The 144,179-nt window shown below is 41.0% G+C and overlaps 4 protein-coding genes and 1 long non-coding RNA gene across 8 annotated transcripts in view; all 5 read left to right on the top strand.

The window, feature by feature from the left end:
* LOC115588969 (ependymin-1-like) overlaps nucleotides 1–383 on the top strand; it is a 2,046-nt gene extending 1,663 nt beyond the window's left edge. Inside the window, exon 6 of the mRNA XM_030429645.1 lies at nucleotides 1–383. This exon is cut by the window's left edge and continues 31 nt beyond it. Within this exon, the coding sequence (XP_030285505.1) occupies nucleotides 1–96 (96 nt within the window). The 3' untranslated portion in view covers nucleotides 97–383.
* Nucleotides 384–13,028: 12,645 nt separating this feature from the next.
* Nucleotides 13,029–14,838, top strand: LOC115588958 (uncharacterized). Its single transcript, XM_030429631.1, has 6 exons — nucleotides 13,029–13,157; nucleotides 13,252–13,587; nucleotides 13,752–13,787; nucleotides 13,947–14,057; nucleotides 14,177–14,211; nucleotides 14,343–14,838. The coding sequence occupies exons 1-6, from the start codon at nucleotides 13,112–13,114 to the stop codon at nucleotides 14,478–14,480; spliced, it is 702 nt and encodes a 233-aa protein (XP_030285491.1). The 5' UTR covers nucleotides 13,029–13,111; the 3' UTR covers nucleotides 14,481–14,838.
* Nucleotides 14,839–54,696: 39,858 nt separating this feature from the next.
* Nucleotides 54,697–73,111, top strand: LOC115588968 (uncharacterized). Of its 4 annotated transcripts, XM_030429641.1 has the most exons (6): nucleotides 54,698–54,896; nucleotides 54,999–55,340; nucleotides 55,514–55,552; nucleotides 55,665–55,778; nucleotides 55,882–55,917; nucleotides 56,571–57,200. In XM_030429641.1, the coding sequence occupies exons 1-4, from the start codon at nucleotides 54,743–54,745 to the stop codon at nucleotides 55,772–55,774; spliced, it is 645 nt and encodes a 214-aa protein (XP_030285501.1). In that variant the 5' UTR covers nucleotides 54,698–54,742; the 3' UTR covers nucleotides 55,775–55,778; nucleotides 55,882–55,917; nucleotides 56,571–57,200. The 4 variants fall into 4 exon arrangements, with proteins under 4 accessions (XP_030285504.1, XP_030285501.1, XP_030285502.1 ...); XM_030429644.1 differs by lacking the exon at nucleotides 55,514–55,552 and having other exon boundaries at nucleotides 54,697–54,896; XM_030429642.1 differs by lacking the exons at nucleotides 55,882–55,917; nucleotides 56,571–57,200 and adding an exon at nucleotides 72,977–73,111.
* Nucleotides 73,112–81,433: 8,322 nt separating this feature from the next.
* LOC115588963 (uncharacterized) lies at nucleotides 81,434–116,759 on the top strand. Its single transcript, XM_030429635.1, has 6 exons — nucleotides 81,434–81,528; nucleotides 103,253–103,594; nucleotides 103,763–103,801; nucleotides 103,914–104,027; nucleotides 115,774–115,808; nucleotides 116,532–116,759. The coding sequence occupies exons 1-6, from the start codon at nucleotides 81,483–81,485 to the stop codon at nucleotides 116,634–116,636; spliced, it is 681 nt and encodes a 226-aa protein (XP_030285495.1). The 5' UTR covers nucleotides 81,434–81,482; the 3' UTR covers nucleotides 116,637–116,759.
* LOC115588977 (uncharacterized) lies at nucleotides 87,934–88,517 on the top strand. The gene is made up of 3 exons (XR_003985430.1): nucleotides 87,934–87,999; nucleotides 88,090–88,131; nucleotides 88,499–88,517. It is a non-coding gene; the product is annotated as an uncharacterized LOC115588977 (long non-coding RNA).
* Nucleotides 116,760–144,179: the final 27,420 nt, after the last annotated feature.

The raw sequence follows: 144,179 nt of genomic DNA, 5'->3' as shown, positions 1-144,179 counted from the left end.
CCCAGTAAGCTCGACCTTCCAGACTTTTGCCAGAGCGCAGAGATCAAGACCGGCAGTGAAGAGGAGCCACAAAGCTTCCTCACGTTTTTCCATTAGAAGCAGTGAGGGCCTCCTTTAGCTAATGCCTCCAATTTTTAAATCAAACAAGTGCAGCTAGAGATTCACAGCTTTTTCATGTTCTAAATGTCACATTTATTCCTGCTAAGAGCATCATTTCAAGCATCTTCGACTGTACATCTCAGACAAAATCTAAAGTTGCACTAACAAATGTTTTGTATTGGCGATAGATTAAAAACATACAACCCTCTTCTGTTTTCGATGGATGAAATTATCTGGGGCTGTGTCATTTTCATCAATAAAAATCCAGGAATACTAGTAACAAATGCACGTGTTTGACCTCGTCTTGTGTTTATATTGACAGCAAACATCTGCACAATATTCCTTTGTGATATGATATGAGGGGATGCATGATGGGAATTCAAGAGTTGATGTGAACCCCTTCACGCTGCAGTGTCAGGTGACGACAGAACAACTCATCAACCTGAATATTTGACTTACAAACTCAAATTAATTTATTGAAAACTAAAGAAGATAACAAATAATAGCAAATAAGTGGGAAAACAGATTTGGAGCAGTCAGCCTTTGATTAAAAAGCAAGACACAGCAAGAGCAACAGCATATTTTATGGATACACTGTTCATTGCTGGTCATGTAAATGAATGCAAAAGGTGTCAAGGTGCTGCATGCATCATTTCCTAGAGCTCCACAATCAAAACGTTTGTGTCCAACTCTTCCTTGTCCTTTATGCACTACAAGAACAAGCTACAAAGCCAGAATCTACACACAAAACACTACACACTGTTTTTAGCATACACATTGTTCAAAAAGGAAATCTCATGCAATCATTGGGAAAACACATCTGTTTAGAATACAAAACACAACTAAAATTGGAAAAGCACACAGACACACACACATGAAAACATTTAAAATCTAATTGTAGACCAATCAGTCTAAGCCATAGCACTACAAATACACCTAATGTGATGGGCCAGAGCAGCCCCAGTTTGTTGTCATCTGGGATAATGTCAGTTTTCATCACGCTGCTCTGTTCAGGACTGGTTCACCAGTCATAATAGATTTATTGCACTCAACTTGCCACCATACACCCTATTTTTGTCCAATTGAGAAGTGCTATTCAGCATGGCGCTGGAAAGTTTATGACCGTCAGCCACATGCCCGCATGCCTCTTCTACAAGCAATGGAAAAGGCATGCAGCGACATTGAGGTGAGGTCCATACAGGGTTGGATACGGCATGCAAGGCGATATTTCCCCCATTGATTGGCAAGGGAGGACATTGCCTGTGATGTGGATGAGGTGATGTGGCCAAATGCCAACAGGAGACAGGATCCATAGCCTAAATGTCTTCCACTAATTTTTTTTACATTTGCAAACTGCTGAAAAACAAGAGAAAAAATCTGAAGCGTTTCCATTTTGTTTTCATGTGTATAGATCAACTGTAGTGGATCAATCTTTCACAAAAAAAAATCTGTATGAGACTTTTACAGTTTTTCTCAATTGTTAACACACAAAAATTGGTACTTGAGACATAATGACCACAACATGTAACTCATGCACCAACCCCCTGAACCAATTCTGCTAAACTACCAGCACAATTCCTGCTTTACACTCAAATTGCAGTTCTAAAACACACTTTTTTCAAAACACTACACACATTTTTCTGTATTTGGCACCATTTTCATAAAGAAAATCTTTTGTTTTCACAAGGAACACACTGTCATTCAAAATTCTAAAGTTACAGTTTTTTTCAATTGCTTAAGCACGATTTCGAATAGAGGGCCCGGTTTTTCAAAACACTACACACAATTAGCACAACCATACACACAATTAGCAGAACACCTCACATCCTTTGCAAAATGAAACACTCTTGTAAAACTATACACTACTTTATAAAAATGATATTTTGTTACCATATGAAAACACACACGTTTCATATGACTTAATTCTGTCTGAACCAGTTACACACTGCTGCGCTTAACCTAAAACACTTTTAGCAATTCTACTCCTCAGTTATTTTAGTAATGTAAGTGAAGTACACAGAGAAAGTGCAAATATACAATACTAAAAATTCACCAAATACAACACAAGACCAATGCTGAAGAGTGATGAAAATATAATCTATTTATCTAAATCAGTCAAAATATCAACAAAAGATGTCCATGCTACAACAGCACTGTGCATAACACCAAAAAAAAAAAAAAGATACTATAAAAAATATGGGGGGGGGGGACTGACAAAAAAAGAAAAGAAAATCCAGCAGGGAAATTATTAGGGATTTTCTCTTCGCCGAGCTGGATCAGGCCAGAGAATTTCGTCGACATCACAGGCGATATCTTCATTACACTGTGAGGATGTTGTGCAGTTGGTCCAGAAATGTCAGAATGTGAGCTGTGTTATAAGGGCCCATATTGGCATGACGGAGGAGGACCCCATTCTGTGTAATGGCAGCGCAGAGGGTGATGTTACCCCCACGCTGTCCTGGGATGTTGATTATAGCCCTGTGGCCAATGATGTTTCTGCCTCTCCTTGATTTTGAGAGGTTAAACCCTGCCTCATCGATGTAGATAAACTCGTGTGGGATTTCTTCAGCATCCATCTGTAAAACTCTCTGTAATACAGTGAAAGACAAGATTGTGTAGTTTAGCATGGATCTAATACACAGTAAATTTAGCTTGCAGTGTGTAACATCAAAGTGCTAAAGTGAACAATACATACCTCCACATATGCATGCCGCAGTTGTTTGACCCTCTCCGAATTCCGCTCAAAAGGCACTCGATACAGTTGTTTCATTTGAAATAGATTTTTTTTTCAGGATGCCAGTGTTGAGAGAGAGACCTGATGAACATTATTGAAAATGCCATCATCGCCAATGATGTTGACTTGAATTTTTCTGAGAGTTCTTGCATTATTGGCCAGAACCATGTTTATGATTGCTCTTTCTTGTTCTTGTGTGAAAATAGGCCCCCTCCCTCCTTGTCGCTCTCGCCCCTGAATCCTATGTGGAAAGAAATACATAGGATCTCACAGGAACCAGTATGAACAGCGCTGATATGGTACATACTAAGCAGTTGATTACTTTTGTAGAAAGATTTGTTTTTACCTGTTTTCTTGTCGAAATGTCCTGATCACAGATGCCACTGTATATCTGCTAAGATTTGGCTGAACTCTCAGTCCAGCCTCCCTCAGCGTCAGTCCGTGGTTCACCACATGGTCAACTAATGTTGCCCGAATTTCATTTGATAAATTTGGTAAACTTAGGGCATGTATTCCTGCTTCCGGTCTTCCTCTGCCTCTGCCTCTGCCTCTGCCTCTGCCTCGTCCTCGTCCTCTTCCTTTTCCTCTTCCTCTACCTCCACCTCGGCCTTGACCTCTGGCATGGCCTCTGCCTTCACCTCCTTCTCCTTCTCCTTCTCTTTGAATTCCTCCTCTCATTCTTACTCTTCTTCGTCTTACTTGTTCCACTGTGGTAGAAGACAGGTGAACTCACCTGCTGCCTTTTTGTAGTGCTTGAACCTGATTGGTGTGTCTACAATTAAGCAATCATGTGTTGGTGCACCTGAGTGTTGTGTTTAACCAATTAGATAATGAGTGTGGTCATTTGAAAGTCAGTGCTTTGGAATTTGCAAGGAAGTGACATCATGATATGCATCTGTGTCTAATGTATACAAGTGTGTTTAGTGTTTTGCAATTTACTGTGTGCAGTCATTTGCAAAAAGTGTGAAGCTGACATTGTGCTTATAGTTGTGCTAATCTGGTCCGGAGTTTTGCTCCTTGAGTGTAAGGTTTTTATAATTGTGTACGACTTTTGATTTTAGTGTTTATGCAATCCAAAAAAACTGTAATTGCCCTACTATGTGTACTGACTCATCACATGGGCAAACCTGGACACCCTACACAACAAACTCATTCCACCAGATCAGCTCAGGTACGTTGTCATTTGGGACAACATAAGTTTCCACTGGGCTGCTCTGGTTCGTAACTGGTTCACTGCCCACCCACGCTTTATCCCCCTCCATATTCTCCATTCCACAATTTTTTTTCAGCCAGGAGATGGAAAGTGTATGACTGATATCCACAAATGCCTATACCTCTTCTCCAAGCAATGGAAGACGCATGTGGATATATAGCAGTTGGTGCTTTTCATGGCTGGATTCGCCATGCTAGGCGATATTTCTCTTGCTGCTTGGCCAGGGAAAACATGGCTTGTGATGTGGATGAGGTGTTGTGGCCAGACCGAAACAGAGGAGAGCATGCTGCACGTTTTTTTGTTGTTGTTGTTGTTGTTGTTGTTTTTTACTGTAACTGTCTACAGTAAATTCTTCTGTTGTTTTGTATGTGGACCGTATATTGTTGTATATGCAACTTTGTGTTGGTTGGGATGTACACTGTGTACTTTGTTTTTGTGTGAAAAATAAAATATATCTGTTACCGTGTATTTGTGTGTTCTGAGTATAAAAACAAAATTCTCAAATATTTTACAACACACTTATGTATGTACTGTCTGTAGTAAGTGTAACTGAACAAAAAAAGGCCTGAGTCATTATGATGAATGAAGAAGAAGTGTTTTCCATTCATCATAGTGTTTTACATTGAGCACATCATCAAACTGGTTCTTACTATTCATATGATGGTTTGTGTGTGTCATTTGAAAACAAAATACCATTTTGAGAAGAAATAACATTGTTTTGAACGTAAAGTTTCATTTTGCAGGAGAATTGAGGGGTTTTGCCCATTGTGTGTGTGTTTTTTGATTTGTGTGTAGAGTTCTGAGAGCATGAGGCATGCGTTCAGAAAATGTGTGTAAACAATCAAGAGAAACTGTAAAGTCAAAAACCATCCAAAGTACTGAATATAGCTGTGTTTTGCATAAAGCACATCTGTGTGTAGTTGCTGCTAAGAAAGAGTAATTCAAAGGTGCATGTGTTTAACGTTTTGATGCTAAAAACAGTTTTGAAATGGGATTGTCAGGTTTTGTTTCAAGAGCTTCGTTTTGCCGTATAAGTTAGGAGTTTATCTCCATGTGCTGTGTCTTACTTGGCCTGTGTCATGACTCTGGTTTTATGTCTTTGTATCTTGTCTTGTGTCTTGTTTTTCCATGCCCTCATGTGTCCTTTAAGTTCTCCTGTGTATTTTCCTATGTTCCCTCTGGCTCCCTCTGTCTATTGCTTTGTTCCCTTCATGTTCTCGTGTGCTCCTCCCCTTCGTTACCTCACCTGTTGGTCCACCTCACCTGTTCCTCGTCTTGTCATCAGTGTCTGTGTTCCCTTCACTCCTTGTCTGGTCATTGTTCTTGTCAGTCCCTGTCTACGTCCATGGTCTTCTCCATGTTCTCCAAAGTCCCGTTTTGGTAGGTTTTGGTTTTGAGCTTTCCATGTTTGATTTGAACTTTGCCTTTTTCTTTGTACTTTGTCTTGCTGTTTTTGGTTGCTACTTTGCCCTGCTTTCATTTGCTACTTTGCCTTTTGACTCCCTTGGTTTTTGTGAAATTAAGCTTTTGTTAAATAAAAGCTCGCCTTTTGTTTCTCCACGCCTTGCCTCTCGTGTAACTGCATTTGGGTCCACCTTCCCCTTTCCATAGTCTTCCCTTTAACCCAACCCTGACAGCCTGTGTGTTAAGTTGTGACACAGTGAGCCAAAGTCTGCAACATGTGTGTAAGCATTTGGTGAAAACTGTAAGAGATGATTTGGATATGTGACCATTTGTATCATATTTGATACCCAAGTTTCTGAGACCTCTATCTTATCAACATAATCAATACTTTCCTTAAAAACCTGTTGTATATCACCTGATACATGTATTCTGCCCACTAGTGGATAATCGACTTTTTTGGCTTTTTCAAAATGGCTGCTGTCATTAAATCATTCTCACACTTTTGGCAGGAAAATCTTTGCTCATTTTTAAGAAGTTACAGTAACAATAACATTTATATTGTTTTTTTTCAAGGAAATATGTTCTGTATTGAATCAATGCATAATTACTTAATGATTCATTCTTTATATTTAAAATGTGTGTATCAAATTTAATACTGCAGGTATTTATGAATGGTCATGTTACATTTTTGTAATGTAATCTACATCAATCCTACCACAATACAACCACACACTATTTTACAAGCACTGCACCAGCAATCACCTCTCACATGCCTACTGTGAAGGTGTAAGGTGCATCTTTGCCTGAACAAGGACCAAAACTGTTTTTTTGCCGACCGCAAAGTGAAAAAAAAAGGCTGTGAAAAGTTTTATGTATAAAAAAGCAATGAGAGAAACTGCCTAAGATGTTCTATATTTTCAAAATGTTATTTGCACAATTTGTATCTAAAATCAGCATTGTTGTGAGCAAAAAGTTGCCAAAAATGCCCAATATATCAAATGTGATACAAAAAATATCTCATAAACAAAATGAAATAGAAATTTTTTTTGAACTGACTTGGTTAAAAGGTTTTATAAACATCTCAGTTCCAAAAAAATGAATTTTCTGACAATGTTATGATGTGTCAGGCTTTACAGGGTTAAGAGATTAGAGTAACAAGAACTGGGGGAGAAACGGGACATTACACAATATAAACATCTGAGGGGGAAAAACCCAAGGAAATCCTGTCAGTGGATGCAGAATGGGAGCATCGCCAGCTTGTTAAGGAAGTGAGCACTCTGAAGCAGCCACATAGCTGCATGGTTGTGCAGACGAGAGTGTGTCCACTGTCAGACAGCATGAGAGCCCTCCTGTTTCATACCGACAAGAGTGGATGGGTGGTGACCAGGTCAGTGCAAGCACATGACAGCTACAAATGGGAAGTGCGAAGATTTGGGAAGATATTCTCATGTAAGACATATGAGAACGTTATGGCCTAAAGACATTTAAAGAAGCTTGTTTGTAAAATAAATATGAAGATAGAACTCAATAGGCCTTTTGTCAGAGATATATGTTTTTACTTGTCAAAAATCTTAATTTGTAATAAAACATTTAATTTAGGTGTTTAACTGCCTGGGCACTTTGACGTGTGCTAGTTATTAGTCAAATCTGTGTATTTCTTGTTCTGCAGTGTCAAAATATTTGCAATGAAAAACTGCTATTGTCCAACCATTGTGAAACTATTACCCAATAGTCGTACTTAAAAGTAAAGATAAGAATATAGTAAAGAAAAAGTCACCCAAAGAGAGGGTCCTAAATGTCTTAAAGTAATTTCCTGGCAAGAAATGCATCATAAGTACAAGCGATAGTAAGTTATAGATATATTTACATAGATGTATTTACTAATAACCAGCCTGACTGATTTTAGGGTCTGATATTCAGCATTATTCGGATTTTCTGAGCCTGTGTTTGTTAATCCTATTGCTGATGAAAGAAAAATGTATGCATAATAAAACTACATTTAAAAAATCTACTGAGGAAAAAAAAACAAAATCGGTATACTAAAATGAAATGTGATAAAAGTGAAAATGTAGAATACATAACAATGCAAATATTTCAACATTTTGGGAAATGGCGTCTTTGATACTACTCTAAAACCTGCACATTAATGTTGAATCTAGAGCCATGTGATGATTAAGCATAATGGGTAAAAGAACTCCCCTTACTCCGTCCACAGGTTTAAAAATCTGCCCACCAGTATTTCTAAAGGTTACTTAATATGTGTATCTTATTTGTTTGATTGTATGAATAAAAAAATAGTTAAAAATAGGATGTGTTGTCTGATGGATGAAGTTAAGGATTCTGAAATGTTTTTTCACCTTCTTCAACAACATCATCGGATTAGTGGTCTTTATATGGCTTTAATGATAGAACAGCTGAATTTACGACAGGAAACAGGGTGAGAGAGAGAGGGGGAGAGACACGCAGCAGAGGGCCCCAGGCTGGGACACCTGCTCTAACATTCCAACAATGACAACGTCAATGCATGATCTAGCATGTTCACCATCATTGGTTAACATGTATGCATACATTTCCTATACATTTAACTCTAGGATTTAAAAACTGTATGAACTTGTTTTTTTGATAAACTCGCAAGACAGAGGACAATTATTCTAAGCCAGGGCAGCCCAAACTGGGGTTCGTGGGCCAAAGATGGTCAGCCACATGGTATGATTTGGGTCGCCAGATGTTTCTAGAGGGAAAAAATATATTAAAAGATAACATAAATTGCCCTTTATGTGGTAATGTGAAGTAAAATGCACTTTAAAGATGTAGAATCCCTAATTATTAAATATTTTTGCTGGTTTTACAACAATGTTTTGATTTGACATTAACCATCAACCAACCCACCTAGATACTGATTATAACGAAGACATCAAACCCTGCTGTTCAAGATTGTGTGCTTGGCTCCAGTTTTGTGTGTATACACTGAAAAAAGACTGTAACAACCAAGTGAATAGGAGTGAACTACGTATGTTTGACATGCTGTACTTGAAACTAATTTACTTATTCTCACTTGCCAACTTTTGCTGTTGTCCGCCTTGATGTTACATTATCATGAGATCATCTGTAGTCGTCTGCTGTTTGTTTCAGGCTGGATCTCTGCCTGAGTCTCTCAGCAAAATTTCAGAAAGTGATTCTATAATATTCTGGTCCAGACTGGCTAACAGAACCAGGATCAGCTGCATCAGTGTGAAGTTCGGTCATGACAACCCTGTTAAATTCTATGATGGTTACCAAAGAGGGAAATTTGAAGTGACATCCAACATCTCCACTATTTATCTCAACATCATAAAAAGTAGATTCATCTTATTCTGCACTGTATTTCTGTGGATTTTACATGGATGGCCGTCCAAACTTGACTTCCATACATTTAAAGGTTAATGGTAAGATTACTATCTTTTTGTGTTCTCTCTGTTCACTTAGGTCTATTCTGCTTATATTCCAAAAATAATTGTATCTATTGTGATAATAAACAACATCCTGTATGTAAGAAAGTGTTTGTTTTTGTATATAATTTTGATGTAAATCTGTCAAAACAAAATCAAGCCGCACCCTGCCAAGTGCACAGATCATTTAGAGGACAGCTGTCGTTAACGGGCGTGGCTATCTGATTCGAGGGCTTTTCATGTAAAGTGCCAAACCAGAGGAAGAAGGGTAGATGTTTGGATGTAGGCAGTGAGAAGCTAGGTGAGTCTACTCGCTACTAGCATAAGCAGTCCCTATTTAAATCCCATTTTTAAGTAACACCTTGTAGGTTTAGAGACCTCACCCTTTATAACGTGGTCCAGTACCTCCTGGACAGGGTTAAAGTCAGGATCTAACAATATAAAGTATGTACAATATATGAGGATTTGCACCAAATAGGCCTATATGAATTAACAATACTTAACTATAAAAATTGCACTTAAAAATGGCCAAAATTAGGTTTAAGGTTCTTTACAGGTTTCCTTTTTATAGTTGGTCTATTTTTCACCTGAACTCATTCCTGAAAAGATCAACTTAGTTGTGTTTGTGCACATAAAGATCAGTACTGGACTTAAAAATTAATTATCTGTAAGAATCTATTGTTGTTTTAATCATATAAGTCACCACATTGAGACTGTAAATACTCTTTTCACAGAATGTGGGCTGTGATGATGACGTGAACTATGTAGCAGTGACAATTTGGCCAAACTCAAATAGAAGAGAGTGGGAGCCAAATGTTAAGTTCCAACCAGAATCAGGAGGCAATTGGAACTGATGCTCTATTATATGAAAATGCTTTGAGCTTTGCATGCCATGTTGGTGAGAGCAATTACCATTATAGCTAAGTGTCTTCCTAATACTGGTATGTTTTGAAGGAGGAGCCAGTAAGGACGATGATGACAGCCCAGGTTGTGTTATAGTGAGAGACAGATGAAGATCTGCAACAGTGGAGCAGTGAGTGAGGCACACGTCACCTGTTTGACAGGAAGAGACCGCACAGTGTGGTCTGAGCACAACTGAGATGAAAATCTTGAGGCCTGTTAGATCAAGGCTTTCTAAATTTCCTATACAGGACATCAATGTGATAACTGAATAGTCCAGCCATGATATCATGACATGAAAAAATGTGCTATTACTACACTGAGCAAAAATATAAACGCAACACTTTTGTTTGTGCTCCCATTTTTCATGAGCTGGACTCAAAGATTTAAAACATTTTCTATATACACAAAAGAACCATTTCCATCAAATTTTGTTCACAAATCTGTCTAAATCTGTGTTAGTGGGCACTTCTCCTTTGCCGAGATAATCCATCCCACCTCACAGGTGTGGCATATCAAGATGCTGATTAGACGACATGATTAGGCTGGCCACAATAAAAGGCCACTCTAAAATGTTCAGTTTTATCACACAGCACAATGCCACAGATGTCACAAATTTTGAGGGAGCGTGCATTTGGCGTGCTTACCGCAGGAATAGCCACCAGAGCTGTCGCCCATGAATTGAATGTTCATTTCTCTACCATAAGCCGGCTCAAAAGGCGTTTCAGAGGATTTGTCAGTACATCCAACTGGTCTTACAACCACAGACCACATGTAACCACACCAGCCCAGGACCCCCACATCCAGCATGTTCCCCTCCAAGATCGTCTGAGACCAGCCACCCGTACAGCTGCTGCAACAATCGATTTGCATAAACTGTCAGAAACCGTCCCAGGGATGCTCATCTGCATGCTCGTCGTCCTCATCGGGGTCTCGACCTGACTGCAGCTCGTCATCGTAACCATCATGTGTGGGCAAATGCTCATATTCGATGGCGTCTGGCACGTTTGAGAGGTGTTCTCTTCACGAATGAATCCTGGTTTTCACTGTTCAGGGCAGATGGCAGACAGCATGTGTGGTGTCGTGTGGGTGAATGGGCAGGCGTATGTTATGGACAATAAACACATTTGCATATGCATGTTATTGATGGCATTTTGAATGCACAGAGATTCCATGATGTGATCTCGAGGCCCATTGTTGTGCAATTCATCCACGACCATCACCTCATGTTGCAGCATCATAATGCACTGCCCCATGGTGCAAGGATCTGGACACAATTCCTGGAAGCTTAAAACATACCAGTTCTTGCATGGCCAGCATACTCACCGGACATGTCACCCATTGAGCATGTTTGGGATGCTCTGGATCGGCGTATATGACAGCGCGTTCCAGTTCCTGCCAATATCCTGCAACTTCGCACAGCCATTGAAGAAGAGTGGACCAACATTCCACAGGCCACAATCAACAACCTGATCAACTCTATGCAAAGAAGATGTGTTGCACTGTGTGAGGTAAATGGTGGTCACACCAGATACTGACTAATGAAGGCACACCTGGTTAGGGTTAGGGGAAGCTATTACTACTATTATTTCAAAATATTACATAAGCCCACAGCAACATAACTTCATACCAAAGCCTATTAAATAACGGATAGGCCTTTTTTCTGTGGTTCTGGCTCGCACTGTACCTGCCCTTTGTTAGACGAGACGAGACGAGCTGCCTGAATCTAACCGGACCGTGACACCAAGACCAAGAGAGAAATTTATTGACACTGTAGCGGAATCACAATGTCCAAAAGACTGAAACCATCCTGCGCCCAGGGACGATAAAGAAGGAAAGAAGAGAAACGGGAAAAAGACAGAGGTACAGTAATGTCAATGTGATGAAGTAAATGAAATAAATATTTTAATGCATAATAGTCATCGTTGTTGGGTGTTAACTTGCTAGCTTACTTCGGACAAGAGCAGCATTCTTTAATAATCAGGACATAGTTCGAGTCGACGTAAGTTAATGTTACTCCACCTTAAATTGATCAGGGACATTTGAAAGTTAACATTAGGCCTGTTCAGGTGTTATCTCAATTTATGAAAATTGATTGTGAAATTGACTGCGATGCAAGGGGTCATGGTCATTGTCCGTAACCGCTTATCCCTTTCCATGGGGTCGCGGGGTGTTGCTGCTGGAGCCAATCCCAGCCTCGTCTCAGGGCGAGGGTAGGATACTCCATGGACAATTTGCCAGCTCATCACAGGGCCCTCACTGATGAGCCACGTGAGGTTCTGCATCTCACTCAAGGACACTTCGACATGCATCTCAGCCCAGCCCAGAGCTGGGATTTGAACCACAGCCCTCCGATCACTAGTCGACCTGCTCCACCCGTTGAGCTACAGCCGCCCCGCAATGCAAGGGGGTGCCGGCTTAAATCTTGCCTGGGGCACCAAATTGGTCAGGGTTTAATGGCTCTGATTTTAGGTGTGTCGGCCTCACTCTGGAAAGATGTGGCATTTTCCAACATTTTCTAGCACATTCAGAAGAACAGTGTGTCTATGATTGAAGGAACTGACACATTTTAAAGCTGCAAGGGAAGCAAACCTCTGCTGTTAATACTGTATGTACAAAAGTGTTGGAAACAAGGATCTTTACAGTAAAGCATGCCATACAATCAGTATCAACTACTACTATTAAACATGTATAACCACTACTTAAACTACTTAACTGTGGTGAAGATCTGAAATTAAATTTACTATCTAAGGTCAGCCTTGCAAAAAATACCACTTCCAGCATGTACCACCTTATACTAAAACAAAAAAAGGTTTCCCTTTGCAGAACACCTCATTTGGTTCATCATGGTGGTGATGATACGGTCATGAGCACAAGGGGGTAAATGAGTGGTAAATTGCTTCGACACAACTGTCGGAAATGGAAGGAAACTTAAGGACAACTTAAATTTTTTCAGCAGACACTAGACCAGAAAAGAGGTTAAGCTTTCAATTTACAAACAACCTCAGAACTATCTGATGATCGAGATAACTTTTTAGGAACAAAAGTTGTGTGTAACGGTTCTATTGGATGATGGGATAACATAATCTTACATAACGTTTTTAATGTGTCATTTGTACCTAACAGAATCTTCTGTTGCACTGTAAAAAATAGCATTGCCTGAAGAATATCTTAACATTCTGTATCAACACTTGTCTTCATGACTGAATGTTTGTGGTCAGTTTGATCTACAGAATGAGCAACTTAAAAAACACCCCACCTCGTTGCTATGCGAACGCACTGACTGGGGCACAGTTCACTTGCGGACATTGCAGAGTTACAGCCACACGTGCCATGAAGAACTTCACCTTGATAGCAGCTTTGAGTCTCTGCAGCTTTAGTGAGTATTGGCATTGAATTACTGTTTATTTACATGTTTATCTAAAAGGAAAATGTTCATGTTACCTTTTTTTGTTATCTGCTATTTGTTTCAGGTTGGATCTCTGCTTCAGTCTCTCCATCTCAGACTGTGGAGGTCCAGCCTGGTAATGAAGTTACACTGCAGTGCAACATGAACACCAATGGCGTGGTGATATTCTGGTTCCGGCTGGTCAACAGAACCAAGGTCAGCTGTGTCTCTGTGAAGATCCACCCTGCTGACGCTCAAAACTGCGAAGGATTTGGAAATGGGAGATTTGAAATGACAAGCAACGACTCGACTGTCTCTTTGAAAATCAGTTCTGTGGCTAAATCTGATGCTGGACTGTATATCTGTGGACTTTACACCAGTGGAAATCTGACTTTCAATGTAGTACGTTTAGATGTCAAAGGTAAGATCATTCTAAGTCTTGTCATTCTTTGTCGTTTATGTTTATTCTGTATTTCCATAATTGTCTTCTCACAACACAAACAAACGTGGCTATTAAAACATTGGCAAATGTGATTATGATGTAAAATCAAGACAAGTATTATTTTTACTCTTTGTCTTTAAAAGGCAGCGATGAGCCACATGATGATGAGGACAGCAAAGGTAAAAGTAAGATTCTCTCTCTCTCTCTCTCTCTCTCTCTCTCTCTCTCTATATATATATATATATATATATATTTTATTTATTTTTTATTTTTTTTGCATAGCCTGGTCTCAAGCCTTTCAGGGTACTAACATTCAACCTGAGTGATCTTTCCTGCAGAACACTGTGATGGAGTAGGAAAGCTGACGAGTGCGATCCTGGGCGGTCTGACCTTTTTCCTTGTGAATGTCATCGTTGGTCTGGTTGTTAAAGTCAGGAAACTTCAGACAGGTACTTCAGGAGAATTTTTTATATTCACTTGACTGTTTTTTTACACATTCTGCATAAGATTCGTGTCAGTATGATGAAAAACGACAAAACTGCTTTGTGCCCTTGTCTCTGCCATTCAGCTGCCACTGAAGAAAATAATCCACAACAGTGTGAGGTGAATCAAGCTCTATTCTTTACTGTCACATGTCTTCACATGTTGAAGATCAAAATCACTCTACGTCATGATTTGGCTTTCCTCACAAAATCTTCTGTTTGACATGTGTCACTGTGTACTACTGTCTACAGAATCTGCTCTCTGATCAGCTGAAGGATGAAGCCCTGAGTTGTTACCCAACACCAGTAAGAAGCAGGAGGCCTGCATCAGAGAGAGAAGTTGAGACTCGAGTCATTTATACTGCCAGCAGCCAGACTCAGAGGGGTTAGGGGTTCAACTGATGATTGTATCATGTTAAAACTGCTGTTGTGTTCTTTGTTGGGTGGGAGGAGTTAACATTTTATTTTTGCAAAAAGGTCAAATAACCAAATTATTAAATAGCTGACTTTTCCAAGTGTTTGTATTATCATTTCTTGATAGTTTTGTCTGACCTTGTGACTGTCCAGATAGACCATAGATCGATAGAGGTCTACAGCAGTGGAGGAGTGAGTGAGGTTGACCTCACTTGTTTGACAGGAAGAGGCAGCGCAGTGTGGTCTGAGTGCAACTGAGGGGAAAACCATGAGGTCTGTTAGATCAGCGCACTGTGAAAATGAAGTCTGAAATAAAGGAACTGGACATTTCAACTGTTACATGCCTGAATTAAAAAAATTAAATCTTTTTTTTAAAGGTTGGTCGTTGTGCTTGTGAAGATTTATGACACCCACAGGCCTTTTGTTGGACCTTGCAATGTGTTGAAAGTCTGAATCAGGGATCACATCTGTAACGTCACACTTCTGGCAGACTGACACCCATCTATAAACCTTATGAAAAGTTGACTAGTCTAGTGACACTTTACAATCATAATCACAGTGATGTGTACTCCGTAATCTCAATGCATGAAGTAAAAAACGTTACTCTTGTTACTTTTGACCTCTACTCAGTTAAAACAAATAAAAAATAAAAGAAATGTAGTTACTTTGATCATCTGAAGTGCTTTCCAACAGCTTCACGGTTGCTGGCTGTAAACATGAGGGGAACTGCCATGTTGTTTCAAAATGGGTATTAGCATACTTGCCAACATTGGGTTGTGAAAAATAGGGAGATTTTTTTCATCGGCGTATCGGCCCAAGTAACAAGGTTCCTTCCTTCTATTTGTCATAATTTCTTGCCTTGTATTTTAAACCACACATGTCCAAAATTCTTAGAACAGTGTTTCCCCTATTTTTTTTTTATAGCAGCTGCGCTCTGAGTTGATAACCTAGCAACACTAGGGGGGTCTGGGGGCATGCCCCCCCGGAAAAAAATTTGAAAAATGACCCTTTAAATCTCACCTACTCGTGAGATTTTGGAAAAGAAAATCATTTTCAGAATTTCAGAATCAGAATCTAAGACATGAGACAAAATAGTGTAGAAGCTGACATTGCTGCTTGAAAATATGTTCATCCTGAGCATTTCAGAAGTCAGTGAGCCACATGCCATGGAAGCTATTGAGAAATAATTCATAATATTTATCATCATAATTCATCATAATTTCTGCATATTAATATTCATATTAAATAGAGGAAGCACTAAAATACAATAACAATAGGTGTCTTACTCGTCCAGTTTACTGATACAATCTGCAGCTGGTTTGGAGTCACTGGGTCACATGACATGAAAGATATTCTAAAAAACAGCAGTTATTTTGTATTAATTTATTTATGCTAAGTAATTTAATGACGGTCCCTAGATCAGTCTCAGTGATTCAGCGCCAGGCTCTGAGAGGTGAGCTGACCGTCCTCCTGCTGCTGACACTGGGAGAACCTCAGTAAAGTCTCAGCTGGACCCGATATCTACAGAATATCCAAACTGAAACTAACTTCACCCCGGTTCGATGAGTCGCCTGTTGCAGCCTTTGAATAGGATGACGAGGATTTCAGTCACTCAACTTCAACGGTACAAATAGCAGTAATGACAATAATAATCGATTTCAAGATAACTTGGGGTGTGGTGCTTTCACTGTGTGCAACTTAAATTCCCCATTCGCTCGTGATATTAAACCGACAAAAATCACGTCATCATCAAAATCAAATGTCATTATGTCTATCAATACCCGACCGACCGTGCCTTGCGCAACGCCCACCCCCCCCCCCCCAAAAAAAAAAAAAAGAAAAACTGATTTGCATGACTCACGAGAGCCTCATTTTCAGGTCGGAAAAGCCGGATTGCGGGATTTATCAGGAACAATCACACACCTTCTCATCCACACAGGCAGGCCAGGGTTGCCAGATACTGCAACAAATATAGGGACACAATCTTACTTGTTTCCTTTACTGTAAAATCGGGAGATTAACGGGAGAAATTACTGACCGGGAGCGTCGAGGGAGATAGGGTTAAAAATCGGGAGTCTCCCGCGTGAATCGGGAGAGTTGGCAACTATGGTATTAGAGTGGATTTTCAGGCAGTCTCTCGTACAAGACATTCATAGTGTTGCAGCAGTTGTTCACACAACTGACAGAAATAGATGTGTACACAAAGAAAAAAGAGAAGTACAAACTCAGACTCCTCTCTCACCTACAAAAAGCTGAACCATCAAGGTGTGAACTGGGTGTGATTGTCAGATCTGCGGTTTAAAAAATAAAGAAAAATAAATGGACACAGATCCCTTCATCTGATGTCAGAAAGATGTCGGGGGTGACCATCCAACAAGCATATCTGATGGACGCACATCTTCATACAGAAATGACTGAATATGTTGATTACCAGTCACTCCAGAAGAAACAGCATGATTGTAGGACCTCACAGAACCTTACAGTCACACATGAAAAACTGCATGGTTGGTTTTAAGTCAAATAACTCACCGTTGATATTTATTTGAGTCAGGACACCATCAGGGGTCTCCTGGGTCAAAGTCCTGTCTTTGTTTTACCCATTTATCCACCTTGTTCTCAATCCTATTGTATGCAGTATATAGTATACTCTTAATACCACGTCACCTGACTTCCTCCTTCGCTACAGTCATCATCACTATGGCCACAGAAGCTACTTTCGACCAATCTGATCATTTTTCTGATGTGCACAGGCCCAGTCACACTTCACCTCCTTACTCAACAAGTATACAAATCAGACAATCAGATATATCAGATATAAAACTTATATCGATATATTTTTGAAATGTGATATGGAATTAGACCATATCGCATACATCGATATAGTTCAAATTTGCGCTGTTGTCCTTGCTCCGGGCAAACTGCTGACCCGGAGCTCTCTGCACTGCTCCCCCCGCCCCTCCTCCTTCATGCACAGAGAGGGGAGGGGCTGGAACAGACACTCCGGCACTCTTCAACAAACACTTTGGCCTTGATACTATGGAAGTTAAATCCTGTCATTAATCAAGAGCATAGATTTTCAGTTTGAGAGCATGATTTCATTCCTTTTCAGTGACACAGCTCTTTCGCGTGCTCAGATTTTTTCTCCTCATGCTCACATTTTGTTCTTGCATTTAAATTTCTTCTGCTCTCTTTCAAAATGTCAGCTTGAACTCAAAAATCACATGCCCGTGTTCACATTTCTCCTTCTTGCACACAAAAATTTCGCTCGCATTCAAATGTGCCCTCTGCGCGCTCAGATCTAAAGTGCACGCGCTCAGAACACACACCTGCTCACAGGTCAAGTTCTGCTCTCGGATCTCTCCTCTGCTCACGGATTTTTCTTGTGTATCAACACTGTCAACCAATAGAAGGCCGGCTACTGTTGACCAATGAGATTACACCCGCTTCTTTGCGGGGCGGGCACTCTTTCTACCGGGTTTATCTACTTCCGCCCTCCAGGCTGTTAAATGTGGTGGTTGCCTTTATTTTTTGACGACCTTTGGAATAAAATATCAGTTAATCAATACACCAGCGCCCGTGCTTTTCATTACAGTAGCTACATCAACATAAAGTAGAACAATAGCTGCTGTACTTTCGCCATATTAGCCAGCTGCCCAGGCAGCGGGATATATCTTATATAGTATAAATACTGCTGAGTGGTTATGATCGGGACGATAGTACAGCGGTTAAGAATATTGTTTGATGATGATTTTTGCTTCATGGGACGTTGGTTCGCATCCCGGCCCGGCGTATAGAGCTGGGTGTAAATGTACTTTATATAATAGCCGAGTTTCAATTAACCGCAGGGTCCACTTTAAACGCCAGGTGCAGGTGTATATTTTGATAAATAACCGCAGGTTCCAAATAAATGCCGGGTCTAATTCATTTTTTTTTTTTAATCAAGGAAGAAGACGTGACCACTGACACTGCACGTTTTTCCAACTGCAATGAACCAGCTTTGGGGGGGGGCAGCTTGCAAAGGGTTGAGAACCCCTGCAGTAGTAGAATCCGTGTAATGAAAAACGGATGAATGAAAAATACGCTATGATGATAGCGTATTTATCATCATAGTGTCATTACATCATTTTTCATTACACGAGCGAGGGTGCCGGCCGAGCCGGGATGCGAACCAGCGTCTCATGAAGCAAAAATCATTATGAAACGAACATTTAAACCCCTGTACTATCATCACAATCTTACCTGACTCACAGTATTTATACTATATAAGATATATCCCGCTGCCTGGGCAGCTGGCTAATATGGCGAAAGTACAGCAGCTATTGTTCTACTTTATGTTGATGTAGCTACTGTAATGAAAGCACGGGCGCTGGTGTATTGATTAACTGATATTTTATTCCAAAGGTCGTCAAAAAATAAAGGCAACCACCACATTTAACAGCCTGGAGGGCGGAAGTAGATAAACCCGGTAGAAAGAGTGCCCGCCCCGCAAAGAAGCGGGTGTAATCTCATTGGTCAACAGTAGCCGGCCTTCTATTGGTTGACAGTGTTGATACACAAGAAAAATCCGTGAGCAGAGGAGAGATCCGAGAGCAGAACTTGACCTGTGAGCAGGTGTGTGTTCTGAGCGTGTGCACTTTAGATCTGAGCGCGCAGAGGGCACATTTGAATGCGAGCGAAATGTTTGTGTGCAAGAAGGAGAAATGTGAACACGGGCATGTGATTTTTGAGTTCAAGCTGACATTTTGAAAGAGAGCAGAAGAAATTTAAATGCAAGAACAAAATGTGAGCATGAGGAGAAAAAATCTGAGCACGCGAAAGAGCTGTGTCACTGAAAAGGAATGAAATCATGCTCTCAAACTGAAAATCTATGCTCTTGATTAATGACATGATTTAACTTCAATACGATACCCCGTGAAAAAATATCATCGCACGGCCACCGGTCAGCGTAGCGGGCTTGTCTTGCAGCCACCTGAGTGCACAGTAGTCACTCACAGTAACTTCAGTGAGTCCGCGGTTCGTGCAGGTGGAGTCTCATCATCACGATGATCTCACGTGAAAGCCTCTCAAACAGCAGCAGCGTCTCAAAACAGAAGAACGAAACTTACAGCACAGCGAGCGAGCGCAGCCAGTTTTGACATTATACATAACTGACGTATGTGGTAGGATTTAGTCCGGTAAAGTTGGAAATATATTCACAGATTCGAACTTCCCGGATCAATAACTCATAAGTGAAACCTTGTTAAAACACAAACGACGGCTCTTTCCTACCGTAGTAAGGTAGACAACGAGCTACAACCGTATTTTCATCAAAACGAGCGTCTGGATATTAACTCTGGTCTGTATGGTCAGCCAGCTGTGAGACGAGGGCGCAGGGACCGTCTACAAAGTGCAGCACTGAAAAGAGAAACTACAAAAAATATTCAATAACTTCACTATTATTCAGAGTGTAGTGTCACCAAAATCACTCCACACATCAGTGGTCTCCTGCTGGTTATTCTACAATTTTTTTGTTTGGAAAAAATGTGCTTTGCCATAATTTTGGGGAATTTCTATTGGGAGAAATATTCAGTAACACTAATATTTAGTAAGGTGTCACAAAACTCATCTCACTCTAACCCTACTTAAAAAAAACTGTTTTGTAATGTAACATTAACTTGATATTGGTATTTAAAAAATGTTTTAATACATAATCCATGTCTTAATATAAATTAGGATGTTATAGTATCAGTCTGAAAGGTAAATAAACAAATTTTACTCAGTGGCCTTTGTGCCCCTGACAAAAAAAAAAAAAAGTGAAGGCCAAATGGACTTGCCCCTAAAATGACGAAATTCCCACCCACATGTCGTATTTGGCTTTGATTTTGACTGAACATTTGCTCTCACTTTGCATAAAAATATCGGGATATATATCGTATATCGATATTCAGCCTAAATATATCGGGATAGGACTATTAGTCCTTATTGCCCAGCCCTAGCTGTAATATGTGAGTGTTCTCACAGAGAGAAAGATAAAACAGAAGAAAAGAGTTTAATCTCTGAGAGTGCACAACAATCATCACCCATCCGTGCAAGCAGAGCCGGCCCAAGCCTCCATGGGGCCCTAAGCAAAATTTGATTTTGGGGCCCTCTATTATTGCCAATAATAATGATTATTGTCATCAGGGGCGTCGCTAGGAGTGCAAAACATCCGGGGCTTTAGCCCCGCGCAGTGTTGCCTCAGTTACCCTGAAAAAGTAATCTGATTACTGATTACTTCTTAAAACTCATTCGAAGCTTGATAGTACTTTGTCGCCAGCACAGAGTTTACAACAAACCTTAATATTCTCATCTGTAGCTGAGAGGAACTCAAAATAATGACTGTATTTCCAGCTAGAAAACGGCATCTCTCTTTTCCCTCCATTGTTGTGTGTTTGTGTCGCTGCGTGGTGTTACACGTGAGTTGTGCTCCTGACTTGTTGCAAACGTGACATCACTCCCCGAGACAAGAAAGCAAAAATATACATTTTTACTAAGGAAAAAACAATGATAAGTAACTTTAATCTGGTTACTGGTTTGGAAATATTAACGTGTTAGATTACTCGTTACTGAAAATAGTGGTCAGATACCGGCATCACTACCCGGAGATAGAGTCTTTTTTAACAGGGTCCGGGGAAATTTCGAAAATTTCGAAAATTGAGCTGTTTAACGATGCAATTTCAACATAGTTTGAGAAGGAAAGGAAGGGGTCCTCATCGTCATATTTTAATCACAAATAAAGCTAATTTTCCCTCACTAGGCCTACTGAGTAATGTTTACGTTTAAGATATAATAGCCAAGATCTGCGCTGTGTGCATAAGCTATCAGAGCAGGTAACATTCCCTATTATAATTTCGTGGCTTCATTGTCTGCACCAGGCCTACAGGAGGCTTTGTAGGGTATTAAGAGACAAACATCGTCATTTAACATCCTCAATAAACCCACAATACAAATCTGCAGCATTTAAACCACAAATGTAGCCTAATACATTTTCCACAAGAGCTGCTGCCTACTACAAACGTAACAAACGATTTCCCACACATGTAATAACTGTTACGTTTGCAGGGTTTTCTTTGTGGGGACGTGAAAATCTTTAACTTCCCACAAATTTAATAATACAATGAATAATGGTCGGGGTGGTTGTTGTTTGTTTGTTAACCTATACACCTACTAATACTACTGACGGTGGGTGCAAAATCTAGCTGCTGACTCTCCGCTGTCACACAGCGGATCCCCCGTGACCAAAGTGTCAGCTGGACTTCAGAAGAGCCAGAATTCAACACTACTAGAACAGCCGTAAACGGTCATTTGGACCGCTAGATTATATAATCTGTCATGTAAATACCCAACTGAGTGATGAATGCATTCATTGTGTCATGATATTTAAAAAAAAAAAAAAAAAACTAAATAACGAATTAACACCAAAGTGTACATTTTAATAAGATTAATTATAATTAAACTTAGTTATTTCGTTTTTTAAATGTAGGCCTATATTTATCAATATTCATCGCACATGGTAAACCGTAATTATTGTATATTTACACACGATTTTAATAGAGAAAACTCAGAACAAGAAAATTAACTATTAAAGTAACTTAGCCTATTTGATTATGAAACATTTTATTTTAACACTTAATAATATATAGCCTAATAAAATAATAATAATAATCGAAAAAGCTGGAGACGAGCTGATGTAAAACAAAGACAAACAAAGAGCCGTTGTGATCACTGGTCACAGTCTACAGATTACCTCCGCTCTCCTCACACAGTCACCACACACGGGCTTGTGGCATTTCAAGTGTCCGACGTTTGGTTCCGTTTGCAGCTCTTTCGGACCGGCACTGCCTCCGTGTTTGTGTCAGCGAAGATGGCCAGTGGCGGTCTTCTATAACATTCTCGACCTGGCTGGGATCAATGCCTGCATCTTGTTCAGGGAGCACCAGCAGCAGAAGAGCCCGGAGGAAAGTCCTGCAGCAGCTGGCAGAGGAGCTGAGGGCAGAATACATGGAGGGGAAAGCGGCCGCGGCAGGCGGCACAAGGTGGGCAGCAGCGGAACCAACCACCGCAGCAGCAGCAGACACAGACACGGAGGCAGTGCCGGTCCGAAAGAGCTGCAAACGGAACCAAACGTTGGACACTTGTGTGGTAACTATGAGGAGAGCGGAGGTAATCTGTGACCAGCGATGGCAACGACTCTTTTTTTTTGTTTTACATCAGCTCGTTTTCGATTAGGCCTTTATCATTATTTTATTATATAGGCCTATTATTAAGTGTTAAAATAAAATGTTTCATAATCAAATAAGTTAGGCTACTTTAATAGTTAATTTTCTTGTTCTGAGTTTTCTCTATTAAAATCGCATGTATGCAAAATTACGGTTTACTATGTGCGATGACATGTTGATAAATGTAGAAATTAAACTTAGGCTATTAAAATGTACACTTTGGTGTTATTTCGTTTTGTTTTTTTAAATATCATGACACAATGAATGCATTCATCACTCAGTTGTGTATTTACATGAGAGAATAGGATTTAAATCCAGCGGTCCAAATGACCGTTTACGGGCGTATGTTGAATTCCGGCTCCTCTGAAGTCCAACTGACACTTTGGTCCAATCAGAAACATAGCTATAATTTGTCCAGATCTAACTCTAGGGTTGTGGAAAGCGCATTGTTATACCCTAACCAAGATATCGAGCATTAAGATTAATTGGATCAGATCTGACTGAACCCGCCACAGTGGTAACTGATTCAGTTCACCCGCCAGCACACAAACTCACCCGCATTTTGCGGTGGCGGGTTTAATTTCCATCCCTGTTATAAACGCTGCAGTGAAAACACTAATAGACGGCTCTGGTAATATCAGTGATGCATAGAGGGGGAAAGAATAATACTGATGTTGAATTTGCAACAAATTATTCGGACTCTGGTGACAATGTCGCATTTGAGGCTGCTGGCCGGTCGATATGCAGCCACATTAAAACCTTTCACTATTAGACAATTATATTTGATTTTTTTTTTTTTTTTTTTTTTTTTTTTCCAAAGCACAGAGATCCGGGGCTATTCCCAAAACATCCGGGGCTATAGCCCCGAATGCCCAGGTCTAACGACGCGCCTGATTGTCATTATTATCATTACGAATACAAAAAATTGCAAAACTAAATGTGAGAACTTTTTGTTGTAGTTAGATTGTAATCCACAGCGATTAATGCCATAGAAGCAGACTCCAGGGCCCGTATTCACAAAGAATCTTAAGGCTAAAAGTAGCTCCTAACAGGCGAATTTAGGAGCAACTCCTAAAAATAATGGGCGTGTCAGTCGTAACTTTAGGACTCCTAATTTTTGAAAATAAGAGTTATTCACAAAACATTTTAAGCCTAAAAGTAGCACCTAAGTCTGGGAGACCTTAGAAGTAGTCCAGAGGACTCCTAACTCGCTAAGACCTGGTCACAGCCGAATGTTTTGGAGACGCTAAGAGACAGGGAATTATTAAAACGATGTTGGATGGACCGCGAAGGGACTGAAGTTGTTGAGTGACAGGTTGAGTTGGTGAGGGATGCAATAACGTTCCCAATCAACTGAAACAATCCAATAACGCCAGAGTTAAAATGTTTGGCAACGGGGAAAATGCAGCTTTTCGCACGGGACTAGTATTACCTGGGGACCTCAAGTGATTTAGAAATTATCCCACCACGTCTGTGTTTCGTGCGGCGCATTCGCACGGCATAAGCGAAGTCTGTGTTTTAACTCTAATTTACTGACATTATCCCCCGGGTCGATCGCACCGGAGCCCTTACTGGAGCAGCACAACTGTTAGATATGGATATTTTTAATATAATAACTGGCGAGCCTGTTGAAAGATGGAAAAATGTTCCTTACCGCATGCTGCCATGCATATAATCCATCTAATTATCTTTCCAGATTTCGCTCTTCAGATGAGCCTCCTGAATTTGCACCCAAAATGCTGTCAAAACTTTCATTTATAATTCCCTGCGCAGCCTTCATAATTCTCAACTGGGACAAAGGCAGAAAAGGGTGTGGAAAACACAAAAAACCTTAAGAAAAACAAAAAACAACCCCAAATCACAGAGATGCTGATTCGCACGGGACTAATATTAACACATGACCTCTGTGTTTGGCGAAATATGGTAGGTAATTTGCGGTGGAATTTTTACTTTACAAATTACGGACATGGCAGTTTCGCACGGGATTAAGATCACAGACGACCTCCGCAATTATTACAAATTACTGGAGGTCCCCACGTTACACTAGTCCCGTGCGAATAGGGCTTCTGTCAATCAGAAAAAGTTGCATTCCATCAATACACAAATTGTCTTTGAAGCACGTTACAACATACTGGACATTGTTGCAAAATGGCTCGGATCAACACACGATTCCCGAATTTTAATGGAGAGTGGTTTGACATTTGACGTTTTTCATCGCAATCTTCTAATTTGTATTATTTATTTATTAATTTATTTTTTTGGGGGGGGGGTGCACTTAATTCACCTCATAAATACATTTCTTTATCCAATATCTTTTCATAGGCTTTGTCATGGGCTTGTAGGCAACTTCCTTATTTTCACTTAATGCATTGCGTGGCCAACATGACTTTTCAATGGGCTGCCCTGTCACTCAACGGCCAATCACCGTTGTCACCGCTTCTAAATGCGTCCTTATAAAATGACTTCATCCATAGCAACAGAGAGTTACTTCTAGTTTAGGAGTTCACTGTTTTCATAACTAAAAGTAGGTCTCAGCGGCTTTGTGAATTACTTTTAAGAAACGACTCTTACATAAAAACTTTTAGTCCGATTTAGGAGTACTCCTAACGTTAAGATAAAAGTCTTTGTGAATACGGGCCCAGATTTGCAAATTTACAGAAAAATCTTTCAATTAATATTTGGCAAAGTCAGCAACTCCCCCTACTGGCAACACATTAGTAGTCAATACATAAAACCTTAAAGAGCAGCCCAACATTTACCCATCTATGGTTTTTAATCTGAAATGGTAGCAAATTCAGCTACAAGAGCAGTCTGGGGTTGATAGTGATATAGTACTAAGTGGGATACCAAATGTCATGTAACAAAGTAACAAATAAACTAATCGTTTACTGCAAACACAATCTGCTTTATTATTATTTTTTTAAACAAACTGCAACACCAAATGTACGAAAACAGACAGTGTAGGAGCCTAAATGCAGTTTTATGTTGATTGAGTAATTTAAGTTTATAAAGAGGAATAAGGATAACAATATTTTCATCGTTCACAATTCATACATGTAATATGTAATAAGTATGCTTTGGTAATTTTAGTGTTTGTTGAGAGCTAAAATAATCCTGTAACGTGTATTCGTGGTATTTTTAGTGGCAGGATGTATTTTTGTTTGTGCAAACTGCACCTTTAATTTGGAACACTCTCGCGTGTTTTTGGATGGATAGCGTGAGTTTGGTGGGCAGTCAGGACAAGCGGAGAGTGGAGCAAGATTTTTGACCTCTTTCCAACTCTCTTTTTTACACTCTTGCTCTCTCAATTATCTCAATAGGACGCAATTTGTATTCGTCTTTGTGACAATTTGATTTTTGTAACTTTCATGCATTTTGAAAGTAAATGCTTCAAGTTTACCGACTGGTCTCTGTGGATTTTGTGGATGTGGACAGGAGGGATTTTGTCAAGAGCGTCAGACTTAAGCTTCACCAGTTACATTAGTCAAAAAACTAGCTCCTCACAGATTAATGGACTCTGGAACAGCCTGACTCTGTGTGGATTATAAAAGAAGGAAACTTAACGGACTTCACGCTTTCTTCGGGAGAGGAAAGTACGGACGTAAGTCGTGCTTCGCTGTGCTTTGTTACGGATCGCTAGCTAAACTCGCCGATGAGGACAGCCACGTGTGTGTTCTTGTCTACAGTACGTTACGGGGACGTCATTTGGCTGAACGACGAAGAAGAAAACACTGTGTGTGAACGCAGTTTACGATGCATTCATGTGTCCTCGGACATTAAAGCGCGGATAAAGAGTGGACATTTCGCTCACTATGGAAACACAAGATAGTGGAAAACGAGCAATAAAGATGACAGAGAAAGGTATGGAAGAACACAAAGCCAGACAAGTGCAGGCACGCAGGTACAAGCTATCTCAGTTAAATACAATGACAAAGCAAATTGAGCAATTAATGGAAGATGATGCAAATGTGAACATTGTTAAAGACAAACTGCGTGTGGATTTCGGCCATTTGCAACAAGAATTTTCAGACTTAAATTCCAGTTTGCGACGTCTTACTACAGAGGAAGAATTTGAAGTGGATCAAAGAAGCTGGTTTGATCCTAAAAATCAAGCAATGACTGATTTCTTCTGGAAATGTGAAGAATGGATGAAAGGGGTCATGAAAAGAACTGAGCAGGCTAAACAGCATGACACAAGTGGAATGCATGCAGAAAGTAGGTCTACATCATCCAAATCAACCACTAAATGTCTAAGTAGACCTGGATCACAAAGTGGAAGCATGTCATCATCGTCATCCTCAGTCAGAGTCAAGGCAGAGATGGAGCGGGCATCTTTAATGGCAAAAGCTGCTGCTTTAAAGGAGAAGTTGGCCTTAGAACGGGAAGAAGTTGAGTGGCATGCAGAAAAAAGACGCAGAGAGGTTGAATTTGAGGCGAGAAAGGAAATGCATGCAATGCAAACCGCTCTTGCGGCGTCGAACGCAAAATTAGAAGTTTTGCACAAATACGAATATGAACAAATGAACGTGGACATTACTGAAGTGAATGAACAGGTTGGTGACACAGAGGTGAAAACTATCTTTCAGCCACCACAGCACACCTCACCTGCATCCAAAATGATTCCCAGTTTTCAGCCAGCGATGCCACAAAGAATCCTACCTGCATCAAATGTGGACATGAACGATGGACCAGTGTTGGATAGTCTATGCAAAGCTATCTCTCAGCAAGCCAACATCACAGAGTACCTCTTGAGGAATCATAAGGCATCTCTACTTCCTGATCTCTCTATCCCAACATTCAAAGGAGATCCACTGGAATATAAAACTTTCATCAGGTCTGTGGAACATGGAAATGAAAGCCGCACTGACGACGATCGTGATTGTCTACAGTTTTTGCTGCAGTACACAAATGGACAACCACATGATTTGGTTAAGAGCTGCATTCACATGGAACCTTCAGCAGGTTACGCTAAGGCGAAACAAATGCTACAGGAGTTTTTCGGTGACGACTACAAGATAGCAGAAGCCTACATAAAGGAAGCCTTGGATTGGCAGACAATCAAGTCAGAAGACGGTGCTGCACTTCAGTCCTTCGCATTATTCCTCACAGGCTGCTCTAACGCCATGACGGATATTAGCTACATGGAAGACTTAGACAACACAGCTAACATAAAGGCGCTAGCTAACAAGCTTCCATACAAGCTCAAAGAAATCTGGAGAAAATCTGCTTGTGACCTACAAGAAAGAACAAAGAAAAGAGTCAAGTTTAAGGATTTTGTTAACTTCGTCAATCATCAAGTGAAGTATATTTTACACCCACTCTATGGAAACATCAACGAAACTGTCACAAGAGAGCCATTCAGACAAAAGGCAAAACCACAATACGTTGAGACGCTCAAGTCAAAGAAGGTCTTCACTACAGCAGTCTCACCTAGAACCGACAACATAATCAAAACAGGAAATGACAAACACGCAGCATTGAACACACAAACAGTGGACGCACACAGCAAGCCTTGTGTTTTTTGCAAAGGAGAGCAACACTGTCTCAGCGTTTGCAGGAAACTCAAGAGCAAGCTACACAAGGAAAAGATTGACTTTTTGAGAAGCAAAGGTCTGTGTTTCGCTTGTTTGAAACATGGTCACATGAGTAGCAGTTGCAAAGAGAAACTACAATGTCAAGAATGTTCTCGGCTACATCCTACACTGCTGTACATGAGCTTTAAAGTCTCACAAGATGAAACAACGAAGGAAAGTTGTGAGCAACAATCCATATCAAGTGCCTTAGTACAAATGATGAAAACTGTTGGTGTCACTGGGGCCGGTAAGGAAGATTGTGTGCTTTCAATTGTCCCAGTGCGTGTCAAGGCAAAAAAGGGAACCAAGGCAGTGACAACATACGCCTTTCTGGACCCAGGAAGCTCAGCTACCTTTGCTACAGAGTCACTAATAAACCAACTCACTGTGAACGGACACAACACAAGCATCATGTTGCGAACTATGGGCAACGGAGCTGTTGTCAACACTTGTGTTGTAAAAGGACTGGAAATCAGTAGCCTGGACGGCAACCAGTTTATTGATCTTTCAGAGGTGTATTCACAGAACACCATTCCAATAACCAAGGATAATATTCCCTGCCAAGAGGATATTAAACGTTGGTCTCACCTAAAGGACGTGAAGCTTCCCACCATCCAAGCAGAGGTTGGATTACTTATCGGAGCAAACGTTCCCAAGGCTATGGAACCACTTCAAGTAATCAACAGTGTGAATGGTGGACCATACGCTGTGAAAACCTTACTAGGCTGGACAGTAAATGGAACACTCAGGGGTGGAAGCGAAGTTACAAGATCAGGTGGTAGAAGTTACTGCAAATCGAATCTCAGTTGCAAAGCTAGAAGAGCTTTGGCAATTGCAGTTCAAGCAGGATTTTCCCGATGCTGGACAATACGAGGATATTGAAATGTCCAATGAAGATCATCAGTTCATGAGCATGGTGTCTCAATCTTCAAGGCTTGTGGATGGACATTATAGTGTATGCCTTCCAGTGAGGAACAAGTCACTGCGCATGCCAAACAACAGGTCAGTCGCAGAACAACGTGCACTGAATTTGAGAAGAAGATTCTCTAGAGATCTTAAGTTTTGCTCAGAGTATGTCACATTTATGGAGAATCTTTTCAAGAAAGGTTATGCTGTGAAGCTCAACAGTACTGAATGTGAGCCTACAGAAGGACGAACATGGTATTTGCCTCACCATGGAGTCAGACATCCAGTCAAACAAAAACTGCGCGTGGTCTTTGACTGCGGGGCAAGTTTTCAAGGAACATCGCTGAACCAGCAGCTACTACAGGGACCTGACTTAACAAGCTCGCTGGTGGGGGTCCTTATGAGGTTTCGACAAGAGACGGTGGCAGTTATGGCTGACGTGGAGGCCATGTTTCACCAGGTCAGAGTCAGCGATGAGGACACAGACCTCTTCAGATTCCTCTGGTGGCCTGATGGGAACCATGAGCAGGAGCTTGTCGAACATAAAATGTTGGTCCACATTTTTGGTGCAACATCATCGCCAAGTGTGGCGACCTTTGCACTGCAGAAATGTGCAACAGACTTTGAGGATGAGTTTGGTCAAGAAATTACCAAAATGGTCAAGAAAAACTTTTATGTAGACGATTGTCTTGCGTCTACTGTGGATGAAGACAAAGCGATCACCCTCTGTACTGACTTGAGGAGCATGTTGGCAAGAGGTGGATTTCGACTTACAAAGTGATCAAGCAATAGCCGAAAATTGCTCAACTCAATCCCTGAAGAGGAACGAGCGCAAGATTTTCAAGATCTGGATTTGGACGAAGATAACTTGCCGATGGAGAGAGCATTAGGAATCCAGTGGTGTGCTGAATCGGATCAGTTCAAGTTCAAGATCAATCTCAAAGAGCGACCACACACCAGGAGAGGCCTGCTTTCCCTCGTCAGTTCAATCTTCGATCCCTTGGGCTTTCTCGCTCCAGTAGTATTGCCTGCCAAAAGAATTCTTCAAGACTTATGTCGGCGGAAGTACGGCTGGGATGAAGATCTGCCAGTTGATGTTATTAAGAGCTGAAAAAAGTGTGTCTCAGGTCTTCAACAGCTTGAGAATTTTGGAGTTGACAGATGCATCAAGACCAAGCAGTTTGGTGCACCAGCCTTCGCACAGTTGCATCACTTTGCTGACGCGAGTGAAGACGCTTATGGAACAACAAGCTAATTGCTGTTACGCAGTGAAACTGGCGAAGCGCAATCCACGCTGATGATGGCAAAGGCAAGGGTTGCACCCTTGAAATCTCCAACCATACCAAGAATGGAGCTGACTGCCGCTACAGTTGCAGTCAAGATGGACAAGCTCCTCAAGAAAGAGCTTGAATTGGAACTTCAGGAGTCGATCTTCTGGACAGATAGCACGGCTGTGCTTAAGTATTTGAACAGTGAAGGCACCAGATTCAAGACTTTCGTTGCTAATAGGACCTCAGCTATTCTAGAGCACTCTCAGACCTCTCAGTGGAGGTACGTCAATACCACTGTGAATCCTGCTGATCAAGTCTCAAGAGGACAAACTGTTGAGGCTTTCTTGAAATGTGAAAGTTGGCTCTCAGGACCAGAGTTCTTGCTCTGTACACAGGACCAGTGGCCTAAGAATCCAGATCCTGGAATGTTGGATGTTGATGACCTAGAGGTCAAAAGAGTGGTTCAAGTGCACTCCATTCAGGTGGAAGAAACCAAAGATTCAGTGAACCAGCTGATGACTCACTAGTCATCTGGGACAAAGTTGAAGCGTGCTGTTGCCTGGTTTCTGAGATTTAAAGATTTGTTGAAGGAACTGAGAGCAAAGAGAAAGGAAACCAACACACAGGACAAAGAAAGCAGAATAGACCAGTACAAGAAAGATTTCAGAGGCACAGATTTGACTTGTGAAGATTTGAAGAAAGCAGAAACACAGATCGTCAAGTACTGTCAGAAACAAAGATTCACAGAGGACCTGGCAATGTTAATGGAGCATCAGAAGGTGAAGAAAAGTAGCTCACTCTATAAATTGAATCTAGTGTGTCTTGACGGAGTGATAAGAGTAGGAGGAAGGTTGAGCCGAGCCGCAATGCCGGATGACGCTAAACAGCCAGCCATCTTGCCAAAGGACTCGCACATCACAGAGCTTGTACTGAGAAATATTCATGAGATTACAGCCCACGCTGGAAGGAACCACATGTTGGCCCAACTGCGTCAAAGATTTTGGGTCCCTGGAGCAAGCGGAGCCATCAGGAGGTTCTTATCCAGGTGTGTTGCCTGTAAAAGACTGCATGGAACTACTGGTAAGCAGCTCATGGCAGATCTGCCGGAATGCAGGGTCTTGCCTGACGATCCTCCATTTACAAGAGTCAGCGTTGATTATTTCGGCCCATTCCTGGTAAAAAGAGCAAGAGGACAAATCAAGAGGTATGGTGTCATTTTTACATGTCTAGCCGTACGAGCCGTACATTTGGAAGTTGCATCTTCTCTTGACACGGATGCATGCCTCAACGCAATCAGAAGATTTCTTGCCAGAAGAGGACAAGTCAAAGAGATGTATTCTGATAATGGAACTAATTTTCATTCAGCCGACAGCGAGTTAAAGAAATCAACGAAAGAATGGAACACCAGCAGGATCGCTAAACATCTGCAACAAAAGGGCATCCATTGGCGCTTCAACCCCCCAGCAGGTTCTCACCACGGAGGAAGTTGGGAGCGACTTATCCGTTCGGTGAGAAAGGTTCTGAACTTCACAGTAAAGGAACAAGTTCTGGATGAAGAGGGTCTACATACCTTACTGTGTGAAGCAGAGGCTGTCATAAACAGCAGGCCCATTACAAAGGCATCATCAGACTTCAACGACTTAGAGGCTTTAACGCCCAACCACTTGCTGCTGCTCAAGGTTGAGCCTGAGTTACCACCAGGGGTATTTAACAAGGATGACCAGTATGCTAACCGCAGATGGAGACAGGTCCAGTACCTTGCGGACATCTTCTGGAAGCGTTGGTGCAGGGAGTACCTCACGCAGCTACAAGAACGTCAAAGATGGTCTGCACCTGGAAGAAACTTCTGTGTCGGTGATGTGGTGCTGATTGTGGACGAGACGTCACCCAGAAATTCATGGCCGCTAGGAAAAATCTTAGAGACTTTCCCTGACAGTAGAGGGTTTGTACGTCAGGTGAAGGTAAAGACAAAGACCAACGAGCTTTGTCGCCCAATAACAAAGCTATGTCTTCTTCAAGAAACAGAGGACAACTAAACTGAGCGAAGTGGAAGCCAAGACCTCATTTGCTATGGGGTGAAGAATGGAAGGACTTTTATAAATGATGGGGTTTAACTACCTAAGCATGTAGGCTCCTTTTTTAAGTTGACATTTTGAGTAATTGTTTCAAAGATATTGATAACAATTAGGGGCCGGTAATGTAGGAGCCTAAATGCAGTTTTATGTTGATTGAGTAATTTAAGTTTATAAAGAGGAATAAGGATAACAATATTTTCATCGTTCACAATTCATACATGTAATATGTAATAAGTATGCTTTGGTAATTTTAGTGTTTGTTGAGAGCTAAAATAATCCTTTAACGTGTATTCGTGGTATTTTTAGTGGCAGGATGTATTTTTGTTTGTGCAAACTGCACCTTTAATTTGGAACACTCTTGCGTGTTTTTGGATGGATAGCGTGAGTTTGGTGGGCAGTCAGGACAAGCGGAGAGTGGAGCAAGATAGTTTTTTGACCTCTTTCCAACTCTCTTTTTTACACTTTTGCTCTCTCAATTATCTCAATAGGACGCAATTTGTATTCGTCTTTGTGATAATTTGATTTTTGTAACTTTCATGCATTTTGAAAGTAAATGCTTCAAGTTTACCGACTGGTCTCTGTGGATTTTGTGGATGTGGACAGGAGGGATTTGGTCAAGAGCGTCACACTTAAGCTTCACCAGTTGAAGACAGTATACAATAAATTTAAAAAAACAGACAAATACTAGGTACAATGTAACACAAATGGTTTATAAATAAAATATTAAGATGAATAAGGTCTGAAAACTATGTAAAAATGTGCAAAATCTTTGGTAAAATGGGGAGGGGCTTCGGCCATCGTGTCTTTTTGGGAATATGAATGTGTCCTCTATAGGCAGTGGCCCTCTTAATACCTGTTCAGTCCTTTCTGAGTCTGACAGGAAAGAGGGACACTCAGCTGGGTCAACTGGTGGAGCTGCTGATCCCTGCTCCAAACTGGATGCTGATAACGACAAATCAATCTCGATGACCAAAGATGAAGGACCTTTAGGGAAATTAAAATAATATTTTTGGACAAAATTATTGATCTCAGAATATTACCGAGTACCTTACCAGGTACAGCTGAGGTTGCAGAAGACACAAAAGGGACAGTGGGCACAGAGGATAGAGATGGACCTAAGATGAAAAACAAGCTAGCATGTTATAGTCATATTACACTCGAAAATGATGCAGCTTATTTTCTAAATAAAAAAGTACAGCTATAGCTTGTAATAAGAAAACAAACTGTAGAACAACTGAAAATTGTTTGAGAAGTTTTGAAATAATATGGATTTGTGTAAAATCATGTCCTTTGTCATATGATTATATCTTATGTTAAAAAAAAAATATTCATCTCAGTATGTTCTGCAGTGCACTGAGCAATTAAAGGCAGTTTTAGAGATGGACCTGAGATAAAAAAAAAAATATCCCTTGTCATATGATTATATCTTATATTAGTATATCTTAATGAGATAATTTGACTAGAAATTAAATATATATGGTGACAGTTTTTGATCACTTCATTCATCAGCCTTGGCTGCTCCTAAGGAGGTGGATTGCCCCTGGGCTGAGTCAGCGCCTCCAAAATATTTTAACAGTGCTCCTGGGGAAGTTTCATATAACGTATGAGCATATTAGGGAGATGATGTAAAAGGAATATGTTTATTTACTCACATAATATACTGTGCTCTGCAACAAACAACTGCAAACAACATACCTCAAACTAGTTAGTTAACTAAATTAATAAGTAATGCACAACCATATTGCTAGCAAATGTCACCGCGTTTGTAATTAACGTTAGTTATTAAACATTTGCTATCAAACACTGTTATCAAAAACGTTGTTTTGATGCCAAAGAGTGACCCAGAATAAAGTATATACACTGAAAATCAACTTATTCAAAGCATTACACAAACACAAAAACGTTAGCTTGAATAGTAAGCTATCTTACCTAGTCAGACGTTTTGAACTACTGTTAGCTAGCAAATGTGCTATTATAGGCTAAAGTATATGGAACAAAATATCAACAAATGTTACATTACTAAGACATACCTTTATCTTGTTGTTTTTGTCTTTCTTCCGTATGCTTTTTTCTGCACCTGAAGGGTAAGTCCTTTTTTGCGACATCTTTCACCTCCTCCAAGCTCCTGGATGCTGCGTGCGGTTGGCTGCACTGCATACGTCACTAGCGGAGCTCTGACATATCGAGCAGAGAGGCAGTAGGCAACTACACTCTTTGATGTTGTTTGTTTGTTTGTTTGTTTGTTTTTGTACAAGTAGGTATATTTGATAATATATGAATCATCATTGCTCACTCATGGAAAAAAAAAAAAAATACTTTTTTCTTTTTTAAGTTAATTGCTCTTGGGGGCCCTCTAGTGGTCACGGGGCCCTAAGCAGCTGCTTAGTTCGCTTATGCCTTGGGCTGGCTCTGCGTGCAAGATGCTATCTTCACCTGTTCAGTTACATGCTCGAGTGGACTGCCCTGACCATGCACAAGTGGAGACATATTAATCTCCATGCTTTGCTCGTGTTTGCTTCTTTTACTTTATTTACTTTAAAAGGTCTTGTGCCCCCTCCCCCGTTATTTTCCACTGTGGTCAGAAACAGTTAGACTGGCCTTCACTTCTCAACATTAAAACCACATGCAATAAAAGCTGCAAGACTTTCACACTGACACTTAAATATGTTCTCTTGAAACCTGAAGACATTTTTGATGATTGTTATGTGCTTCCGTACAAGTCTAATAACTGATAATATAAGTTACAACAGATTTAATTGTAAAGGCTAAACTGGAGTCATTTTCAAACAAAACTGACATTGTTTAGTCCCTAATGACAATAATAGCATCTCATTAATTTGTAAACAACATGTTCAGGCTTCCTTCCTTTTTATGGTGATTTTCAGTACAGAAAAACAGAAGTAGCTGGGTCTTGAAGAAGTTGATACAGCAAGGACTTGTCAAACTGAGCGGCCATGATTACATAACTGAGAAAGCCTGAATGAAAGCACAGTACCAAAAAGGTTTCTTCCTCTTGCTGCCAATTATTGTCAAAGAGTGTATTCCAGCTGTGAGGGCTAACGGTTCTGACTTAAGTCGCTGCACTGTGTTATTTTCTAATTTTTACCACTGCAGGCCAATCAGTTTGCCAGGCCCCTTGGGCTCCCTATGGCCAGCCGTAGTGAAAAAAATATTGCTTGTATAAAGATAAAAACTCATGCTCTCTAGGATGCCCATCCACTGGATAAAACCTGATAAAGCAACATATAGGGTGCCCATCCAATGGACAAAACGTGTTTAAGTGACCAGGAACACTGATTAAACAATGACCCCTGTCCAATTAGGTCAGTGACTTTAAAGGGGATGAATACTTATGCAATAACTTTACATCATACATGTTTAATGAATTGACATTTATTGGCAGAAATCTGTTTTCACTTTGACATTAAATAGATTGTTGTTGTTTTCAGTAAATTCTTTTGTCAAAAAACCCAAATTATATTGACCATGATGCCATTGAGAAAAACAATAAAAGGGGAAATCAATTAAGGGAATGAGTACCATATCCAGTATATAGGCACAACTTCACGTAGTTGAGATGAAACAATCTTACAACGAATGCAGAGTAGCCCAGAATATTTAAAATGAAGTTGATGAGATGATTGCAGGTGTGTAAGACAGGAAACTCCAGCCCTCAAGGAAACACACACCCAGCCTCCACAGCACCTCTGAAACAGACAGGCAAAAGGAAATGGTAAATGGTTCTGAAAGGTGGAGAAGCAAGAGACCTTAGTTGGGTAGCTGTGCAACAGAAAAGCAGGAGGAAGCTGCTTGAGAAAGTGGTCAGGGAACTCTGAGGTGGACTACAACCAGTAGGCAGGGCAGATGGGTGGAGATTCTCTGGAGGGTAGTCCAGATGCCTGTGACATGAACAGGACTGATCTGGAGGGTAGCCACTTAGGTGGGTCAACTCTGGAGGGTAGCCAAGAAAACCAAACAACAGAAGATCCAGAAAGAGCCTGCAGATGGGGAGACAGGCAGCGTGCTAGGTAACTGAGGTGCAGGCCAGAGGGTCATGGACCAGTGGCTAGCCAAATGAGAGGAAGTCAAAAGGCGATGATACTGAGGCTAGCTAAATGAGAGACAGACCTGTAAGTGACGATGCAGAGCATACCTGTCAACCCTCCCGTTTTCCCCGGGAAATTCCATTATTTTAATAATCTCTCCCGCCATCTTCCCGTTTACATATTTTCCCTTAAATCTCCTGTGTTTCCCCTCCGGCCCAGCAGGTGGCAGTACAGTAGAAAAAACGCGAACGCGAAGTAAAAAAAAAAACTATGTGCAAATACCTTGCCAAGTGGGAAGCTGACTTCCCTTTTTTTTTTATAAAAAAAGCAGGATTGAACAGAGCCATGCTCTTTGCAAGGTATAAAATGCAGATTTTAGTGTTGCTCACGGCGGATGACACAACGTGAGACAGCACGAAAACTCTTTGAAGCACAAACGTGCTCTAGAAGCCCAGAAACATGCCCCTTCAATGGCCACATTCATCACAAGAAACGTTACGGAGGCAGATCAGGTCACAAACGCGGAGGTGAAGATGGCAATGTTCTGTGCTAAAAACAATGTAGCTTTGAGCTTCTGTGATGACTTCAATAAATGTGTAGCTGCCATGTCCCCAGACTCTGCCATCGCAAGAAAATACTCGGCAGGAAAAACCAAAGCAACGCAATTCATCAAAGGTAAGCGAGCCCCTTTTGTGTTTCATGTAAGTAAAGCAGGAATAAGCAAAGCATTTCAATGTCAAGCAGGTAACCCTATCAGATTCTGAACACTTAATAGACCATTTTCAATGCTCCACTACTTCCTGAATTTAGAAGGGCATCTTTATTTTATCATGTCCACCACTATTGGATGAAGTGATTATCAGGTGTGCCTGACGTCAGTACAATGATCAGGCACACCTGATTAATCACTTCACCCAATAGGTAAGGACAGGAAATAAAAATGCCCACCTTATTTCAGGAGGTAGGAGCTGTAAAAAAACATCTTGTAGTTTTTAAGTTGTTTACTAGGGGTAATTTAAATGTCTTGTACATTTTTATAAAAATGTAAGGGGTCATGGCCCATGACATGAGCAGTCCCACCACCCACAGATGATGATTTCCCTTATTTTCAAATCCCATTGTTGACAAGTGTGATACAGAGGCTACAGACTGGGAGCAGAAACTGGAAGATGCAGAGAAGTCTGGAATGTCTACTAGTAGTTGGTAGGAAAACCTGCAATGACCTGGGAGACAAATGGAGAATGGTAATAGCAGCAAAGCATAACAAAAATAAGGAAGTTGGAATCAAATCAGGATGCAGATAGTTCCTCCACCAGCAGAGTCTGCAAGGTAATGGCTTTGTTTTAAGATGTGTCGGCCACTCCCTGGAATTTTTCTTGCCAGCACATTCAGAAGAAAAGTACCTTTGAGGTTGAAGCTGTCAAATTTTAAAGCTGCAAGGGAAGCAAACCTCTCCTCTGCTGTCAACATGGCATGTATAAAAGTGTTGGAAACCATAACCTTTATAATAAAGCATGCCATACTTTGTTACTGGAAATGATCAATATCAGCTACTAATGTTAAACACTCTATACCTTTTAAAAATCTAGTTAGTCTGAAATTAAAATCACTATCTTACATCAGCCTAGCAAAAACACCTCCAATACCACCTCCAGCATGTCAGAAGTAAACATGGAGAAGCAGCTTTCAGTTACTATGCGCCACATATTTGGAACAAACTCCCTGAAAATTGCAGGTCTGCTCCAACACTCACCTCTTTTAAATCAAGACTTCAAACATTTCTTTTTGCCACTGCTTTTAACTGAAGCAATTCAAGTCTTTGAACTGCATTATGACTCTGACTCTACAGTCTTGTTTCTTTTAAAGCTTTTCTATTTTAGCCTACTTGTTTTGATGTTTGTTTCTTAATGTTTTTACTGGTCTTAAAATGCAATTTTTAATGTTTTTTAATGCAATTTTTAATGTCTTTTAAATTAAATTTTTAGGTCTTTTAATGTAATTTGTGTGTGCCTGTAAAGCACTTTGAGTTGCCTTGTGTCTGAATTGTGCTATACAAATAAACTTGCCTTGCCTGATGTGAGGGCCGGCATCTAAATTTGAAGCATCGCCCTGTTAGGTAGGGTCAGAGGTAGCTCCCCGCCTTTATAAGGACAGGTGAGGGCAATTAGTGCCTCTTCGTTTGAGGCCTGGTTGTGTGGCAGGATTGCTGTGCCCATGCATATACGCAAGATTAAAGGAGAAATATGTGTTGTATTGCCTGATGGGAAATCTAATGAGGTCTCTTATATATTTAGTTATGGTGTGACTGTCCTGAGTGATCCAGATTGAGCATGCTCTGTAGCCCTGTGCTGAAGAGGTATCTCTGGGTGAACTTTGGGGTTTCAGTAAATGGTAGACATATAACTAATATGATAATAATCTCTCCAGGCAAAGATTCAGCTCTCCCCTTTTTAAGACAGAGTAGAGCCTTTCAACTATTGTGTTGCTATTCAACAGAGTTCCATCTTGAACAAGGTAACTGATGCAAGTATGGTAATGTAGGAGGGTTATGCCCTCTGAGGTATGTTGTCAGCTGATTAGACTTGTTTTCTTTCTCCTTATTGCAGATTTAAGGCCAGACTGCTGCTTTGCCTGAACCAGTTTGCTAAGGCTGGTCCCTACAGACTGTACAGCTGAAATTATTTGTAAATGGTCAAATATCATCTCTTTATACTGTTGACTGCATTAATACTGAATACCTGTGAAACTGAACCAACTGAATCTCATTGTATTTTATGTCTTTTTTTGATTAGGCAGTGGGACGACCTGCGGGGAGTAGTTGTGGGATATGCACCTCTCTTTGCATGCAGTATGGTATGTTTAAAGGGTAGTGGTCACTTCACTGGTTGTAGGTTTTATTTTCTTGCCCTGTAAGTTGTAGTGTTTGCAGTGGTCAAGTGTCCACTAAAGAGCAGCACATCACTTGCAGAGTTTCTAAGTCAGCCAACTGGTGACATTAGATGCTTAGAAGATGGGAGCTATTTCATTCTCACCAATGGGCCACGTGGATACTACCTCCATGTTGGTACATTTTAATCATAATGTATGAACTAATGTGACAGGGTACATGTAATCCTCCATTAAAATAAACTCTAAGCCATATTTTACATTTATCCCTCCAGGTCCAGCTGACAATGATGTGCCTGCGGCTGCAGACCTGTAAGCTGGTTATCTGGACACAAACTGAGCACCTGGAGTTGGACATTCCATTTGACAAAGTCTTTACAGATGAACACATGAAACACCTCCAAAATTTCTACTTTACACATATGCTTCCAACAGTAGTGGATGAATTTGTTGCAAAGTAGGTTCTGCTCTGCTCCAAATATCTGGATCTCTTGAAAATACAGTAAGCACTTAACATGTGTAATGTGTGTTACAGACAACAAAAGACCACTGTATAAAGGAAAAAAAGGGAGGATTCCAACAATTCCAGTTGATTAGTTTTTGTTTTTATCACAAGGAAAAGGGTGTTTTCAATACAACATTTTGGTATGTTACAAATAAAAACAAACATAAAACATCCCATCCATACTGTACATATTAGAGCATACGAGTCAGAAAATATTTACAAGCTGGAGTCACATTAGTTGACCTCTTTGCATTAAAAAAGTAATAGTTTTTGTTTACTAGGTAAGTAGTCTAACAACAAATGCAGCTCTGAAAAGATGCAATTTTCCTGTTCAAGTTGTGTTAAAAAAAAAGAGCTGTACCTCAGTTGTTTTTTTGAAAATGTTCAGTGAATTAAATATGTATTTATGTGTGTAAGTAGGCTACGTAATATGCATCTATGTACGTATGTGTTGTATGTACAAGTGCAACATTAAATGTCTTCTCACTGTTCACTAGAAATAAGCTCAGATCTTGAATTCACTAAACCTGCACAGATTTTGAGAATCTTGTCAATTTTGGGCACCAAGTTGATTGGCACCGTTTGTGACAATCTTGTACACCTTGAGACGCCTTATGGCCCGCTCAACGTGAATGCCAGCATGAGCAATGCGGCGTGTACGAGTGATCCCCTCGCTGGTCAGCTGGCACCCTTTGCGTGTGAATATTGGAATGATGAGGTTCACCCTACGCTCTTCCAGCAAGTCCCTCACTGTGAACCCACGGTCACCCATCACCTCATCTCCAGCACGCAAGTAGTCTAGAAAACCACAGTTCTGCCTTATGTATCTGTCACTGCAATCATAAGCGTCAGAAATAAACATGATTACTCCTGAGGGAGAAACAACCACTAAATACTTTACTGCGTTATTTGCATAATAGTGACTGTATGACTCACTTCTTGAATCCAGGTTTTTTGGTTTTTGTAAAACTGTCTCTGTGCAGTCAATTACACAGGTTGTGTTAGCAAAGTGCTCTTTAAAAGCTTTTGGCAATGTTGCTTTGATTGTTCCACGAGGACACACATAATGTCTACCCACATTCCCACTGTCTTGCTAACCTGACCTTGCGATATTTTAAATCGGCGTGCTAAATCAGCCATGACAAAGTTTTGTCTTAGTTTCATCAAAGTCATAAGAATTTGATCCACAACTGGCATTGATGGTGAAGCTGGGGCAAATGGTTGTAGGCAGGCTACGAGTGTCCTAAATTCTGTGAGAGGAATGTATGGCGTTATATTTGTGTCAAAAGTCGTGCGAGTGAAAACACATCTGCACGCGCGCAGATCTCTCTTTCGCGTAAACTATTTCGTGTCAAGCACGTAGATTTCAACTGCCGCGCGCACTAGTTTGATCTTCGCGCACATATTCAGTAACAGAATGAAGCAGAGACAGGTGCGAGCGAGTAAAAAGCAACAGCCACACGCACAACAAGGCTGTGCAGCTGCATTGTTGCGCGCTCTCTCTCTCCTCTGTGCTCGCTCGTGGTGAAGTTCTGCTCGCTCGAAGCAAATACTTTTGACACTTTGGGGGCTGAGACCAAGGTTGACCCCAGCCCTCTTATGATTGGTCATTTTCCAGCCCCCCCACGTTGGTAGAGACCCTCAAGAGAGAGCGTGGCGCCACCTCCGTTCACTGCGTTGAGTTTTTTCACAGCAATGGCGGATCATGGAACCCCTCAAAAGTCCCGGAAGTTAGCACAAGCTTACCGCCGCTCAATGTAATTCCTATGGAGCACACGGCCGGAGCAACACTAAAATGTTTAAAGAATGACAATTTCATGTCAGTAGTGCATCGGAATTAAATTGACATGAGTAATTAAGTATGTTGGCGGATTCTTCCCGTCTAGATTAGAAGATTTAAAGAATATTAACGACTAAAAGTTTAGGCTAGCACACTGAATAACGATAGCAACACATGCAACAGGCTGACAAATGTCAATTCTGTTCTCAAAATACAACTTAATCCAATGCTGTCAATTTCTACTAGTAGCGAGGTTAATGTACAGGCAGTGTGATTGTAGTTAAACATCAATTTAATATCACTGAGGCTGCGGAATGATGGGTGAAGCTTATGATATGAGGATACACTGATTACACTGATTATGAACTGCGAGCTCATAATGTCTCTCACCAACACATTGCACTGACTTTTTATATATTGCTAGCTAGAAAGAGAGCTATTTTGTGAAATATTGCAGCCCATACACTTATACAATAGCCTACTATATTAGGGCTGTCAGTTTTTATTTGATATTCGAATATAGGTGCAGTGATGCCACTTCACAACTTTATCTTGCATGATGCAGGCCAGGAGTGCTGAGTAGACAATAGGGAGACTGAAAACATAATGAATGTGATGTTTTTCAAGCAGTCATACTAAACAAATGTCCCTAACAGGTGATATCATCTTGTGTATATTTGGGAACTTACAGTAGGAGCACTTTGTTGTGGAGCATAAGTGATGCTGCAGACCAGAGGGGTATTGCACAAAATAGGATAAGGGATTAAGCCAGGATATTTTGGTTATCCTGGCTCAATTTATCTGTGATCCGGTTGAACAAAAGCAGGATAGGGGGCAGTAGGATATGTTATGGTATAAGTTACCATGGAGATTTATTCTGTGGAGCTAGCCTGCTCCAGACCAGGCTAACAGCCAGGCTAAGATTAATCCTAGTGATTCACCTGTATTTCCACCGTCAATCCTGTGAGGAATTAATGTGTTTTACAGCATGTCCATGGTCTTTCTAAGTATGTTGCATCACTTTAATTATCCTGCATTAAAATATTACATATATATTGTCATTTTTCCTTTCATTTAAATCTGTTGGCTGTTTGTAATTGTAACAGTCTTTTTATATTTATTCAAGTGGTAGTATTATTACTTGGGCCAAGTGTTAAATTGCTATGTAATGAAGACTGCTTGCCAAATTGCCATCAGAGATTTCATAAATATGTTTTATTGCAGTAATTGAGATAACAAAACATGGCTGATGAAGTTGCAAAGGTGTTTTCAATGAAATCTGTGACACACACACACATAAGATTTTTTGCAAGTGGGAGCTTCCTTTATTCTGTTGGGGATGTAGAGAACCTCAATAAAGGAACCATTTGCTGCACAATAAGTGTTTGTATGGAGCTGAAGTCATTCAACATATTCATCACCTTCCCTGGCCACAGAAGACCCCTCCACATCAAGGAGTTTTACAAGATTGCAGGTAACCTCAATTTCAACGTGCAACCATTACTTTCTAATTTGATCAGTCACAGTTGGATACTCACTATTTTTTGTTACAGCTGGATTGTACACACATCAGGATCAAACGCCCCTCAGGAGAACATGAGGGAGATTACATTAACAGGAAATCCTTCCACAGCATCAATGTTCAGGTAAGAGTGATTTGTGGTTACTGTGACCTACATAAATTAATTATGTGCAATAAATGACCTTAATAGGTTACAACTTCACATTTCAGATGATCTGTGATGCTGGCTGCCTTGTCAGCAATTTAGAGGGAAAGTGGCCCGCCTCAGTGCATGACTCTAGAGTCTTTCGGGCTAGTCCAATTTACAAGAGACTTTCACAAGGTAAGCCACACATTTTATTTATACTGTAAGCACCTTGGACATCATGAGTGTTTAACTCTGCCGTGTAGTTTTCTAAATGATATCTTGCATTATCAGGCGAATTCTCTGGTGTGCTGCTAGGAGACAAAGGCTATGCCAGTGAGTCATTCCTCTTGACTCCCCTTGCGGACCCCCAAACCCCACCACAGCAGGCCTACAACCATGCACACAGCAAGACAAGGGCTTGAATCGAGATGACCTTCGGCCTTCTGAAATCTGGGTTTCAGTGCCTGCACCACCTGAGGGTTTATTTGGCAGTCATTTCTCTTGGTTGCTTGGATCCTGGAATAGAAAGAGCAAAAGCAACTAAGATTCAAACACTGTATTGCACTTATTGTGTGCACTGAAATACTCACTTCTCTTTCTAGTTTCTGGATTTCCAGGTCCAGTTTCCCGAGTGTCCCACGTTTAATCTCAAGCTCCCTTTCTTGGAGCTTTCTCTTCTTTAATTAGATTTTAATGTCTGCCAGCGCTATCTGTTTCTCCAGGTGCTTTGCATACAGTATTCTGACAGTTTGTGAGTTTTGTAAAAGAAATGTCAATTAGCACAGCAGCATTTGTGCATAATGTAGATTTACTTTAGCTAATACTCACAATGTTACCAGGCTGCTTAGGGGACTATGCAGCATCTGTGTGCTGTTACACATAAATTTTCTATTAGCACCACATCACTGACTTCATACTTTATGGACTAAATAAGCAGGATATTTCCATAAAATTGACATATCTCAAGCCTTCTGGAGTCCAGTGACAAAGTCTCCTCATCTGCAGAAGTGCATTCTGCAGCTGCAGATGTGCCTTCCCCCTGCCATATACATACATGTATTGAGAGAACTTGAATTAAGATTTCACAGGACATACCACACCTGTGATTTGAAAACAATGTACTAACCGGATCAACTTCTGGTGGCTCCAAAAGTGTAATTGTGTTCCCAGACGCTGTAACGAAAGCCAAAGTCAGACAGTATAATATATTTATTTGATTGTGTTTCATGTGCAGTAGTATTGCAATACCTTGTATGAAGCAGACAGTTTCTGTGGCTGGGACAGAGTTTGTTACTGTCCCTCCCTGGACCCCCTCCATCACTGGCCTCCCTTTATTTAAATGGAGTGCCAGCTCCTCCGCTGGGGTCGTATCCTGGCTTGGTGGGCTGCCCCCCGTGCCATTTAATTGCTACGAAAACACAGACATTCAACATGTCAGCAGACATCTAATCTATTCACCTTATTTGTTCACTGTTATCTACTTTAAAGTCACCAGCCTGCAAAATGTTCTTGTATTTAATTTGAACTTGCTGCCAGGTTATTTTATAGCCAGACAAGTGTGATCTTTATGAAGGATAGAAAGATAAATAAATAGATAAAATACATGAGAAAAATAGATTAAATGACACACATTGTGGATAATTGTTTGCACTTAATCATACTCTACATTTCCTGAGTAACATGCAAAGTGTACAACAGTTGATAAGTGGACTTTAAAAGTAACCCCTTTAGTCCTTTAATTGTAGCCCAAGTTCCAGTGGAGCACTGTTTATTAATTGTACAGTTTTTAACTACTTACACATTAAGCTGGTCCACTATTGTCTGCCAGGCTTTCTCTCGTTCTTTAATTATGGCACTGGTAATGCCTTTTTTTCTGATAACGTCTTTCACCTCTTCATAGAACTCCGTCAGGAGCTGTTGTTCAGCGGCCGTGAGATATGAAGCGTGACTCTTATCCATGTCCCCATCGGTGATTCTGTGAGCGATCGCGAGGTCTATTTAAGTCTGCCGTGAACACGCACTTATCCCGACTATCTACACCTGGCTTGACATAGCCATGCCTTTTCATCCTGGCTTGGCAAACGTGCAACCAATTAAGCCAGGATGCGCCGAGCAGACTAGGTCAAGCCGCGCTAGCTCAGTTATCCTGGATATCTTTATTCTACTTTTTGCAATACCCCTCTGGGGCCCGTTGCACAAAAGTAGGATTAAGGCATCCAAGTAACTGAGCTGAGCTCAATGAATCCAAAACAAGAGCGTCCAGGCTTAATTGGTTGCACAAAGACCAAGCCAGGATGAGCAGACACGGATTCATCAAGCCAGGTGAAACCAATCCTGGAGAAGTGCGCGCTCACGGCTCCCTCAAATAGACCCCGCCACCGATCACAGATTCACTGATTCACCATGGCAAGTAGAGTGGCTTACTTTTCCCTGCCGGAGGCAGAAATCCTCATGGAGGCATATGAGGAGGTCAAAGACATAATCAAAAAGAAAGGCAACACCGCCACAGTCAGTTCGTTTACATGACACTCAAGAAAACCGAATTACTGCGTTAGTCTGACTATGAACGGATTTTTAAGATGCATGTATACACCTTTGTCTGACTAAAATCGGACCGGATCGGATTTCTCATAGTCGAATTACACCACGTAGATTATTCGATTGATAGTCGCATTACTCCTGCATGTATACGTTTCCAGCGGATCGGATCGGATTTTGCGTTCTGCGCAGGCCCGAGATTTTTCCCCGGGGCCGTGAGCCGGAAGTAGACAGGCGGCAGCAGCGGCTTTCCTCCGAAATCACCGCAAGAAAGAGCGCCAGAGTGCATCTAGTTTGTGTAATTATCATGTACACCATATACGAAGTGTACAAAGATGTAGCTTCGTCTCGCTCTTCGTACGCCATCTTTCTTGAATGCCGAGGCAGCTGGTGACGTAAAGAGGTCAGCCGGAGGTGGCCCCGTTAACACTAGTTGAAATGGGCACAGCGCCACCTAGCGTACCGGGGTATGACATGCTTTCGGCCAGTAATTCGATTTTCTCACTGGCATGTATACTCGGATAATTGCAGTTGTCCGACTGAGCAGCATAGTCGAACTATGGCTGTAATCTGACTAAGCTGTGCATGTAAACGCACTGAGTGATAAAGCAAAGAGAAAAAGCGTGGCAAGGTATTGCTGACCGCCTGAATGCGTAAGTAGTGCACAATTACACACTCACCGCTCTGCTGAAACATCACAATTACAATCCAAATAGTTAATTCACATCTCCAAAAACGCAGTTGTACTCTGATTATGAATCAGTTGAATTTTTTATTGAAATGGATTTTTTATTGAAATGGATTGAAACTGTGTAAATGTAACTCCATCAGACTGTATAACTCTTTGGCAAATAGATGAGCTAATAATAAGAACCACCTCCAGCGCCAAAAACAACTGGCAGATATAGATATGCAGTACAAGAAGAAAAAGATGGAAAACCTTGCACTGGGGTCCGAAATAAAAAAAGAGGACAATTAGAAAATTGGACCTTGAAATAAAAAAACTTGAGCGGGAGGTAAGTTATGCCTTCAATGCACACTGTATGCTGACTGTAACACAAATGTATTAATCATTATTCTCCTTTCCTCCCCCAGCTCCAAGAAGATGACACATCTTAAATAAAAAATAAAAGGTCAATCCTCGTAAAGTCAAGTGAGCCAATAGCCTATATGAAGGCCCAAAATGGTGTGTTCCTTTCTGCTCTGACAATGGCGAGTGAGGGACCAATATGTGTTAAATTATTTTAGTTAATAATCATGCTTTAAATTTAAGTTAAATATGTCCTGCAGTGGTAGAGACGCATGCTGTGAATTTCAATTAAATATGTCCTGCAGTGGCAGAGGAATTTGTGTGTGTGTTTTTTTTTTCTTTAATTTAAGTTGATTTGGCTTCTTATGATGTTTGTGCTGTATACTGAAGCTTGCAGGGAGGCTACTGCATCCATTCATTTATCTGTTCATTTAATGTGTATGGATTTGTCCTGCATTTATTTCAGTGTGCAGACATGCGGGGTGTATTATATACAACCTTTGAATGGGTATTTATCCTTGTGTTGTATAATATGCTTTGATTCTGTGCTTTCCATCTTGTAGAGTCACTGTGTGACTTCAGTTTTGAAAGGACCTGTTTTGCTTTGTCCTTATTCAATAAAGGAACATAATGTTACACTTTGATGTGTATTTATATTTATATGGGATGTGTATTTTATACGACGGAGTATTAGGGCCACACTGAGGAAGAAAGAAAGTCATACATTTATGAGACTGGTTCTTTCTGCAGAAAAGATGCATTTTCTTGCACATTCTTTTTAAAGCCTGATACTTATGACAATGTGATGCTGATGTGCCAAAAGATTAAGTATCTCCTTGTTTGTGAAACCTATACTGAAGTACAATTCCACAAAATGCTCCACAGCCCTCACTTTAACAACTCTCCTCCTCTAAAACAACAGGTTACAATATTATGACTTTATTCTCATAAATGTATGACTTTATTCTCGAAGTCTGTGAATTGTTTTTTTTTTTCTTTCTCTGTGGCCCTAATATTCCGTCATTTTATATATAGCCTTATAGTCTATGGGAAACTGTAAATTATCTAATGATAGCAACATCATCTAAAATCATAATTTATCCAAAATGATTGAAATTAATGATCACAAACGTTTAAATAATGACAGTGGGTCTAGTTATATGTGATAACAATGTGTAGTGGGCAGTGGAATAACTATTGGTTTCCATTAGAGATGCACCGATCGATCGGCAACCGATCGCAATCGGCCGATAATGCCCCTATCGGTTTTGATCGGAGTTCTCAAAATAGATCACATCAGGCCGATCAGATGACGTTTAAGTATAAAGACAGTGCATTAACTGCATGCAGGGAGGGAATTTCATGGCCGCCGTTGCCCCGCGCCACAGTGGCCTCTGTGCCCCTGGCCCGGTCAGCGTAGCGAGCTTGCCCTGAATTACAACCACCTGAGTGCACAGTAGTCACTCACAGTAACTTCAGTGAGTCCGCGGTTCGTGCAGGTGGAGTCTCATCATCACGATGATCTCACGTGAAAGCCTCTCACACAGCATCAGCGTCTCAAAACAGAAGAACGAAACTTACAGCACAGCGAGCGAGCGCAGCGTAACGATGATACGTAACTGACTTATGTGGTAGGATTTAGTCCGGTAAAGTTGGAAATATATTCACAGATTCGAATTTCCCGGATCAATAACTCAAAAGTGCAACCTTGTTAAAACACAAACGACGGCTCTTTCCTACTGTACTACGATAGACAACGAGCTACAACCGTATTTTCATCAAAACGAGCGTCTGGATATTAACTCTGGTCTGTATGGTCAGCCAGCTGTGAGACGAGGGCGCAGGGACCGTCTACAAAGTGCAGCACTGAAAAGAGAAACTACAAAAAAATTCAATAACTTCACTATTATTCAGAGTGTAGTGTCACCAAAATCACTCCACACACCAGTGGTCTCCTGCTGTTATTCTACAACTTTTTGTTTGGAAAAAATGTGCTTTGCCATAATTTGGGGGAATTTCTATTGGGAGAAATATTCAATAACACTAATATTCAGTGAGGTGTCACAAAAATCACCTCACCCTAACCCTACTTAACAAAAACTACTTTCTAATGTAACTTTAACTTGATTTTGGTATAAAAAAATGTTTTAATACACAATCCATGTCTTATTATAAATCAGGATGTTATGGTATCAGTCTGAAAAGTAAATCAACACATTTTACTCAGTGGCCTTTGTGCCCTGTCATGTGACCTTGGTGCCCCTAAAAAAAAAGTGAAGGCCAAATGGACTTGCCCCTAAAATGACAAAATTCCCACCCTGACTGCATGCATTCCCACTAGTAAGCTACAGTTACTCTATGTAAGCTGAGTCCAAGTTGTCTCTAAGAGAGTCTCTAGAGTGTGAAATATTGCACATTGCCTCAGCCTGCAATAAAACGGTGGTCAATTCATGATACTTTCTTATCTCCTAATTTTTATACTTAATAATACAATGTCAATGTTGTGTAAAAAGAATCATTAATTAAATATATGAAAGTTACACAAGACAACAATATAGAAAAATTTATGGATTTGACGCTGTGATCGGTGATCGGCAATATCGGGATCGGCAGATACTGCTTTTGGTGATCAGTGATCGGTGATCGGCCCCAAAAATCCTGATCGGTGCATCTCTAGTTTCCATTTGTGGTGACTGCTGACTGAGATAAGGGATGAGATTAAATAGATCCTAGAATTTAGCCTGGTCTGGAGCGGGCTAGCTCCCCAGAATAAATCTCCATGGTGCATGCTGCATGCTGCACATCAGTAGACATGAAGAGTAAGGACCAAAGATCTTATAGCTCAGGAGGGATGATGACGAGATGTTACATGTCTCTTGTTAATGGTTTTAGTCTTCTGGTAGTTGGTGGAGGGGCAGTGATGCTGGCTTTATCCTGACACACTTTCAGCTGTTCTGGGGTTGCTTGATGTTGAACCTAGGCCACTGTTCTTTTTCACCTTCTTGGTTTGGCTCATGCTTCCAAGATGGCCGTCTTTTTAAGTTTTGTTTTTTCCTCATTTTGTTTTTTTCTTGCTTCAATCTGCAACCTTAACCTAATAAATCTCCTGATGATCTTTTCTTTTACTCCACAGCATGATGGAAACCTGCTGGAGAGTGCCAGAGCTTCACCCTCTGCGTTTGGAAACTCCATGAGGGAGGAACCAGTCTTTGTCCTAAACAGTTCCTCGATGTGGTGAATGATATCAGAGGCTTCTTGGGAGGGGTGGCGAATTGCAACTTCCCTTGCTTTATGCATTGTTTTTCCTGTTCTGTGTTCTATTTTTAATTAAAGAAATCTTAAAGTTCCAATTGGTGTGGTATTTAAGTGTGCAAAAGTACAAATGCATTGTTTGAATATTACCTCCAATATTTTTTGTTAATAAAATCTTTGTAGGTGGGTAAATTGCTCCTTCTGACTTCAGCCAGCCATGCTTTTCTCCTGTCTCTGTCTTGTCTACATGTGCACTCCTTTCTCTGAGCGATCAGAGCATCCATGCAGCACAGCACACCTGGTGAAGACTGTATTCAAGGACAGCATACCAGAAAGGACACAAACAGCTTGACCTGCTGATCTGTTTGACTTCTTTAGATACTGTTTTTAAGGAATTCATTGTGGCATTAAGTGCATTGGGAAAAACAAGACAGTGTGTGATTTATTATGCATTAATGAGCAAGTTTAGGATAAGTAAGAATAGTTAACAAATAGTGATAGTATTCCATTTACTTGCAATGAATTCAAATCCAAATTAAATTTTTATTGCCATGGATTTCCTATTAGAACACAGTTATCAACATCTGATATCATCATCATATTATCATCATCACAATGCTGTTGTGAGTCAAGACTTATTGTGCAGTTAATTGGCAAATCATTGTCAGTCACCTGTTAGTCTGCCTCCCTCAAGTCTGAAAGTAAAAAAAAAATGACTGTACAGGTTTAGTAAAGTTCAGAGTTCAAAGCAATTAACACAAGTGCATATATATTGATAAGAATAGTTAACAAATGGTGATAGAATTCCATTTATTTGCAATGAATTCCAATCAAAATTTAATTTATTTGCCATGGATTTCCAATTAGAACACAGTTGTCATTGTCATGCTGCTGTGAGTCCAGATTCGTCAGCCACCTGTTAATCTGCCACTGAGCTTCCTGTCTGTGATGGAAGCTGTCATCAGCAGGAAACTGAAAAGGCACCCACGTGGGGGGGCTGGAAAATGACCAATCATAAGAGGGCCTGGATCAGCCTTGGTCTCATTGGTCGCCAAAGTGTCAAAAGTCTTTGCTTTGAGCGAGCAGAACTTCAGCGCGAGCAGGCACAGAGGAGAGAGAGAGCGCGCACAAAGCAGCTGCACAGCCTTGTTGTGCATGTGGCTGTTGCTTTTTACTCGCTCGCACCTGCCTCTGCTTCACTCTGTTACTGAATATGTGCGTGAAGATAAAACTAGTGCGTGCGGCAATTGAAATCTGCGTGCGTGACACGGAATAGTTTATGCGAGAAAGAGATCTGCGCGCGTACAGATGTGTTTTCGCTCGGTCGACTTTTGACACAAATATAACGCCATAGGAATGCCTGTATACAGAAGGGAGTCTGCATCACTCTCTAAAATGCTGTCAGCAACAGGGTGTTGCAGTTCTGGTGGTGGTGTATGCCGTTCACACGTGATGGTGGGCCCTTTTGAATAGGTGTGATCCTCCATCCCTGGGTTTGACCACTGTGTTTGGGTATCACAGGATGACTTTGCTGCTGCACACAGCTCCTCACTCGGATTCATCTCATTTTGCTCATCTGAGGGTAGCAATAGACTACATGATTATCAAGACGTGATGCATTAGGGTTTTCATTATAAGAATCAGAATCAGAACACTTTAATAATCCAAGGCAGAAAATTGTTGATGTTACATATGCTCTAACATTTCTGGTAATAGAAGGTATATAATAAATAAGAAAGAAGAATTAAGCTGTTGTTGAAAATATAGTGTTCAACATAAACATATGACACTTTTATTACACCCACCGCATTAATCTTCCATCAACCCCACTACTTCCCAACAATAACCGCATCACTTATGCGCTCCAGAAAGCAAGGAAAAACCCGGTACATAATGTCAGCTACAATTTTACATATAGATAAGATTAAAATACTGCATTGTTGAACATTTTGTTATGTCTGTACTGAAATTGTGACATTTTTAGTATCATACTGACCAGCACTCCAGACGCACGTTACATTTGAACTGTTCAGAAAAGGGTAATACATGTTGTTGCCTGACAAATACTACACTACTGTGTCCTCCACATGCATGAAATCATACCTGTTATTCTCGTGACACTGCTGTCAGTCCTCTTTAGCACCCGGCGTCTCTTCTCTGGTGGACTCTCATAACCCAACCACAAAGTAGGGTGCAGGTGTTCCTCCGTGGGCTTTTTGTCAACAAAATGAAAGGAGCAATGTTTACAATGTTTTCGGTGGTTTCTTTAAGTTGAGTTGCTTCAGCCACATCCTTCTGAGTTCCTCATCCCTCGGTAGGCGGTGGAAACTGTACCGACTCTCACAACAACATTCCCTCTTCATCCAGGGTGCATGTTCAAAACACTGCTCTTGTAGCCACAGATTCAACTTTGCGGTTATTAGTGCAACCACGAACAGCGCAACACGTTCCCGAGCTGCGCAAGGACATTTTTAGAGCTGATAATTGTAACAGTATAGACCAGACTTACAAATAAACCGCTACAGGAAACGAAAACCGCTAGCAGCCAATGGCTCACTCCTACAGTTCTTTTTACTGTACTGAATCTCTAGAATCCGTTCATTAAAATGATTTGTTCAAAAAATTCGTTCACCAAATCATTCAGTGTTCTCCAACTCCCTGAACTGATAAGCAGCCAAATCCGTCATTCAGTTCATTAATCAGCCCTGAGGTTCACGTTCACTTACTGAGGGAAGGTGCGTTCACGGACTATAGTACACAATCATTCGCGGGAGACGCAGCGCTGTTTTGAGTGGTATACATGCACTTAAATTATTACACGGTGAAAGTGTCCTCTGTGCACAGTAAAATCAATTAACATGATGCTACACGGATGTTACCAACACAGCGCTAGTTTTAGCAGTACGGTTACTGAACGTGAATCAACTCCTCTGCCCTGAGTGACTGACTGACACAGCACCTCTTTCACGTTCGGCACAGTACGTGAACGAGAATCACGTCCTCAGCGACGCGAATCATGAGTGAGTGACAACGCGAACGTGATTTACGTCCTGGCGTCCCACGTTCGCGAACGACCTGTTGAGGACGTGAATCACGTTTGCGCTGTCACTTGAATCAGCGTTAGCGCGAATCACATTCGCGTTCGTTACTGGACGTGAATCAACTTTTCTGCCCTGAGTGAGTGGGTGAGTGACACAGCGCCACTTTCAGCACAGTACGTGAACGAGAATCACGTCCTCAGCGACAGTTCTCTGTGTGCAGTAGGTTCGCGAATCATGAACGAATCACAGCGCGAACGTGTATCACGTCCTCACAGTTCTCGGTGTGAGTCGCGGCAGTTCCACTCCCGGCTGGCATGCTCGCGGCTGAGCTCAACTGAACAGAGAGGAACGAATCAGTTCATGAAGTGATTTCGTTCACTTCGTTCACTCAAAAGATTTGTTTGTTTGAACAACACGATCGCGACCGACACAACACTAGTCTGGACACATTTGTGTACGAGTCAAGGACTTTCTACGAAGCAGCATTTGGAAGGACACAAACACAGACAACCTGGCAGACATGGTCAGCAGTTTAAATCAGTGGTTTTACTTTTAAAAGTTGATATATAAGCTTATAGGCCTTGGTTCTGAAAGGTGTAGAAACAGGAGCAGCTGTGCGACTGGAAAGCAGGAGGAGGCTGCTCGAGGAAATTGTCAGGGAACTCTGAGGTGGACTACAACCAGTAGGCAGGGCAGATAGGTGGAAATTCTCTGGAGGGTAGTCCAGATGCCTGTGACATGAACAGGACTGATCTGGAGGGTAGCCGAGAAAACCAAACAACAGAAGATCCAGAAGGATCCTGCACACAGGGAAGCAGGCAGCAGGCTAACTAATTGAGGTGGAGGCTGGAGGGTAGTGGACCAGTAGCTAGCCAAATGAGAGGAGGGCAAGAGGCAATGATACAGAGGCTAGCTAAATGGGAGACAGGCCTGTGGCTGATGATACAGAGGCTACAGACTGGGAGCAGAAATTGGAAGATGCAGAGGAGTCTGGAATATCTACTGGTAGTTGGTAGTAAAACCTGAGAGGACCTGGGGGACAGATGGAGAATGGTAACAGCAGCAAAGCATCACAAAAATAACGGAGTTGGAATCAAATCAGGATGCAGATAGTTCCTCCACCATTTAAGGTTAATGGCTTTGTTTTTTTTTGTGTCTGCCTCACCCTGGAATCCAGCATGTACCAATTTACAAGACAAAAAAGGTTTTCCTCTGTCTGAAATGGAAGGAAAAATAAGGAAAACCTAAGAACCATCTGATGATCAAGATAATCTTTATTGCTTTGGTCAAACAAAAATTGTCTGTTTTTTATTTTACATTGGATGACTGGATTAGATTTGACATTCTTAAATGAATTAGATTGTATAGAAAAAATAACACCATCAGAATAATAATATAACATTCTGCGTCAACACTTTTCTTCCTGACAGCAGGTTTGTGGTCAGTTTGATGAACAGGATAAGGAACTTAAGACACACCCCACCTCTTTGTGTTAAAAGCACCCTGACTGGAGCACAGTTCAGTTGCGGACATTGCAGAGTAACAGCAACACGCGCCATGAAGAACTTCACTTTGATAGCAGCTTTGAGCCTCTGCAGCATTAGTGAGTATTGGGAATTCATTACTGTTAACTTATTTAAACATTTATCCAAAGGAAAATGTTCATGTAGTTTTTTTGTTTTTTTGTTATCTGCTTTTGTTTCAGGCTGGATCTCTGCCTCAGTCTCTCAGTATCAAACTGTGGAGGCTCAGCCTGGTGAAGAAGTCACACTGCAGTGCAACAACATTTCAAAATATGACAGTATGACATTCTGGTCCAGACTGGTCAACAGAACCAAGATCAACTGCGTTGTTGTTATGTTTAGTTATAGAAGCAGATTTAAAGTCTGTGATGGATATGAAAAAGGGAAATTTGAAATGAAATCCAACATCTCCACTGTCTTTCTCAACATCAAAAAAGTGGATTCATCTGACTCTGGACTGTATTACTGTGGATTTGTAATAGACGGCATTCCAAGTTTGACTCCCATACATTTAAAGGTCAATGGTAAGATTCCTGTCTTTTTCTCTTTTAGTTCTCTCTGTTTAGTTCACTTTTTCTGCTTATATTGTAAAATACTTTTATTTATTGTCTGAAAACAACATCCTGTATGCAAGAAAGTCTTTTTTTTTTATCATTCTTCAAAATCAGAACGAATGTTATCTTCATTTTATTAATAGGCAGCGATGAGCCACATGATGATGACAGGGAGGGTGAAAGTAAGATTCTCCTAAAGATTTCTTTCATTGTCAAAGTTGTCAGTTAGTTCTAGGAAAAACATTTCAACCAGATTCAGTTAGTAATCCTGAGCCTATATTAACTTTCTTGTAGGAAAGTCTAAAGGAATGGCAATGCTGATAAGTGTGATAATCCTGGGTGCCCTGGCTGGTGTCTTTCTACTGGTCATCATTGTTCTGGTCGTGAAAGCCAGGAAACTTTAAACAGGTACTTTTTCAGTTACTGTCTCCATCTTGTTTCCAGGGGAAATGCTTTTAACTTTTGTCAATTTGCTAGAAAACTGACTTTTTGTCTTCTTTGTGTCACATAGCTGTTGAGGAAGACCAGAATCCAGAGAAGAGGAGAGGTGAACACAATTTTAATAATTACTTTTACATATTGTTTTATAGAGCTGAACTGAAAATCAGCCAGAACTGTATAGTATCAGTTCACATTGGCTTTTCCCTGACAAATGAGTGTATTTGTGTATATGTAGGCTACTGTATATATTGAATCTATGAGGCCTATATATGGGTCCGTTATGCTTGAGTCCCACTCGAGAACACTAACAAATTTAATTTTGCCATATGTAATGTCCCACTCAGTAAATGTATTTTTCACAATCCTTTAAAGGAGCTCTGAGTGACAATTTGATGCAATTTACATGTATTAGTAACTTTTTATTGGCCATTAGTGAGCAGATTTTAGCATTTGCCTTCCCTGTCTCTCTTGGTTGCCTATACAAGCCTATGGGTGATTTGTTTAAGTTGTTTAATGCTTCTGGACTGTGGATTTATGTGTGAAGGACTTTGGTTTATTTTCTGCCAGTCCAAACGATGTGTCTTTTTTCACGTTTGCAAGCGCCTCGTCTCAGTTCCCCTCTACCCCCAGTTAACAGAGAGCAACAGTAGCTGACGTCCGTTTAGAAACTGGTGTTTGCACCATTAATGACCAGCTTCCAGCATAACACAGAGCCTCTTAGTGTTCTGTGTGGTAAGTGTAACTGTGCACTGTCTACAGAATCTGCTCTCTGATCAGCTGGAGGATGCAGCCCTGAGTTTCTACCCAACACCAGTAAGAGAAAGATCAGCAAAAGAAGTGGAGACTCAAGTCATTTATACTGCCAGCAGACAGACTCAGAGGGATTCAGAGTTGAACTGATGCTTTTATCATGTTAAATCTGCTGTTGTGTTCTTTGTTGGGTGGGAGGAGTTAACATTTTATTATTGCAAAAAGTTCCAAATAACCAAATGACTAAATAGTTGACTTTTCAAGGGCTTTTACTATCATGATTTCCTGGTTTTATCTGACCTTGTGACTGCACAGATCGACCATTGGTAGAAAGAGTTCTACAGCAACGGAGGAGTGAGTGAGGTTCACCTCACTTATTTCACAGGAAGAGGCTGAGCAGTGTGGTCTGAGGGGAAAACCAGGAGATCTGTTAAATCAATGCATGTGGTAATGATGTCTGAATTAAAACAGTAACTGTTTTTGAGGACCATCAATTGTTAACACACAAAAATTGATACTTGAGACACAATGACCACAACATGTAACTCATGCAACAAGCCCCTGAACCAATTCTGCTAAACTACAAGCAAAATTCCTGCTTTACACTCAAATTGCAGTTCTAAAACAATCTTTTTTAAAAACACTACACACAATTTTCTGCATTTGGCACAATTTTCATAAAGAAACTCTCTTGTTTTCACAAGGAACACACTGTCAATCAAAATTCTAAAGTTAATTGCCCTACTATGTGTACTGACTCATCACATGGGCAAACACCTGGACACCCTACACAACATAGGCTACTCATTCCACCAGAGGGGTGTACTGCGAAGCCAGCTTAGTGGGTTAGCGAGGTATGTTGAGTCTAAAGCCAGGCTTCCCTGTACTACAAAGGTGGCTCTCTTTTAACCCGGCTAGATCACCATGGTAACTTAGCTCATAAGCTGGTCCCGACCAGGTTATGTTCAGAGTTTCAGCTTAAAATCGGCTATAAAAGCGCCACAGTTTCACTGTGTAACTCATTCGGAGATGGCGTCACCATTCATTGAAACCCGTTTGACCTGGGAGCAAGAATAATTCAGGTAGCGCTACGGCGTGAGCAGGTTCTTCAAGATCGCGCTGATCCGCTGGCATTTCCTGATGAAATTCTCTATGAGCGATATAGATTTTCAGCTGAGGGAATACGGTACATTTGCTCACTTATTGAGCCGAGTGTCAGGAATGCCACTCGACCCGAGTTCGGCTCCCGGCCTGGGTCCCTTTGCTGCATGTTGCTCCCCCTCTCTTTCCCTGTTTCCTGTCGTGTCTTCAGCTGTTCTGTCAATAGAGCCATAAAAAAAGGTCTTTATTGTCATTGTACAGGGACAGTAGCTACATTTGCTTGTTCATCCCGACACAGTAATACAAAAAAAACACTGAACATTTATAGCCGGCGCACACTCAGCCTCGCTTTCAATAAAACACACACGCGCATTCTATAACTGAGATCAGTAAAATGTGAAAACAATATAGACATCATTCAAAAATGAAAAAAGATCATTGTTGCTTCAGTTTATTTATTTTTTAAATGGATGAGGGTTAATATGTAAAAGTTGCACAATGTTAAGCTTTCAGAATTTAAAACACTAAGGGCTTAATATAATAATGATCATAATATTAATCATTGTTAACTTACGCATTTACACGGTCAGCAGTTTTCTGCCAGCAGCCCTCCCTCGCTCTATTGGCGGCGACAGTGTTACTTTTTGCCGTGATGGTTTCTTTGAATTCTTGATAGCCTTGCATAATAAGAATCTGCTCATCTTGAGTAAAATATGTGGCCCGGTATCGATCCATTTTCGCACAGAAGTAGAATAATATGACGTCAAACGCCCCCTTTTATGTGAACGCGCACAGAGTACAAAGCAGAGAACCGGACTTGACAAATTAAGTTGATAACGTCACAGTACCATTTAACTCTGATTGGGGACTTGGGGCTTTGTTGAGCTGCATCATGAGCACAAAGCCTGGCTATGTTGAGCCCCCTTCGCAGTACAGGCCTCTGATCAGCTCAGACAGGTACGCTGTCATTTGGGACAATGTAAGTTTCCACTGGGCTGCTCATGTTTGTAACTGGTTCACTGCCCACCCACGCTTTATCCCCCTCCATATTCTCCATTCCTCAATGTTTTTTTCTGTCAGGAGATGGAAATTGTATGACCGAAATCCACAAATGCGTATAGCCCTTCTCCAAGCTATGGAAGACACATGTGGATATAGAGCAGTTGGTGCTTTTCATGGTTGGATTCACCATGCTAGGCGATATTTCTCTTGCTGCTTGGCCAGGGAAAACATTGCTTGTGATGTGGATGAGGTGTTGTGGCAAGACCGAAACAGAGGAGAGCATGCTGCACAGTTGTTGTTGTTTTCTATAACTGTCTACAGTAAATTCTTCTGTTGTTTTGTATGTAGACCGTATATCGTTGTATATGCAACTTTGTGTTGGTTGGGATGTACACAGTGTACATTGTTTTTGTGGGAAAAATAAAATGTATATCTGTTACCGTGTATTTGTGTGTTCTGAGTATAAAAACTAAATTCTCAAATACTTTACAACACACTTATGTATGTACTGTCTGTAGTAAGTGTAACTGAACAAAAAAGGCCTAAGTCATTATGATGAATGAAGTGTTTTCCATTTATCAAAGTGTTTTACACTGAGCACATCATCAAACTGGTTCTTATAAATGTCAATACATATGATGGTTTGCGTGTGTCATTTGAAAACAAAATACCATTTTGAGAAGAAATAACATTCTTTTGAATGTAAAGTTTCATTTCGCAGGAGAATTGAGGGGTTTTGCCCATTGTGTGCGTGTTTTTTGATTTGTGTGTAGAGTTCTGAGAGCATGAGGCATGCTTTCAGAAAATGTGCGTAAACAATCGAGAAAAACTGTAAAGTCAATAACCATCCAAAGTACTGAATATAGCTGTATTTTGCATAAAACACATCTGTGTGTAGTTGCTGCTAGGAAAGAGTAATTCAAAGGTGCATGTGTGTAACGTTTTGATGCTGACAACTGTTTTGAAATGGGATTGTCAGGTTTTGTTTCAAGAGTTTCGTTTTGCCATATAAGTTAGGAGTTTATCTCCATGTGCTGTGTCTTACTCGACCTGTGTGATAAGTTATGAAACAGTGAGCCAAAGTCTGCAACATGTGTGTAAGAATTTGGCAAAAACTGAAAGAGATGATTTGGATTAAGAGATTAGAGTAAAAAGAACTGTGGGAGTAACAGGAGATGACACGATATAAACATCTGAGAGAGAAAAACCCAAGGAAATCCTGTCAGTGGATTGCCAGCTTGTTTATGAGGAAGTGAACACTCTGAAGCGGCAGCATAGCTGCGTGGTTGTGCAGACGAGAGTGTATCCATGTCAGACAGCATGAGAGCCGTATCGTTTCATACCGACAGGAGTGGATGGGTGGTGAACAGGCCAGTGCAAGCACATGACAGCTCACAAATGGGAAGTGAGAAGATTTGGGAGGATTTTCTCATCTAAGACATTTTTTAAAGAAGCTTGTTTGTAAAATAAATATGAAGATAGGACTCAATAGGCCTTTTGTCAGAGATATATGTTTTACTTGTCGAAAATCGTAATTTGTAATAAAACATTCACAGTTTTTATTGATTGCTTTGACCTGTTTAACCCTTAGATGCATAAGTGGGTCAAAAATGACCCGGGGACGTTGTTTTCTTGCAATATCTTCGTAATGAAATTTTTTTATTTCATATTCCAGGTATTCCTCAAAAAAAGTTTTTGATATGTCATTGAAAATTTTAATTTACCTTTTTAAACATTTTTAAAAAAAACACGTTTTTGTATTACTACCCCAAGCTTCCATAAGTGGGTCAAAAATGACCCGCATGCATTTCTTATGGAATTTCATGAGAACCTTTAAATTCTTATCAACTGTTGCTGTGAGGAATCCATTTATTTTTGACCACACACTTTACATGTAAGTATAATCTTCATCTTTCAACAATAATTCAATTTCAACAACATACTTGCACATTCATGTCTTTGTGTCTGTGTGTGTGTGTGTGGGGGGGGGGGGGGTCCTTTATGAGTATTATATCAAAGAGTATGTGTTATTACCATGTAATAATGTATTAGCCTAATTTATAGTTAGCTAACATTAGCTGGCGAACTATGCTAGCTAACATTACTGTATGTACTGTAGATGTGTGTGTGTGTGGGGGGGGGGTCCTTTATGAGTATTATGTCAAAGAGTATGTGTTATTACCATGTAATAATGTATTAGCCTAATGTATAGTTAGCTAACATTAGCTTGCAAACTATGCTAGCTAACATTAGCTAGCGAACTATGCTAGCTAACATTACTGTATGTACACACTAAGAAATCAAAGTACGGGATTGTACCTAAAAGAGTACAAATGCTTTGTCGCTCCAGTGGTACCCTATCACGGTACAGCACTGTACCTTTAAAATTAGTACATCTTTGTACCTGCTTGTTTGTACCTCTAAAGAAACATTTCTGCACCCCTAGTGACAAAAATGTACCTTTATGTCCTGGTACAAAAATGTACTGATTAGAAAGGTACAGTTCTTGTACCGTGATAGGGTACCACTGGAGCGACATGCCATTTTGTACCTTTATGAGGCAAATGCATACCTTTTAAATTGAGACAAAAGACTTGACAATCATTCAGATTGAGATCAATTTATTTGTAAACAATTTGTTTACATCTTGTAACAAAATCAGTATTTTACATGTAAACGAGTCAGTTCATTTTCATAAACCACTTTTAAATTTCATTAACCACTTTTGAATTTCTTTAATCACATAACCACAAAATGTGACATTCCAGGTATAAAGCACACAACATTAACCAAACTCATCTTTAGAACTGTAATATAAATGCAGTAAGAAACAACATGGGACGTGTTAAAATTGTTTAAGAGCTTAAGCACAAAAAATGAAGGGATCAGGCCCAATGAGCCGCTCATAAATCAGTCCTAAATGCAAAACACTCAAGCAGTTCACTCTGGAGGAAAGCGCGTGTGCTTCTCAGGTGTGGTGGGTATGCAATGTTGAAAACAAAATACATACTGAAGGCTGTTATGAAGGCTTCATCAATGCCTGCACACTGGCACATCAAATCCATCTACTTTGACCACAGAGTCCTCTTGCTGTGATAGCCACTTCCAGTCATTGTCAGTCAGTTGTATGGTTGGATGGAGTGTAGCAGGGTACCCCTACATAGAAGAAAAACATGTAAGAGAAGCAATTACTTAACTAGAAGTTAATTAGTTAACTAGTCCTTTAAAAAAAAAAAAATTTACTTACAATAATTTATTTGGTGAGTACATATCCATTCTGTAAAATCAGAATATTTTTTTTATTTTTACGTATGAGAAAAAGTTTCTGGGACAAAAAACAAACTAGTAAAATAGTGTGTAAAAAGTGAGAGGTGAAAAGTCAATTTAAATCTGTGCCACACTTTGAACCAGAGTCCTGCACGGGTCTTATTTTGCAAACCCGCACCTGCCTGTACCCGTCGTACTTAAAACCGCATCCGACCCGTTTCCCAACAGTGGCACAAATTACATTCCGCACCCGAGCAGACCCGCTATAAATTGATAGCGACGCCCGACCCGCACCCAAAGCAAAATTAGACTGACGCAATTTTCAAAAATGAAAGTAAGCCAGCTTGGGGAATGGGAGTTCTGGGAGGGCACAAGCACGCATGAATGGGCTCAAATGAAATATACATGCTTATCATCAAATGCAGGCAAATTTTTCTAGATGTGTCGCTAATGATTTTTTTTTGGTTTCAAAAATGAAAATGACAATCGCAAAACCCGACCCGTGCTCTATATGCGCTCGACCAGATCCGCACCCGAGTCAGACACAGGACATTATTTTTCACCAATTTCAACCACGTTGTGCGGGTCACCTGTCGGGTACCCGAACCCTTGCAGAACTCTGCTTTGAAGAGTTTAATTTACATATTACAAATTCCATATATTAGTTATTCTTACAGTTAGCCATATTTTTTTCAGGATAAATCCATCAAATCTACATTGGAAACTCCCTGTAAGCAGGAGGATTTTATGGGTACAGTTACCCTTTATTCTTTCTATCTCACTAATAGGCTTTATGCACAGCTCCACTACTTCCTGAACTTAAGCCAGCTCCTTTATTTCCTGTCTTTCATTATTGGACAAACTGATCCAGGTGTGTCTGACCTCAGTAGTAGTCACAACAATGGTCAGACACACCTGGATCAGTTTGTCCAATAATTTGTCAATTTGTCCAATAATGTAAGACAGGAAATAAAGGAGGTGGCTTAGGTTCAGGAAGTAGTGGAGCTGTGCATAAAGTCTATTTAATGAGCAAACAAACAAAATACTAACAACAGCTGAAGACATAAAAAAAGGAGGAACTTCATTAGGATTAAATCAGGCCCATCAGTTATCAGAAGAGTCAGTTAATTCCTGAACCCAAGATATCTTTAAATACTCATACATGATGTCAGTATAAGGCAACTCAGATGCCTACCTCTCTCACAGTGATGTAGTGTTCGATCTTTTCTCTGAAGATGGATGGTAAGAGGATAAGCCCAGGCCTAATGTCGATTCCTGCAATGCAGAAAAATATGCTACTTTCACAATCACCTACAATTTTCCCATTCACCAACGTAATAAGGTGACTTTAGCTACCTGGTAGATCTTCTGCTAGGGCATCCTGCTTTGCATCAGTGTACTGTTTTGCAAGGAGAGATTTTCCCTCAGCAAGTTTCAGCACATTTGGCAAAACAATGGCAAAGCTCTCCCTGAAGCGATGACAGAAGCTATGCGTTGAAGGATGGATTCGGTCAACCTCGTCAAAAACCTGTAAAATACATATATGCATTCTGTATGTCACTCAAGTAAGCTTAAATGCCGTCGCCTTAAACAATATCAACTCATAGAATTTTTGGTTTTGTCTTACTTTATTCAGCCAGAGTATTCTGTCAGGCCTAGGCAAAATGAGGACTCAAGTGCAGACAGAGAACGGTGAAAAAAGCAAGCTTTTATTCTGATACCCAAGTATCGACTTCCGCTGATGTGATAACTCAACAGGCTATGAAATCTATACTCGTCTGAGCAGACGAGGAACTAAGAAAACAAAACGTGGCACAAACACCAGAAAAGAACAGAAAACGCTCCCGAGGGAGGAAAACACAGAGGCTATAGCTACTCTGATCTGAATACTACGAATAATTCTTAAGAAAAGTTAAACAACAAAAAATCGCTCTCGAAAGAGGAAAAAGCAAAAGGCTATAAACAGAACTGAGCTACACTGAGCTATAAAAATTACAAATCAAAAACGCTCCCGAGGGAGGAAAACACAAATACTAAGAAATTAACTGAAGCACAAAAAGAACACGCTGACCAAAACTTAACAGTAACCAAAATCACTCAACATCGGAGGAATACAAGAATAAACAGAAAATCAAGCAAGACAATACTTTCTCAAGCTGTGGAAGGCTGTGGTTCGGGGGCTGGAGGTACACGACAGGACGAAATACTCTGGCGACGAGACAGGGGAAGACACAGACAATATATACACCAGGGAAGGGAGCACAGGTGGAAACAATCAGGGATTAGGGGAGACGTCAGACCGGTGACACGAGAGGAAGGGCAAGTGACCTGAAACGAGAGGAGAGTTACTTTTCAAAATAAAACATGAAATCCACGAGACAAAAAACCCGAGACAGGACAGCCCTCACCGCGGTGTGACAAAAGGTGATGGTTAAGTGATTAAAACATAATAGGTTATACACATGGCAAAATTACAAATGTTTCACAAATTATTTGAATGTTTTTGTTTTTTTTACTGAGAAGTCTGGAAATTAGGGTCTGGAAAAAGTATGGAATTTTGAAATGTTAAATGTGTAGGAACCCTGTGCGGGCGCGCACATAACCACACACACAGGTAACCTGTAATCTATGACAGGGAGAGGGGAAACCGGGATCTGACACAACAGCGGTGGGAGATGCACATCCGTGGAGCTGTGCCACCTAACATGGCCCGCTATGGAGGCGACGTGCGTCTACAAAGCCCCCATGAACGCACACATATAAGTCGGTCATTTGACCCAGGCGGTCCGCTTTAGCAGTAGTGAAAACCCTGCGTACACACTAATAAGCGAACAAACACCACAGGGAAAAGGCACACATCAGCTTAGCTCTTAACGTTATGTCACTTAAACAGTCGTCTCAATGCGGCCGTTATTCCGCGTCACCAGCCGGTGTAGCGGTTTAACTGGCGACCTTTACCTTGTGTTCTCTGCCCTCACCTCTGATAAATGTCTGAGTTACAGTAACCACGACTCATATGCCTCCCGTAACACAATGAAATGTGATAAAGTCACCAATTAACAAGACCACCACTTGAACCAAAACGCCTGAGCGGCTGGACATGGAGTACAGGATCCCGAAACAAAGCTAACACACATCAAACCGAATAGTTAGCTAGCTAACAACTCTCGGACGTTACATCATCCACATTGTATAAAAAGTCTAATTAATGTAGAATATTTACACAAATGGCATGCAAAATTAGTTAGGATGGACAGTGACTTCATATTACAATCGAATGATGAAACTACCAAACATAACCATCTTTAAGCTACTCAAGCAGCGCCTACAACATGCTGACTCACCGAGCTGCCATGCCTCACTTCGACTGGAGGATATATGTATATATATATATATATATATATATATATATATATATATATATATATATATATATATGTGTGTATATATATATATGTGTGTATATATATATTATATATGTATATGTGTATATATATATTATATATGTATATGTGTATATGTATATATGTATGTATATGTGTATATATATATGTATATGTGTATATGTATATATGTGTGTATATGTGTGTGTATATATGTGTGTGTGTGTGTGTGTGTGTATATATGTGTGTATATATGTGTGTGTGTGTGTGTGTATATATGTGTGTATATATATGTGTGTGTGTGTGTATATATGTGTGTATATAGTGTGTGTATATATATACACACATATATACACACTATATATGTGTGTGTATATATATATATATATACATATATATATATATATATATATTCAGGGGGTTTGGGGGTCATTCATGAGTATTATGTGAAAGAGTATGTGTTATTAGCCTAATTTATAGATAACGTTAGCTAACATTAGCTAGCGAACTATGCTAGCTAACATCACTGTATGTGTCTGTGTGTCATTCATGAATATTATGTGAAAGAGTATGTGTTATTATCATGTATTGACTTTATATTTTTTTATTGTTTTAGTCTAACACAAATTAGCTAACTAACCTAGCTCACATTACTGTATGTTTGGTGTCGCTGTTTTTGTGCGTGTCTGTGTGTGTCTGCATGTGTGTGCGCGCACATGCTTGTGTTTGCATTCATTCATATAGCTACATATTGATTGATAAGTATGCTTGTCATTCACACCATTCCATTTATGTTATTTCATCCAAGGTGTCATGGCAGCTAGATATACCAGGGAAATGGTACTACAGATGCTGGATGATGGAGGGCCAGTTACAGAGTTGGACTCGGAATCAGAGATATCAGACGATGAGGACCCAGACTACTGTCCAGGAGGTATTAGCCAATCAGACGTAGAAGATTCCTCCTGTGAGTCCTCTGAGTCCTCTTAGGAAGATAGTGATGTCCAAATCACCAACAGAATGAGCCGTAAGGGCTCTTATTGGAGTGAGTTATCTCCCAACCAGGGCAGAACACCAAGCCGCAATATCTTGAGAAGTCAGTCAGGGCCTGCACCAGGGCTTACCACCACTGTCTCACCAAAGGATGCATGGGAGCTCTTTATCACTGATAACATCATACAAGAGGTGATAACGTGCACAAACTTGGAGGGATGGAGAGGAGCAACAGCTAGAGGAAGAGAATGGAAAAATGTCAACAAAGATGAACTAATGGCCTTCATTGGATTGACCCTTCTTGCAGGAAGTGAGAAGAACTGGGATGTATCAGTTCGTGAGCTGTTTGGGAGTCCTTTTTACAATCCCATGTATAAGGCCACTATGTCTGTTGGTAGATTTGAGGACATTTGCCGTATCTTGCGCTTTGATGACAAGAGGACCAGAGCCGTCCACCTCGAAACAGACCATATGGCAGCCTTCCGCTACATATGGGACCTGTTCTTGGTCAACTGTAGACAGCGATTCATCCCAAGTGATTGTGTCACTGTGGATGAACAGCTTGTGCCATTCAGGGGGAGGTGCAAGTTTCTACAGTACATGCCAAAGAAGCCCGCCAAGTATGGCCTAAAGATCTTCTGGGTTTGTGATGCACGCATCACCTATGCAATAGATGGGATCATTTACACAGGGAGACAACCAGGGGAAGACATTCAGAAGAATCTGGGGGAAAAGATTGTCATGCAGTTGTGCAGTAGATTCAGAAACACAGGTCGCAACATCACCATGGATAACTTTTTCACCAGTGTGCCTCTTGCGCAGCATCTCCTGGAGAAGGATCTCACTATTGTCGGGACTCTACGACAGAACAAGCCAGACATCCCTCCTCTGATGAAGGCATCCAAGTCCATGGAAGTTCACAGCACAGAGTTTGGATTTAATGGAAACCTTACCATGGTCAGCTATGTCAGAAAGAAAGGAAAGGCTGTTGTGCTCCTGAGCACGATGCACCATGACAAAGTGGTAGATGAAAGTAGCAGAAAGAAAAAAACAGAAGTGATCACATTCTACAACAAGTCCAAAGGAGGCGTAGACACCACAGACCAAATGGTTGGCACCTACACCTGCAAGCGCCAAACACAGAGGTGGCCGATGGTGCTGTGGTACAACATGCTTGACATTGCCACCCTGAATGCGTACACCTTCTTCACTGCTCAGCGTCCTGATTTCATGAGGTGTAACACGAGCGCTCGACGGCTCTTCCTCACTGAGCTCTCAAAGGAGCTGGTGACACCACACATGAGGAGTCACCTGGAAGGCTGCCCCCAACTGCAAACCTCGATCATTGAGGCAATGGGAAGGTGTGGGGTGACAAAAGGCACAACCCAGCCACAAGAAAGAGGCAGACAAGGCCAACCAAAGAGAAAGAGGTGTCAGATCTGCCCAAGTCATACAGATCGAAAAGTCAGCAATAGGTGTGGCAAATGCAGTGTACATGTGTGCAATGATCACAGCGAGAAACAAATAGTTTGTGACAACTGCATGCAGTGAGGGACTATGACTGAAAACAAAAGCTCTACAAATAGAGATGACACACACAAGCACACACACACAAATGTGAATGTAAATAAGTTGTCTTTGTTTCAATTATTATTGTTAAAAATGTTGGAAAAATGTTCAGAATGTTTGAAAATTAAAAATTTAAATAAGTTAAACATGAAATCATTCTTGTGTGTACAATACAAAACATAAAAAAAAATGATTACTCTTGATAAAAATGACAAAAATGGCATAAAAAAGCATTGATTCTATTACGGGTCATTTTTGACCCACTTATGGAAGAGTGTAGGGTCCAATCACTCATGCATCTAAGGGTTAAACAAACTGGAATCCACTCAGTTTTCATCATTACGGTCTCAGCAGAGCCCAAGACACCGCTTGCAAATGTGTTAACCCTTTCTCATTGAATTGCCACATTTTCCCCACCGTTTTGCAGAACAGTTAACACGGTTGTCATTCAAGCAGTCCAAACTCCATTGTTTTAGCTATGGTAACCAAACAGAAACCATCTGTTCCTAACTATTAGAAACTACCTACATTAGTATGAAATCACTAAAGCACCTGTTTGACACTCCTAAACACAAATCTTCAATGAGCAATCAGTCTGCAGGCCTTAAAAAGTGCAGCGACTGTGTTGTTCTTTGCCAACGTGGATTGAAGAGGTCTAAGGCAGATGAGAGTGAGAAATAGGTGCAGAGGAATGTCAAGGTTGGATGGCATACAAGAAGATTTTTCCCTTGGTTCATGGCAAGAGAGGATAATGAATGTGATGTGGATGAGGCCATGTGGCCCCATCGTCAAGACAGAAGAGACTGAGTATCAATAGTGGCTATTTCTTATACTCTACAGTAATAGATTGTTATACTGTACTGTAATATTTTATATCTTTAACTTCTTTTCTATATTTTAAAACAGGTCAGTTGTTCAGGAAAATGCTTGCTGTGAAGCTGCAGAAATGTTTTGTGAACTATGAGACTACCAGCTTTCTTATTTTCTTATGCTATAATAGATTTCATTTTGGTTTTCATGTATTTTGTGTAATAATTACAGTATTTCAGTTTTCAGCCACAGTTCGAAAAAAGAATCAATGGAATCAAACGATGCATCAAAGCATTTCTGATTCTGGATTCAATTCTTTGCAAGAAGGCAAATTTGACAACAAATGGCACTGGCATGAAAGCTACGTAGAGTAATAGGCCACAATGACAAGCAATGGTGCACCGATTCGCACTGAGTGCTGTATTTTGTATTTTGTTGTCCACTGTGTAATGGTTGATTGGAAGAGCTCATACACTTGTTTGCAAGTTGTGTTGTTTGAAGGCAAAATTAGCTTTTGTTGCATATTTTAAATGTTTTGGCATGGTTAGAGGCTTTTGCAAACAAAATGAGTCATCTGACCATGAGTGCCACTGTTTCGGCCTGTGTGTTAACTGTTTTGAAAATGTGTGTGCTGCATTGACTTTAAAAGTCTCATACAGATTTTTTTTGTGAAAGATTGATCCACTACAGTTGATCTAGACACATGAAAACAAAATGGAGACACTTCAGGTTTTTTTTTGATTTGTTTTTCAGGTTTTTGCAAAAGTAAAAAAAAAACAAAAAAAACACAAAGACATGGTACAACTAGAATGTTCTACAGAACATAGTGTTGTAAGGGAATGATTGGAAGACATTTAGGCTTTGGATCCTGTCTCCTGTTGGCATTTGGCCACATCACCTCATCCACATCACTGGCAATGACCTCCTTTGCCAAGCAACAGGGAAATATCGCCTTGCATGCCGTATCCAACCCTGTATGGACCTCACCTCAATGTCGCTGCATGCCTCTTCCATGGCTTGTAGAAGAGGCATGCGGGCATGTGGCTGACGGTCATAAACTTTCCAGCGCCATGCTGAAAAGAACTCATCAATTGGATTCCAAAATGGAGTATATGGGTTGTGCAGGTAGTCAAGTGGTTAGAGCGCATGCCACGTACGCAGTGGACCCTGGTTCAAATCCAGCCAGGTGACCTTTACTGCATGTCACACCCCCTCTCTCTCCCCTTTCCTGTCTATCCATTGTCAAATAAAGGTGTCTATGCCTCTGTAGCAGTATGAAGGAGTGTTTGATGGGTTTCAGCTGTGTGGCTCTTTCCAGCCAATCACTGTGAGGGAGCACCTTATAAAGGCAGGCATAGGGCACCTAGTTGTACTCTTGCCTGACGGAGCCTGGGTCACGTCACTTCCTGGCGCCCTTCGCTTGGTTGCAGGTAGGCTGCCTGTAGCGACTATAGTCTGGTCTCACGTTGTCTCTCCAGTTGTTTTCATGGTTATTTTATTTCAGCGGCTCGTTTGGGTGTTGCTGCTGGCTGCACGTTGCTGGTTGTGTGCTGCTTACTGTCCGCTGCTGGTTGCTGTGTAGCTGATCGCGTTGTTCCACACTGTGCCAACCGTGATTGCCTAACTGGTATGTAGCACAGTGACTGTAGCTTCCTCCTCCAGCCACTCGTAAGTTGCTAATATCTGTTCTCTTATTGTAGGGTAAAGACACTTGTGTAGCGGCATAGCAACCGATAACCTGCAAGAAATCGCTGCTGCTTTGCTTCACTTCGCTGCTTTGCTTTGTTTTGCTTCGCTGCTTTGCCTCACCGCTAGCTGCCGTGCTGCTCACTGCTAACAGCTGCGTTGCTTGCTGCTTAATGCTAGCTGCTTTGCTTTAAGTAGCTATTGCTTTGACTCATTGCTTGGCCTCGCACTGCGTTGACACAGACTTTTACTTGCATCCGCGGTTGCGGTGCTTCAACGCTGTCTTAGTTGACATTGAGAGTGAGAGTGATTAGTTGCATTTAATGTTCTCACCTGCTGTCCTCTGATTTCCCCCATTCAGGTGCTGAGCCTAGGGTGGTGGATTGGTGTCCTGGTGGCGGTGTCCCTCTTGTGTTTTGCACTTTTTAGGTTGATTTTGCTTCACTTTTATTTACTTCACGTGGGGTGTTCCCGGGATCCCCTTTGTTTTGGACCCATCTCCCCCCACTAAGTCTCAGCCCTGATTGGTCTCCCCCTTTTTGCCCCCAGTGAGTGACTTCTTGATAAGTTTTTAAGACTGTTTAAATTTAGAATTAATAAATGTTTTGTACCCAGATATGCCGTCTCTGCCTCTTTGTAAAACGGACCTGAGTGCCTTATTTAATTTACAAGTTGTCCTTTAAAAGATAAAAAGGTCCCTGGGTGAAACCCCTAGGGTGGTGTTGTTCGGCATGAAATGTCTTAACAGAGTGCCGCCCAGAGCACGCACCTCGTGCCGCCACACCTCAAAAAAATGGGGTGTATGGTGGCAAATTGAGTGCAAGAAATCTATTATGGTTGATGAACTAGTCCCAGACCAGAGCAGCCCGATGGAAACTGACATTATCCCAGAAGACAACAAACTGGGGCTGCTCTGGCCCGTCCTGAACTACTGTGTCATGAAGTGTGTCCAGAAAGCGAATAATGAGGGCTGTGTTGTAGGGATGGAGGATGGAGTGGTGATGCAGTGTCACTGTTGCCTGCTCCCCCTCTTCGTCCTCTTCCTCGTCCTGCTGCTGCTCTTACTCTCCCTCTTCCTCTTCTTGCCTCCATGTTCCCAAAGTTGGCACAAAGGAGCTGAGCTCACAGCAGGTGTATTTGTAGTGCTCTGGCTGAGACTGATTCGTCTACAATTAGATTTTGAATGTTTTCATGTGTATGAGTCTGTGTGCTTTTCCAATTTTAGTTGTGTTTTGTATTCTAAATAGATGTGTTTTCCCAGTGATTGCATGAGATTTCCTTTTTAAACAATGTGTTTTTATGTAAAAAAAACAGTGTGTAGTGTTTTGCAAGAAGTGTGTTGGAGAATTTCAAACACAGTGCAAAGCATATATTGTGTTTGCAGGGTTGGTGCTTTTGTTTAGGGCATGGTCACCAAAGTTAGAGGTCGTGATGCTTTGGGCATAGCAACCACTTTTAGTGTTTAAGCGTTAGGGAAAAACTGTAAAGTCAAAAACCATCCAAACTACTGAATACAGCTGTGTTTTGCATAAAGCACATCTGTGTGTTGTTGCTGCTAGGAAAGAGTACAAACAAAGGTGCATGTGTTTAATGTTTTGATGCTAAAAACAGTTTTGAAATGGGATTGTTAGGTTTTGTTTCAAGAGTTTCATTTTGCCGTATAAGTTAGGAGTTTATCTCCATGTGCTGTGTCTTACTCGACCTGTGTGTTAAGTTATGACATAGTGAGCCAAAGTCTGCAACATGTGTGTAAGCATTCGGCAAAAACTATAATGCCCTAACAGGAAACATACATGTAAATGTCAGTTGTGTTTTAGTTTGTGCTTTTTCTTTTTGCCAAATAATAAAATCGACTGATGAGAACTTTCTTGCCAGTTTTATTTTTATTTTTTCAAGATATTAAACACAAATGAAACTTCTGACGATGAATTGAGTTTGCAGCAATAGCAGACCTGGTGCTAGACACAGTGGACCTTGTGTCAACATGCTAACATGCCAACAATGACAACGACAATGCATGATCTAGCATGTTCACCATCATTGGTTAACAAGTATGCATACATTTTCAACACATTTTAAATCTAAGATTTAAAAGCTGTATGAACATGTTTTTTTGATGGGAAGAAGAAGGGTAGATGTTTGGATGTAGGCAGTGGGAAGCTAGGTGAGTCTCCTCACTACTAGCATAAGCAGTCCCTATTTAAATCTCATTTTTAAGTAACACCTTGTAGGTTTAGGGACCTCACCCTTTATAACGTGGTCCAGTACCTCCTGGACAGGGTTAAAGTCAGGATCTAACAAAGTATGTACAATATATGATGATTTGCACCAAAAAGGCCTATATGAATTGGCCGATACTTAACAATAAAAACTGCACTTAAAAATTGCCAAAATTAGGTTTAAGGTTCTTTACAGGTTTCCTTTTTTAACTTGGTCTATTTTTCACCTGAACTCATTCCTGAAAAGATCAACTTAGTTGCGTTTGTGCACATAATGATCAGTACTGGCCTTAAAAATTCATTATCTGTAAGGATCTAGTGTTGTTTTAATCATATAAGTCTATAAATATAGACTTATATAAGAATGTAAATACTCTTTTCACAGAATGTGGGCTGTGATGATGACGTGAACTATGCAGCAGTGTCAATTTGGCCAAACGGAAACAGAAGAGAGTGGGAGCCAAATGCTATGCTTCAACCAGAATCAGGAGGCAACTGGAACTGGTGCTCTGTTATATGAAAATGCTTTGAGTTTTGTATGCCATGCTGGTAGGCAATTACCATTCTAGCCAAAATGTTTACTTGTGCAATAAAGATCATGTGTTAATCCATTTTTAAGTGTCTTGTATGTTTTGAAGGAGGAGCCAGTAAGGACAATCAGTGCGTTTACATGACACCCTAGAAAACCGAATAACTGTTAGTCTGACTATAATGGGATTTCTAAGATACATGTATACACCTTAGTCCGACTAAAATTGGACCGGATCGGATTTCTCATAGTCGAATTAAAGCACCCAGATCATTCGATTGATAGTCGCATTACTCCTGCATGTATACGTTCCAGCGGATCGGATCGGATTTTGCGTTCTGCGCAGGCGCAAGATTTTTCCCCGGGGCCGTGAGCCGGAAGTAGACGGCAGCAGCGGCAGCGTCTTTCCTCCAAAATCACCGCAAGAATGAGCGCCATTGTGCACCTAGTTTGTGTAATTATCATGTACACCATATACGAAGTGTACAAAGATGTAGCTTCGTCTCGCTCTTCGTACGCCATCTTTTTAGAATGCCGAGGCAGTTGGTGACGTACAGAGGTCAGCCGGAGGTGGCCCTGTTACCACTAGCTGAAATGGGTACAGCGCCACCTAGCGTACCGGGGTGTGACATGCTCCGGCCCAATAATCTGATTTTCTCACCGGCATGTATACTCGGATAATTGCAGTTGTCTGATTGAGTAGCATAGTCGAACTATGGTTGTAATCTGACTAAGCTGTGCATTTAAACGCACTGAATGATGACTGCCCAGGTTGTCTTATACTGAGAGACAGATGAAGGTCTGCAACAGTGGAGCAGTGAGGGAGGCACATGATGTTTCTGGGCTTCCCTCTTCAAAGGTGTCGGCGTGTAGTTTGATAATAAAGGATACTGCGGAGGCAAGGCTGGGTGGAAATAGAGCAATCTTTTTTTAAAATATTTTTTTGGCCTTATTGACAGGAAACAAGGAGAGAGAGAGGGGGAGTGACACGCAGCAAAGGGACCCGGGCTGGGAGTCGAACCCAGGTCCGCTGCAGAGCCTCAGCACATGGGATAATGCGTCATTCTTTGTCTTTCATGTTTATTCTGTATTTCCATAATTGTCTTCTCACAACACAAACAAACCTGGCTATTAAAACACTGGCAAATGTAATTATGATGTAAATCTATCACAGTAAAATCAAGACAAGTATTATTTTTACTCCTTTTCTTTAAAAGACAGCAATGAGCCACATGATGACGAGGACAGCAAAGGTAAAAGTAAGATTCTATTTTCTTTATTTTTTTAGCATAGCCTGGTCTCAAGCTGTTCAGGGTACTAACATTCAACCTGAGTGATCTTTCCTGCAGAACACTGTGATGGAGTAGGAAAGCTGACGAGTGCGATCCTGGGCGGTCTGACCTTTTTCCTTGTGAATGTCATTGTTGGTCTGGTTGTTAAAGTCAGGAAACTTCAGACAGGTACTTAAGGAGAGTGTTTTATTTTCATTTGACTGTTTTTTTTACACATTCTGCGTAAAATTTGTGTCAGTATGATGAAAAATGACAAAACTGCTTTGTGCCCTTGTCTCTGTCATTCAACTGCCACTGAAGAAAATAATCCACAACAGTGTGAGGTAAAGCAAGTTCTATTATTTACTGTCACATGTCTTCACATAATGAAGATCAAAATCACTCCAGGTTTGGCCTTCCTCACAAAATCTTCTGTTTGACATGTGTCACTGTGTACTACTGTCTACAGAATCTGCTCTCTGATCAGCTGAAGGATGAAGCCCTGAGTTGTTACCCAACACCAATAAAAAGCAGGAGGCCTGCATCAGAGAGAGAAGTGGAGACTCGAGTCATTTATACTGCCAGCAGCCAGACTCAGATGGGTTAGGGGTTCAACTGATGATTGTATCATGTTAAAACTGCTGTTGTGTTCTTTGTTGGGTGGGAGGAGTTAACATTTTATTATTGCAAAAAGGTCAAATAACCAAATTATTAAATAGCTGACTTTTCCAAGTGCTTGTATTATCATTTCTTGATAGTTTTGTCTGACCTTGTGACTGTCCAGATAGACCATAGATCGATAGAGGTCTACAGCAGTGGAGGAGGGAGTGAGGTTCACCTCACTTGTTTGACAGGAAGAGGCAGTGCAGTGTGGTCTGAGTGCAACTGAGGGGAAAACCATGAGGTATGTTAGATCAGCGCACTGTGAAAATGAAGTCTGAAATAAAGGAACTGGACATTTCAACTGTTACATGCCTGAATTAAAAAAATAAAATCTTTTTTTTTAAGGTTGGTTGTTGTGCTTGTGAAGATTTATGACACCCACAGGCCTTTTGTTGGACCTTGCAATGTGTTGAAAGTCTGAATCAGGGATCATATCTGTAACTTCAAACTTCTGGCAGCCTGACACCCATCTATAAACCTTATGAAAAGTTGACTAGTCTAGTGACACTTTACAATCATAATCACAGTGATGTGTACTCCGTAATCTCAATGCATGAAGTAAAAAACGTTACTCTCGTTACTTTTGACCTCTACATACAAGAAATTTAGTTACTTTGATCATCTGAAGTGCTTTCCAACAGCTTCACGGTTGCTGGCTGTAAACATGAGGGGAACCATGTTGTTTCAAAATGGGTATCAGAGTGCATTTTCAGGCAGTCTCTTGTACAAGACATTCATAGTGTTGCAGCAGTTGTTCACACAATTGACAGAAATAGATGTGTGAACAAAGAAAAAAGACAGAAGTTCAAACTCAAACTCCTTTCTCACCTGCAAAAAGCTGAACCATCAAGGTGTGAACTGGGTGTGATTGTCAGATCTGCGGTTTAAAGAATGAAGAAAAATAAATGGACACAGATCCCTTCATCAGACGCCAGAAAGGTGTCGGGGGTGACCATCCACAAGCATATCTGATGGACGCACATCTTCATACAGAAATGACTGAATATGTTGATTACCAGTCACTCCAGAAGAAACAGCATGATTGTAGGACCTCACAGAACCTTACAGTCACACATGAAAAACTGCATGGTTAGTTTTAGGTATAATAACTCACCGTTGATTTTTGATTTGAGCCAGGACACCATCAGTGGTGTCCTGGGTCAAAGTCCTACCTTTGTTTTACCCATTTATCCACCTTGTTCTCAATCCTATTGTATGCAGTATATAGTATACTCTTAATATCATGTCACCTGACTAACTCCTTCGCTACAGTCATCATCACTATGGGCACAGAAGCTGCTTTCGACCGATCTGATCATTTTTCTGATGAGCACAGGCTCTGTCACACTTCACCTCCTTACTCAACAAGAATACAAATCAGACATTTTCATTTGACATGCAGCAAGAATGCACACTGTAGCCATGGTGGAAACACATACAGCACTACTGTCACAGTGATTCTCTGAGCTACACACACACTCCCAATAACACCAACAGTTAGCTAGCCAGTAAATAAGACGTGACACACAAGTGTAGATGTACAGAAATATGTATTTCTTCTCCTTAACTTTACCCTCAAAAAGAATAAAACCACAGAATATGTCCTTTGTAAAGTCAATACTATGTGTAGGTCAGGACACAGTTGTGTATGTACAGTATCAGCTGAGAGAGCAGTCCCAAACACAGGAAGATGTCAGTTCTATTTTCTCTGGAGGCGTTTCTTTCAGACTGTGGTCTGAAAACACAGACAACAAAAATACACATGTTAACATAGTTTGTTTTGATGCCACATTTGATGGGTGTGTTGCTGACAGACTTCCCATGCTCTAGCACACATCCTAACGTCCCAGCAGTGCTGTAATGTGTGAGTTTTCTCACAGAGAGAGAGGTAAAACAGAAGAAAAGAGTTTAACCTCTGAGAGTGCACAACAATCATCACCCATCCGTGCAAGATGCTATCTTCACCCATTCAGGCGCATGCTCGAGTGGGCTGCCTTGACCATGCACAAGTGGAGACATATTAATCTGCATGCTTTGCTCATGTTCGCTTCTTTCACTTTATTGGCCAAACTCTATGTCACAAAAAAGACACTGATGACTGTCACACCTACTCATAGGGAGAGTCAAATGGAGGGAGGAGTGATAGAGAGACACATGACTTCACAGGAAGAGACAGCACAGTGTGGTGTCAGTAAGTCAGGAGGCCTCTCAGGTCAAAGCTTTGCAGCAAAGTATAAAACTAAAAACTTAAAGTGACCTATATTGTGTTGAATAAAGAATGTTAGTCTGTGTATTTGTACTGAATGGACATAAATAGCGATGGAATAAGCCGATTCTCTGTGGTGACAATCATTGTTGCCTCGAAGACAACCAAGAGTGACGCCACTACTTATGAACTTTATTTCAATCTCTGCTTTACACACATTTAGGTACCTTACTTTCAAAGCAACATCAACCTTTAAACATCAGATTCTGCTCTGATCCAGAGCTGTTTACCAACGGGAGAGCTCAGAGATTACCTTTTAACTTTCAAGAACAAAGTATGGATTTATCCTTTGCTACTGTTTTTCAACCTGACTGTAGCAGCTATCCTCCATGTTGTCTGCTGAATGGAGCTGGAGGAGAAACTAACCTAACAATACAGAGATGAGAGGAGGGAAAGAAGAGAGAGAACCAGAGTCCTCACTGAGTACTGAGTTCGGGGAAGGGCCTAGATGAAAACATACAGAAACACACACCCTCGCCACTGCCCACTTCATTACAGCTAATGTACGGTAAAGTACTCTGACAGTTAAGGGTAAATAATCACTCACATAACAGCAACAGTAATGTTTTCTACATTAAATATCTAGTGTCCAAGATCCCTTTGTGTAAAATTTCATTTGTGAAAAAGATTCAACATTAAGGTGAATTTAATGTTTCCTTAACAGTCTTTGGTTTTTGATTCTCACACGCTTCTTCCTCTCTCGCTCTCAGGATCTATCTTTATCATTAAATGTGTCCTTGATGGTTATCTGAATTAAAGAAACACCCACTTGACATCTGATGGAGGAGGGAACTGTAAAGACACTGATGATTGGTGTATGTCCATATAGGGGGGGCTGTTGGGAGGTAGGAGGGGTAATGTACATGCATTTAAATTTACATTTTGAAAATGTTTCCATAAGCCTGTATTTTTCATTATTTGACTGAAAACACTCACTTTTGTTTTCATCCTTTAGTTATCTTTATTGCTTGTTGACAAAGTGAATGCATAAATGTTTTTTTTTAAAGGGCTTGACTTCAGCTTTGGCTGTGTTTGTGTGCACATGTAGGCATGCAACAAGTCTTGTGCCCCCTCCCCCCTGTTATTTTCCACTGTGGTCTAAAACAGTTAGACTGGCCTTCACTTCTCAGCATTAAAACCACATGTGATAAAAGATGCACAACTTTCACACTGACATTTAAGTATGTTCTCTTGAAACCTGAAGACATTTTTGATAGATTTTGATGATTGTTATGTTCTTCCGTACAAGTCTAATAACTGATAACTTAAGTTACAACAGATTTAATTGTAAAGGCTTAACTGGAGTCACTTGCTGTCAATTATTGTCAAAGAGTTTATTCCAGCTGTGAGGGCCAACAGTTCTGACTTAAGTCGCTGTACTGTGTTCATTTCTCCTTTTTACCACTGCAGGCCAATCAGTTTGCCAGGCCCCTTGGGCTCCCTATGGCCAGCCCATCGTAGTGAAAAAAAAATATTGCTTGGATAAAGATAAAAACTCATGCTCTCTAGGATGCCCATCCACTGGATAAAACCTGATAAAGCAACATATAGGGTGCCCATCCAATGGACAAAACATGTTTAAGTGACCAGGAATACTGATTATTCAATGATTTAACAATGACCCCTGTCGAATTAGGTCAGTGACTTAAAAGGGGATGACTACTTATTCAATAACTTTACATCATACATGTTTAATGAATTGACATTTATTGGCAGAAATTCTTTTGTCATAAAAGCCAAATTATATTGACCATGATGCCAGAAAAGCAATAAAAGGGGAAATCAATTAAGGGTGTGAGTACTATATACAGTATTTAAGCACGACTTCACGTAGTAGAGATGAGACAATCTTGCAACGAATGCAGAGTAGCCCAGAATATTTAAGATTGGGTTGATGGGATTTGCTGCAGGTGTGTGAAACAGAAAACTCCAGCCCTCCAGGAAAAACACGCCTAGCATCCACTGCACCTCTGAAACACACAGGCAAAAAGAAAAACATACCCAGCACAGAAAATCCAACTGAAAACTTGAAATCATGACAGAAACACAAGACCCATCCTGGATCTTTGCCTGGAGTGCTTTTGTAGCCTGCATCCTATTTGCATGCTTATATTAAGGGATGATTGAAGACCACACCTGACACCATTCCAGGGTTTCTCCTTCTAGACCAATTAAGACATCAGAGGAGAAGAGTGTGTATCAATTTGATGTTTTGATTGTCCCAGAGGTAAACCAAGCAGAACATATTAAATGAAACAGAACAGTCACTCCTCTTCTGTGGTACTCTCTGCCCATCTTGTCTGGACACATCTGTGTATGAGTCAACGAGATTGTACAAAGCAGCAATTGGAAGGACACGAAGGCAGACAACATGGCCGACAGGGTCAGCAGGTCAAGTCAGTGGTTGGACTTTTAAAAGTTGATATATAAGCTTACAGGCAAAGACAGCCAATCCAGACAGAGGTGACAGGGAATCTGTGGGGTTAACAGGAATGGGAAAGGGAGGCAGGTTGATATTAAGGATGGAAGGCAGAGCACAAAGTAACACAAGACCCAGATCTGTGGATATTGGTGTATGTGAGAGTCAGGATACTGGGAGTACTGTGAAAGTCTGGGGGTATCCGGTCAATGCATGGAGAATGGCGATGGGTGCTTTATATATTGTAGAAATGCATGGGCCTCTGGGAATGGGAATGTGGTCGAGAGAGGCAGAATAAGCAAAGCAGGACTGAGGTAGCCGTTGTGACAGAACCATTTCATCACTAGATTAGATCCAGACATCGCTTCAAGCCGTTCAGGATGACAGAAAGTTAAGTAGGGTGGGCCTTGGTTCTGAAAGGTGTAGAAGCAGGAGACCTCAGAGGGCAGCTGTGCGACTGGAAAGCAGGAGGAGGCTGCTTGAGGAAGTGGTCAGGGAACTCTGAGGACTACAAGTAGGCAGGGCAGATAGGTAGTCTGGAAGATCCAGAAGGAGCCTGCACAAAGGAGACAGGCAGCAGGCTTAGTAACTGAGGTGCAGGCCAGAGGGTAGTGGAGCAGTGGCTAGCCAAATGAGAGGAAGGCAAGAGGCAATGATACAGAGGCTAGCTACATGGGACCTGGGGTACAGATGGAGAATGATAAAAGCAGCAAAGCATCACAAAATAATGGAGTTGGAATCAAATCAGGATGCAGATAGGTCCTCCACAAGCAGAGTCGGCAAGGTTAATGGCTTTGTTTTTAGATATGTCAGCCTCACCCTGGAATTTTTCTTTGTAGCACATTCAGAAGAAATGTGTGTCTGTGGTTGAAGGAACTGTCAAATTATAAAGCTGCAAGGTAAGTAAACCACTCATCTGCTGTCAATATGGCTTGTATAAAAGTGTTGGAAACCAGAACCTTTACAATAAAGCATGCCATACTGTGTTAGTCGCAACAATATCAACTTTCAAAGTCAAAGTCGGCTTTATTGTCAATTCTTCACATGTTCCAGACATACAAAGGAATCGAAATTACGTTTCTAACTATCCCATGGTGAAGACAAGATATACTTAACGTTTAAACAATTAAACAGTAAAGTGCACAACAAACAGAGACGGACAGTAAATAAGTAAGTAAAGTGCAGAGTGCACTTTTACTATTAAACACTGTATAATCACTACTTTTTTTTAAAAATACACATTTAATCTGAAATTAAAATCACTATTTTATGTCAGCCTAGCAAAAACACCTCCAATACCACCTCCAGCATGTACCACTTTATAAGACAAAACAGGTTTTCCTGTGCAGAAGCCACTTCGTTCACTGGTGATGATTAAGTCATGAACATTGAGTGGTAAATGAAAACTGCTGGAAACAGAAACATAAGGACAACCTTAGAACCATCTGATGATCAGGATCATTTTTATTGCTTTGGTTAAACAAAAAATGTTTGTATTTTGAATATTGGATGATGGGATTAGATTTGGCATTCTTATATAATCTTACATTGTTTTGTGAAAATAACACTATCTGAAGAATAACTTAACATTCTACAGTCAACACTTTCCTTCCTGACAGCAGGTTTGTGGTCAGTTTGATGAACAGGATAAGGAACTTAAGACACACCCCACCTCTTTGTGCTAAAAGCACCCTGACTGGAGCACAGTTCAGTTGCGGACATTGCAGAGTAACAGCAACACGCATGAAGAACTTCATTTTGATAGCAGCTTTGACTCTCTGCAGCATTGGTGAGTATTGCGAATTAATAACTGTTCACTTATTTAAAAATGTATCTAGAGGAAAATGTTCATGTTCCTTTTTTTGTTATCTGCTTTTGTTTCAGGCTGGATCTCTGCCTCAGTCTCTCAGTATCAGACTGTGGAGGCTCAGCCTGGTGAAGAGGTCACACTGCAGTGCAACAACATTTTAAAATATGATTCTCAAACATTCTGGTCCAGACTGGTCAACAGAACCAAGATCAGCTGCGTTGTTGTTATGATGAAATATGGAGGCGAAGTTACAGTCTGTGATGGATATGAAAAAGGCAAATTTGAAATGAAATCCAGCATCTCCACTGTCTTTCTCAACATCAAAAAAGTAGATTCATCTGACTCTGGACTGTATTACTGTGGATTTTTCATAAATGGCATTCCAAGTTTGACTCCCATACATTTAAAGGTTAATGGTAAGATTACTGTCTTTTTCTCTTTTGTTCTCTCTGTTCAGTTCGCTCTGTTCTGCTTATATCGTACAATAATTTTATTTATTTTCTGAAAACAACATCCTGTATGCAAGAAAGTCTTTTTTAAAATCATTTGGATCTAAATCTGTCAAAACAAATTCAAGACAAATGTAATCTTTATTTTATTAAAAGGCAGCGATGAGCCACATGATAATGACAGGGAGGGTAAAAATAAGATTCTCCTACAGATTCCTTTCATTGTCCAAGTTGTCAATTAGTTCTAGGGTAAAACAGTGAAGCTAGATTCAGTTAATGATGTTGAGCCTATATTCACTTTCTTGTAGGAGACTCTGATGGAATAGCAAAGCTGACAAGTGTGATCCTGGGTGCACTGACTGTTGTCCTTGTACTGGTCATCGTTGGTCTGGTTGTGAAAGTCAGGAAACTTCAGACAGGTACTTTTTCAGTTACTGTCTCTGTCTTGTTTCCAGTGGAAATGCTTTTAACTTTTGTCACTATGCTGGAAAACTGACCTCATGTCTTCTTTGTGTCACATAGCTGTTAAGGAAGACCAGAATCCAGAGCAAAGAGAGGTGAACCCAATTTTTATACTTGCGTTTACCAGAGATGGGGGACTTGAGTCACATGACTTGACTCGAGTCCGACTCGAGTCGCAAATTTGAGGACTTGAGACTTGAATGACACTGATGAAAAACTCAACTTGACTTTGACTTGGCATTCATAACTTGAGACTTGACTTAGACATGACACAGATGACTCGAAAGTCTTGGCTCTTCTTTGTTTCTTTTTTTTGCCCATATTGAGACGTTGGTTTCGTTTGTGATACTATGCCCTCTGCCACTGTATGACGCGGTGCATGCCAGAGTGGCACTGTGGCCGACAGGATCAGAGGAGGAGAGGCAGCATGGAGGGAGCTCCGAAAATCATCAAATTTGGATTCAAATATTATTTCATGCCTGGGTGATTTCGGCCGCCGTCTTGGTTAAAGCGTGTGTGTTTCAGATATAGCGTCTTCAGTGCGCACGGACATTATTTTAAATGTAGGCGCGCATTATGCACGCTCACAACCCAACACGACACTGTATCTGCACACATTTGGTGAGACGCACTTGTTTTTTCGTGCACGTCCGCGACGGACCTGATTCTCCCTCTACTTCCGAGATGTAGAATGTGTTTTATAGAAGAGAAACACACATTTCAGGACAGAACAGACATGTCCTGTGATTTTCAGCCTCCTTTTATAGCGGGGGAGGGGAACAATACCTGAGAGTAATATTCTCAGCTGTCAGGATGTGCAGTATGCTGCAGTCCCAGGGTTGATATTAATCTAATCTTATTCTTGTATTCATGGGTTTGAAAAAAACTTCTAAAATTGATCAACTATGCACATACATCATATTATTGACCAACCACCCTCTTCTGTTTACTGTGTCTACAGATATGAAGAATACATTCATACGAACTTCTTGTGACTTGTTTGATCTTAGCCATGACTCGACTTGACTTGCTTGAGTAATAGCAATGACTTGACTTGACTTGCTTGATTTTCATCGATAGTAACTCTGGGCTTGCTTGAGACTTGAAGGTTAAGACTTGAGACTTGCTTATGACTTGCACGTATGTGACTTACTCCCACCTCTGGCGTTTACTGCATATTGTTTGATAGAGCCAAACCGCACAGCAGCCAGACCTGTATTGTTTGGGACCACAGTGGCTTATGTATTTTTATAAACGTACTGCATATATTTGCATCTATGAGGTCAATCTATGGGCTGATTAGTCCAGAAATGGCCAAATTATGTTTTAGGTCCACTAGAGAGCACCAACAACTGTATTTTTGGCATATAAAATGTCGTGCTCAGTAAATGTTTTTGTCACAATCCTTTAAAGGAGCTCTGAGTAATAATTTGATATTTACATGTATTAGTCATTTTTATTGGCCATATGTCAGCAGATTGTAGCATGATGTGAAAATGAGGCCTTCCACGTCTCTCTTGGTTGCCTATACAAGCCTGTGGATGTTTTTGATTTGTTTTAGCTGTTTAATGTTGCTGGACTCTGGATTTATGTGTGAACGACTTTGGTTGATTTTCTGCCACTGCAAAGGGCGTGTCTTCCTGCACGTTCTCAAGTGCCTCGTCTCAGTTACCCTCTTTGCTCTGTTAACAGAGCGCAACATTAGCTGACATCAGTTTAGAATTGGTGTTTGTAACATTAACAATCAGCTTCCGGCAGAACAAAGGTTCTCCTTAAAGTATGAATTCAAGGTAGTCTTACTAAGAACACTGTACCATTTGTTAATAAAGTTCATTTAGAATGGGTCATATTTGAGGGAATTGATATCCTGTAAGTCACCATATTAAGACTGTAAATACTCTTTTCACAGAATGTGGGCCGTGATGATGACGTGAACTACGCAGCAGTGACAATTCGACCGAAAGCAAAAAGAAGACACCAGGAGCCAAATGTTATCTATGCTTCAACCAGATAGACTCAGGAGGCAACTGAAACTGACGCTTTATTATTTGAAAATGCTTTGAGCTTTTGTATACCATGTTGGTGAGAGCAGTTACCATTCTAGCCAAACTATTTTCTTATGCAATAAAGATCATGTGTTCATCCATTTGTAAGTGTCTTCCTACCACTGGTATGTTTCGATGGACAAGCCAGTAACACACAGTAGCAAGCATCACTTGTTTGACAGGAAGAGACAGCACAGTGTGGTCTGAGCACAACTGAGGTGAACATCTTGAGGCCTATTAGATTAAAGATCCGTCAAGTTTCCTCATTGATTTATAATATTATCTAAATGAAAACCTAAATATACTCGATACTGTACTATGTTATAGCATATATATTCTACAAAGCAGTGTCAACTTTTATCATCAAAGTACCTAGGACAAACATCAAGTCACGGAAGAGCTAGAGGAACTGCTGCCTGTAGTATATGTTTAACATTCCAATAATATTCTCATTCACTAGTCTTGGTTTGGCTTGAAATACACCCCCAGACCGAGCTACCCCAAGATTCTTTCAATATTTCATCCTGCCAGAACTACTGCACACATTCCCACTGGTAAAAAATTATATCATCCAGTCTGAGTGTAAAATACTGCCAGGAATTAACAGCTCAGCTTGACTTCCTTGCTGGTATTCAGTCAAACATTCTCTTCATGCTATTCTATGGCATCTCTCAGCTATCAGATACAATCAAGTTATGTGCCCAAGCTGTGTGAATCTTTGTTCCTCTTTTGAGTGTTTACGTCTGTGTATAGAAGTGTGTGCTCCTTGAGCCTAAATATTTCAATCATTACTCATTTTCCTGACACAATTCTAGGGTTTCTGCCTCCAGACTGATTAAGACATCAGAGGATAAGAGTGTGTATCAAATTGTTGTTTTGATTGTCATAAAAGTTGATTGCCATGCAGAATATATTAAATGAAATAGAACAGCCACTCCCCTTCTGTGGCACTCTCTGCCCATCTTGGACCATCAGGCTTTGTCTGGACACATTTGTGTATGAGTCAAGGAGTTCGTACGAAGCAGCAATTGGAAGGACACAAAGGTACACAACATGGTCGACAGGGTCAGCAGGTCAAGTCAGTGGTTTGACTTTTAAAAGTTGATGTGGGGATTTGGGCAGGAAGTCTGACACACTTGCTGTGTCCCAATTCAGGGTCTGCACACTTCAAGGACCCGCCCTTTGGGGTCTCACCGAAGGAGTGTACTTCGGTGCGCCCTGCAGGCCGCGTCAACTGTTGTTAAATGGGACAGTCTACCCTTTGCAGCATTTCCTAGTTGCGTCACCAGATGTTCCCGCCTCTACTCGTACATCACTGATTCTGCAGCCCAGGTCCGTGAAAGTGACAAGAAGAGTAAAGTTTGACTGTCAGATCTGTTTGAGCTACAGGAATTCCTGATTTCCTTTTTAATCATCCTGCTTGTGGAGGAAGACGAGAAGCGGCTCTGGTTTATCTCCGGCTGAGAGGACCGTGGAGAGGTAAACCTGTTATTGATCCCACAGTAATGTTATCAATATTTCATTATTAGCTAGCTAACAGTTTGGGGTAATTAACATACCGATACATTACGTTAATGCTGACATATAAACTGCTGATCGCCACATATGGTTTTATTTTAATTTTAAAGGCGTTAATTCCAATTTAAAATGTTTGGTAGATAGTTTTGTTTGTTGTAATGATTTATTATCATTATAATTATATTATGAAATTGCCTCTTTCTTAAAGCATTCTTAGTGACATGGCAGCCATGGATGGAGTCAGAACTGCAGACCCAGTTGATGGACGATGTGGTGGACAGAGGAGACTGGACCCCCAAACACCCTGAGTACTGACCCAGATGATGTCCCACTGACACCATCCAGCCCAGCAGCACTGCAGGGACTCCTGCTCAGCCTGTTACTGTACATCATCTCTAACTGTTTTAATATTGTTTTTAATAATAACTGTTTGTGTTAATAGTTAATAATAATCTGTAAATAGTTATTTATGCTGTCATTTTGTAAATAGTTGTAAATGTTAAGACCTTAATAATAAAAGAAAACATTCAATCCCTTGTTGTCCCTGAAAAGTAGCTCTTGATGCCGTTTGCTGTTATAAATTGTACTTAAGCTGTAAATACTGAATGGAATAGACAACGTGTTACAATAGAACAATAGTTTATTTCATGAATTATATAAAATGAACAATTATGAACCAATAATTTAAAAAGAACTCATAAATTAAGTAAATAACAACAGATATAATGTAAGGATTGTCCTCTGGAGCAGAGAAGAGCCTCTCCATCCTCTCTGCAGCCTCATGTCCTCCTTCATCCTCCCTCCTCCTCTTCCTCCTCGGCCCTGGCTGGCTCTCCTCCTCCTCATCGTCCTCATCCTCCTCCTCCTGGTCACTTGGCCCTGGTGTGTCCTCAGGGATGGAGGCAGGTAGGACGGGGGGGGGAACAGTGGAAGGCCTCTGTCCTAACACCTCATCCATGAGGACACACCAGGACCCAGTAGCAGCACTGGGCCTCCCGCTGACCCTCTGCTGTCCCTGGATATTAGCAATCCTAAGGCAGTGGAAATCAATCACGTCAGCTATTTCCAGCAAAGTATTTATCAACTTGCATGGGTAAAACAAATATAATTTAATTTCCACATCATCATTCAAACTGCAGCTACTTAGTATTTTTTCTTTAAATGGTCCCACTTGTTTCTGGCCTGCTGGGCTCGACCTTCCCCTGCAGGCCCGTTCATCATAATGATAATCCTAAACTTAGCTCTATATTCAATTCTAACGTTTAACTAGACTTTACAGCTTGACACTCTGGAAATAAAGCAGCCTGATCTGAATCTGTTCATCTTGGTCCATTGATGTACATAAAGTAAAAATGGCCCATAACATCTCCACAGTCAAAACAAGATATAAAATACAAGTCAACCTCTGAACGTCTTACATTTGAAAGTGAAGGCTTTTAAGGCTTTACTTCCAAAGGGATCAAGCTGAGCATTACCAACGTGTTTTAACTGAAATGTTGAGGTTTTAATGTCCCTTGAAGTTTAACATATCTGGCGTTGGATTTTCAAATGAGTAAAAACCGAGTATAAACCCATTACTTACATTTAAATGCGAGATCTGCGCCACTTGAGGTCGCCATTATTTATTTATTAATTTCTTTTCTTCGGGCGCGCGATGAATCTTGGGATATGTGAGACCACGAAGTGTAGCACTTATTTATTCCATTTTATCAGGATAATCTAGTGTGTTTGCTCATTGCAGAGAACACAGACCACTGCATGGCCTTTTCATATTGATGGGATCATCACATTGTGACTCCAGCTGTGGAGATATGGACACCGATAGGCTGGTAAATTACATAAAGCCCACTATTATTGAATGTTTTAAAACTGTGTTGAAATAACTACTTAAAGCCTCTCTGTGTCTGTTGCACTTGGAATGTTCAACTACACCTGCATAGTTACTGCGATGTGGGACAATTGAGAATACCTGCCAAGTAGGCCTATATTTATTGATTATGTTAAAGGTTGAATATGCTGTGGTGTTAAACTAAGCTGGCAACTAATGTGTTTTATTTCTCTCTTAGAGAAAGGACCAGGCCAGCCACTGTTTTGTTGTTAAATCATAGGTCTTTGTGAATTCAACTTGTTTTGGTTCTTTTTCTTTCTTTTGTTTTTGTGTGTCTCTGGGGCCAATTGTCAGTTGTAATTCTGAGTGAATTCATTTAAATGCGCTGATGCTGGTTGTTCTCCTCTCTTACATGTGCTCTCTTCTTAGGCTGTCTCTGTATAAGGCCGGATTCACACGGGTGTACTGCTCCTCTCCTTGGGGTGACCACACGGGTGAGACACTGTAGTGGTGTGTAGTGTACTTATAACCGCAACCGGGTGTGATATACTGTAGTGGTGTATTGATATTTTATGTGTTTAGTGTTTGCTGTGTTGCATGTGTGTCCCGGTGTTGGGTTTGCTGTCTCTTGTTTCTGATCTCTCCAGGGGCCTCCTGAGGAAGAGGGATCTTTGCTCGTGCCAATCCGACCTTTTCCTGAGTGAGGAGTTCCAACCAGTTATCTTTTAAAACAGTCTATTTATAACATCCCAGACTTATTGCTTTTATACAGAATACGAGGGCCGGGTCAGGTCAGGGTCGGGCTCGGGCAGAGAATCTAAACTCTACTTCACATTGATGGCAGCTTTGAGTCTCTGCAGCATTGGTGAGTACTGGCAGTGAGTACTGTTTACTTTTTGAAACATTTATCCAAAAGAAAATGTTAACGTTCCTTTTTTTGTCATCTGCTTTTGTTTCAGGTTGGATCTCTGCCTCAGTCTCTTAGTATCAAACTGTGGAGGCTCAGCCTGGTGAAGAAGTCACACTGCAGTGCAACAACATTTCATACCATGATTCTCAAACATTCTGGTCCAGACTGGTCAACAGAACCAAGATCAAAAAAAACTTTTATCAATTTGCTGGAAAACTGACCAGATCTTTGTGTCACATAGCTGTTAAGGAAGACCAGAATCCAGAGCAAAGAGTGAGAAACACAATTTTAATAATTGCTTTTACGCATTGTTTGATGGAGCCGAACCGAAAACAGCCAGAACTGTATTGTATCAGCTCACATTGGCTTTTCCCTGACAAATTAGTGTATTTCTATGTAGGCTACTGTATATATTTGAATCTGAGGCCTATATATGGTTTGATTAGTTCAGAAATTATGTTTGAGTCCCACTTGAGAGCACTAACAAGTTTCATTTTGGCATATAAAATGTTCTGCTCAGTAAATGTATTTTCACAATCATTTAAAGGGGCTCTGAGTAACAATTTGAAGCCATTTCCATGTGTAAGTCATGTTTCATTGGCCATATGTGAGCAGATTTGAGCATGATTTGAAAATAGGACCTTCCTCGTCTCTCTTGGTTGCCTATACAAGCCTGTGGATAATTTGTTTAAGTTGTTTAATGCTTCTAGACTGTGGATTTGTGTGAAGGACTTAGGTTGATTTTCTGCTAGTCGAAACGATGTGTCTTTATTCACGTTCACAAGCGCCTCATCGCAGTTCCCCTCTACCCCAAGTTAACAGAGAGCAACAGTAGCTGACGTTAGTTTAGCAATTGGTGTTAGCACTATTAACGACCAGCTTCCAGCACAACACCGAGCCTCTTGAAAGTATTCTTAGTGATAAGTGTAACTGTGTACTGTCTACAGAATCTGCTCTCTGATCAGCTGAAGGATGCAGCCCTGAGTTGTTACCCAACACCAGTAAGAAGCAGGAGGCCTGCATCAGAGAGAGAAGTGGAGACTCGAGTCATTTATACTGCCAGCAGACAGACTCAGAGGGGTTCAGAGTTGAACTGACGCTTTTACCATATAAATCTGCTGTTGCGTACTTTGTTGGGTGGGAGGAGTTAACATTTTATCATTTATTTATAAGTTCAAATATCCAAATGACTAAATAGCTGACTTTCAAGTGCTTTTATTATCATCTCTTCCTGGTTTTGTCTGACCTTGTGACTGTCCAGATCGACCATTGGTAGATAGAGGTCTACAGCAACGGAGGAGAGAGTGAGGTTCACCCCCCTTCTTGTCAGGAAGAGGCAGCGCAGTGTGGTCTGAGCGCAACTGAGGGGAAAACCATGAGGTCTGTTAGATCAATGTGTTGTGAGAATGATGTCTGAAATGAAGAAGCTACTGTTTTTGAAGAACATCAACGTGGACACATTTCAATTGTGACGTGCTTGAATTGGAAAATAAAATCTATTTTTAAAAGATCGTGGTGGTTGTGAATATTTTTGACACGCACATGCCTTCTGTTGCACCATGCACTGTGTTGACAGCCTGAATCAATGATCACATCTGTATATTCACACTACTGGCAGAGTGACACCCATCTATCAACAGTGTTGGGAATAACGGCGTTACCTTTTTCAGTAACGGGTAATCTAACTAATTACTATTTCCATCGTTACAACGCCGTTACCGTTACCGACACCGACTATTAAATGTGGTGCGTTACATACTGAAGCTGTTGTCATCCGACTCAGCTCTCAGCCACCGGAGCTGCCTGCAGAGCTGTTTTTTTTTTTTCATCCGGTGAGGGAGGAGGGAGGGGCGAGGCAACCGCATAAGTGATGGTGATTGGCTGTCTAACGTTGAGTGAGAGTTCTTAAGCCAATCAGTGGCAATGTTTGGTTTACACACAAGCCACACACACACGCAGCAGCCTCACACACACAAACATGCAGAGGTGAGCTACAGCAAGGCGAGTCCGGAGGGAAAATTAACGTTTTCATCAGCTGACTCAGACTCCTTCAGAGCATTCATTGGCAAAATATCGGGGAGAGCAGGTGCCGGTCCGCCATGCAGAAATACATTTTTCTAAATACATAAGTAGATGCCGAGTAGCTAAAATGACTGCCGAGCTCAAAAGGAGGAAGAAATAAAAGTAACGCAATAGTTACTTTTCCTGGTAACTAATTACTTTTATAGTGGAGTAATTCCGTTACTAACTCAGTTACTTTTTGGGAGAAGTAACTAGTAACTATAACTAATTACTTTTCAAAAGTAACGTGCCCAACACTGTCTATCAAACTAATGAAAAGTTGACTAGTCAGAGTGACACGTTTACAGCCTGATATGAAACCATCCACTCTGAATCACAGCTATAAACATAGTCAGTGATATGTACTCAGTAAACTCACCTACATATATTTAAAAAAAATTAAAAATACATTATTACGCATTTAGAGCAACAATCATATTACTAGTAATTACTAAACACTACAGTGATTCAGCAACCATCCATCTAAAGTGTTTTTCAACAGCTCCACAGTTGCTGGCTGTTAACATGAGGGGAACTGACATGTTGTTTCAACGTGGGTATTAGAGTGCATTTTCAGGCAGTCTCTCATACAAGGCATGCATTGTGTTGCAGCAGTTGTTCACACAATTGACAGATATAGATGTGTGAACAAAGAAAAAAGAGAGAAGTACAAACTAAGATTTCTCTCTCACCCACAAAAAGCCTAACCATCAAGGCATGAACTGGGTGTGAATGTCAGATCTGCGGTTTAAGAAAGAAAGAGAAAAGTTGGACACAGATCCCTTCATCTGATGTCAGAAAGTCGTCCAACAAGCATGATGGTTTTAGGTCAAAATTATCTAGTTTTAGGTCAAACAACTCAAAGTTGACTTTTTATTTGACACAGGACACCATCAGTGGTCTCCTGGGTCAGAGTCCTGGGGTCACAGTGATTCTCTGAGCTACACACACACACACTGCCAATCAGTGTTATGCCTTCCAGGTGAAACCCCGGCTAAAACACACCGTAAACAGGCCTTAAAGGTCCCATATTATACTGTTTTTCATCAATTTCACACAGCTGTCAGAGGTCCAACAACTCTGTATTCGATATGTATTGCCTCAAACCCGTCCGTGGTCCTGAATTTCAGCTGTCTAAAAGTTGCTCAAGTGAGCTCTGCTCAGCTCTCCTGACTGCAGGCTGTTTCTGTGCCTGCACCTTTAAATGCTAATGAGCTCCGTCTGTCACAGCTGCCTTGCCTGCTACGTCACTCTCAGGGAGACGATGCCGCTACGCTAGGCGTAGCATACGCTAATGTTTACGGTAGATGTATCGCTATGGTTCACAGAGATTTTTTTGTTTAACCGTACCAGTTTGACCCTGAATCAGACCCAGAAGGAGAGGCTCCTGAGGAAACACAGACTCTGTGGCTGCAGCAGGACGTTTCAGAATGGTTAGTGAGTCTGAATATGTTACTTAGTTGCTTACAGTACGTGTCCAGTGGGTCAGTCTGGCATGCGACATCCCTGGATGCTGGTGGCTGAATGGATGCACTGATGTGCTGACCTGTATCAAAAATAAAGGCTGTATAAGCTTAATAAGACAACACTCAGGAATTTGTGTGTTGTACACCATTACATGAGAGACCCACTCCCCTGCAACAGGTAACAGCTAAATAGCTAGCGCAAACCAGCTAGCGAAAGCTGTTTTAGTCTCCAACACAGTCTCCAAACTCTTGGACAGACAGAGCATTTACATGACACTCAAGAAAACTGAATTACTGGGTTAGTCTGACTATGATCGGATTTTTAAGATGCATGTATACACCGAATTAAAACACCTAGTTTATTGGATTGATAGTCGCATTACTCCTGCATGTATACGTTCCATCAGATCGGATTTTGCATTCTGCGGAGGCGCGGGATTTCTTTCCCAGGGCCGTGAGCCGGAAGAAGAAGGTCGGCTGCAGCGGCGGCATCTTTCCTCCAAATTCACAGCAAGAAAGAGTGCCACGCATCTAGTTTGTGTAATTATCATGTACACCATATATGAAATGTACAAAGATGTAGCTTTGTCTTGCTCTTTGTACACCATCTTTCTCGAATGCCGAGGCAGTTTGTTGTTGCTGGTGACGTAGAGAGGTCAGCCGGAGGTGGCTCTGTTACTACTAGTTGAAAAGGGTACAGCGCCACCTATCGTACCAGGGTATGACATGCTCTGGCCAATATTCCGATTTTCTCACCAGCATGTATACTCGGACAATTGCAGTTGTCCGATTGAGTAGCATAGTCGAACTATGGCTGTAATCCGACTAAGCTGTGCATGTAAACGTACTGACTGTTCGCATCGTCTCTGTCTCTCTGCACGTTTCCAGACTTTTTACTGTGACAACCAATATCCATCGTAATATATTTAACATTAAACTCGCTTCAATCGCCAGTGCATACCTCAAGGAGGTCATTTGTTGAGAGATGGAGTTTGTAAAATATTTCGAAAAGCAAGCAGACAGGTCATATACGTGCAACGTCAGGAATTGCTCCCTCTTCTAAATTTGAGCCAGCGTGGAGCGAATGAAATTTTAGGTGAGCGGAGAGCGAAAGAGCGAACACCCACGTAAGCGGGGAGTGGAAATTCTCGGCACTCAGCTCCGCTCACATGCTCTGGTCAACAGCAAACCTGAAACGGCACATTAAACTAAAGCACCCGGCTGGCCTTTCAAGGTGTGTGCAAGTGGATAAAATATCAAAAGACATGGCAACAGCAAGCCAAAACAGATCCTCTACCACCCAAATCCCAACCCAACATGGTGTACAGTAGCGGCTCCGCTGTCTTCATATCCCAGCCGCAGCTGGTCAAACCTGGTTTTGCAGTATATTGTCGGAGACCTGCAGTTTCAGTGTTAATACTGATCAAATAATTGCTGTGTGTGGTTCTATATGGGCTGTGACAATAATTTTGAAAAATAATTTTTTGGAACTGTGAACTTAGTTCTATGCTTTGTACTAAGATGTATTTCTTCTCCTTAACTTTGCCCTCAATAAGAATAAAACCACAGAACCTGTCTTTTGTAAAGTCAATACTATGTGTAGGCCAGAACACAGTTGTGTATGTACAGTATCAGCCTAAAGAGCAGTCTCAACCACAGGAAGATGTCAGTTCTGTTTTCTCTGGAGGCGTTTCTTTCACATTGTAGCCTCAAAACACAGACAACAAAAATACAACTGTTAACATAGTTTGTTTTGATGGCACATTTGATGGATGTGTTACTGACATACTTCCCATGCTGTAGCACACATCCAAACGTCCCAGCAGTGCTGTAATGTGTGAGTGTTCTCACAGAGAGAGAGGTAAAACAGAAGAAAAGAGCTTAACTTCTGAGAGTGCACAACAATCATCACCTCTAAAACCACCATCCACACAAGATGCTATCTTCACCCGTTCAGGTGCATGCTCGAGCGAGCTGCCTTGACCATGCACAAGTGGAGACATATTAATCTGCATGCTTTGCTCACATTTGCTTCTTTTACTTTATTGGACAAAGTCAATAGGCGCGTTCAAGTTGACCCCCTGCTGCCTGACTGCATCAGCGAGATCTGCTGGCGACAACAGGGGCGGGGATATAAACGCTGCTATGAAAGCTGCTATATATATGTGTGTGTATACAGACAGACCGTTCATATTCACAGACAACAGAATGTGACAGCTTTGTCACAATAACAACTTAAAATTTGGATACTTTGTAATTGCTTCACTTCAAACGGTCACACAGTGGCTCATCAAGAGTAGATAAATAGCCTAAATGTTGTCTTATTGTAAATTATCATGTTCTGTTTTCCTTGTAATTTCACCATTAAATACATTTCAACTTTGTCTATCTGGTACATTATAGTAAGTCTTGCCCAATAACAATACAATTACAACAGTTATTAATTATTATGATGACAACTGTGCTTAGGTGCATGATTATATCACAGCTGAGGGGAATTTGCTGACTACATTTAACAAATAAGCATAACTATAGACACATAAGATGATGCATTTTCTTATAGAAACATTATTCACAATTAATGAAATACATTTCACTGAATGAATGAAATACAATAATCAGAACAATTGACTGAATCAGATGCCTTGTCCCGCTGCACCATCTCATCACACGCAAAATAGCTCAGGATAATTCTTTGTATTGTTAATGTGACGGGAACAGAAAGGGTTAATTAATAAGAGTGGATAGCACAGATAACACTGGACACAGCAGTTAACCACTTCTCCATCATCACCCTAAGCTGACAGAACTGAGCAGTTTATTGACAACATCTTTCAGGGTTGTTGCATTAGATGAAGGATTTTATAGGTTTAATCATGTTGACTATCCCATAGGTGCGGCCACACGGCTGCTCCTGATCTGAAAGTATTTGATATTTGAGTAGAAAAGAGGCAGAGGCCTTATGAATATGGAAATTCATCGAAACACACGTCATATACGTCAGCGCAGATGAAAGCCAATTAGGGCAAAGTCCTGACGTCATGAAGGTGGGTCTGGGGTCGGGCAGTACCTGGAGAGCAACTGCGCGAATGCTCTGCAGCATAGGTAAGATCAAGCAGCGCTGCTTGATCTTGAACTCGCCTTATGTCACACAAAAGACACTGATGACTGTCACACCTACTCATAAGGAGAGTCAAATGGAGGGAGGAGTGATAGAGAGTCACATGACTTCACAGGAAGAGACAGCACAGTGTGGTGTCAGTAAGTCAGGAGGCATCTTAGGTCAACGCTTTGCAGGAAAGTATAAAGTAAAAACTTAAAGTGACCTATATTGTGTTGAATAAAAAATGTTAGTCTGTGTATTTGTACTGAATGGACATAAATAGCGATGGAATAAGCCGATTCTCTGTGGTGACGATCATTGTTGTCTCAAAGACAACCAAGAGTGACGCCACTACTTATGAACTCTATTTCAATCTCTGCTTTACACACACTTATTTAGGTACCTTACTTTCAAAGCAACATCAGCCTTTAAACATCAGCTCTGATTCAGAGCTGTTTACCGGCAGGAGGAGAGGTCAGAGATTACTTTTTAACTTTCAGGAATAAAGTATGGATTTATCCTTTGCTACTGTTTATCAACCTGACTGCAGCAGCTATCCTCCATGTTGTCTGCTGAATGGAGCTGGAGGAGAAACTAACCTAACAATACAGAAATGAGAGGAGGGAAAGAAGAGAGAGAACCAGAGTCCTCACTGAGTACTGAGAACGGGGAAGGGCCTAGATGAAAACACACAGAAACACACACCCTCCCCACTGCGCACCTATTTACAGCTAATGTACGGTAAAGTATTGTGGCTGTTCATGAAAATAATCATTCACATAACAGCAACAGTATTTTTATCTACATCAAATATCCAGTATAACAAGAATAAGATTACAAGAGTGGGATTAAGATCCCTTTGTCTAAAATTTCATTTGTGAAAAAGATTCAACATTAAGGTGAATTTAATTTTTCCTCGACAGTCTTTGGTTTTTGATTCTCACATGTTTCTTCCTCTCTCGCTCTCAGGATCTATCTTTATCATTAAATGTGTCCTTGATGGTTATCTGAATTAAAGAAACACCAACTTGACATCTGATGGAGGAGGGAACTGTAAAGACACTGATGATTGTTGTATGTCCATAGGGGGGGCTGCTGGGAGGTATGAGGGGTAATGTACATTCATTAATTTTACATTTTGAAAATGTTTCCATAAGCCTGTATTTTTCATCATTTGACTGGAACCACTCACTTTAATTTTCTTTCTTAAGTCATCCTTCTTCTAAGTTGACAGAGTTAATGTATACATCATTTATTTAAAGGGCTTGACTTTTTTGCCTGCGCATGTGGACTTGCAACAAGTCTTGTGCCCCCTCCCCCCTGTTATTATGTTCCCCTATGTTTCCATAGGCCTGTATTTTCCATTCTTTGACTGGAAACACTCACTTTTATTTTCATCCTTTATTGTTCATTGACGAAGTGAATGTATAAATGTTTTTTTTAAAAAGGGCTTCAGCTCTGGCTGTGTTTGCATGCACACGTGGACTTGCAACAAGTCTTGTGCCCCCTCCCCTCTGTTATTTTCCACAGTGGTCCAAACAGTTAGACTGGCCTTCACCTCTCAACATTAAAACCACATGTGACAAAAGCTGCACAACTTTCACACTGACATTTAAATATGTTCTCTTAAAACCTGAAGATATTTTTGAAAGATTGTGATGATTGTTATGTGCCTCAGTAGAGGTCTTTGACTTAAAAACAGGTTTTAAATACTGTGCTTTGTACATTTCAAAGTGGATTTAATTGTAAAGGCTTCCTTCCTTCTACATGGTTGTTTTCAGAAGTACAGAAAAACAGAAGTAGCTGAGTCTTGAAGAAGTTGATACAGTAAGGACTTGTCAAACTGAGCGGCCATGAAAATTAACTGAGAGAGCTAGAGAATGAGAGAATAAAAGCCCAGTCCCAAGAAAGTGTCATCCTGTTGGTGCCAATTATTGTCAAAGAGTGTATTCCAGCTGTGAGGGCCAACAGTTCTGACTTAAGTCGCTGCCCTGTGTTGTTTTCTGCCTTTTTAACACTGCAGGCCAATCAGTTTGCCAGGCCCCTTGCGCTCCCTATGGCCAGTCCATCCTGGTGAAAACATTGTTGCCTTGATAAAGATAAAAACTCATGCTCTCTAGGATGCCCATCCACTGGATAATGGACAAAATGTGTTTAAGTGACCAGGAACACTGATTAACCAATGACCCCTGTCCAATTAGGTCAGTGACTTTAAAGGGGATGAATACTTATGCAATCACTTTACATCATATATGCTTACTTAATTGACATTTATTGGCAGAAATCTGTTTTTACTTTGACATTAAAGAGATTGTTTTTGTTTTCAGTAAATTCTTTCGTCAAAAAACCCAAATTAATATATTGACCATGATGCCATTGAGAAAAGCAATAAAAGGGGAAATCAATTAAGGGAATGAGTACCATATCCAGTATATAGGCACAACTTTACGTAGTAAAGATGAAACAATCTTACAATGAATGCAGAGTAGCCCAGAATATATAAAAATGGAGTTGATGAAATTGTTGCAGGTGTGTAAGACAGGAATCTCCAGCCCTCAAGGAAACACACGCCCAGCCTCCACAGCACCTCTGAAACACACAGGCAAAAGAGCAAAAAAGAAGAGCAAAACACAAATCAGAAAACACGAACGCAAATCAGAAAACACAAACGCAAATCATAACACACAAACGCAAATCAGAAAACACAACAACATTAACGGAACCGGAAGAGGTAGGTACCCTCGGGCGACAGGAATCGTGGCTGATTGAACTGGTCCGTTCTTTGAACCGGAAGGACGTGTTTTACATGTTTTCAAAATAAGAGCGCTGCCAGTGACGACTTAAGAGAGACATGGATATGATGATGTTTGAAGTTTTATGATGTTTCAATTATTTCGGCCATTTCGCGGAAGGTACCCAAGGGTGCCTACCTCTTTCGGTTTGGTTAATGTTGTTGTGTTTTCTGATTTGCGTTTGTGTTTTTTGATTTGCGTTTGTGTTTTTTGATTTGCGTTCGTGTTTCCTGATTTGCGTTTGTGTTTTTGATTTGCATTCGTGTTTTCTGATTTTCGTTCGTGTTTTCTGATTTGCGTACGTGTTTTTTGATTTGCATTCGTGTTTTCTGATTTGCGTTCGTGTACAGGGCCACCGTACATCAGGCATCAATGCTGGACACATTTGCGCATGAGTCAAGGAGTTTGTATGAAGCAGCAATTGGAAGGACACAAATGCAGACAACCTGGCAGACAGGGTCAGCAGGTCAAGTGAGTGGTTTTACTTTTAAAAGTTGACAGAAGTGACAAGGAATGTGTGAGGTTAACAGGAATGGGAAAGGGAAAGGGTGCAGGCAGGTTCATGTTCAAGATTGAAAGCAGAGCCCAAAGTAACGCTAGACTTTGATTGGTGGATATTAATGGATGTGAGAGTCAGGATACTAGGAGGAGTTGCAAAGTCTGGGGGCATCCCGTCAATGCATGGAGAACGGGGATGAGTGCAAAGCTTCATGAAAATGTAGGGGCCTCTGGGAATGGGAATGTGGTCGAGAGAGGCAGAAGCAAAGCAGGACTGAGGCAGCAGTTGTGACCAGTGTTGGGAATAACGGCGTTACAATAAACGTCGTTACTATAAACGGCGTTACTTCTTTTCAGTAACAGGTAATCTAACTAATTACTATTTCCAGCGTTACAACGCTGTTACCATTACCGACTATTAAATGTGGCGCGTTAACTGAAGCTGCTCATTGAAGCTTTTGTCATCATACTCAGCTCTCAGCCACTAGTGTTGTGTCGGTCGCGAATGTGTCGTTCAAACGAACAAATCTTTTAAGTGAACAAAGTGAACGAAATCACTTCAAGAACTGATTTGCTCCTTTCTCAGTTCAGTTGAGCTCAGCAGCGAGCATGCCGGCGGGGAGTGGAACTGCCGCGACTCACACAGAGAACTGTGAGGACGTAATTCACGTTCGCGCTGTGATTCGTTCATGATTCAGGAACCTACTGCATACAGAGAACTGTCGCTAAGGATGTGATTCTCGTTCACGTACTGTGCTGAAAGTGGCGCTGTGTCATTTACTCACTCACTCAGGGCAGAGGAGGTGATTCACGTCCAGTAATGGTACTGCTAAAATTAGCGCTGTGTTGCTAACATCCGTGTAGCATCATGTTAATTGATGTTACTGTGTGCACAGAGGACACTTTCACCGTGTATTAATTTTTGTGCATGTATACCACTCAAAGCAGCGCTGCGTCTCCCACAAATGATTGTGTACTATAGTCCATGAACGCACCGTCCCTCAGTAAGTGAAAGTGAACCTCAGGGCTGAATCATGAACTGAATGGCGGATCGTTTGGCTGCTTATCAGTTCAGGGAGTTGGAGAGCACTGAACGATTCGGTGAACGAATCTTTTGAAAGAATCATTTTAATGAACGGATTCTAGAGATTCAGTACAGTAAAAAGAACTGCTGTTCCCATCACTATCAGCCACCGGAGCTGCAGAGCTGTTTTATTTTATTATTATTTTTTTAGCTTAGCGAGGGAGGAGGGAGGGGCGGGACAACCGCATTAGTGATGGTGATTGGTTCTCTAAGGTAGAGTGAGAGTTCGTAAGCCAATCAGAGGCAGTGTTCAGTTTACACACAAACCACACACGCACACAGCAGCCTCGCACACACTTACTAGCAGAGGTGAGCTGCAGCAATAGTGAGTCCGTTGGGAAAGTTACCTTTTTTAAAGTGGAAGTACAGACACTACTTTAATCTTTTGTCCACGTCCGTTGTAAGTAGCTCTAATCTAATGAATCATCTCTCAGTGGCACACGCTTCTACAAAACTAACACTGGCCAAAAACTCCATTGCTGACACTGTTGATAATGACAGCAGGCCAGGTGTGGCTAACGTGAGCTCTGCTAACAAAGGACACGGAGCTGTCCGAGCAGCTACAGCTGGATTTCTTTGATCCAGCTTCACAAAAACTTGACACAGACTGAAGTGAATGCAATGATAGGCAGGTATGTTGTTGAGAACATGCTCCTGTTATCAACAGATGACTCAGACTCCTTCAGATCACTCACTGGCAAAAATATCGGGGAGAACAGGAGCCGGTCCGCCATGCAGGAAGACATTTTCTAAATACATGGATGCCAAGTAGCTAAAATGAATGCCAAGCTCAAAAGTGGAAATAATTAAAAGTAACGCTATAGTTACTTTTCCTGGTGAGTAGTTACTTTTATAGTGGAGTAATTTCTTTGCTACCTCAGTTACATTTTGGAAGAAGTAACTAGTAACTATAACTAATTACTTTTTTAAAGTAACGTGCCCAACACTGGTTGTGACGGTACCACTTCATCAAGGGATTGGATCGTTCTGGATGCCACAAAGATATGCAGGGTGGACCTTGGTTCTGAAAGGTGGAGAAGCAGGAGACCTCAGTTGGGTAGCTGTGCAACAGAAAAGCAGGAGGAGGCTGCTCGAGGAAGTGGTCAGGGAACTCTGAGGTGGACTACAACCCATAGGCAGGGCAGATGGGTGGAGATCTCTGGAGGGTGGTCCGGATGCCTTTGACATGAACAGGACTGATCTGGAGGGTAGCCACTTAGGTGGGACAACTCTGGAAGGTAGCCAAGAAAACCAAACAAAAGAAGATCCAGAAGGAGGCTGCGGATGGGGAGACAGGCAGCGTGCTAGGTAACTGAGGTGCAGGCCGGAGGGTCATGGACCAGTGGCTAGCCAAATGAGATGAAGGCAAAAGGCGATGATACTGAGGCTAGCTAAATGAGAGACAGACCTGTAAGTGTTTTCCCTGGGAAATTCTGTTATGTTAATAATCTGTCCCGCCATCTTCCCGTTTACATATTTTCCCTTAAATCTCCGGTGTTTCCCCTCCGGCCCAGCAGGTGGCAGTACAGTAGTAAAAATTGCGAACGTGAACTGAAAATGGCCGAAGACAGAAACAGATCACCACCTCCCAAAAAAAACAAAACTATGTGCAAATACCTTGACAAGTGGGAGAAAGAAAAAAGAAAAAAAGAAAAAAAGAACGACACAATGTAAGACAGCACAAAAACTCTCTGAAGCACAAACGTGCTCTAGAAGCCCAGAAACATGCCCCTCCAATGGCCACATTAATCACAAGAAACGTTACGGAGGCAGATCAGGTCACAAACGCAGACGTAAAGATGGCAATGCTCTTTGCTTAAAACAATGTAGCTTTTAGCTTCTGTGATGACTTCAATAAATGTGAAGCTGCCATGTCCCCAGACTCTGCCATCGCAAGAAAATACTGGGCAGGAAAAACTAAAGCAACGCAACTCATCAAAGGTAAGCGAGCCCCTTTTGTCTTTCATGTATATAATGTGGGAATAAGCAAAGCATTTCAATGTCAAGCAGGTAAGCCTATCAGATTCTGAACACTTCATAGACCATTTTCAATGCTCCACTACTTCCTGAATTTAGAAGGGCATCTTTATTTTATCATGTTCACTACTATTGGATGAAGTGATTATCAGGTGTGCCTGACTTCAGTACAATGATCAGGCACACCTCATTAATCACTTCACCCAATAGGTAAGGACAGGAAATAAAAATGCCCACCTTATTTCAGGAGGTAGGAGCTGTAAAAACCATCTTGTAGTTTTTAAGTGGTTCATGAGGGGTAAGGGGTCATGGCCCATGACATGAGCAGTCCCATCATCCACAGATGATTCGCAGATGATTTCCCTTATTTTCAAATCCCAGTGTTGACAAGTATGATACAGAGGCTACAGACTGGGAGCAGAAATTGGAAGATGCAGAGAAGTCTGGAATGTTCACTGGCTGTTGGGAGGAAAACCTGAGGGGACCTGGGGTACAGATGGAGGATGGTAAATATAGCAAAGCATCACAAAAATAAGGTAGTTGTAATCAAGTCAGGATGCAGATAGGTCCTCCACGAGCAGAGTCTATAAGGTTAATGGCTGTGTGTTTAGATGTGTCTGTATCACCCTGGAAAAATGTCGCACATTCCAGCATCATTTCCATCTTTGGTTGAAGTAACTGCCAAATTGTTAAACTGCAAGGGAAGCAAACCACTCCTCTACTGTCAGTATGGCTTGTATAAAGAATCTTTACAGTAAAGCATGCCATACTGTGTTGGTGGAAACAATCAGTATCAACTAGTACTATTAAACACTGTATAACCACTACTTGTTAAATATATATTTATTCTGAAATTAAAATCACTATCTTTACTCAGCCTAGCAAAAACACCTCCAATACTACCCCCCAGCATGTAACACCTTATAAGACAACAAAGTTTTTCCTGTGCAGAACGCTCCATTTGGTTCACCGGGGAAGATACAGTCATGACCACAAGGGGGTAAATTGCTTCTACACAACTGTCTGAAATGAAAGGAAACATAAGGACAACCTCAGAACCACCTATTGATCGAGATCATTTTTATTGCTTTAATCAAACAAAAATACAATTGTTTGTATTTTTAATATTGGATGATGGGATTAGATTTGACATTCTTATATAATCTTACATTGTATTATAAAAATAACACCATCTGAAGAAATAGCTTAATATTCTGCGTCAACACTTTTCTTCCTGACAGCAGGTTTGAGGTCAGTTTGATGAACAGGATAAGGAACTTAAGACACACCCCACCTCTTTGCATTAAAAGCACCCTGACTGGAGCACAGTTCAGTTGCGGACATTGCAGAGTAACAGCAACACACACCATGAAGAACTTCACTTTGATAGCAGCTTTGAGTCTCTGCAGCATTAGTGAGTATTGGGAATTAATAATTGTTCACTTATTTAAATATTTATCCAAAGGAAAATGTTCATGTTCTTTTTTTTTGTTATCTGCTTTTGTTTCAGGCTGGATCTCTGCCTCAGTCTCTCAGTATCAAACTGTGGAGGCTCAGCCTGGTGAAGAAGTCACACTGCAGTGCAACAACATTTCAAACTTTGATACTCAAACATTCTGGTCCAGACTGGTCAACAGAACCAAGATCAGCTGCGTTGTTGTTATAATTAATTATGGAGGCAAAGGAAAGGTCTGTGATGGATATGAAAAAGATAAAATTGAAATGAAATCCAACATCTCCACTGTCTTTCTCAACATCAAAAATGTGGATTCATCTGACTCTGGACTGTATTACTGTGGATTTTACATGAACAGCATTCCAATTTTGACTCCCATACATTTAAAGGTTAATGGTAAGATGACTGTCTTTTTCTCTTTAGTTCTCTTTGTTCAGTTTGCTCTTTTCTGCTTTTATTGTACGATACTTTTTTTGTCTGAAAACAACATCCTGTATGCAAGGAAGTATTTTTTTAAATCATTCTTCAAAATCAAAACGAATGTTATCTTTATTTTATTAAAAGGCAGCGATGAGCCACATGATGATGACAGGGAGGGTGAAAGTAAGATTCTCCTAAAGATTTCTTTCATTGTCAAAGTTGTCTATCAGTTCTAGGAAAAACAGTTCAGCTCGATTCAGTTAGTAATGTTGAGCCTATATTAACTTTCTTGTAGGAGAGTGTGACGGAATAGCAATGCTGATAAGTGTGATAATCCGGGGTGCCCTGACTGTTGTCCTTCTACTGGTCATCATTGTTCTGGTTGTGAAAGCCAGGGAACTTCGAAAAGGTACTTTTTCAGTTACTGTCTCCGTCTTGTTTCCAGGGGAAATGCTTTTAACTTTTGTCAATTTGCTGGAAAACTGACCTTATGTCTTCTTTGTGTCACATAGCTGTTAAGAAAGACCAGAATCCTGAGAAGAAGAGAACACAATTTTGATAATTACTTTTACATACTGTTTGATAGAGCCGAAGTGAAAATCAGCCAGAACTTTATAGTATCAGCTCACATTGGCCTTTCCCTGACAAATGAGTGTATTTGTGTATATGTAGGCTACTGTATATATTTGAATCTATGAGGCCTATATATGGGTGCATTATGCTTGAGTCCCACTCAAGAGCACTAACAATTTCAATTTTGGCATATGTAATGTCCCACTCAGTAAATGTATTTTTCACGATCCTTTAAAGGGGCTCTGAGTGACAATTTGTAGCAATTTACATGTATTAGTCAATTTTTATTGGCCATAAGTGAGCAGATTTTAGCATTTGCCTTCCATGTCTCTCTTGGTTGCCTATACAAGCCTATGGGTGATTTGTTTAAGCTGTTTAATGCTTATGAACTGTGGATTTACGTATGAAGGACTTTGGTTTATTTTCTGCCGGTCCAAACGATGTGTCTTTATTCACGTTCACAAGTGCCTCGTCTCAGTTCCCCTCTCCCCCCAGTTAACAGAGAGCAAGAGTAGCTGACGTGAGTTTAGAAACTGGTGTTTGCACCACTGACGACCAGATTCCAGCATAACATTGAGCCTCTTCTTTGTTGGGTGGGAGGAGTTAACATTTTTTTATTGCAAAAAGTTCAAATAACCAAATGAGTAAATAGCTGACTTTTCACGTGCTTTTACTATCATGTCTTCCTGGTTTTGTCTGGCCTTGTGACTGCACAGATCGACCATTGGTAGACAGAGGTCTACAGCAACGGAGGAGAGAGTGAGGTTCACCTCACTTATTTCACAGGAAGAGGCTGCGCAGTGTGGTCCAAGGGGAAAACCAGGAGATCTGTTAAATCAATGTTTTGTGGGAATGATGTATAGTAAAAATGTATGATATGTAATGAAATATAGCAGTAACTGTTTTTGATGAACATCAATGTGTTGACATTTCAACTGTGACATGCTTGAACTGAAAAATAAAATCTATTTTTAAAGGATTTGTTGTTGTGGTTGTGAAAATGTGTGACACTCACATGCCTTCTGTTGCACCATGCACTGTGTTGACAGCCTGAATCAGGGATCACATCTGTATCTTCACACTACTGGCAGAGTGACACCTATCTATCAAACTAATGAAAAGTTGACTAGTCAGAGTGACATGTTTACAGCCTGATATGAAACCATCCACTCTGAATCACAGCTACTAACATATTCACTGATATGTACTCGGTAAACTCAACTGCATATATAAAAATGTTTTAATTAGGGGTGGGACGATACGGGTAACTCACGATTCGATACTGTGACGATATTTGGCCCTCGATAATGATAATATCACGATACACGATATCTGCAATATTCGATATATTGCAAGACATTTCATCAACAATATATCACGATATGTGACTGAAAAAGAAAAACGTCTTTTAATAAGCCTTGATGTGTCCAGGTTGATCCAAAGCACTTTTATGTTCCCACTTCCCAGGTACTGGATGGGTGAACATAACTCTGCACAAAATTGGTTGCATACTGAAATGTGCCCAATATTTTATTTAATTTGTATGTTATTCTTATCTTGTTTAGCTATTGTTAAACTAAAACGGGCCCAAGTTTACATAAAATAAGTTGCTACTGACTTTTCAGTATCAGAAAGCACTGTCCTGGTTTACATAAGACATGTTATTAATGTTCATGCACTTTAATGTGTCCATCTCAGGGTTCTCTCCAGACGGTGGAACAGCGGCGCTGCGCTGCTATACTCATTTTCAATGTTAGCTGCTTTATAGCGGGTGTTAATGGGCTGCCACGGTCTTCTCGTTAAAAAAAAAACAGCCCCCCCCCGGCTGACGGTGACGAGCGTCCGTGCGTCCGTCGGTCGAACGGCTGACGGTGAGGAGCCGGGGGACGGATGGACGAACGCTCCCCCCCCACGCTGACGGCGATAACGACCGCACCAGTGTTCTCCTGTCATCTGTCTCGTAAAAGCCAAAGTGGGTCCACACTTTAGAGTGGAAAATTGCGGGTGGGTCTTTGATTTGTTTTTCGTTGTTCGTATTTTCCGCCATTCTTGCATCTGTTCTTCTTCTGTTGTTAACTTGTCTTCTTCACCGGCCGCTGCTTACGCCTACTTTACCCTCATTTACGAGATTAGCACCCCCATAAACTGGACAGGAGAGATTAAGTACTGACGGGGTAAACCCATAATGTGTGTTGTAATAAAATATCGATATTTGCCGTCAGTGTATCAATTATTTATTGCAACAGAGAGCACAACAATATATTGCAATATCGATTTTTTACCTCTAGTTTTAATGATGCATTTAAACTTACACTACTTGTTACATCAATATCTGTGATTCAGCAAAGATCCATCTGAAGATCCATCTGAAGCTCCACGGTTGCCGGCTGTTAACATGAGGGGAATTGCCATGTTGGTTCAACATGGGTATTTTAGAGTTCATTGTCAGGCAGTCTCTCCTACAAGGCATGTGTAGTGTTGCAGCAGTTGTTCACACAGTTGACAGAAATAGATGTGTGAACAAAGAAAAAAGACAGAAGTTCAAACTTAAACGCCTTTCTCACCTGCAAAAAGCGGAACCATCAAGGTGTGAGCTGGGTGTGAATGTCAGATCTGCAGTTTAAGAAAGAGAGAAAAAAGTTGGACACAGATCCCTTCATCTCATGTCAGAGAGTCTTTGAGGGGACCATCCAACAAGCATGTCTGATGGACAACACATCATGACACAGTTTTAGGTCAAATAACTCACAGTTGATTTTTTATTTGATACAGGACACCATCAGTGAACTGTGTTTGCTTTACCCATTCATCCACCTCGTTCTCCACCCTACAGTATGCAGTATGCTCGTAATACCATGATACCTGACTTTCTCCCTTGCTACAGTAATCATCACTATGGCCATATAAGCTGCTTTCGACCGATCTGATCGTTTTTCAGATGAGCACAGGCCCAGTCACACTTCACCTCCTTACTCAACAAGAATACAAATCAGACATTTTCACATGCAGCAATAATGCATACTGTAGCCATGGTGGAAACACATACAGCACTACTGTCAGAGTGATTCTCTGAGCTACACACACACTCCCAATAATACCAACAGTTAGCTAGCCAGTAAATAAGACGTGACACAAAGATGTATTTCTTCTCCGAAACTTTGCCCTCAATGAGAATAAAACCACAGAATCTATCCTTTGTAAAGTCAATACTATGTGTAGGCCAGAACACAGTCGTGTATGTACATTATGAGCTGTAAGAGCAGTCTCAACAACAGGAAGATGTCAGTTCTATTTTCTCTGGAGGCGTTTCTTTCACATTGTGGCCTCAAAACAGGACAACAAAATTACAACTGTTAAAATAGTTTGTTTGATGCCACATTTGATGGATGTGTTGCTGACAGACTTCCCATGCTGTAGCACACATCCCAACATCCCAGCAGTGCTGTAATGTGTGAGTGTTCTCACAGAGAGAGAGGTAAAACAGAAGAAAAGAGCTTAACTTCTGAGAGTACACAAAAATCATCACCTCTAAAACCACCATCCACACAAGATGCTATCTTCACCTGTTCAGGCGCATGCTCGAGCGGGCTGCCTTGACCATGCACAAGTGGAGACCTATTAATCTGCTTGCTTTGCTTCTGTCACTTTATTGGCCAAAGTCTATGTCACACAAAGGACACTGATGACTGTCACACCTAGTCATAGGGAGAGTCAAATGGAGGGAGGAGTGATAGAGAGACACATGACTTCACAGGAAGAGACAGCACAGTGTGGTGTCAGTAAGTCAGGAGGCATCTTAGGTCAAAACTTTGCAGCAAAGTATGAAAGTAAACACTTAAAGTGACCTATATTTTGTTATATAAAAAAATGTCAGTCTGTGTATTTATACTGAATGGATATAAATAGCGATGGAATAAGCCGATTCTCTGTGGTGACGATCATTGTCTGTCTGACTGAAAAATAATGTCCCACTGGAAGACTTCGGCCATGAACATCACACAACCTGCTGTTCTCAAAGACAACCAAGAGTGACGCCACTACTTATGAGCTTTATTTCAATCTCTGCTTCACACACACTTATTAAGGTACCTTACTTCAAAGCAACATCAACTTTTAATCAACAGATTCTGCTCTGATCCAGAGCTGTTTACCGACAGCAGGAGAGCTCAGAGATTACTTCTTAACTTTCAGGAATACAGAACGAATTTATCCTTTACTACTGTTTATCAACCTGACTGTAGCAGCTATCCACCATGTTGTCTGCTGAATGGAGCTGGAGGAGAAACTAACCTAACAATACAGAAATGTGAGGAGGGAAAGAAGAGAGAGAACCAGAGTCCTCACTGAGTGCTGAGTTCAGGGAAGGGCCTAGATGAAATCACATGAAATGCATCCTCCCCACTGCCCACTTATTCACAGCTAATGTACGGTAAAGTATTGTGGCTGTTTAGGGCAAATAATCACTCACATAACAGCAACAGTATTTTTATCGACATCAAATATCAGGTGTAACACGAGTAAGATTACAGAAGTGGGAACAAGATCCCTGTGTCTAAAATTTCATTTGTGAAAAAGATTCAACATTAAGGTGAATTTAATATTTCCTCGACAGTCTTTGGTTTTTGATTCTCACATGTTTCTTCCTCTCTCGCTCTCAGGATCTATCTTTATCATTAAATTTGTCCTTGATGGTTATCAGAATAAAAGAAACACCAACTTGACATCTGATGGAGGAGGGAAATGTAAAGACACTGATGATTGTTGTATGTCCATGGGGGGCTGTTGGGAGGTATGAGGGGAAATGTACATTCATTTAAATTTACATTTCGAAAATGTTTCCATAAGCCTGTATTTTTCATTATTTGACTGGAAAAACTCACTTTATTCTTCTTTCTTAAGTCATCCTTATTCTATGTTGACAGAGTTAATGTATACATAATTTTTTTAAAGGGCTTGACTTCAGCTCTGGCTGTTTTTTGCCTGTGCATGCGGACTTGTAACAAGTCTTGTGCCTCCTCCCCCTTGTTATTATGTTCCCCCTTATGTTTCCATAAGCCTGTAATTTCCATTATTTAAGTGGAAACACTCACTTTTATTTTCATCCTTTAGTCATCTTTATTGTTCGTTGACGAAGTGAATGTATAAATGTTTTTTTAAAAGGGCTTCAGCTCTGGCTGTTGTTTGCATGCACAAGTGGACTTGCAACAAGTCTTGTGCCCCCTCCCCTCTGTTATTTTCCACTGTGGTCCAAAACAGTTAGACTGGCCTTCACTTCTCAGCATTAAAACCACATGCGACAAAAGCTGCACAAGTTTCACACTGACATTTAAATATGTTCTCTTAAAACCTGAAGATATTTTTCATAGATTGTGATGATTGTTATGTGCCTCAGTAGAAGTCTTTGAAACAGGTTTTAAAAACTGTGCTTTGTACATTTCAAAGGGGACTTAATTGTAAAGGCTTAACTGCAGTCAGTCTCAAACACAACTAACATTGTTTAGGCCTTGATGCCAATAACAGCATCTCATTAGTTTGTGGGCAACATGTTCAGGCTTCCTTCCTTCTTCATGGTGATTTTCAGAAGTACAGAAAAACAGAAGTAGCTGAGTCTTGAAGAAGTTGATACAACAATGACTTGTCAAACTGAGCGGCCATGAAAATTAACTGAGAGAGCTAGAGAATGAGAGAATAAAAGCCCAGTCCCAAGAAAGTGTCATCCTGTTGGTGCCAATTATTGTCAAAGAGTGTATTCCAGCTGTGAGGGCCAACAGTTCTGACTTAAGTCGCTGCACTGTGTTGTTTTCTGTTTTTTTAACACTGCAGGCCAATCAGTTTGCCAGGCCCCTTGCGCTTCCTATGGCCAGTCCATCCTGGTGAAAACATTGTTGCCTAGATAACGATAAAAACTCATGCTCACTAGGATGCCCATCCACTGGATAACACCTGATAAAGCTACATATAGGGTGCCCATCCAATGGACAAAATGTGTTTAAGTGACCAGGAACACTGAATAACCAATGACCCCTGTCGAATTAGGTCAGTGACTTTAAAGGGGATGAATACTTATGCAATCACTTTACATCATATATGCTTAATTAATTGACATTTATTGGCAGAAATCTGTTTTCACCTTGACATTAAAGACATTGTTGTTGTTTTCAGTAAATTCTTTCGTCAAAAACCCAAATTATGTTGACCATGATGCCATTGAGAAAAGCAATAAAAGGGGAAATCAATTGAGGGAGTGAGTACCATATCCAGTATATAGGCACAACTTCACGGAGTAAAGATGAAACAATCTTACAACATATGCAGAGTAGCCCAGAATATTCAAAATGGAGTTGATGAGATTGTTGCAGATGTGTAAGACAGGAAACTCCAGCCCTCAAGGAAAAACACGCCCAGACTCCACAGGACTGGTTGACTAGTGAGCAGGAGGTCACTGGTTTGAATCCTGGCTCCCCTGGGGCGGAACTGAACTACATTTCGAAGTATGCTTGAGCAAGATACGGAACCCCAGAATTGCTCCTGGTGTGCAGTTGGCACCTTGTGTGGCGGCCTCTGCAATCACTAAGGACAGGGTGGAGCTGGCGATTTATCCAGGGTGTACGCTGCCTTCTCCCTAGAGAAACTGGTATTGGCTCCAGAAATCCCCCGTGACCCCTTAAGAAGGGGGATAAAATGTGGTAATGTCCCCGGGATGCTTATGGATAAGCGGAACAAAATGAGATGAGAGAGAAAATCAGAAAATCACAGAAGTAACCTATGCAGAATATGCTAAATGAAATAGAACAGCCACTCCCCTTCTGCAGTGTTTGTACAAAGCAGCAATTGGAAGGACACAAATGCAGACAACCTGGCAGACAAGGTCAGCAGGTCAAGTCAGTGGTTTTACTTTTAAAAGTTGACAGAAGTGACAAGGAATCTGTGACAGGAATAATGCCCATCCACAGGAATGGGACAGGGAAAAGGGTGCAGGCAAGTACAAGACTGAAAGCAGAGCACAAAATAACACTAGACTCAGATTGGTGGATATTAATGGATGTGAGTGTCAGGATACTAGAAGGAGTGCGAAAGTCTGGGGGCATCTGGTCAATGCATGGAGAGTGGCGATGAGTGTAAAGCTTCATGAAAATGAAGGGGCCTCTGGGAATGGGAATGTGTTCGAGAGAGGCAGAATAAGCAAAACAGGACTGAGGCTGCCGTTGTGATGGTACCACTTTATCAAGGGATTGAATCGTTCAGGATGCCACAGAGATATGCAGGGTGGGCCTTGGTTCTGAAAGGTGGAGAAGCAAGAGACCTTAGTTGGGTAGCCGTGCAACAGAAAAGCAGGAGGATGCTGCTCGAGGAAGTGGTCAGGGAACTCTGAGGTGGACTACAACCAGTAGGCAGGGCAGATGGGTGGAGATTCTCTGGAGGGTGGTCCAGATGCCTGTGACTTGAACAGGTGGGACAACCCTAGAGGGTAGTCAAGAAAACCAAACAACAGAAGATCCAGAAGGAGCCTGCAGATGGGGAGACAGGCAGTGTGCTAGGTATCTGAGGTGCAGGCCGGAGGGTCATGGACCAATGGCTAGCCTAATGAGAGGAAGGCAAAAGACGATGATACTGAGGCTAGCTAAATGAGAGACAGACCTGTGACTGACGATGCAGAGCATACATGTCAACCCTCCCGTTTTCCCCGTGAAATTATGTTATTTTAATCATCTGTCCCACCGTCTTCCTATTTACATATTGTCCCTTAAATCTCCCGTGTTTACCCTCCGGCCCAGCAGGTGGCAGTACAGTAGTTGTACACATGAAGATTGGCGAGATTCCGGATTCAAGCGGGACTGGAGTCGCGAGATTCAAAAAAACGCGAACGCTAAGTGAAAATGGCCGAAGTTGGAAACAGACCACCACCTCCCAAAAAATCCAAAACTATGTGCAAATACCTTGACAAGTGGGAGACTGACTTCCCCTTTTTAAAAAGAAAGGATTGGATTGGACAGAGCCATGCTCTCTGCAAGGTATGTAATGCAGATTTTAGTGTCGCTCATGGCAGACAGCACGAAAACTGTCTGAAGCACAAACGTGCTCTAGAAGCCCAGAAACATGCCCCTTCAATGGCCACATTCATCACAAGAAACGTTACGGAGGCAGATCAGGTCACAAACGCAGAGGTGAAGATGGCAATGCTCTGTGCTAAAAACAATGTAGCCTTTAGCTTCTGTGACGACTTCAATAAATGTGTAGCTGCCATGTCCCCAGACTCTGCCATCGCAAGAAAATACTCGGCAGGAAAAACCAAAGCAACGCAACTCATCAAAGGTAACCGGGCCCTTTTGTGTTTCATGTATATAATGCAGGAATAAGCAAAGCATTTCAATGTCAAGCAGGTAAGCCTATCAGATTTTGAACACTTAAAGGAGTCATCACCCGGAAATCGCAATTTCTCTCGTTAAATCATGCATATTGGTGTTGGACCTCTGTTGAAACTTGCCTGAAAAGCTGGAGTTTGAAAGTGGCTTATTTTTTTCGCTTTGGCTCTTTTTCCAAACAGGAATAGCGCACAATAGTGCGCGTTCCTAAAGCACGAGATTTTGACTCTGCTCCTGTGGTGACGTTACCACAGGAGGCTACTTGCATAAGCGTCGGCTCACAGCCGTCCTCAGCCAGACTTTCTGAGTGAGCACGCCGAATCTGCTTATTTCTCTGTCATTTTCATGCCATACATCGTGACCGCCAGCATTAAAACTCAAGTCTTACATGTAAAACACGAGTGTGAAAAGTAAGAAGGAAAAAAAAAAGAATTTACCATTCAGAGACATCCTGCTGTAAACGTGTCTCTCCCACCGTCTCTGCCTCTTCACTCTCCCGTTCGGTTTCTGACTCCGGCTCGTACATAAATGCCTGAATTCCGTAAGGTTCGTCATTTAGTGTGTGCGCCATGACAGGGGGCTGTTTAGGTTTTGGAGTCTGTGTGTGCATGCAGGCTCGCCCCCCATTCCGGCTCTGTCCTTCCTGCGGCCAATCAACGCGCGCCTCATTACATATTAATACAATGCACATCCGGACCGGTCAAAACCTCGCACATAATCTCGCGTGAGAAAGTCGCGGTATGAAAAAGTGTCAGAACAAGCTCTCTGTTTGATTTTTTTTTTTTTTAAATGTTCTAATAAGTTTTAAGAATTGATCCAAAGCGATCCAAGAGAGACTGGATATGTAAAAAACCAGGTGATGACTCCTTTAATGGACCATTTTCACTCCACGACTTCCTGAATTTAGATGGGCATCTTTATTTCCTCATGTCCACCACTATTGGATGAAGTGATTATCAGGTGTGCCTGACTTCAGAACAATGATCAGGCACACCTGATTAATCACTTCACCCAATAGGTAAGGACAGGAAATAAAAATGCCCACCTTATTTCAAGAGGTAGGAGCTGTAAAAACCATTGTGTAGTTTTTAAGTGGTTCGCTAGGGGTAATTTAAATGTTTCGTACACTTTTCTAAAAACGTAAGGGGTCATGGCCCATGACACGGGCAGTCCCACCACCCACAGATGATTCACAGAGGATTTCCCTTATTTTCAAATCCCAATCTTGACAGGTATGATATAGAGGCTACAGACTGGGAGCAGAAATTGGAAGATGCAGAGAAGTCTGGAATATCTACTGGCTATTGGTAGGAAAACCTGAGGGGACCTGGGGTACAGATGGAGGATGGTAAATACAGCAAAGCATCACAAAAATGAGGTAGTTGGAATCAAGTCAGGATGCAGATAGGTCCTCCACCACCAGAGTCTACAAGGTTAATGGCTGTGTTTTTAGATGTGTCTGTATCACCCTGGAAAAATGTCACACATTCCAGCATCATTTCCATCTATGGTTGAAGGAACTGCCAAATTGTTAAGCTGCAAGGGAAGCAAACCACTCCTCTACTGTCAATATGGCTTGTATAAAGGATCTTTACAGTAAAGCATGCCATACTGTGTTGGCGGAAACAATAAGTATCAACTAGTACTATTAAACACTGTATAACCACTACTTTTTAAATATATATTTATTCTGAAATTAAAATCACTATCTTTACTCAGCCTAGCAAAAACACCTACAATACTACCCCCCAGCATGTAACACCTTATAAGACAACAAAGTTTTTCCTGTGCAGAACGCTCCATTTGGTTCACCGGGGAAGATACAGTCATGACCACAAGGGGGTAAATTGCTTCTACACAACTGTCTGAAATGAAAGGAAACATAAGGACAACCTCAGAACCACCTATTGATCGAGATCATTTTTATTGCTTTAATCAAACAAAAATTGTTTGTATTTTTAATATTGGATGATGGGATTAGATTTGACATTCTTATATAATCTTACATTGTATTATAAAAATAACACCATCTGAAGAAATAGCTTAATATTCTGCGTCAACACTTTTCTTCCTGACGGCAGGTTTGAGGTCAGTTTGATGAACAGGATAAGGAACTTAAGACACACCCCACCTCTTTGCATTAAAAGCACCCTGACTGGAGCACAGTTCAGTTGCGGACATTGCAGAGTTACAGCAACACGCACCATGAAGAACTTCACTTTGATAGCAGCTTTGACTCTCTGCAGCATTAGTGAGTATTGGGAATTAAAAATTGTTCACTTATTTAAATATTTATCCAAAGGAAAATGTTCATGTTCTTTTTTTTTTTGTTATCTGCTTTTGTTTCAGGCTGGATCTCTGCCTCAGTCTCTCAGTATCAAACTGTGGAGGCTCAGCCTGGTGAAGAAGTCACACTGCAGTGCAACAACATTTCAAACTTTGATACTCAAACATTCTGGTCCAGACTGGTCAACAGAACCAAGATCAGCTGCGTTGTTGTTATGATTAATTATGGAGGCCAAGGAAAGGTCTGTGATGGATGTGAAAAAGATAAAATTGAAATGAAATCCAACATCTCCACTGTCTCTCTCAACATCAAAAAAGTGGATTCATCTGACTCTGGACTGTATTACGGTGGATTTTACATGAACAGCATTCCAATTTTGACTCCCATACATTTAAAGGTTAATGGTAAGATGACTGTCTTTTTCTCTTTAGTTCTCTTTGTTCAGTTTGCTCTTTTCTGCTTTTATTGTACAATACTTTTATTTATTGTCTGAAAACAACATCCTGTATGCAAGAAAAATCTGTCAAAACAAAATCAAGACTAATGCTATCTTTATTTTACTAAAAGGCAGCGGTGAGCCACATGATGATGACAGGGAGGGTAAAAGTAAGATTCTCTTTAAGATTTCTTTCATTGTCTAAGTTGTCAATTTTTTTCAGATCAAATACTTGAGCTAGATTCAGTTAGTAATGTTGAGCCTATATTAACTTTCTTGTAGGCAAGTCTGACGGAATAGCAATGCTGACAAGTGTGATCCTGGGTGCTCTGACTGTTGTCCTTGTACTGGTCATCATTGGTCTGGTTGTGAAAGTCAGGAAACTTCAAACAGGTACTTTTTCAGTTACTGTCTCCATCTTGTTGCCAGTGGAAATGATTTTAACTTTTGTCAATTTGCTGGAAAACTGACCAGATGTTTTCTTTGTGTCACATAGCTGTTAAGGAAGACCAGAATCCAGAGCAAAGAGAGGTGATTTTAATACTTATTGTTTGATAGAGCCGAACTGAAAAACAGCCAGAACTGTATTGTATCGGACCACATTGGCTTGTGTATTTAGGTACTGTATACATTTGCATATGTGAGGTCTATATATGGGCTGACAAGTCCAGAAATTGCCAAATTATATTTGAGGTCCACTAGAGAGCACTAACAACTCTATTTTTGGTGTCTACAATGTTAAAACGCTCAGTAAATGTATTTGTCACAATCCTTTAAAGGAGCTCTAGGTGACAATTTGAAGCAATTTACATGTATTAGTCACTTTTTATTGGCCTTATGTGAGCAGATTGTAACATGATGTGAAAATTATACCTTCCACGTCTCTTTTGGTTGCCTATACAAGCCTGTGGATGATTTGTTTAAACGGTTTAAGGCTGCTGGACTGTGGATTCATGTGTGAACGACTTAGGTTGATTTTCTGCCATTCTAAAGGATAAATCTTTATTCACGTCCTCACGTGCCTCGTCTCAGTTCCCCTCTCTGACGCATTAACAAAGACAAACAGTAGCTGACGTTAGTTTACAAATAGTTCATGATAGTTAATGTTTGTAACATTAACTATCAGAACAAAGGTTCTCCTTAAAGTATGAATTTAAGGGAGTCTTACTAAGAACATTGTACCTTTTGTCACTAAAATTAATTTAGAATGGGTTATATTTCAGTCATCGTATTAAGACTGTATTCTTTTCATAGAATGTGGGCTGTGATGATGACGTGACCTACGCAGCAGTGAGAATTCAACCGAAAGCGAAAAGAAGACACCAGGAGCCCAATGTTATCTATGCTTCAACCAGATAGACTCTGGAGGCAACTGTAACTGATGCTATATCAAAATGCTTTGAGCTTTTGTATGCCATGTGAGAGCAGTTACCATTCTAGTCAAACTGTTTTCTTATGCAATAAAGATCATGTGTTCATCCATTTGTAAGTGTCTTCCTACCACTGGTATGTTTCGATGGAGGATGCAGTAAGGACGATGATGACTGCCCAGGTTGTCTTATAGTGAGAGATAGATGAAGGTCTCTGACAGTGGAGCAGTGAGTGAGGCACACATCACTCGTTTGACAGGAAGAGACAGCACAGTGTGGTCTGAGCACAACTGAGGTGAAAATCTTGAGGCCTATTAGATTAAAGATCCATCAAGTTTCCTCTTTAATTTATAATATTCTCTAAATGATAACGTAAATATACTCGATACTGTATTGTAGTCTACATATTCTACAAAGCAGTGTCACTTTTATTATCAAAGTAACTAGGACAAACATGTAGTCACAGAAGAGTGAGAGGATCATAGAGACAAACCGCTGCCTGTAGTATATGTTTAACATTGCGACAATATTCTCATTCACTAGTGTTGGTTTGGCTTGAAATACATCCCAGACCGAGCTACCCCAAGATGCTTTCAATATTTCATCCTACCAGAACTACTGCACACATTCCCACTGGTAAAAAAATATATATCATCCAGTTAGAGTGCAAAATACTGCCAGGAATCAACAGCTCAGCTTAAGTTCCTTGCTGGTATCCAGTGTAACATTCTATTCATGCTATTTTATGGCACCTCTCAGCTATCAGATATAATCAAGTTATGTGTGCCCAAGCTGTGTGAATCTTTGTTCCCCTTTTGAGTGTTTATTTCTGTCTATAGAAGTGTGTGCTCCTTGAGCCTAAATATTTGAATTAGCACTCATTTTCCTGACACCATTCTGGGGTGTCTGCTTCCAGACTGATTACGACATCAGAGGATAAGAGTGTGTATCAATGTGTTGTTTTAACTGTCATAAAAGTAAGCCATACATAACATATTGAATGAAATAGAACAGCCACTCCCCTTCTGTGGTACTCTCTGCCCATCTTGGACCATCAGGCTTTGTCTAGACACATATGCAGTGTTGGGGAGTAACGAATTACATGTAACGACGTTACGTAATTTAATTACAACATTTACGTAATTGTAATCCGTTACATTACTGGGAGAAAATATGTAATTAAATTACAGTTGCTTTTGGAAATGTCAATGATTACAACTTAAGTTACATTTGAAAAATCGCCGCAAAAGCTCGGATTTATCAAATAGTTTTTCGCCCCCCTGGATTCATGTTTGTTTTTAGTTTTTTTCATATCAACATACTCCTTCCAAAACTGACGCTTGTGATTGGCTCTCTCTGGTCATGTGCCATTCGACTCAACCGACAAACCGTACGGCGGCAGTCAGACTCAGCAGCAACAGTGTCGGCGGCGCACAAGATGTTCCTGGGCTGGAAATACAAAAACACTTCCTACAGACAGAAGCCAGGCTTCCCTGTATTACAAAGGTGGCTCTCTTTTAGCCCGACTACATCACCATGGTAACTTATGCTTAGCTCATAACCTGGTCCCGACCAGGTTCTGTTCAGAGTTTAATCATAAATTCGGCTAGAAAAGCGCCGCTGTTTCACTATTTAACTCATTTACAACTGGCGTGACCTTTACTTTGAAAGTCCAGTGGAGCTGGATCAGAACGGAGCATTTGTACGGAGGGAGAGATCGCGCTGATCCGCTGCTGTTGACTTTCTCTCTGAGCGTCTCCGCCTACAGATGTTTAGCTGAGGGGATACGCTGCTCAGCCGATGATCCGACTCGCGTCAGGAAGTCATTTATTAGGCTGTAGCCTATTTACTTTTATATACAGTCAGTCACCACTGAAAGAAGTTGTGCGCTCGCAGCAGGACAGATACTTTAACTTAATGTGGCCATGAATAAATTAATTGTTCCGCCTGTTGCCCAAACGCAAATCTTGAGTAGGTCTACTCTGTTTTCTCACATTTAAAAAGGTCTTTGTACAGAGACAACATGAGATTTGCTTGTAGCTACAGCACCTAAAAAACCCACTGTAACCTATTTTCATACACACACCAGCCTCGCTTTCAATAAAACACACACTGGCATTTTATAACTGCGATCAGTGAAATATATGAAAACAATATAAAACACAGTTTAAAACAACAGTTGTTGTTGCTCTAAAGCTTCATATTTAAAAGCAGCTCAATGTAGAGCTGTCAGAAATTAAAATCAGCCTCCTCTTGTCATATTTGCAGCAACACTGTTGCTTCAGGCTGTGATCAGGCTTTTTTGTATCGCTCATAATCTTTCCATTAAAACAACCTGCTCCTCTTGGCTGAAATCAGCCCGTTGTCGCTCCATTTAGTGAGGAAGTGAGCCTCCTTCGCAGTACAGGCCTAAGGTCAGACTCATAATATATGGTTAAACCTTTGAACTGAAAGGTTTATCACACTATAGGTCTTAAAATGTGAAAATGGTTAGCAGTTGAGAGATTTCATTCAAAATTAAGGAAAGTAATCATAATGTAATTAAATGTAATTAGTTACATTACTTTGAGAAAGTAATTGAAATAGTTACACTACTATTACATTTTCAACAGGGTAACTTGTAATTGTAACCAACTACATTTCCAAAGTAATCTTCCCAACACTGCACATATGTGTACGAGTCAAGGAGTTTCTACGAAAGCAGCAAATGGAAGGACACAAAGGCAGACAACCTGGCAGACATGGTCAGCAGGTCAAGTCAGTGGTTTTACTGGTTTTAAAAGTTGATATATAAGCTTACAGGCAAAGATAGCAAGTCCAGACAGAAGTGACAGGGAATCTGTGGGGTTAACAGAAATGGGAAAGGGAGGCAGGTTCATATTCAAGATGGAAAGCAGAGCACAAAGTAACAGAGGAGTGTGAAAGTCTGGGGGTATCCGGTCAATGCATGGAGAATGGCGATGGGTGCAAAGCTTTATAGAAATTCAGGGGACTCGGGGAATGGGAATGTGGTCGAGAGAGGCAGAATAAGCAAAGCAGGACTGAGGCTGCCTTTGTGACAGAACCACTTCATCAATGGTTTAGATCCAGACATCGCTTCAAGCTGTTCAGGATGCAAGAAAGTTAAGTAGTGTGGGCCTTGGTTCTGAAAGGTGTAGAAGCAGGAGACCTCAGAGGGCAGCTGTGCGACTGGAAAGCAGAAGGAGGCTGCTCGAGGAAGTGGTCAGGGAACTCTGAGGTGGACTACAACCAGTAGGCAGGGCAGATGGGTGGAAATTCCCTGGAGGGTAGTGCAGAAACCCGTGACATGAACAGGACTGATCTGGAGTGTAGCCGGGAAAACCAAACATTGTCATTGTCATTTTATTGTCAAAGTTGTCAGTCAGTTCTAGGTAGAACAGTTCAGCTAGATTTAGTTAGAAATGTTGAGCCTATATTAACTTTCTTGTAGCAGACTCTGACGGAATAGCAATGCTGACAAATGTGATCCTGGGTGGTCTGACTGTTGTCCTTGTACTGGTCATCTTTGGTCTGGTTGTTGAAAACAGGAAACTTCAAACAGGTACTTTTTCAGTTACTGTCTCCATCTTGTTTCCAGGGGAAATGCTTTTAACTTTTGTCAATTTGCTGGAAAACTGACTTTGTCTTCTTTGTGACACATAGCTGTTAAGGAAGACCAGAATCCAGGTGAACACAATTTTAATAATTACTTTTACATATTGTTTGATAGAGAAAAAACGTAAAACAGCCAGAACTGTATTGTATCAGCTCACACTGGCTTTTCCCTGACTACTGTATCTATTTGCATCTATGTGGCCTAATATATGGTTTGATTAGTTCAGAAATTATGTTCGAGCCCCACTCGAGCACTAACAAGTTTTATTTTGTCATATAAAATGTCCCGCTCAGTTAACATATTTTTAACAATCCTTTAAAGGGTCTCTGAGTAATAATTTGGAGCAATTTATATGTATTCGTCACGTTTTATTGGCTATATGTCAGCAGATTTTTGCATGATTTAAAAATAGGACCTTCCCCGTCTCTCTTGGTTGCCTCTATCACCCACAGGCTTTGTGGGTAATTTGTTTAAGTTGTTTAATGCTTCTGGACTGTGGATTTATGTGTGAAGGACTTAGGTTGACTTTCAACCAGTCGAAACGATGTGTCTTTTTTCACGTTCACAAGTGCCCTGTCTCAGTTCCCTTCTACCCCAAGTTAACAGAGAGCAACAGTAGCTGACGTTATTACGGCCATACTAAGAGAAAAAATATATATATTTTTTTTAAATAACGAGAATAAAGTCAGAATATTACGACTTTATTCTTGTAATATTATGACTTTATTTTCGTAATATTACAACTTTATTCTCGTAGCCCTAATATCATGACTTTATTCTCGTAATATTATGACTTTATTCTCGTAATTTCCCCCCAAAAATACAATATTTTATTTCTCTTAGTATGGCCCTAATACTCAGCAACAGAGGAGTCAGTGAGGTTCACCTCATTTGTTTCACAGGAAGAGGCAGTGCAGTGTGGTCCGAGGGGAAAACCAGGAGATCTGTTAAATCAATGCGTTGTGGGAATGATGTCTGAAATAAAGCAGTAACTGTTTTTGAAGAACATCAATGTGGAGACATTTTATCACTGACATGCTTGAACTGAAATAAAATCTATTTTTAAAGGATTGGTTGTTGTGGTTGTGAAAATTGCATGTTGCATCATGCGCTGTGTTGACAGTCGGAATCAGGGATCACATCTGTATTTTCACACTTCTGGCAGAGTGACACCCATCTATCAAACTAATGAAAAGTTGACTAGTCAGAGTGACACCTTTACAGCCTGATATTAAACCATCCACTCTGAATCACAGCCACTAACATATTCACTGATATGTACTCAGTAAACTCACCTGCATATATAAGAAATTTTTTTTAATGATTATGCATTTAAACTTGCACTACTTGTTACATTAATATCTGTGATTCAGCAAAGATCCATCTGAAGTGCTTTCCAACAGCTCCACGGTTGTCAGATGTTAACATGAGGGGAATTGCCATGTTGGTTCAACATGGGTATTTTAGAGTGCATATTTTAGGCTCTCCCACAAGGCATAAGCGTTGCAGCAGTTGTTTACACAATTGACAGAAATAGATGTGTGAACAAAGAAAAGAAGACAGAAGTTCCAAATCAAACTCCTTTCTCACCTGCAAAAAGCTGTAGTATCTCTGAATAGACAGTTCGTGAAAGCTGTTCTGTCAGGAGCAGTGTCTGCTGAACGGAGAACGTAGAATGTAGCTTGTGCCGTAAACTGCTGCCGTCCCATCCATCCACCGCGTTCTCCACCCTACTGTATGCAGTACACAGCATGCTCCTAATACTATGTCACCTGACTTCCTCCCTTGCTACAGTAATCAGTAGGGATGTCACGATCGGGGCCGATCTGGACTTTATTCCGCTGATTGGAATCTGCAAATTTGAACGTGGACCCAAGCACAATTTTTATTTTTTGTCAGAGCACAATTTGTGGCAAAATGCAGATGCACACGTAACGTTACTCTGGCAAACCTGTGGATAAAATGTCTGCAGTGAGGAAATAACTTAAATTAGAAAGCGAAAGCAGTCCAAAGGCGACATGTAATATCTGCAATACGGCCGTTCCGCGGAGCTGCATTTAATACTTATTGATTGATACGGCATATACAAAACAAACACTCAAAGAATACAACGTGTTCACTCGAGAGTACTGGCAAGAACACCGAAGCAGCAAACAGTCGCGGATACTTTCAAAAGTTAAGAGAAATATTCTCAGCGATATGTCCACAAACATTACAGAGAGGGTCATCAAATTAATCGCTCTGGATAACCAGCTCATCTCCGTGGTAGAGGATCAGGGTTTTCTTCGTCACCTGGAGTTTTTGAGTCCCACTAGTTTATGCGCACTAGTTTAGTGGGTCTCATACAGCAGACCATGTAAAACAGGCAATCGAGGAGATGCTGAACCAATAGAAATAGACAAGCAATGTGTCCACGTCATTTTATGGGACAATGTAGAGAATATGAAAAAAGCAAAGGATGATATGGAGGTACCAAGTGTGAGCTGTGTCTCACACACACTTCAGCTGGCTGTACATGAGGGTCTGCTGTCACAGTGCAGCGTCACACACTCACCTGCTAACACAAGAAAGGTGGAGGCCAATGTTGTAATAGCATATGCAGAATAAGAAAGAGCCATATGAAAGTATATACTTTGTTTCAACAAAATAAAAATAAAAAACCTATGAAGCAAAAGCTTGGATGCAGGTACTTCTTTTCTTAATGCAGCTGTATTATCTAGGAAAATATTTGTTAAGGCTAAGTATCGGATCGGGACTCGGTGTCGGCAGATACTAAGTATTAAAGGACTCGGATCTGGGTAAAAAAAACCTGATCGAGACATCCCTAGTAATCATCATTATGGCCATATAAGCTGCTTTTCACCGATTTTCATATTTTCATTTGACATGCAGCAATAATGCACACTTTAGCCATGGTGAAAACACACACAGCACTGCTGTCACAGTGATTCTCTGAGCTACACACACACTCCCAACAACACCAACAGTAAATAAGATGTGACACACAAGTGTGGATGTACAGAAAGATGTATTTCTTCTCCTCAACTTTGCCCTCAATGAGAGTAAAACTGCAGAATCTGTCCTTTGTAAAGTCAATACTATGTGTAGGCCAGAACACAGTTGTGTATGTACAGTATCAGCTGAAAGAGCAGTCTCAGCCACAGGAAGATGTCAGTTCTATTTTCTCTGGAGGCGTACCTTTCACACTGTGGCCTCAAAGCACAGACAACAAAAATATACAACTGTTAACATAGTTTGTTTTGATGCCACATTTGATGGACGTGTTGCTGACAGACTTCCCATGTTGTAGCACACATCCAAACATCCCAGCAGCTCATGCAATGTGTGTGTGTTCTCACAGAGGGAGGGGTAAAGCAGGAGAAAAGAGCTTAACTTCTGAGAGTGCACAACAATTATCAGCTCTAAAACCACCATCCACACAAGATGCTATCTTCACCTGTTCAGGCGCATGCTCGAGCGAGCTGCCTTGACCATGCACAAGTGGAGACATATTAATCTGCTTGCTTTGCTTCTTTCACTTTATTGGCCAAAGTCTATGTCACACAAAGGACACTGATGGTTGTCACACCTAGTCATAAGGAGAGTCAAATGGATGGAGGAGTGATAGAGAGACACATGACTTCACAGGAAGAGACAGCACAGTGTGGTGTCAGTAAGTCAGGAGGCCTCTCAGGTCAAAGCTTTGCAGCAAAGTATAAAAGTAAACCTAAAAAGTGATCTATAGTGTGTTGAATAAAGAATGTCAGTCTGTGTATTTGTACTGAATGGATGTAAATAGCGATGGAATAAGCCGATTCTCTGTGGTGACGATCATTGTCTGTCTGAGTGAAAAATAAAGTTCTGACAACAGGAAGACTTCAGCCACAAACATCACACAACCTGCTGTTCTCAAAAACAACCAAGAGTGACGCCACTTCTTATGAAATCGATTTCAATCTCTGCTTTACACACACTTATTTAGGTACCTTACTTTCAAAGCAACATCATCCTTTAAACATCAGATTCATCTCTGATCCAGAGCTGTATACCGACAGGAGGAGAGCTCAGAGATTACTCTTAACTTTCAGGAACAAAGTATGGATTTATCCTTTGCTACTGTTTCTCAACCTGACTGTAACAGCTATCCTCCATGTTGTCTGCTGAATGGAGCTGGAGGAGAAACTAACCTAACAATACAGAGACGAGAGGAGAGAGAGAATCAGAGTCCTCACTGTGTACTGAGAACGGGGAAGGGCCTAGATGAAAACACACAGAAACACACACCCTCCCCACTGCCCACTTATTTACAGCTAATGTACGGTAAAGTACTCTGGCTGTTAAGGGTAAATAATCACTCAAATAACAGCAACAGTAATGTTTTCTACATCAAATATCCAGTGTCCAAGATCCCTTTGTCTAAAATTTCATTTGTGAAAAAGTTTCAACATTAAGGTTAATTCAATATTTTCTTAACAGTCTTTGGTTTTTGATTCTCACACGCTTCTTCCTCTCTCACTTTCGGGATCTATCTTTATCATTAAATGTGTCCTTGATGGTTATCTGAATTAAAGAAACACCAACAAGACACTGATGATTGTTCTATGTCCATATAGGGGGGGCTGTTGGGAGGTATGAGGGGTAATGTACATTCATTTAAATTTACATTTTGAAAATGTTTCCATAAGCCTGTATTGTTCATTATTTGACGGGAAACACTCACTTTTATGTTCATCCTTAAGTTCATCCTTATGTTCGTTGACAAAGTGAATGTATAAATGTTTTTTTTTAAAGTGCTTGACTTCAGCTCTGGCTATTGTTTGCATGCACATGTGCGCATGCAACAAGTCTTGTGCCCCCTCCCCCCTGTTATTTTCCACTGTGGTCCAAAACAGTAAGACTGGCCTTCACTTCTCTGCATTAAAACCACATGCGATAAAAGCTGCAAAACTTTCACACTGACACTTAAGTATGTTCTCTTGAAACCTGAAGACATTTTTGATAGATTTTGATGATTGTTATGTGCTTCCGTACAAGTCTAATAACTGATAACTTAGGTTACAACGGATTTAATTGTAAAGGCTTAACTGGAGTCATTTTCAAACACAATTAACATTGTTTAGGCCTTAATGACATTAATACCATCTCATTAATTTGTAAACAACATGTTCAGGCTTCCTTCCTTTTTATGGTGATTTTCAGTACAGAAAAACAGAAGTAGCTGGGTCTTGAAGAAGTTGATACAGCAAGGACTTGTCATACTGAGCGGCCATGATAACATAACTGAGAAAGTCTGAATGAAAGCACAGTACCAAAAAGGTTTCTTGCTCTTGCTGTCAATTATTGTCAAAGAGTTTATTCCAGCTGTGAGGGCCAACAGTTCTGACTTAAGTCGCTGTACTGTGTTCTTTTCTCCTTTTTACCACTGCAGGCCAATCAGTTTGCCAGGCCCCTTGGGCTCCCTATGGCCAGCCCATCGTAGTGAAAAAAAAAATATTGCTTGGATAAAGATAAAAACTCATGCTCTCTAGGATGCCCATCCACTGGATAAAACCTGATAAAGAAACATATAGGGTGCCCATCCAATGGACAAAACATGTTTAAGTGACCAGGAATACTGATTATTCAATGATTTAACAATGACCCCTGTCGAATTAGGTCAGTGACTTAAAAGGGGATGACTACTTATTCAATAACTTTACATCATACATGTTTAATGAATTGACATTTATTGGCAGAAATTCTTTTGTCATAAAAGCCAAATTATATTGACCATGATGCCAGAAAAGCAATAAAAGGGGAAATCAATTAAGGGAGTGAGTACTATATACAGTATTTAAGCACGACTTCACGTAGTAGAGATGAGACAATCTTGCAACGAATGCAGAGTAGCCCAGAATATTTAAGATTGGGTTGATGAGATTCGCTGCAGGTGTGTGAAACAGAAAACTCCATCCCTCCAGGAAAAACACGCCTAGCATCCACTGCACCACTGAAACACACAGGCAAAAGGAAAAACATACCCAGCACAGAAACTTCCGACTTAAAACTTGAAATCATGACAGAAACACAAGACCCATCCTGGATCTTTGCCTGGAGTGCTTTTGTAGCCTGCATCCTATTTGCATGCTTATATTAAGGGATGATTGAAGACCACACCTGACACCATTCCAGGGTTTCTGCTTCTAGACCAATTAAGACATCAGAGGAGAAGAGTGTGTATCAATTTGATGTTTTGATTGTCCCAGAGGTAAACCAAGCAGAACATATTAAATGAAACAGAACAGTCACTCCCCTTCTGTGGTACTCTCTGCCCATCTTGTCTGGACACATCTGTGTATGAGTCAAGGAGATTTTACGAAGCAGCAATTGGAAGGACACGAAGGCAGACAACATAGCCGGCAGGGTCAGCAGGTCAAGTCAGTGGTTGGACTTTTACAAGTTGATATATAAGCTTACAGGCAAAGACAGCCAATCCAGACAGAGGTGACAGGGAATCTGTGGGGTTAACAGGAATGGGAAAGGGAGGCAGGTTGATATTAAGGATGGAAGGCAGAGCACAAAGTAACACGAGACCGAGATCTGTGGATATTGGTGTATGTGAGAGTCAGGATACTGGGAGTACTGTGAAAGTCTGGGGGTATCCGGTCAATTCATGGAGAACGGCGATGGGTGCTTTATATATTATAGAAATGCATGGGCCTCTGGGAGAATGTGGTCGAGAGAGGCAGAATAAGCAAAGCAGGACTGAGGTAGCCGTTGTGACAGAACCATTTCATCACTAGATTAGATCCAGACATCGCTTCAAGCCGTTCAGGATGACAGAAAGTTAAGTAGGGTGGGCCTTGGTTCTGAAAGGTGTAGAAGCAGGAGACCTCAGAGGGCAGCTGTGCGACTGGAAAGCAGGAGGAGGCTGCTTGAAGAAGTGGTCAGGGAACTCTGAGGTGGACTACAACCAGTAGGCAGGGCAGATAGGTAGTCTGGAAGATCCAGAAGGAGCCTGCAGACAAAGGAGACAGGCAGCAGGCTTAGTAACTGAGGTGCAGGCCAGAGGGTAGTGGACCAGTGGCTAGCCAAATGAGAGGAAGGCGAGAGGCAATGATACAGAGGATAGCTACATGGGACCTGGGGTACAGATGGAGAATGATAAAAGCAGCAAAGCATCACAAAAATAATGGAGTTGGAATCAAATCAAGATGCAGATAGGTCCTCCACAAGCAGAGTTGGCAAGGTTAATGGCTTTGTTTTTAGATGTGTCAGCCTCACCCTGGAATTTTTCTTTGTAGCACATTCAGAGGAAATGTGTGTCTGTGGTTGAAGGAACTGTCAAATTTTAAAGCTGCAAGGTAAGTAAACCACTCATCTGCTATCAATATGGCTTGTATAAAAGTGTTGGAAACCAGAACCTTTACAATAAAGCATGCCATACTGTGTTAGTGGCAACAATATCAACTTTCAAAGTCAAAGTCGGCTTTATTGTCAATTCTTCACATTTTCCAGACATACAAAGGAATCGAAATTACGTTTCTAACTATCCCATGGTGAAGACAAGATATACTTAGCGTTTAAAGTTTAAACGATTAAACAGTAAAGTGCACAACAAATAGAGACGGACAGTAATTAAGTAAGTGCAGAGTGCACTTTTACTATTAAACACTGTATAACCACTACTTTTTTTTAAAAATACACATTTAATCTGAAATTAAAATCACTATTTTATGTCAGCCTAGCAAAAACACCTCCAATACCACCTCCAGCATGTACCACTTCATAAGACAAAACAGGTTTTCCTGTGCAGAAGCCACTTCGTTCACTGGTGATGATTAAGTCATGAACATCGAGTGGTAAATGAAAACTGCTGGAAACAGAAACATAAGAACAACCTTAGAACCATCTGATGATCAGGATCATTTTTATTGCTTTGGTTAAACAAAAAATGTTTGTATTTTTAATATTGGATGATGGGATTACATTTGGCATTCTTATATAATCTTACATTGTTTTGTGAAAATAACACCATCTGAAGAATAACTTAACATTCTACAGTCAACACTTTCCTTCCTGACAGCAGGTTTGTGGTCAGTTTGATGAACAGGATAAGGAACTTAAGACACACCCCACCTCTTTGCGCTAAAAGCACCCTGACTGGAGCACAGTTCAGTTGCGGACATTGCAGAGTAACAGCAACACGCATGAAGAACTTCACTTTGATAGCAGCTTTGACTCTCTGCAGCATTGGTGAGTATTGCGAATTAATAACTGTTCACTTATTTAAAAATGTATCTAGACGAAAATGTTCATGTTCCTTTTTTTGTTATCTGCTTTTGTTTCAGGCTGGATCTCTGCCTCAGTCTCTCAGTATCAAACTGTGGAGGCTCAGCCTGGTGAAGAAGTCACACTGCAGTGCAACAACGTTTCAAGATATGATACGCGAACATTCTGGTCCAGACTGGTCAACAGAACCAAGATCAGCTGTGTTGTTGATATGGAGAAATATGGAGGCGAAGTTAAAGTCTGTGATGGATATGAAAAAGGCAAATTTGAAATGAAATCCAACGTCTCCACTGTCTTTCTCAACATCAAAAAAGTGGATTCATCTGACTCTGGACTGTATTACTGTGGATTTTTCATAGACGGCATTCCAAGTTTGACTCCCATACATTTAAAGGTCAATGGTAAGATTACTGTCTTTTTCTCTTTTAGTTCTCTCTGTTCAGTTTGCTCTTTTCTGCTTATATTGTAACATAATTGTATGTATTGTCTGAAAACAACATCCTGTGTGCAAGAAAGTCTTTTTTTAAATTATTTTGATCTAAATCTGTCAAAACAAAATCAAGACAAATGTTATCTTTATTTTATTAAAAGGCAGCGATGAGCCACATGATGGTGACAGGGAGGATAAAAATAAGATTCTCCTAAAGATTCCTTTCATTGTCCAAGTTGTCAATGAAATAGTTCAGCTAGATTCAGTTAATGATGTTGAGCCGATATTCACTTTCTTGTAGGAGACTCTGATGGAATAGCAAAGCTGACGAGTGTGATCCTGGGTGCACTGAATGTTGTCCTTGTACTGGTCATCATTGGTCTGGTTGTGAAAGTCACGAAACTTCCGACAGGTACTTTTTCAGTTACTGTCTCCGTCTTGTTTCTAGTGGAAATGCTTTTAAATTTTGTCACTATGCTGGAAAACTGACCTTGTGTCTTCTTTGTGTCACATAGCTGCTAAGGAAGATCAGAACCGAGAGCAAAGAGAGGTGAACCCAATTTTTATACTTGTGTTTACTGCATATTGTTTGATAGAGCCAAACCGAACAACAGCCAGACCTGTATTGTTTGGGACCACAGTGGCTTGTGTATTTGTATATAGGTACTGCATATAATTGCATCTATGAGGTATATATATGGGCTGATTAGTCTAGAAATGGCCAAATTATGTTTTAGGTCCACTAGAGAGCACCAACAACTGTATTTTTGGCATATAAAATGTCCTGCTCAGTAAATGTTTTTGTCACAATCCTTTAAAGAAGCTGTGAGTAACAATTTGAAGCAATTCACATGTATTAGTCACTTTTTATTGGCCATATGTGAGCAGATTGTAGCATGATGTGAAAATGAGGCCTTCCACGTCTCTCTTGGTTGCCTATACGAGCCTGTGGATGATTTGTTTTAGCTGTTTAATGCTGCTGGACTCACCCTCTCTGCTCCGTTAACAGAGCACAACAGTAGCTGACATCAGTTTAGAATTGGTGTTTGTAAAATTAACGATCAGCTTCCGGCAGAACAAAGGTTCCCCTTAAAGTATGAATTTAAGGTAGTCTTACTAAGAACACTGTACCATTTGTTAATAAAGTTCATTTAGAATGGGTAATATTTGAGGGAATTAATATCCTGTAAGTCACCATATTAAGACTGTAAATACTCTTTTCACAGAATGTGGGCCGTGATGATGATGTGAACTACGCAGCGACAATTCGCCCGAAAGCGAAAAGAAGAGAGCAGGAGCCAAATGTTATCTATGCTTCAACCAGATAGACTCAAAAGGCAACTGAAACTGACGCTTTATTATATGAAAATGCTTTGAGCTTTTGTATGCCATGTTGGTGAGAGCAGTCACCATTCTAGCCAAACTATTTTCTTTTGCAATAAAGATCATGTGTTCATCCATTTGTAAGTGTCTTCCTACCACTGGTATGTTTTGATGGACCAGCCAATAATGATGATGATGACTGCCCAGGTTGTCTTATAGTGAGAGAAAGATGAAGGTCTCTGACAATGGAGGAGTGAGTTAGGCACACATCACTTGTTTGACAGGAAGAAACAGCACAAAATCTTGAGGCCCATTAGATTAAAGATCCGTCAAGTTTCCTCTTTGATTTATAATATTATCTAAATGAAAACCTAAATATACTCGATACTGTACTATATTATAGTGTATATATTCTACAAAGCAGTGTCAACTTTTATTATCAAAGTACCTAGGACAAACATCTAGTCACGGAAGAGTGAGAGGATCATAGAGACAAACTGCTGCCTGTAGAATATGTTTAACATTACGACAATATTCTCATTCACTAGTGTCGGTTTCGTTTGAAATACATCTCCAGACCGAGCTACCCCAAGCTGCTTTCAATATTTCATCCTGCCAGAACTACCGCACACATTCCTACTGGTAAAAAATTATATCATCCAGTTGGAGTGCAAAATACTGCCAGGAATTAACAGCTCAGCTTGACTTCCTTGCTAGTATTCAGTCAAACATTCTCATCATGTTATTTTATGGCATCTCTCAGCTATCAGATACAATCAAGTTATGTGCCCAAGCTGTGTGAATCTTTGTTCCTCTTTTGAGTGTGTACTTCTGTGTATAGAAGTGTGTGCTCCTTGAGCCTAAATATTTCAATCAGCACTCATTTTCCTGACACCATTCTAGGGTTTCTGCTTCCAGACTGATTACGACATCAAATGATAAGAGTGTGTATCAAATTGTTGTTTTGATTGTCATAAAAGTAGGCCATGCATAATATATTAAATGAAATAGAACAGCCACTCCCCTTCTGTGGTACTCTCTGCCCATCTTAGACCATCAGGCTTTGTCTGGACACATTTGTGTACGAGTCAAGGAGTTTGTACGAAGGGGCAATTGGAAGGACACAAAGGTACACAACATGGCCGACAGGGTCAGCAGGTCAAGTCAGTGGTTTGACTTCTAAAAGTTGATGTGGGGATTTGGGCAGTAAGTCTGACACACTTGCTATGTCCCAATTCAGGGTCTGCACATTTCAAGGACCCGCCCTTTGCGGTCAATGAGTTTACTTCGGTGCACCCTGCAGGCCGCGTCAACTGTTGTTAAATGGGACAGTCTACCCTTCGCAGCATTTCCTTGTTGCGTCACCAGATGTTCCCGCCCCTACCAGTACGTCACTATTTATGCAGCCCAGGTCTGCAAAGTGACAAGAAGAGTAAAGTTTGACTGTCAGATCTGTTCAAGCTTCAGGAATTCCTGATTTCCTTTTTAATCATCCTGCTTGTGGAGGAAGACGAGAAGCGGTTCTGGTTTATCTCCGGCTGAGAGGAACGTGGAGAGGTAAACCTGTTATTGATCCCACAGTAATGTTATCAATATTATCATTATTAGCTAGCTAACAGTTTGGGGTAATTAACATACCGATACATTACGTTAATGCTGACATATAAACTGCTGATCGCCACATATGGTTTTATTTTAATTATAAAGGCGTTATTCCAATTTAAAATGTTTGGTAGATAGCTTTGTTTGTTGTAATGATTTATTATCATTATAATTATATTGTGAAATTGCCTCTTTCTTAAAGCATTCTTAGTGACATGGCAGCCATGGATGGAGTCAGAACTGCAGACCCAGTTGATGGACGATGTGGTGGACAGAGGAGACTGGACCCCCAAACACCCTGAGTACTGACCCAGATGATGTCCCACTGACACCATCCAGCCCAGCAGCACTGCAGGGACTCCTGCTCAGCCTGTTACTGTACATCATCTCTAACTGTTTTAATATTGTTTTTAATAATAACTGTTTGTGTTAATAGTTAATAATAATCTGTAAATAGTTATTTATGCTGTCATTTTGTAAATAGTTGTAAATGTTAAGACCTTAATAATAAAAGAAAACATTCAATCCCTTGTTGTCCCTGAAAAGTAGCTCTTGATGCCGTTTGCTGTTATAATTGTACTTAAGCTGTAAATACTGAATGGAATAGACAACGTGTTACAATAGAACAATAGTTTATTTCATGAATTATATAAAATGAACAATTATGAACAAATAATTTAATAATTTAAAAAGAACTCATAAATTAAGTGCAGATATAACAGATATAATGTAAGGATTGTCCTCTGGAGCAGAGAAGAGCCTCTCCATCCTCTCTGCAGCCTCATGTCCTCCTTCATCCTCCCTCCTCCTCTTCCTCCTCGGCCCTGGCTGGCTCTCCTCCTCCTCATCGTCCTCATCCTCCTCCTCCTGGTCACTTGGCCCTGGTGTGTCCTCAGGGATGGAGGCAGTTAGGACGGGGGGGGGAACAGTGGAAGGCCTCAGTCCTAACACCTCATCCATGAGGACACACCAGGACCCAGTAGCAGCACTGGGCCTCCCGCTGACCCTCTGCTGTCCCTGGATATTAGCAATCCTAAGGCAGTGGAAATCAATCACGTCAGCTATTTCCAGCAAAGTATTTATCAACTTGCATGGGTAAAACAAATATAATTTAATTTCCACATCATCATTCAAACCTGCAGCTACTTAGTATTTTTTCTTTAAATGGTCCCACTTGTTTCTGGCCTGCTGGGCTCGACCTTCCCCTGCAGGCCCGTTCATCATAATGATAATCCTAAACTTAGCTCTATATTCAATTCTAACGTTTAACTAGACTTTACAGCTTTACACTCTGGAAATAAAGCAGCCTGATCTGAATCTGTTCATCTTGGTCCATTTATGTACATAAAGTAAAAATGGTCTATAACATCTCCACAGTCAAAACAAGATATAAAATACAAGTCAACCTCTGAACGTCTTACGTTTGAAAGTGAAGGCTTTTAAGGCTTTACTTCCAAAGGGATCAAGCTGAGCATTACCAACGTGTTTTAACTGAAATGTTGAGGTTTTAATGTCCCTTGAAGTTTAACATATCTGGCGTTGGATTTTCAAATGAGTAAAAACCGAGTATAAACCCAATACTTACATTTAAATGCGAGATCTGCGCCTCTTGAGGTCGCCATTATTTATTTATTAATTTCTTTTCTTCGGGCGCGCGATGAATCTTGGGATATGTGAGACCACGAAGTGTAGCACTTATTTATTCCATTTTATCAGGATAATCTAGTGTGTTTGCTCCTTGCAGAGAACACAGACCACTGCATGGCCTTTTCATATTGACGGGATCATCACATTGTGACTCCAGCTGTGGAGATATGGACACCGATAGGCTGGTAAATTACATAAAGCCCACTATTATTGAATGTTTTAAAACTGTGTTTAAATGTCTACTTAAAGCCTCTCTGTGTCTGTAGCACTTGGAATGTTCAACTACACCTGCATAGTTACTGCGATATGGGACAATTGAGAATACCTGCCAAGTAGGCCTATATTTATTGATTATGTTAAAGGTTGAATATACTGTGGTGTTAAACTAAGCTGGCAACTAATGTGTTTTATTTCTCTCTTAGAGAAAGGACCAGGCCAGCCACTGTTTTGTTGTTAAATCATAGGTCTTTGTGAATTCAACTTGTTTTGGTTCTTTTTCTTTCTTTTGTTTTTGTGTGTCTCTGGGGCCAATTGTCAGTTGTAATTCTGAGTGAATTCATTTAAATGCGCTGATGCTGGTTGTTCTCCTCTCTTACATGTGCTCTCTTCTTAGGTTGTCTCTGTATAAGGCCGGATTCGCACGGGTGTACTGCTCCTCTCCTTGGGGTGACCACACGGGTGAGACACTGTAGTGGTGTGTTGTGTACTTATAACCGCAACCGGGTGTGATATACTGTAGTGGTGTATTGATATTTTATGTGTTTAGTGTTTGCTGTGTTGCATGTGTGTCCCGGTGTTGGGTTTGCTGTCTCTTGTTTCTGATCTCTCCAGGGGCCTCCTGAGGAAGAGGGATCTTTGCTCGTGCCAATCCGACCTTTTCTTGAGTGAGGAGTTCCAACCAGTTATCTTTTAAAACAATCTATTTATAACATCCCAGACTTATTGCTTTTATACAGAATACGAGGGCCGGGTCAGGTCAGGGTCGGGCTCGGGCAGAGAATCTAAACTCTACTTCACATTGATGGCGGCTTTGAGTCTCTGCAGCATTGGTGAGTACTGGCAGTGAGTACTGTTTACTTTTTGAAACATTTATCCAAAAGAAAATGTTAACGTTCCTTTTTTTGTCATCTGCTTTTGTTTCAGGCTGGATCTCTGCCTCAGTCTCTCAGTATCAAACTGTGGAGGCTCAGCCTGGTGAAGAAGTCACTCTGCAGTGCAACAACATTTCAGACCATGATTCTCAAACATTCTGGTCCAGACTGGTCAACAGAACCAAGATCAAAAAAAACTTTTGTCAATTTGCTGGAAAACTGACCAGATGTTTTCTTTGTGTCACATAGCTGTTAAGGAAGACCAGAATCCAGAGCAAAGAGACGTGAACACAATTTTAATAATTGCTTTTACGCATTGTTTGATAGAGCCGAACCGAAAACAGCCAGAACTGTATTGTATCAGCTCACATTGGCTTTTCCGTGACAAATTAGTGTATTTGTATGTAGGCTACTGTATATATTTGAATCTGAGGCCTATATATGGGTTGATTAGTTCAGAAATTATGTTTGAGTCCCACTTGAGAGCACTAACAAGTTTCATTTTGTCATATAAAATGTTCTGCTCAGTAAATGTATTTTCACAATCCTTTAAAGGGGCTCTGAGTAACAATTTGAAGCAATTTCCATGTGTAAGTCACGTTTCATTGGCCATATGTGAGCAGATTTGAGCATGATTTGAAAATAGGATCTTCCTCGTCTCTCTTGGTTGCCTATACAAGCCTGTGGATAATTTGTTTAAGTTGTTTAATGCTTCTAGACTGTGGATTTGTGTGAAGGACTTAGGTTGATTTTCTGCTATTCGAAACGATGTGTCTTTATTCACGTTCACAAGCGCCTCATCGCAGTTCCCCTCTACCCCAAGTTAACAGAGAGCAACAGTGACTGTGGTTAGTTTAGCAATTGGTGTTAGCACTATTAACGACCAGCTTCCAGCACAACACCGAGCCTCTTGAAAGTATTCTGTATGATAAGTGTAACTGTGTACTGTCTACAGAATCTGCTCTCTGATCAGCTGGAGGATGCAGCCCTGCATCAGCGAGAGAAGTGGAGACTCGAGTCATTTATACTGCCAGCAGACAGACTCAGAGGGGTTCAGAGTTGAACTGACACTTTTACCATATAAATCTGCTGTTGCGTACTTTGTTGGGTGGGAGGAGTTAACATTTTATCATTTATTTATAAGTTCAAATATCCAAATGACTAAATAGCTGACTTTCAAGTGCTTTTATTATCATCTCTTCCTCGTTTTGTCTGACCTTGTGACTGTCCAGATCGACCATTGGTAGATAGAGGTCTACAGCAACGGAGGAGTGAGTGAGTTTCACCTCACTTGCTTGTCAGGAAGAGGCAGCGCAGTGTGGTCTGACCGCAACTGAGGGGAAAACCATGAGGTCTGTTAGATCAATGTGTTGTGAGAATGATGTCTGAAATGAAGAAGCTACTGTTTTTGAAGAACATCAACGTGGAGACATTTCAGTTGTGACGTGCTTGAATTGAAAAATAAAATCTATTTTTAAAAGATCGTGGTGGTTGTGAATATTTTTGACACGCACATGCCTTCTGTTGCACCATGCACTGTGTTGACAGCCTGAATCAATGATCACATCTGTATATTCACACTACTGGCAGAGTGACACCCATCTATCAACAGTGTTGGGAATAACGGCGTTACTTTTTTCAGTAACGGGTAATCTAACTAATTACTATTTCCATCGTTACAACGCCGTTACTGTTACCGACTATTAAATGTGGTGCGTTACATACTGAAGCTGTTCTCATCCGACTCAGCTCTCAGCCACCGGAGCTGCCTGCAGAGCTGGGTTTTTTTTTCATCCGGTGAGGGAGGAGGGAGGGGCGAGGCAACCGCATAAGTGATGGTGATTGGCTGTCTAACGTTGAGTGAGAGTTCTTTAGCCAATCAGTGGCAATGTTCGGTTTACACACAAGCCACACACACACGCAGCAGCCTCACACACACAAACTAGCAGAGGTGAGCTACAGCAAGGCGAGTCCGGAGGGAAAATTAACGTTTTCATCAGCTGACTCAGACTCCTTCAGAGCATTCATTGGCAAAATATCGGGGAGAGCAGGTGCCGGTCCACCATGCAGAAATACATTTTTCTAAATACATATGTAGATGCCGAGTAGCTAAAATGACTGCCGAGCTCAAAAGGGGGAAGAAATAAAAGTAACGCAATAGTTACTTTTCCTGGTAACTAATTACTTTTATAGTGGAGTAATTCCGTTACTAACTCAGTTTTGGGAGAAGTAACTAGTAACTATAACTAATTACTTTTTAAAACTAACGTGCCCAACACTGTCTACCAAACTAATGAAAATTTGACTAGTCAGAGTGACATGTTTACAGCCTGATATGAAACCATCCACTCCGAATCACAGCTACTAACATATTCACTGATATGTACTCAGTAAACTCACCTACATATATTTAAAAAAAAAAAAAAAAGTAAATTGTTACGCATTTAAAGCAACAATCATATTACTAGTAATTACTAAACACTACAGTGATTCAGCAACCATCCATCTGAAGTGCTTTCTAACAGCTCCACAGTTGCTGGCTGTTAACATGAGGGGAATTGCCATGTTGTTTCAACGTGGGTATTAGAGTGCATTTTCAGGCAGTCTCTCATACAAGGCATGCATAGTGTTGCAGCAGTTGTTCACACAATTGACAGAAATTGATGTGTGAACAAAGAAAAAAGAGAGAAGTACAAACTAAGATTTCTCTCTCACCCACAAAAAGCCTAACCATCAAGGCATGAACTGGGTGTGAATGTCAGATCTGCGGTTTAAGAAAGAAAGAGAAAAGTTGGACACAGATCCCTTCATCTGATGTCAGAAAGTCGTCCAACAAGCATGATGGTTTTAAGTCAAAATTATCTAGTTTTAGGTGAAACAACTCAAAGTTGACTTTTTATTTGACACAGGACACCATCAGTGGTCTCCTGGGTCAGAGTCCTGTGTTACCCTACTGTAGCCATGGTGGAAACACATACAGCACATACGGGGTCACAGTGATTCTCTGAGCTACACACACACACACTGCCAATCAGTGTTATGCCTTCCAGGTGAAACCCCGGCTAAAACACTCAGTAAACAGGCCTTAAAGGTCCCATATTATACTGTTTTTCATCAATTTCACACAGCTGTCAGAGGTCCAACAACTCTGTATTCGATATGTATTGCCTCAAACCCGTCCGTGGTCCTGAATTTCAGCTGTCTAAAAGTTGCTCAAGTGAGCTCTGCTCAGCTCTCCTGACTGCAGGCTGTTTCTGTGCCTGCACCTTTAAATGCTAATGAGCTCCGTCTGTCACGGCTGCCTTGCCTGCTACGTCACTCTCAGGGAGACGATGCCGCTACGCTAGGCGTAGCATACGCTAATGTTTGCGGTAGATGTATCGCTATGGTTCGCAGAGATTTTTTTGTTTAACCGTACCAGTTTGACCCTGAATCAGACCCAGAAGGAGAGGCTCCTGAAGAAACACAGATTCTGTGGCTGCAGCAGGACGTTTCAGAATGGTTAGTGAGTCTGAATATGTTACTTAGTTGCTTACAGTACGTGTCCAGTGGGTCAGTCTGGCATGCGACATCCCTGGATGCTGGTGCCTGAATGGATGCACTGATGTGCTGACCTGTATCAAAAATAAAGGCTGTATAAGCTTAATAAGACAACACTCAGGAATTTGTGTGTTGTACACCATTACATGAGAGACCCGCTCCCCTGCAACAGGTAACAGCTAAATAGCTAGCGCAAAACAGCCAGCGAAAGCTGTTTTAGTCTCCAACACAGTCTCCAAACTCTTGGACAGACAGAGCATTTACATGACACTCAAGAAAACTGAATTACTGGGTTAGTCTGACTATGATCAGATTTTTAAGATGCATGTATACACCGAATTAAAAAACCTAGTTTATTGGATTGATAGTCGCATTACTCCTGCATGTATACGTTCCATCAGATCGGATCGGATTTTGCATTCTGCGCAGGCACGGGATTTCTTTCCCGGGGCCATAAGCCGGAAGAAGAAGGACGGCTGCAGCGGCGGCGTCTTTCCTCCAAATTCACAGCAAGAAAGAGTGCCATGCATCTAGTTTGTGTAATTATCATGTACACCATATATGAAATGTACAAAGATGTAGCTTCGTCTCGCTCTTTGTACGCCATCTTTCTCGAATGCCGAGGCAGTTTGTTGTTGCTGGTGACGTAGAGAGGTCAGCTGGAGGTGGCTCTGTTACTACTAGTTGAAAAGGGTACAGCGCCACATATCGTACCAGGGTGTGACATGCTCTGGCCAATATTCCGATTTTCTCACCAGCATGTATACTCGGACAATTGCAGTTGTCCGATTGAGTAGCGTAGTCGAACTATGGCTGTAATCTGACTAAGCTGTGCATGTAAACGTACTGACTGTTCGCATCGTCTCTGTCTCCAGTCTGCACGTTTCCAGACTTTTTACTGTTACAACCAATATCCATCGTAATATATTTAACATTAAACTCGCTTCAATCGCCATTGCATACCTTAAGGAGGTCATTTGTTGAGAGATGGAGTTTGTAAAATATTTCGAAAAGCAAGCAGACAGGTCATATACGTGCAACGTCAGGAATTGCTCCCTCTTTTAAATTTGAGCCAGCGTGGAGCGAATGAAATTTTAGGTGAGTGGAGAGCGAAGGAGCGAACACCCACGTAAGCGGGGAGTGGAAATTCTCGCTGCTCAGCTCCGCTCACATGCTCTGGTCAACAGCAAACCTGAAACGGCACATTAAACTAAAGCACCCGGCTGACCTTTCAAGGTGTGTGCAAGTGGATAAAAAATCAAAAGACATGGCAACAGCAAGCCAAAACAGATCCTCTACCACCCAAATCCCAACCCAACATGGTGTACAGTAGCGGCTCCGCTGTCTTCATATCCCAGCCGCAGCTGGTCAAACCTGGTTTTGCAGTATATTGTCGGAGACCTGCAGTTTCAGTGTTAAAACTGATCAAATAATTGCTGTGTGTGGTTCTATATGGGCTGTGACAATAATTTTGAAAAATAATTTTTTGGAACTGTGAACTTAGTTCTATGCTTTGTACTAAGATGTATTTCTTCTCCTTAACTTTGCCTTCAATAAGAATAAAACCACAGAACCTGTCTTTTGTAAAGTCAATACTATGTGTAGGCCAGAACACAGTCGTGTATGTACAGTATCAGCCTAAAGCGCAGTCTCAACCACAGGAAGATGTCAGTTCTGTTTTCTCTGGAGGCGTTTCTTTCACATTGTAGCCTCAAAACACAGACAACAAAAATACAACTGTGCTGTAATGTGTGAGTGTTCTCACAGAGAGAGAGGTAAAACAGAAGAAAAGAGCTTAACTTCTGAGAGTGCACAACAATCGTCACCTCTAAAACCACCATCCACACAAGATGCTATCTTCACCCGTTCAGGCGCATGCTTGAGCGAGCTGCCTTGACCATGCACAAGTGGAGACATATTAATCTGCATTCTTTGCTCACGTTTGCTTCTTTTACTTTATTGGACAAAGTCAATAGGCGCGTTCAAGTTGACCCCCTGCTGCCTGACTGCATCAGCGAGATCTGCTGGCGACAGCAGGGGCGGGGATATAAACGCTGCTATGAACGCTGCTATATATATGTGTGTGTATACAGACAGACCGTTCATATTCACAGACAACAGAATGTGACAGCTTTGTCACAATAACAACTTCAAATTTGGATACTTTGTAATTGCTTCACTTCAAACGGTCACACAGTGGCTCATCAAGAGTAGATGAATAGCCTAAATGTTGTCTTATTGTAAATTATCATGTTCTGTTTTCCTTGTAATTTCACCATTAAATACATTTCAACTTTGTCTATCTGGTACATTATAGTAAGTCTTGCCCAATAACAATACAATTACAACAGTTATTAATTATTATGATGACAACTGTGCTTAGGTGCATGATTATATCACAGCTGAGGGGAATTTGCTGACTACATTTAACAAATAAGCATAACTATAGACACATAAGATGATGCATTTTCTTATAGAAACATTATTCACAATTAATGAAATACATTTCACTGAATAAATGAAATACAATAATCAGAACAAATGACTGAATCAGATGCCTTGTCCTGCTGGGCCATCTCATCACATGCAGAATAGCTCAGGATAATTCTTTGTATTGTTAATGTGACGGGAACAGAAAGGGTTAATTAATAAGAGTGGATAGCACAGATAACACTGGACACAGCAGTTAACCACTTCTCCATCATCACCCTAAGCTGACAGAACTGAGCAGTTTATTGACAACATCTTTCAGGGTTGTTGCGTTAGATGAAGGATTTTATAGGTTTAATCATGTTGACTATCCCATAGGTGCGGCCACACGGCTGCTCCTGATCTGAAAGTATTTGATATTTGAGTAGAAAAGAGGCAGAGGCCTTATGGATATGGAAATTCATCGAAACACACGTCATATACGTCAGCGTAGATGAAAGCCAATTAGGGCAAAGTCCTGACGTCATGACGGTGGGTCTGGGGTCGCGCAGTTGCGTTCGTGTTTCCTGATTTGCGTTTGGGTTTTTGATTTGCATTCGTGTTTTCTGATTTTCGTTCGTATTTTCTGATTTGCGTTCGTGTTTTTTGATTTGCGTTCGTGTTTTCTGATTTGCGTTCGTGTACAGGGCCACCGTACATCAGGCATCAATGCTGGACACATTTGCGCATGAGTCAAGGAGTTTGTACGAAGCAGCAATTGGAAGGACACAAATGCAGACAACCTGGCAGACAGGGTCAGCAGGTCAAGTGAGTGGTTTTACTTTTAAAAGTTGACAGAAGTGACAAGGAATGTGTGAGGTTAACAGGAATGGGAAAGGGAAAGGGTGCAGGCAGGTTCATGTTCAAGATTGAAAGCAGAGCCCAAAGTAACGCTAGACTTTGATTGGTGGATATTAATGGATGTGAGAGTCAGGATACCAGGAGGAGTGCGAAAGTCTGGGGGCATCCCATCAATGCATGGAGAACGGGGATGAGTGCAAAGCTTCATGAAAATGTAGGGGCCTCTGGGAATGGGAATGTGGTCGAGCTAAAATTAGCGCTGTGTTGCTAACATCCGTGTAGCATCATGTTAATTGATGTTACTGTGTGCACAGAGGACACTGTCACCGTGTATTAATTTTTGTGCATGTATACCACTCAAAGCAGCGCTGCGTCTCCCGCAAATCAGTGATGTGCACAGGGGGGGGGGGGGGGGCAGGGGGTCGCCCCCCCTTGTGGCCCAGTTGATGAAAAACGCGCGCTAAAGTGCCCTCTTGGTAGCCAAAACGCGTGCTAAACTGCCCTCTTGGATGGAAAAAACACACTAAACTGCCCCCTTGGCTGGTTAAAACATGATAAACTGCCCTCTTGGTTGGCAAAAACGTGTGCTAAAGTGCCCTCTTGGGAGGCAAAAACACGTGCTAAAGGTCCCAACTGTTTGGCAAAATACAACTGCCCTCTTGGGTTGCAAAAACGCGTGCTAATGTGCCCTCTTGGGAGGCAAAAACGTGTGCTAAAGTGCCCTCTTGGGAGGAAAAAACGTGTACTAAAGGTCCCACCTGGTTGGCAAAATACAACTGCCCTCTTGGGAGGCAAAAAACGCGTGCTAATGTGCCCTCTTGGGAGGAAAAAACACTTGCTAAAGGTCCCACCTGGTTGGCAAAATACAACTGCCCTCTTGGGTGGCAAAAACGCGTGCTTATGTGCCCTCTTGGGAGGCAAAAATGTGTGCTAAAGTGCCCTCTTGGGAGGAGAAAACATTTGCTAAAGTGCCTTCTTGGGAGGCAAAAACGCATGCTAAAGTGCCCTCTTGGGAGGCAAGAAAACGCATGCTAAAGTGCCCTCTTGGGAGGCAAAAACACGTGTTAAAGTGCCCTCCTGGTTGGCAAAACACACTAAACTGCCCTCTTGGGTGAAACAAACACTAAACTGCCCTCTTGGCTGGTTAAATCATGATAAACTGTCCACTTGGGTGGCAAAAGGGCGTCTTTAAGTGCCCTCCTCATTGGCAAAACACACTAAACTGTCCTCTTAGGTGAAATTAAAACACTTAATTGCTCTCTTGGGTGGTTAAAACAAGTTTAAGCGCACTCCCGGTTGGCAAAACATGATAACCTGCCCTCTAGTCTTGGGTGGTATGAATGCGTGCTTAAGTGCTCTCTGCCATTGCGCTGCCATTGGATGGAGAATATTGATTCCAATTAAGGCATGCAAGCTTTCCCAGAGTCATTTTATGGTCTCAACAAGTTAAACCCTGTTTATGTTCAATACACTTTGTATGGCCATTAGCACATATTTTCTGTTTTTTTAAAATGTATTTATTTATTTCTTTTTTGCAAACGGCCGATGGGCTAATAAACTTTCTAGATTTTATTTTCAATTTACAATTTAGGCTAGGTCAGTTAGATTCATTGTATTTAGTATATAATGGAATAAATTGATAGCAGCTAGATAGATGGTAACTTAAGTTTTAAGAACACATTCCCGTTGTTAAAATAAGTCCATTCCATCCATTTAAGTATTCAGTTTTAGACACACTCTCTCTCAAATGGTCACATGTCAGTGAGGACTTAATACTGACTGAGGTGCAACCCGGCATCCTACTGCTGTGTGAGGTAGTAGCTAATACAGCAAGCTGTGTATTAAGTTACCAATGTTGCATTACTAAATACTAGTGTATGTAGCCTGGAAGTGCTATTATTAGGTAGAGATGCCTATCACATGTTTAAGCCTATGCTGAGGAGCTAGCCTCGCTAAGTCTTGCGGGAATAGCTTTTTAAAGCTTTTTAATTCTATTTTAATTTTTAAAAATGCTTTTCTTTAAAATGCCTTTTTAAGTGCACAGCTCAGTTGGAAACATATACAGTGGCTTGCAAAAGTATTCACCCCCCTTGAACTTTTCCACATTTTGTCACGTTACAACCACAAACTTAATTGTATATTAATGAGATTTCATGTGATAGACCAACACAAAGTGGTGCATAATTGTGAAGTGGAAGGAAAATGATACAAGGTTTTCAAACATTTTTAAAAATAGAAAACTGAAAAGTGTGGTGTGCAAAAGTATTCACCCCACTTTACTCTGATACACTTAAATAAAATCCAGTGCAACCAATTGCCTTCAGAAGTCACCCAATTTAGTAAATGGAGTCCACCTGTGTGTAATCTAATCTCAGTGTAAACACAGCTGATCTGTGAAGGCCTCAGAGGTTTGCTAGAGAACAACATTGGAGTCTTGCTAACAGGAGCTTTAGGAGAAGGGAAGGGAAAACAGGGAAGGGAAAACAGGGAAAACAGTATTGTCTGCCTGATGGTTCACAGCAGACAGAGCGGTTGACAGCAGACAGAGCGGTTGACGGCAGCAGACATCAGACATTGTGGTCGCTCCTAGCTAGCTAACGTTGCTCCTCCTCACTGACTGGAAGTAAATTACTGTTGTGCATGGATCCAGTTGTTGTCTGTGTTGTCGGAGCACAGCAGGACAACATTGGTGGTTTTTAAAGTTTTTTATTTATTTATTTTTTAGTCATCGGATTTTTAGAT

Source organism: Sparus aurata, chromosome 10 (assembly GCF_900880675.1).
Source record: "Sparus aurata chromosome 10, fSpaAur1.1, whole genome shotgun sequence".
NCBI classification, from domain to species: domain Eukaryota; kingdom Metazoa; phylum Chordata; class Actinopteri; order Spariformes; family Sparidae; genus Sparus; species Sparus aurata.
Note: the sequence above shows the minus strand (reverse complement) of the source record. Positions and strands in the feature narration are given on the sequence as shown.

Coding starts and splice junctions, on each gene's coding strand:
- LOC115588958 (XM_030429631.1), top strand. CDS start 13,112: ATGAAGAACTTCACCTTGATAGCAGCTTTGAGTCTCTGCAGCTTTA. Junction 13,158..13,251: donor TTTGAGTCTCTGCAGCTTTA/GTGAGTATTGGC, acceptor TATTTGTTTCAG/GTTGGATCTCTGCTTCAGTC. Junction 13,788..13,946: donor TGATGATGAGGACAGCAAAG/GTAAAAGTAAGA, acceptor TCTTTCCTGCAG/AACACTGTGATGGAGTAGGA.
- LOC115588968 (XM_030429642.1), top strand. CDS start 54,743: ATGAACAGGATAAGGAACTTAAGACACACCCCACCTCTTTGTGTTAAA. Junction 54,897..54,998: donor TTTGAGCCTCTGCAGCATTA/GTGAGTATTGGG, acceptor CTTTTGTTTCAG/GCTGGATCTCTGCCTCAGTC. Junction 55,553..55,664: donor TGATGACAGGGAGGGTGAAA/GTAAGATTCTCC, acceptor ACTTTCTTGTAG/GAAAGTCTAAAGGAATGGCA.
- LOC115588963 (XM_030429635.1), top strand. CDS start 81,483: ATGAAGAACTTCATTTTGATAGCAGCTTTGACTCTCTGCAGCATTG. Junction 81,529..103,252: donor TTTGACTCTCTGCAGCATTG/GTGAGTATTGCG, acceptor CTTTTGTTTCAG/GCTGGATCTCTGCCTCAGTC. Junction 115,809..116,531: donor AGAATCCAGAGCAAAGAGAG/GTGATTTTAATA, acceptor TTCTTTTCATAG/AATGTGGGCTGTGATGATGA.